Source organism: Symphalangus syndactylus, chromosome 24, assembly GCF_028878055.3.
Source record: "Symphalangus syndactylus isolate Jambi chromosome 24, NHGRI_mSymSyn1-v2.1_pri, whole genome shotgun sequence".
Lineage (NCBI taxonomy): Eukaryota > Metazoa > Chordata > Mammalia > Primates > Hylobatidae > Symphalangus > Symphalangus syndactylus.
In genome coordinates this window covers 54,649,408-54,771,303 of record NC_072446.2, presented here as the reverse complement: position 1 = coordinate 54,771,303, position 121,896 = coordinate 54,649,408, and the positions used below count along the sequence as shown (strand labels likewise).

General features: G+C 38.3%; 2 protein-coding genes and 1 long non-coding RNA gene across 4 annotated transcripts; 2 read left to right on the top strand and 1 right to left on the bottom strand.

The window, feature by feature from the left end:
- The first annotated feature begins 446 nt into the window (after positions 1 to 446).
- On the top strand, positions 447 to 92,418 carry XRN2 (5'-3' exoribonuclease 2). 2 transcript variants are annotated; one of them, XM_055265071.2, is made up of 30 exons: positions 447 to 3,351; positions 27,419 to 27,546; positions 27,630 to 27,741; positions 29,706 to 29,817; positions 31,627 to 31,685; positions 31,762 to 31,851; positions 32,770 to 32,842; positions 32,977 to 33,027; positions 33,492 to 33,649; positions 34,797 to 34,871; positions 34,957 to 35,090; positions 35,190 to 35,247; positions 35,331 to 35,438; positions 40,573 to 40,617; positions 42,246 to 42,377; positions 47,069 to 47,187; positions 49,361 to 49,496; positions 51,072 to 51,179; positions 51,268 to 51,357; positions 52,331 to 52,403; positions 57,603 to 57,686; positions 58,893 to 58,990; positions 59,584 to 59,663; positions 60,726 to 60,782; positions 68,489 to 68,557; positions 68,641 to 68,772; positions 71,069 to 71,196; positions 84,610 to 84,673; positions 89,481 to 89,619; positions 91,866 to 92,418. In XM_055265071.2, exons 1-30 carry the CDS (start codon positions 3,277 to 3,279, stop codon positions 91,929 to 91,931), a joined length of 2,853 nt encoding a protein of 950 aa, XP_055121046.2. In that variant the 5' UTR covers positions 447 to 3,276; the 3' UTR covers positions 91,932 to 92,418. The 2 variants fall into 2 exon arrangements, with proteins under 2 accessions (XP_055121046.2, XP_063490119.1); XM_063634049.1 differs by lacking the exon at positions 447 to 3,351 and adding an exon at positions 3,669 to 3,725.
- A 5,521-nt stretch (positions 92,419 to 97,939) lies between these two features.
- On the bottom strand, positions 97,940 to 100,050 carry NKX2-4 (NK2 homeobox 4). The gene is made up of 2 exons (XM_055265686.2): positions 99,476 to 100,050; positions 97,940 to 99,071 (listed from the first exon to the last, which is right to left on the bottom strand). The coding sequence occupies exons 1-2, from the start codon at positions 99,921 to 99,923 to the stop codon at positions 98,449 to 98,451; spliced, it is 1,071 nt and encodes a 356-aa protein (XP_055121661.1). The 5' UTR covers positions 99,924 to 100,050; the 3' UTR covers positions 97,940 to 98,448.
- A 442-nt stretch (positions 100,051 to 100,492) lies between these two features.
- LOC134735906 (uncharacterized) lies at positions 100,493 to 102,383 on the top strand. Its single transcript, XR_010119492.1, has 2 exons — positions 100,493 to 100,746; positions 101,155 to 102,383. It is a non-coding gene; the product is annotated as an uncharacterized lncRNA (long non-coding RNA).
- Positions 102,384 to 121,896: the final 19,513 nt, after the last annotated feature.

The following is a 121,896-nucleotide window of genomic DNA, read 5'->3' as shown; positions in this document are numbered from 1 at the left end:
TATTCAGGCCTTCAACTGATGAAATGAGGTCCACTCACATTATGGAGGGCAATCTGCTTTACTCTACTGATTAAAAATGTTTATCTCAACCCAAAACGGCCACAATTACTGTTTTAAATACATCAGGTTATTCACAATGAATTTTGTAAGGATAAAGAAGGAAAGGAAGCACTTGGTAGAGGGACCAATAGTAGGCAAAAAAAAAACTGAGATTTTTTTCTATGATAATTACAATGTTAATGGGGCTTAAAAATGAATTGATGAATATTTAAAAACATCCTAGTTTCTATATATATTTTTCATATTGTTTTTCACATTAATGTAATCCAGATACTAGCTGTGGCCTTTCTCTCCTTTGAGATCTAGGCAAAAATGTTTCAAAACCTCTGGGTTCTCTGCCTGCATAAGTCCAAAGTCTGGTTCAGTATTTCTGCTAATCTCTTTTCTTTTCTCTTCTTTTTTTTTTTTTTTTTTTAGATAGTGTCTCACTCTGTCACCCAGGCTGTAGCGCAGTGGTGCAATCATAGCTCACTGCAGCCTTAAACTCTTGGGCTCAAGTGATCCTCCTGTCTTAGTCTCCCAATTTGCTAGGATTACAAATGTGAACCACCACACCTGGCCTCCCTGCTAATTTCTAACACTAATAAATTCTCACCTCTTCTGCTTCTAGAGCTCTGCTATGTTGCCCACCCGGTGGTGGTTCCAGGCCACAGTGACCCCAACTGGAGACTTTTTATTCGATTTCTACAAGAAAAACCCATATCAAGCCTGAGTCTGACAGGCTTTACTGGACACATTGGGCCAGGGAAAGTGTCACAATACTTAGTCCATATCCTCCTACCACCTTTCAAGTTTCTTCTCTCTTTTACCCGCCCCTTCTCTGAGTGCCGAAACTCCAATTTTTGTACTTCTATGCAAACCAATTTCACCACCCAGGTGAATTTGCTCGCACTCCCCAAATTTTGTTACTGGACTCTTTCCTTTGCAAGGGATAAGAATTTAGCCCAAGCCAGCTTAGGGCAAAAGGAAACTTTTGGCTGTGAGTGGTGGCTCACGCCTGGAATACCAGTACTTTGGGAGGCCAAGGCGGGCGGATCACGAGGTCAAGAGATTGAGACCATCCTGGCCAACATGGTAAAACCCCATCTCTACTAAAAATACAAAAATTAGCCAGGCGTGGTGGCGCACATTGGTAGTCCCGGCTACTCCGGAGGCTGAGGCAGGAGAATCGCTTGAACCCGGGAAGTGGAGGTTGCAGTGAACTGAGATGGCGCCACTGCACTCCAGCCTGGTAACAGAGTGAGACTTTGTCTTAAAAAAAACAAAAAAAACTTTTTTAGCTCACAGAATCAAAGGACAGACTTAATCAAACTGCAGGAAGAGAGGGATTTAAATGGAACCAGGGAATTAACCCTGCTTTTCTCATTGCCTGCTGGCAACAAGTCCCAATTCTTATCTTTTAGTGTTCACGCACCGGAAAGATGCAGTCTTAAATTTCTTATGGTTCAAAGCTCAAAAATGCTGGTAAGGCTGGGCGCAGTGGCTCACACCTGTAATCCCAGCACTCTGGACGGCCGAGGTGGGCGGATCACCTGAGGTTAGGAGTTCGAGACCAGCCTGGCCAACATGGTGAAACCCCGTCTCAACTAAAAACACAAAAATCAGCGGGGCGTCATGGCAGGTGCCTGTAATCCCAGCTACTCGGGAGGCTGAGGCAGGGGAATCGCTTGAACCCGGGAGGTGGAGGTTGCAGTGAGCCTAGATCTTGCCACTGCACTCCAGCCTGGGTGACTGAGTGAGACTCCGTCTGAAAAAACAAAAACAAAACAATAAACCCTCCCAACCCGCCAAAATGCTGGTTAAGGATTCTAAATGGCTCAACTTGGCCAGCTGTCTATCCCTGAACTGCCTATGCTGTACATGTTCCTATAACAGCACCTCCCAGGGAAACCAGAGGGGCTGTTTCCAGGTAAAAGGAGGAATTTCACCATAGACATAATACTTTGGAATAGTTTTGGCTATCCTTAAGTAAAACACGGGATGACTATTTCTCTAATTTCCACACTAGTAGTTTAAACAAAGTAGTCATCAGACCACAGAGGAGGGGGCAATAAATACTGCCTGCCAGGTAACTCGGAGGAATACTTTCACAGAGGCCTCATAAGGTTAGCATTTAGCATTGTGTGTGATGTGTGTCAAACCAAGAGGGGATTCAGGGAGACTTCCAGGCTTGAGCAAATGGACAAATATACCTCCTCTTCCAGACCTCTCCTTTCATATGAAAAAAATTCGTTTGGGACCACCAGAAAACAAAGGATAAAAGTACCATGTTAGAACAAGGACGGATTAAAAATGACCTTTGCTTGAACTGAAACAGAAGCTATCTGCATAAGTGACTTAACCCCTCTGTAACTTGGCTTTCTTATCATTTACACGAGGGTGCTAACAGTACCCTCACAAGGCTCAAGTGATGATTACATAGGACAATCCCTTAGTCAATGTCTTGGTACACTGTAAAGGTTCAGTAAATGCTGGAAAATCATATTAGCAACTATTTTATACCCATAATTGTAGCTGGAAGGTTGTATTGGATGCTAAATACCGGCTAGATTCCATTCGGTATTATAATTATTTATTTGCATAACAAGCAAATTATTGGTGCAAAGCAGCCATTATTACTGTAAAATACTTTAAAATGCTCCTTTTTATAGTCCAGGTACGTACTGCGGCACAAAACTAGGAGAAACCAGGAAATGGAAGTAACGAGTGAGTTTGGATGCTTCGATTCTACCCTAGATGGAGATGGGTGAGAACAGAGACAAAAGACATCTTCTTCCAAACAAGAGGTGACCAAACGGGCAACGGAGACCTCCTCCCGGGCATGCAGAGCGCAGCGATTCTGTGCCCAGGGAGCCGGAGGGCTGGGGCTGGGAAATCCCGGCGGAGCCGCGGCAGAGCAGTCGCCCGTGAGCCCCCGCGACTCAGACGCGCTCGGCCTCGCGCTCCGGGGCTGGGACCGCCGAGGGCGAGCTGCAGCCTTCGCCACCCGGTCTGCAGCCGGACTCCACCTCACACAAGCAGCCCGGCAAGGCCCTTTTCCGCCGCTCCCTCACCCAGCGGAGCCTCCTTCCCAGCTTCCTCGGCGGCGGCGCCGTGACGTCACCTCCGGTCTTCAGCGCGCACGTGGGAGGAAGTGCTGGTGCCCTCAGCCGCTGCTCCCGTCTCTTTGGTTACGCTCGTCAGCCCGTCGGCCGCCGCCTACAGCCGTGTGCCGCTATGGGAGTCCCGGCGTTCTTCCGCTGGCTCAGCCGCAAGTACCCGTCCATCATAGTCAACTGCGTGGAAGAGAAGGTGAGGAGGCGCCAGGCGGCCGCCACACTTGAGCCGGGGCTCCTGGCACGTCTAGGCCGCGGCCCTCGGGCTCCGCCGCCTGCCCCTGGGGAGCCTTGCTGGAGCTCGCGCCCTGTTGCCAGCCTCGCTAACAGTCGTAGCCCCACACGCGGTGGGACGTGGGCTGTGGGGTTCAGCCCCCCGGGGGCGAGGGATTCGGGACCCTCGGCGGGGCAAGGGCCTATGGGGTTCCGAACTCGCAGGAGGGTCGCTCCTCCCCTACCCGCTTTTTCCCGGCACCGGAAGGCCCCGCCCCCTGCTTTGTTTCCTCTCGAGACCGCGCATTTTGGGTCTCGGAAGAGGTTCGGAGGCTGTTGTTGAGCAACGCATGCCAGGTCGGCTGAACTAGCGGGTTATGGTTGCACGGATTTGGAGGCCAGCTTTTTGACAACCTTGTAAAGGAATCCCTGGCGGCGAGCTTTTCGTTGTTTACCAATCGTGCCTGAAAGGTTTTTCTCCTAGTGTTCAGGACCATTTGTTGTTTTGGTTAGATTGGACGCTGAAAGCAGTATGTCGGGTCCAGGATGAGCGCTATAGAATTCTGAGAAGTTACCCTTCTCTATGTGCCCTGACTACTGGACAGGGTGGGTGCTTGTTGAAATTTTCAAGATTACTGGATGTACTTGAGCAGTACAATTTTTGTTGTTAGTTAATACGTAAGTAGATTTTTGGCCCTTATTGAGTTTTGTTTTTATTGTTTTCGTCATTCCGTGCGGATTCGATTTTGTACTCTTAATTAGAATTTCTGGATTGGAAAGGTTCGGAGGCACATCACGCGTACCTCACTCCTTAGTTTTTGAAGGCAGTGCTTGCCTGTCACTGTGAACTTGTTTCTGCTTTTTTTTTTTTTAACTTTCTTGGCTTCTATCCAAGGAGGAACCAAAAGCCTTGTTTTAGTGACATTCCCACTATTTCTTGTTTTTTTCAAAAAGCAACTGCTAAATTGAATACTTGTTTCCTTTGTAAAATTTTAATCGAACTTTATTGAACTTTACTTGCATGTGGGTTAAACAAAAAGCAACAGCTCTTGCTCTACTCCTTCTCATCCGATTTCTCCACCTTTAACTGTTTTGGTTCTGTCTCTAAGTATCATACTTATACTTTATCACTTTTAGATCTGTTGAATTCTAGCTGGAATAGGAGAGAATTTAGTCACTTATTCAGCCCTCCCTCTATACTCTTAATGGAGTAAATCACTAGATATATATTTTTATTGGTAAGCGTTATAACTAAGTAATTTGCCTTTTTCATTCCATCGCCTGTGTAAAGTATCCCTTGACTTAATGCTTTCTAAGGTCGATCTTAGCTTTTCTTCCCTTTCACCTCAAGTTTGTCAGCTGTACTTTTGCGTTGTGGGCATCCAAAATTAAATGATCAGGGCTTTGACTATACAGATTTAAAAAGCTGAAAAATCAAATAGAATAGTTGACTGTTGACACTGTGTAGATTCAGGTTATGTACTGTGATTCTGTTTTTTTGTGCTGCTTTTGTCTTTTTCCCTGGGGGTGCCTTTCTTTTTCCACTTTCCATCTTGCCGCGCCCAGACTCTATTTTACCAGGTAGTCTATCAAGAGTCATCTTTCTTCTTGAAGAGTCCTCCTTGGGGTCTATTTTTGTTGCTGTTACACCTGGCTATTCTGTAGGCTTGCTGGAAAGCTGCATCTGGGATTTTATTATTATTATTGCTATCATATCTTTCTTCAGTGGGAGGTACTGTTTTCTGGATCATCATCTTTATTCATTTATTTATTTATTTAGAGACGGAGTCTCGCTATGTCTCTTAGGCTGGAGTACAGTGGCATGATCTCGGCTCACTGCAACCTCCGGCCTCCGGGGTTCAAGCCATTCTTCTGCCTCAGCCTCCGGAGCATCTAGGACTACAGGTGTGCACCGCCACGCCCATCTGATTTTTTTTTTAGTAGAGACAGGGTTTTGCCATGTTGGTCAGGCTGGTCTCAAACTCCTGACCTCAGGTGATCCGCCTGCCTCAGCCTCCCACAGTGCTGAGACTAAAGGCATGAGCCACCACACCTGGCCGTTTTTTTTTTTTTTGTATTTTTAGTAGAGACGGGGTTTTGCCATGTTGGCTATGCTGGTCTCTGTCGTGACCTCACGTGATCCGCCTCCCTGGGCCTCCCTTGTGCTGGGATTACAGGCGTGAGCCACGGCGCCTGGCCCACCTTTCCTCCTTTAAATCCTTTTCTTAGTTTTTATTCTTCTTCTTTTTTTTTTTTTTTTCTTGAGACGGAGTCTCGCTCTGTCGCCCAGGCTGGAGTGCAGTGGTGCAATCTCGGCGCTCTGCAAGCTCCGCCTCCTGGGTTCATGCCATTCTCCTGCCCCAGCCTCCCAAGTAGGTGGGACTACAGGCGCCCGCCACCACACCCAGCTATTTTTTTTGTATTTTTAGCAGAGACGGGGTTTCACCATGTTAGCCAGGATGGTCTCGATCTCCTGACCTTGTGATCCGCCCACCTTGGCCTCCTTATTCTTAATTCTTAAGAAATGCTGTGTGGGATGTGAGATTTCGGAGTCATTGTAGGACCCAAAATAGCTGCATTGTACCCTTATACACGTGAATGATCATTAGTTAGGCATGGAATTCGAGGTTTTTTTTTTTTTTCTTTGAGACGGAGTCTAGCTCTGTCACCCAGGCTGGAGTGCAGTGGTGTGATCTCGGCTCACTGCAACCTCCACCTCCCGGGTTCAAGCCATTCTCCTGCCTCAGCCTCCCGAATAGCTGGGACTACAGGCGCGCCACCACGCCCGGCTAATTTTTGTAGTTTTAGTAGAGATGGGGTTTCACCATGTTGGCCAAGCTGATCTTGAACTCCTGACCTCAGGTGGTCCACCAGCCTCTGCCTCCCAAAGTGCTGGGATTACAGGTATGAGCCACCGCACCTGGCCAGGAATTCGAGTTTTAATATTAGGTTCCCTTAAAACTTTGAAAGAGATTGTTCTTTTGTACTCTCTCATCTAGTAGTGTTGATGACAAGTTCGGTGTTAATGTGATGTATTTATTTAATCAGCAGTTATATAGCATTTACCATTGTTTTAAGAACTTTATTATAACTTGTTTGATCCTCACAACCACATGACTCCTACTGTTGTAATTATTTTTATTACATACAAATAATAGAAGCATGATATTTAGAGGCAACCAATATTGTTATTACGTTATAATAATTACTGTGTTTATTGGCCGGGTGCGGTGGCTCACACCTGTAATCCCAGCACTTTGGGAGGCTGAGGTGGGTGGATCACGAGGTCAAGAGATCCAGACCATCCTGGCTAACATGGTGAAACCCCATCTCTACTAAAAATACAAAAATTAGCTGCGCGTGGTGGCGCGCCTGTAGTCCCAGCTACTTGGGAGGCTAAGGTAGGAGAATCACTTGAACCTGGGAGGCGGAGATTGCAGTGAGCCAAGATCCCGCCACTGCACTCCAGCCTGGTGACAGAGCGAGACTCCATCTCAGAAAAATAATGATTATTGTTATGTTTATTTTACAGATGAGAAAATGGAAGCACAGCAGGGTTGAGTATCATACCCAAGGTCACTCAGCTGATAAATGTCAGAGCTAGTGTGGGAACCAGAAGGACTTAATTTTTATGCTTGTATGCTTTCATTCTTTTGTGATCAGTTTTCCTTCCTAGATTTTAAAAAGATCTTTTTCTTGATAGTGTAAACTTTCATTATTAGGTACGTAGGTATAGATGTTATTTTAAATTCAGATTCATTTTGATCAGTACATGGCTCACTCTTTGAGTCTGGAGTCTTATGTTCTTCGGTTTTAGGGAATGCTATTTGATGATTTCTTCACCTTTTTCTCTTCCCTTTCCAGACTCAGGATACTGGTCCTCCTAGACTCATGTATTTTTATTTTTATTTTCTCTCTCATTCTCTGGCTTTCCTTGAAACCTCCCCCAACCTTTGGCGTTTTTGCAGATTTGTTGAGGTATACTTGACATAGAATAAACTGCAGGTAATTAAAGTGTACAATTTTCTTTTAACTTTTTTTAGAGATGAGGTCTTGCTCTGTCACCAGGCTGGAATGTAGTGTGCAATCACAGCTCACTGCAGCCTCAAACTCCTGGGCTTAAAGTATATGATTTAATACAGTGCATACATCTGTGAAACCAGCACAACCAAGACAGTGAACGTGACCTCTAAAACATTCCTTCTGCCCTTTTGTAGTTCCTTTCTACCATCCCTCCCTGCCACCTGTCTTTTGTCAACCACTGATTGGTTTGCTTTCTGACCCTATGATAAGTTTTCATTTTCTGTAATTTTTTATAAATGAGATTATATAGTATATACTCATTTTTTGCCCCTGTTACTTTCATTCAGCATATTTATTTTGAAATTCTTCCGTTGTTGTATGTGTCAGTAGTTTCTTTTTTCTTTTTTTTTTTTGAGATGGAGTCTCACTCTGTTGCCCAGGCTGGAGTGCAGTGGTGCGATCTTGGCTCACTGCAACCTCCACCTTCCGGGTTCAAGCAATTCTTCTGCCTCAGCCTCCCGAGCAGCTGGGATTACAGGCGCATGCCACCACACCCGGCTAATTTTTGTATTTTTAGTAGAGACGGAGTTTCACCATGTTGGCCAGGCTGGTCTTGAACTCCTGACCTCAAGTATCTGCCTGCCTCGTCTTTTAATTTTTGGATAGTATTCTGTGTGTAGATACACCACATTTTATTTATTTATTCACATGATTGATGAACATTGGGATTGTTTCCAGTTTTCCGCTTTCAGAAAAAGAAAACCTATGAACATCTGTGTATGAGTCATTGTAGGGACATATGCTTGCATTTGTTTGGGGGAAAAACATTAGGAGTGAAATGGTTGGATTGTATAATAGGTGTGTAATTACTTAAAAAGAAAAACCTGCCAGACTTTTTTTTTTCCCCAAACTGGTTGTGCCATTTTACATTGGCAACAGCAGCATATCAGGGTTCCAGTTGCTCACCTTCCTCACCACCACTTGATATAGTTAGCCTTTTTAGTTTTAGGTAGTCCAGTGTACTGTTACCTTATTGTGGTTTTAACTTGCATTTCCTTCAGATGCTTATTTGCTTTCTGTATATCATCACGGGCGGGGTGAGGCATCTGTTCAGATCTTTTGCCCATTTTTACCTTCGGTTGTCTTACTTAAATGTAGAGTTTGTTACATATTCTAGATAGAAATCCTTAGTTTGATATATCTTTTGCAAATATTTTCTTTTGATCTGTGGCTTGTCTTTTTACTTCTTAACAGTGTCTTGGGAGCAAACATTTAAAAATTTTAATGAAGTCTGATTAATTTTTTCCCTTTATATTTCTGCTTTTTGTATTTAAGGAATCCTTTGTCAAAGCCAAGGTCTCCTTGTTTTCTTAGAGAAGTTTTATAGTTTTAGTTCATTCTGTGGTTTGCATTTTTTGGTCTAGTCATATGGTGAATTACTGGTCTTTAAATGCTAAAGCCACCTTGCATTCCTTGGATAAACCCCCACTTAATCATGTTGTATTATTTTTATATACTGTTGAATTCAGTTTGCTAAAGTTTTCTTGAGAATTTTTACGTCTCTGTTCACAAAAGATATTTGTAGCATTCTTGTAATGTCTAGTTTAGATGTCAGAATAATGTTGACCTCAAATTGAATTCCTTCAGTTTTTTGGAAGAGTTTGTATAGAGTTAGTATTGTTTCTTCCTAAAATGTTTGATAGAATTTACCAGTGAGGCCATCTGGACTTGGAGTTTTGTGGGAAGGCTTTAAGCTGCAAATTAAGTTTCGTTAGTAGATCTAGAACTATTAAGGTTACCTATTTATTTATTTATTTTTTGGATGAGCTTTTTTAGTTTGTATCTTTCACAGATTTTGCCCATTTCATCTAAGTCAAGCTTGTCCAACCTGTGGCTTGCAAGCCGCATGCGACCCAGGATGCTTTGACTGCAGCCCAGCACAAATTCGTAAACTTTCTTAAAACATCATGAGATTTATGCACAGACCTTTTCTTTTTTTTTTTTCAGTTCATCAGCTGTCGTTAGTATTAGTGGCCCAAGACAATTCTTCTTCCAAAGTGGCCCAGGGAAGCCAAAAGATTGGACACCCCTGATCTAAGTAGTTGAATTGGCTGACATAAAGTTGTTCATAGTATTTTCTTACTATCCTTTTTTTTGTTATTAAAATGTTTTCACTCCTGTTTTTACTTCTCTTTTGTTTTCTTTTTTCTTCCTATTAACTTATTATTGTCCTTTTAATATTGTTAGAATCTGTAGTGATGTTACCTCTTTCATTCCTGATGCTTGTAATTCTACTTTCTTTGTTTTGTCCCATTATCAGTCTGGCTATACTGTTTTCAGATTTATGGTTTCACTGCTTTTCTTTATTGTTTTTCTGTTTTCTATTTCTTTGATTCTGCTCTTATATTTATTTCTTTGTTATGCTTACTTTGGGTTCAACTTGTTTTTTCTCTTGTTTATTAAGGTAGAAGCTGAGGTCATTGTTTTGAGACATTTCTTCCTCTCTGATATAGATCTTGAGTGCCATAAATTGCCTTCTAGATATTGTTTAAACAGTGTGCCACAAATATTGACGTGTTGTATTTTCATTTTCATCCACTTAAAAATATATTCTAAAACTCCCTTTGGCCCATTGGTTATTTAAGAGTGTTGCTTAATTTTCACACACATGGGAGATTTTCCTGGTGTTTTTTCCTGTTCGTGGTTTTTAATTTAATTCCCTTATCAGAGATCATATTTAATTTGAGATCTGTTGAAGTTTATCAGACTGGTTCAGAATATGGTCTCTATAAATGTTTTATGTATATTTGAAAAGGATACATTTTCTGCTGCTGTGAAATTTTGACTATAACTTTTGGATTTTTCTGTTTCTCCTTTCAGTTCTATTGGTTTTTGGTCCGTGTATTTTGAAGCTCTTTTATTAGGTACATAAATGCTTAACATTGTTCTAGTTTTTTTGATGGATAAACACTTATTATGAAATGACCTTCATTATTCTTGGTTTATATTTGCTCAGAAATCTATTTTATTTGTCATTAATACAGCCAGTTATTCTGACTAGTGTCAGCATGGTGTATTTTTTTCTATCCTTTTATTTTAGCCTGTTTACATATTTATGTTTAAAATGGACATTTTTGTAGGTAACATAAAAGTTTGGTCTGGCTTTTTTTTATTTTTATTTTTTATTTTTTATTTTTTTTTGAGATGGAGTCTCGCTCTGTTGCCCAGGCTGGAGTGCAGTAGTGCGATCTTGGCTCACTGCAAGCCCCACCACCCGGTTTCATGCCATTCTCCTGTCTCAGCCTCCCGAGTAGCTGGGACTACAGGCGCGCCACCATGCCTGGTTAATTTTTTTGTTTTTTTTTTTTTAGTAGAGATGGGGTTTCACTGTGTTAGCCAGGATAGTCTTGATCTCCTGACCTCGTGATCCGCCCGCCTCCGCCTCCCAAAGTGCTGGGATTGCAGGTGTGAGCCACCGCGCCTGGCCGGGTCTGGCTTTTTTATACAGTTTGAGAATCTCTGCCCCCTCTTTTTATTGGGATAAAACATACATAACATAAAATTACCATTTTGACTGTTTTTAAGTGTACAATTCAATGGAACCAAGTATGTTCAAATTGTTGTGCGTCACCAATGTCTATTTCCAGAACAATTTTATCATCCCAAAGAGAAACTCTACCCATTAAACAGTAACTCCTTGTCCCCCTCCCCACTTCCTATCTTTATAAATTTGCCTATTCTAGTTACCTTATGTAAATGAAATCATATTATTTTTCCTTTTGTGTCTGGCTTATTTTTCTTAGCATAGTGTTTTCAAGTTTGTCCATGTTGTTACAAGTCTCAGAATTTCATTCCTTTTTAAAGCTGAATGATACTCCCATTGTATATGGGAGTATATGTCACGCTCTGGACACTTTGGCTGGTTCTGTCTTTAGTCTATTATGAATAACACTGCTATGCACATTGGTGTACAAGTATCTTTTTTAGTCCCTGCTTTCAATTCTTTTGAGTATGTACCTATGAGTGGAATCATTGGATCATGTAATTCTGTGTTTAGCATTTTGAGGAACCACCAAACTGTTTTTCTAGTCTGCTTTGTAATTGGGCCATTTAGAACATTTATATTTAAAGTGATTATTCATGGCCAGGCACGTTGGCTCACGCCTGCAATCCCAGCACTTTGGGAGGCCAAGGAAGATGGATCATTTGAGGCCAGGAGTTCGAGAGCAGCCTGGACAACATGGTGAAACCTCGTCTCTACTAAAAAAGTAACAAAAAAAAAATTAGCTGGGCATAGTGGTACAACACCTATAAACCTAGCTACTCGGGAGGCTGAGGCACAAAATCACCTGATCCCGGGATACTGAGGTTGTAGTGAGCTGAGATTGTGCCACTGCACTCCAGCCTGGGCGACAGAGCAAGACTGTGTCTCAAAAGACAAAAAAAGATTATTGATATGGTTAGATTTAAATCTGTCATCTTACTATTTGTTTTCTGTCTCATCTGTTCATTGTTTCAGTTTCTTAAGTCTTATGCCTTCTTTTAGGTTGTGTTTTTTTTTTGTTTTTTTTTTGAGAGGAGTTTCGCTGTGTTGCCCAGGCTGGAGTGCAGTGGCGCGATCTCAGCTCACTGCAAGCTCCGCCTCCCGGGCTCACGCCATTCTCCTGCCTCAGCCTCCCGAGTAGCTGGGACTACAGGCACTTGCCACCAAGCCCAGCTAATTTTTTGTATTTTTTTTTTTTTTTAGTAGAGACAGGGTTTCACCGTGTTAGCCAGGATGGTCTCTATCTCCTGCCTTCCTGGGATTACAGGTGTGAGCCACCGTGCCCGGCCTTAGGTTGTGTTTTTATGATTTCATTTTATTCCCTTTGCTCACTTATTAAGAACTCTACTGATTCAATCATCAGCTTCTTCACTTCATATACTTTAACTGCTTGGCTCATGCAGTCCTCCATTTATCAGCTTTCTGACCATCAGAAAATGACTTAAATGCCTAAACTCTAGAGAGCCAGAGCTTCTTGTTAAAACCAAACCCCAAGATAATTTTTTTTTTTTTTTTTTTTTTTTTTTGAAGGCAGAGTCTTGCTTTGCCGCCCGGGCTGGAGTGCAGTGGTGCAATCTCTGCTCACTGCAAACTCTGCCTCCTCGGTTCAAGCCATTCTCCTTCCTCAGCCTCCCAAGTAGCTGGGACAACCAATGTGCGCCATGACGCCTGGCTAATTTTTGTATTTTTAGTAGAGGTTTCACCACATTGGCTAAGCTGGTCTTGAACTCCTGACCTCAGGCGATCCGCCTGCTTCAGCCTCCCAAAGTGCTGGGATTAGAGGCGTGAGCCACCATGCCCGGGCCCTAGATAAATTAAATAACACAGTTTAACTGAGCAATGAACAATTTGCCAATTGAGTGGGCCTCAGAACCAGAAGAGGTTTGGGGAGCTCTCGAAAACAGAAGTGAGGTACAGAAACAGCTTGATCTTTTGGGTTATTTGAACATGGCCAGATAAGTTGGCAACCTGTGATTGACTGAAGCTTGACTGCTGTGATTGGCCAAGACTGCTTTTTGTTACAAAAGTACGCTCCTAAGTTAGGCTTTTCCTTAATGGACTCTATGTAAGTAATATTGCAGTTCTCAAGTGAAGAATCAGTAAGGAGCCGTCCTCAGGCCAAATTTTCTGTAAGTTACACTATGCTACACTGTGCTGCTCCCTACAGTTTCCCCCTCTGGTCATCTCTGTGCAAGGGCTGAAAGCAGAAGGCTGCGTGTCCTCATTTGTTACCAGCTGGGAGTGTGTGTGTTGGGTGACTCAATTTTTCGCTGCTCTGTGCATGTCCACAAATGACTGCGAAAGTACCATGATTATTAATTTTGGGATTAAAAATAAATTTCAATGAGTAGACATATTTGCAAATATGGGATTCATGAATAATGAAGATTGGCTATGTATATATCACAGAGGGTGATTGTGTGGATTAGATGTATTAATACCAGTTACAATCCTGTTACAGAAGCATTTGCTAAATGGCAACTATTTGGAAAATCTGATTTCAGAATTTTATTTGGTAAATTAATTTTTAGTAGTTTATGTGTCCAAGTAAAGGCAGAGATGTTTTTGAGTCTAACTCTTGGTAATCTGTGTTGTAGTGTACAGTGTGGTCTTACTGTTTTCATGTAATGAAATCCAGGTTTCCTCCACTGCCTCTTTTCTCTCTTCCATTTCATTGAGTACTACTTTTGTGATAGGCATCACTCTGAGGGAAGGGAGAAAAATAATAAGGTGGACATTTATCCTTGACCCTACATTCTATTTTCTCCAATATGATTTTTTTTGGAGCTGGTTACCACATTCTTTAAACAGCTTTGTTGAGATATGATTTGTATACAATAAAATTCACCATTTAAAGTGTACAACTCAATGATTTTTAGTATTTTCACAAATGTGTGCATCCATCACCCCAGTCAATTTTAGAACATTTTAATCACCTTGAAAAGAAACTTGTACCCTTTAGCTGTTGTCCCTCTGACTGCTGTCGTCTTTTCTCCCAGCCTTAAGCAACCACTAATCTACTTTATGTCTATATAGATTTTTCCTAGTCTGGACTGTCACATGAGAGGAATCTATAGAATATGATCATTTCTGGCTGGCTGCTTTCACTTAACATGTTTTCAAAGTTCACCCATGTTGTAGCACGTTTCAGTACTTTATTATTTGCTTATGGCCAAATACTGTGCCATTGTATGGATATACCACATTTTGTTCATCCGTTTGTCTGTAGATAAACATTTGAACAGTTTCTATCTTTTGGCTATTATGAATAATGCTGTTTTAAACATTCATGTCACGTTTCTATGTGGATATGTTTTCGTTTTTCTTGGGTATATACCTAGGGGTAGAGTTGCTGGATTATATGGTTTAATCATTTGAGGAACTGCCAGCCACTTTCCCAGGTTCTCGCTCTGTTGCCCAGGCTGGAGTGCAATGGCATGATCATAGCTCACTGCAGCCTTGAACTTCTGGGTTCAAGCGATTCTCCTGCCTCAGTCTCCTGAATAGCTAGGACTATAGACATGTGCCACTATGCTTGGCTAACTTTTTTTTTTTTTTTTTTTTAAGAGATGGGGTTTCTCTGTGTTGCCTACTGGTCTTGAACTCCTAGCCTCAAGTGATTGCACTATTTTATATTCCCACCAGTAGTGTATGAGGGTTCCAATTTTTCCACATTTTTGCTGTGAAGCAGGTTTACTGTGTGTTGCTTACCAACTTGTCTGAGTCTGAGGAGACAAGGACATCCATGTTCAATGTTACATGAAGAGGGTTTATTATTTACAAATAGTAAAGGACAACAGAAGCCTAGGATTCATTCTGAATGGGTCCCCCATGGCTCAGGAATCATGCCCAGGGCAGATAGAGTCTTGACTGCAGGGGCCACACTTGCATGGCGGGAGAGGAACCCCGAAAGGCATCCTACTCTGGGTTATACACCTCAGGGTTCATGTGACACACTGAGCTAATGCTTTGATAAAATGTCCTGCTTCCAGGGGTGAAAGGAACAAAGCCCACCTTGTCCTGGGCAGTTGCACCCTCACTCAAGATGCTAAATTCCTGGGAGGGACAGGAGCAAGGCTGGACATTTTCAGGCAGTTCTTCCCTATTTCAGGATATTGCATTCCCATCACATTCTACAGTCACTTTTGAGAACTATGAGCAAGAAAAGGAACTGAGTTGGTCCAAGGCCAGCCAAAGAACTATGCCACACTTGCCAACACTTGTTATCTGACTTGGCTTTAGCCATTCTAGTGGGTGTGTGACGTGGTATCTCCTGTGGTTTTGATTTGCATTTTCTGATGACTAGTCGTGTTGAGCATCTTTTCATGCACTTACTGGCCATCTGTGTATCTTTTGGAGAAATGTCTATTTAGGTTCTTTGTCTCCTCTTCCCCCCTTTTTTTTGAGACAGGGTCTCACTCTTGTTACCCAGGCTGGAGGGCAGTGGCACAATCTCAGCTCACTGCAACCTCTGTCTCCCAGGGTCAAGTTATCCTTCTACCTCAGCCTCCTGAGTAGCTGGGACTACAGGCAGGCACCACCACGCCCGGCTAACTTTTTGTATTTTGGATTGAGACAGGGTTTTGCCATATTGCCCAGGCTGGTCTCGAACTCCTGAGCTCAGATGATTTACCTGCCTCAGCCTCCCAAAGTGTTGGGCTTACAGGCGTGAGCCACCATACCCTGCCTCTTTGCCCTTTTAAAATCGAGTTGTCCTATTATTGAATTGTAAGAGTTTTAAAGAATATATTCTGAATATAAGTCCCTTATGAGATAAATGATTTGCAAATGTTTTCCCACATTCTGTGGATTGTCTTTCCACTTTCTTGATGGTGTCCTTTGAAGAATAAAAGTTTAAAATTTTGTCCGGATGTGGTGACTCACGCTTGTAATCGCGGCACTTTGGGAGGCTGAGGTGGGCAGATCACTTGAGGACAGAAGTTCGAGACCAGCCTGACCAACATGGTGAAACCCAGTCTCTACTGAAAATACAGAAAATTAGCCGGGCGTGATGGTGGGTGCCTGTAATCCCAGCTACTCGGGAGGCTGAGTCAGGAGAACGGCTTGAACCCAGGAGGCGGAGGTTGCAGTGAGCCAAGATTGCGCCATTGCACTCCAGCCTGGGCAACAAGAGCAAAACTCAGGCTCAAAAAACAAACAAACAAAAAAGTTTAAAATTTTGATGATGAAGTGCAGTTCATCTGCTTTTTTCTTTTATCGTTTGTGCTTTCGATGGCATATCTAAGAATTCCATTGCCAAATTCAAGGTCACAAATATTTACACCTGTTTTTTGGAAGAGTTTTATAGCTTTAGCTCTTAAATGTAGGTTCATGATCCATTTTGAGTTGTTTGAGTTGAGTTGAGTTAAGGTGTGAAGTAATGGCCCAGCTTCACTTTCTTGCATTGGCTGTCTAGTTGTCCTATGCCATTGTTGAAGACTGTTCTTTTCCTCATTAAATGATCTTGACATCTTGTCAAAAATCAGCTAATAATAGCTATGTGCATTTATTTCTGGACTCAGTTCCATTCCATTGATCTAAATGTTTATCCTTGTCCCAGTACCACACTGTCTTAATTACTGTTGCTTTGTAGTAAGTTTTGAAATCAGGAAATAGAGTATAATTCTTACCTTATTCTTTTCCAGGATTATTTTGGCTATTATGGCACCTTGCAATTTTATATGAAATTTTAGAAGCAGCTTGTCAGGTTCTACAAATAAATCAGCTGGGATTCTGGTACAGATCACAGTGAATTTGTCAATCAGTTTGGGGAGTATCGTCATCTTAATGTTGAGTCTTCTGTTCCATAAATATGGGATGTTATTTATTTAGAACTATTTTGATTTCTGTCAACAGTGTTTTGTAGTTTTCAGAATATAAATTTTGCATTTCTTTGTTAGATTTAGCCCTAGTTTTTTGATACTATTTTGAGAATGTTTTAATTTTATTTTTGGAATACTCATTCCAAGTGTATAGAAATGTAATTGATTTTTATATATTGATTTTGTATCCTATAACCTTGCTGAAGTCATATATCCTAAGAATTTTCTAGTGGATTCCTTAGGATTTTCTATATACAAAATCATGTCATGTGCAAATGTAGTTTAATTTATTTTTTTCTAATGCCAATACCTTTTCCTTTTCCTGCCTAATCTCCCTGGCTGGAACCTCCAGAATAGAAGTGGCAAGAGCAGGCATCTTTGTCTTGTTCCTGATTTTAGAGGGAAAGCATTTAGGCTTTGACCACCAAGTATGATGTTAACTGTTGGGTTATTTTTTTATGTGTTTGTTTTTGTTTTTGCAAATGCCCTTTATGTTGAGAATTTCCCTTTTATTTCTAGTTGAGTATTTTTTTTTAGTCATGAAAGTGTTGGATTTTTCTAATGCTTTTTCTGTATGAAGATGATCGCGTCATTTTGCTTTGCAATCTTTTAATATGATGTGTTTAATTGATTGGTTTTTGGATGTCCAACCAACTTTGCATTTCTAGGATAAATCCTACTTGGTCATGGTGTATAATATTTTAATGTATTGCTGGTTTCTGTTTGTTAGTCCAGTCGTCTTGCAGTATCTGTGAGGGATTGGTTCCAGGACGTCCTGTGGATGCCAAAATCAACAGAGGCTCCAATCTCTGATATATAATGGTGTAGTATTTGCATATAATCTATGCACATCTTCTCGTATATTTTAAATAATCTCTAGGTTACTTAAATACCTGGTACAATGTAAATGCTGTGTGAATAGTTGTTATACTGTATCGTTTAGGGAATAATGACAAGAAAAGGTCTGCACATGTTGAGTACCAATGCAACTGTCCATTTTTTTCCTGAATATTTTTGATCCATGATTGATCTATTCCATAGATGTAGAATTGACAGATATGGAGGGCTGACTGTATTTTGTTGAGGATTTTTGCATCCTTGCTCATAAGAGATGCTGGTCTGCAGTTTTTTCTTTTATGTTTTTATGTAGTCTTGGTATTGGTCATATTGGCCCAGTAAAATGTGTTCGGAATTGTTGGCAAGAGTTCATGAAGAATTCGTACAAATTCTTCTTTTGAATGTCTGATGTAATTCAGCAGTGAAGCCATTTAGGCTTGACTTTCTTTGTGGGTAGTTTGCGGATTACTGATTTAATCTCTTTAACTTGTTACGGGTTTATGCAGTTTATATCTTTCTTGAATCATTTTTGGTAGTTTGTGTCTTTCTAGTAATTTGTCCATTTCATCTATCTGATTTGTTGGTGTATGACTATTCATGGTATTTCTTTATAATCCTTTTTGTTTTTATAAGGTTAGCAGTAATGTCCTGTCTCTCGTGTCTTATTCTAGTAATTTGAGTCTTCCGTTTTTTTTCTTTCATCAAACTAGCTGAAGGTTTGTCATTTTTTGTTGATCTTTTTAAACAACTAGCTTTGTTGGTTTCATTGATTTTTCTCTATTTTAAAATTTTCGTTTCATTAATTTCTACTCTAATCTTTTATTCTTTCTGCTTGCTTTAGGTTTAGTTTATTCTCCTTTGGTATCTTAAGGTGGAAAGTTAGGCAATTGATTTGAGATTTTTTTTTTAATTAACTTTTTCAGAGCCAAATACTTCTGAAGAGATATTTCTTAATCTAAGCATTTGCAACTATAAATTTCCATCTGAATACTGCTTTATATGTATTCCATAACATTTTGTATATTGTGTCTTCATTTGTATTGATCCCAAAGTATTTTCTGGTTTCCCGTTTGATTTCTTCCTAGATCCCTTGGTTATTTTGAACTGTGTTGTTTAATTCCCACATATTTGTGAATTTGCCAATTTTTTTTCTCTTAATGGTTTCTAATTTTATTTCATTGTGGTTAGAGTATATACTTTGTATTATTTTTATGCTTTTACTTTTTTTGAGAGCATATTTCGTCTACGCCTGAGAATGTATATTCTGTTGTTAGGTGTAATGTGCTAGAAACATCTGTTAGGTGTCTGTTGATAGTGTTGTTCAAGTTATCTGTTTTTATGTTGATCTTCTATTTTCTTCTATTATTGAAGGTGGAGTATTGAAGTCTCCAACTATCATTGCTGAATTGCCATATGTCTTGTTTTGTGTATTTTGGTGCTGTTATTAGGTGCACCTGTATTTTTAATTGTTATATCTTTTTCTTGATGGATTTACTTTTTATCATTATAAAATGATCCTTTTTACCTCCAGTAACATTTTTTTATTTGTTTTAGTCTGTTTTATCTGATATCAGTATAGCCACTCCAGTTTTCTTGTGGTTGCTGTCTGCATGATTATCTTTTCTCATCCATTTACTTTCACTCTTTTGGGTCTTTGAATCTCAAATGTATCTCCTGTAGATAATGCATAGTTAGATCATGTTTTTAAAATCCACTTTGACAAGCTACCTTTTTGTTGGGTTGTTTGATCCATTCACATTTTAATGTAGTTATTGATAGAGTTACATTTTACTTTTTGTTTCTTGTATGTCTCATGTCATTTTTCTCTATTTCTCCTTTGTGCTTTCTTTTGCAATGAGAGGATATTTTCTAATATAGCATTCAAATTTTTTTCTTTTCTTATTCAGTGGCCAGTTACTAGAAGGATTCTAAATTCATTAGTAATTTTTTTCCACTATATATTTTTTCAAAGTCATTGTTCTAGAGCTTACCCTATGTATCTTATCAGAATCAGATTCAGATTTATACTTGCTTAGTTTCAGTAATACATGCTAAAATTTATTGAACTTTACTGCTATATAGTTCAATTCCCATCCCCCCTTTGTATATTATTGTTATATATATTACATATATTGACATAACCCAATGATACATTTTTTTAAGAGTTACTTTACCATCTGAAGCCATTACCTTAGCCCACTGCAACTTTGTTTCCATCCACCCCTTTTGTGCTATTAGGGCAAATATATTACACATATATTACATTCTACCTTATAAGCTCAACATTATACTATGTAATATCTATACAATTGCTTTTTAATTCATTTAAGAGAAGAAAGGAAGGAAAATATACTTGTGCTTATTGTTTGCGTGGACTTGAATTACCATCTAGAGTCACTTGCTTTAGTAACTTTAGTAAACTTTTTGTAACTTTATAGCTTGAAGAACTTCCTTTAGTAGTTTTTGACAGTGTGGTCTGTTAGCAATAATTCTCTCAGCTTTTTATTCATCTGAGTCTTTATGTCACCCCAATTTTGAACCCTAGCTTTCCTGGACTGAGAATTCTTGGTTGACAGGGTTCTTTTGTTATTGTTTGTTTGTTTTTACTTCTTTACTGCTTTTTATGTTATCCCACTACCTATTGGCCTCATTTATTTATTTATTTATTTTTTATTTTGAGATGGAGTCTCGCTGTGTCGCCCAGGCTGGAGTGCAGTGACATGATCTCGGCTCACTGCAAGCTCCACCTCCCGGGTTCACGCCATTCTCCTGCCTCAACCTCCCGAGTAGCTGGGACTACAGGCGCCCCCCCACCACGCCTGGCTAATTTTTTGTATTTTTAGTAGAGACAGGGTTTCAGCGTATTAGCCAGGATTGTCTTGATCTCCTGACCTCGTGATCGGCCCGACTTGGCCTCCCAAAGTGCTGGGATTACAGGCTTGAGCCACCACGCCCAGCCTTATTTATTTATTTTTGAGACAGAGTCTTGCTGTCACCCAGTTTGGAGTGCAGTGGCATGATCTTGGCTCACTGCAACCTCCATCTCCCGGATTCAAGTGATTCTCCTGCCTCAGCCTCCCAAGTAGCTGGGGCTACAGGCATGCACCACCACACCCGGCTAATTTTTTGTATTGTTAGTAGAGACGGGGTTTCACCATGTTGGCCAGGCTGATCTCGAACTCCTAAATTGTAGATCTTTCCAGGGATTAGTTTCTGACGTCAGTGTTTGGTATTTGTGCCAACCCCAGGAGTGCTCCTCCCAGCCATCTTAATCCCTAGTTTTCTTCTGCAAACTAGCCTGTAGTCCAGGCCTGTATCTTCATTAGATCCATTAGTCTCCTCCCAATTGCTTTTCACCATAACTTGCACTGTTTTGGTTTGTTTCTTTATATTTGAGACAGGGTCTCACTGTGTTGCTCAGTCTGGAGTGCAGTAGTGTGATCTTCGCCCACTGCATCCTTGACTTCCTGGGCTCAGGTGATTCTCCCATCTCAGCCTCCTGAGTGAGCTGGGATTACAGGTGTGCCATCACACCTGGCTAATTTTTTGTAGAGGTGAGGTTTCACCATATTGCCTAGGCTGGTCTTGAACTCCTGGGCTCAAGTGCTCTGTCTCGGTGTCCCAAAGTGCTCGGATTATAGTTATGAGCCACTGTGCCTGCTGTGTGTGTGTGTGTGTGTGTGTGTGTGTGTGTGTGTGTGTGTGTGTGCAGGGTCTCATTTTGTCACCTAGGCTATAGTGCAGTAGTGGCACAATCAGCTCACTGTAGTTTCCAACTCCTGGGCTCATGCAGCCCTCTGCCTTAATCTCCTAGGTAGCTGGGACTGCAGGTACATGCCACTGCACCTGCCTGATTCTTGATGGGGCTCCGGGACTCTATGTTTCCCAGGCTGGCCTTGAACTCCTGGGTGCAAGGGATTCTCCCGCTTCAGCCTCCCAAAATGCTGATTACAGGCATGAGCCACTGGGCCTCACTCTACTTTCACTGTTCTTGAGAACAGCTTTTTTTTTTTTTTTTTTTTAAACTTTACTGTGCACTTTTGCAAATGAATTTTGTTCTAAAATTTTTACAGGTTTTCTTGATTTGCTTGCTGTTTGCCCTCAGGATCATTTCCAAAGGCTTTAAATGTTTTTGTTTTAAAAGTAGTATTTACCAATTTCACTGAGGAGCAGGTCATTGAAGCTCTTCATGCTGTCATGTTAGAATAAAATCTTCTGATAAGACTTTATGTAGCAAATGATGATCAATGTCACACACTTTGACTCTTTTGTATCCTCTGTAGTACTTGATACAGACCTTGGCACACATCACTTTGAATCTAGTGAAATTACAATTAATTAGTCTAACATACTGGTTAAGGTACCATCTCTGAGTCATGGTTTTAAATCCTAGTTCCTGAACCTGTAGTAGTGTGACTGTGGAAAAGCCACTTAACCTCTCTAAGCATTTGTGTTCTTAATTGTAAGTGGGATACTCCAGACCTCACAAGGTTGTTGTGAGGATAGAATGGAATAATCCATGAGTAAAAGCCCTTGTAACAGTGCTTATCACATGTTAAGTGCTCCGTAAATACTGGTGGTAATTATTAGTCCTCATTTACTAACATTGTATAAAAATGAAGATCTAACACACGTACAAATTGAAAAAATACTAATCACCCACAAGTGTTAAAATGTTTTATTATAGGTTGAATTTTTAAGCCAAAATACTGTAATTTAAATTTTTCATTAGCCCTTTGGCCATTTCTCTCTAAAATATCACCCATGTTTTGAATTTCTTTTCGTAGTTCCAAGCTTCTTTAAGGGAAATCTAAAACTGAGTTGTATGGTTTGGCATATGACTTCCATCAGTGGGATACTCCTATTGCCCTGGAACCTCAGACAGGATTCATGGTTTTTCTAATGTTGCTGTTAAATCCTTTGTAGGTTTCAACAAAAACAATGCATCTACTGAGCTATTGGTGGTGGTTTCTCCTCATAAGGTTGACTGGAACAGTAGGTTGGCATGAAATTCATTTTAGGGATTTACTTCAAAACCTGTGTAATGTATATTTAGACAAACATTATTTGTATATTTGCATTATCTTTACTTCTTTAAATACCTTCTTTATCTTGATTTCTTGGCATTTTCACGCACAAATATAATGATATCCCAACTGCCTATTTGGAATAAATATGTCTCCTGCTTTATCCATGAAGTCATGAAGGAGCAGGCTTCCTACTAGGCAGAGCTACCTTGACTGCCAGCCTTCTGGTAGGGGTGTTCTCTGTTCCTTCCTGGGAATTGTTACTCAGCCAGGGCACTGCACTGCCTTTCTAACCTAAGCCTTCACATTCTCTGGGAGCTCCTTTCTCAAGTTGCCTGGTTCACATGGGACCTGGGTGGGTGAAGGGAGAGGAGAGGGTAGGAGTTGACCCACCTGGCTGTTGCTGTGACTGGCGCTGATGAATCATCCAGAATCTGTCCCTTGAGCCTCCTCTCTGGGCCTAGAGCCCTCTTGTGTTAGCCCACCTTTGGCAGCATGTCTCTTCTCACATGTTGGAGGTACTGCACTCCATCTTCAGTTAGGGCTATTGGTTCCCCATATTTTAGATATCCCTCATCATTTCTCAGCCACAGAAATTCTGGTTTTCCGCCATAGTTATACAGTAGATTTGTTTGTTTGGTCTTTCATGTGGTCTCGGGGTAGAAAGGGAGGACGGCAGTTTGTGTTCAGTCTGTCATCTGGGGAATCCAAAAAATAATTAAAAGTCGTTACTTGAAATACATTGGTTTTAGGGTTCAGAATGGCTCTCCTTTTAGCTGCTCTTTGATTAAGGATCTCTCTTTAACTGAACAGGAAACGTGTTGGTATAGCATTGGACAAGGTTCTTGAGGAGTCAGTTCTTTGTTGAGCATCAGTCTTCTCTTGATGAAAGGAATTCTAAAGTTACATAATAAGTGTGTTGGACATGTCTACAGTACTCTTGAGGGGAAAATAATATTCAGTTTTCTTACTGGGAATACCTGGAGCTCTTTTCTCAAAATTAGAACCCACCTACTCCATACTTTATTTTTTTCCTAGGTAGTAGAAGTAGAAATTCTCATGTAGCTCCACTCCATATGAAGAGCTGTGCCTTTTCTTGTGCTAGGCAGTAGGGCAGTGATTAGCCTGCTAGTGATGTCCTGTTTTTGTGAGTCAGGTTTTATTGGAATACAGCCATACCCATTCATGTTGTGTTGTTTATGGCTGCTTTCACTCTTTTTTTTTTTTTTCTTAATTATACTTTAGGTTTTAGGGTACATGTGCACAATGTGCAGGTTTGTTACATATGTATCCATGTGCCATGTTGATTTCCTGCACCCATTAACTCGTCAATTAGCATTAGGTATATCTCCTAATGCTGTCCCTCCCCCCTCCCCCCACCCCACAACAGTCCCCGGTGTGTGATGTTCCCCTTCCTGTGTCCATGAGTTCTCATTGTTCAATTCCCACCTATGAGTGAGAACATGCGGTGTTTGGTTTTTTGTCCTTGCAATAGTTTACTGAGGATGATGTTTTCCAATTTCATCCATGTCCCTACAAAGGACACGAACTCATCATTTTTTATGGCTGCATAGTATTCCATGGTGTATACGTGCCACATTTTCTTAATCCAGTCTATTGTTGTTGGACATTTGGGTTGGTTCCAACTCTTTGCTATTGTGAATAGTGCCGCAATAAACATACGTGTGCATGTGTCTTTATAGCAGCATGATTTATAGTCCTTTGGGTATATACCCAGTAATGGGATGGCTGGGTCAAATGGTATTTCTAGTTCTAGATCCCTGAGGAATCGCCACACTGACTTCCACAATGGTTGAACTAGTTTACAGTCCCACCAACAGTGTAAAAGTGTTCCTATTTCTCCACATCCTCTCCAGCACCTGTTGTTTCCTGATTTTTTTAATGATGGCCATTCTAACTGGTGTGAGATGGTATCTCACTGTGGTTTTGATTTGCATTTCTCTGATGGCCAGTGATGATGAGCATTTCTTCATGTGTTTTTTGGCTGCGTAAATGTCTTTTGAGAAGTGTCTGTTCATGTCCTTTGCCCACTTTTTGATGGGGTTGTTTGTTTTTTTCTTGTAAATTTGTTTGAGTTCATTGTAGATTCTGGATATTAGCCCTTTGTCAGATGAGTAGGTTGCAAAAATTTTCTCCCATTCTGTAGGTTGCCTGTTCACTTTGATGGTAGTTTCTTTTGCTGTGCAGAATGTCTTTAGTTTAATTAGATCCCATTTGTCAAGTTTGGCTTTTGTTGCCATTGCTTTTGGTGTTTTAGACATGAAGCCCTTGCCCACGCCTATGTCCTGAATGGTATTACCTAGGTTTTCTTGTAAGATTTTAATGGTTTTCACTCTTCAAAGGCAGATATTAGTTGTTGCAGCTGAGATCATATGGCCAGCAGGTCTGAAATATTTACTGATTGTTTTCCTAGGGAGCACAAAGAATGAGTTTTGATTTTCCTGAGTGTGGTGGGCTCTTGGACAGGATGAAGGTAGATGTGGACTTTGGGGTATAGAGGTTAGATGAAGAGGCAGAGAGCCTCTTGCCATCATAGAGTTTGTTTTAATTTTGGGGTCATCAAATTATCTTTTTCTATAGACTCCACCTCCCTCCCCAAGAATTGACCTGCTTTTTTCTTTACTGCTTATTGCACTCACTGTTCCTGATCAAGCCTTTTTTTCTTGATTCACAGCATGTATGTACAGAAGACTGTCTAATAGCTTCTTCTCTGTTCTGCCTTAAGTCCCTTTTGTTATTCTTTCCCTCCAATTCTAAATGCAACTTGAAACCCAGTTGCATTCCTGTGATTCCTTCTCAAAGATTGTCAGTATCCTGAAGTTGGTGTTTATCATTCCTTTGCTTTTCACCATGCTTTCATTGCATATGCATTCGTCCCTGAGTAATATTGAATGCTGTTTTATTTATTCATAACTTTCTTTAAGTGGTATACTGTATATGTTCTTTTTTTTTTTTTTTTTTTGGGCTTAGCAGTATGTTTGTGACCATCTAGCTCTAGCTCTTCCAATCTCACTTGCATCTCACAAGTATATGGATGTTATATGAGTTTATTATTTTCCTGATGGGCTTGTTTCCTTTCCTCTCAGTTGATCCGTTTACTTGTTTAAGAGATGAGATCTTACTCTGTCGCCCAGGCTGGCGTACAGTGGTGTGATCATAGCTCACCGCAGCCTTGAACTCCTGGCCTCAAGCAGTCCTCCCACCTCAGCCTCCGAAGTAGCTGAGACTACAGGCACATACCACTATACCTGATTTTAAATTTCTATTTCTAACAGCTTTATTGAGATATAATTTGTATATCATGAAATTGACCTGCTAAAAGTGTATGATTCAGTGGTTTTTAGTATATTTACGGAGCTGTGCAATCATCACTATTATCTGATTTTAGAGGTTCTTCATTCTCAAAAGTAATTAGCTGTTGCTACCCATCTCCCTCCCCTGTCTCCACCCTCACCTGAAGCAACCATTAATCTACTTTTTATATTTGCAAACATGTCTATTTTAGACTTTTCATATAAGTGGGATTGTATAGTACTTGGTACTTTATGACTGGCTTCTTTCACTTAACGTAATGTTTTTGAGCTTCATCCATGATGTGTGTACATGATGGACTTTTAAATTGCTTACAGTTTTTGCTGTTACAAGTAATGTTTTATATGTGTTTGAGGAACTGTTTTTTTTTTAAGTGACTTTTATTGTTAATAGATTAGATCTCATAGTCTTAATCTCTTGCTGAGGCTCTGGAAGAGAAAAACAAAGGTAGTAACATTTACAAAAACATAATTGAGTATCTCTGGCAGTGAGTAAGCCCTTACCTTTTGAAGAACTCAATGTAGCTGGGGTAGATTGACTAATTATAAAACAGTGGAAGTGCTACAAGTGAATAAGCAAAATTATGAGGACATTCAGAAGGAACAATTAATTTCTTGGGAGATATGTACAAGATGTTATAAAGTGAGTGACATTTGATTTGAGTGTAGACCCTGGAAATTAGTAATTTTTCAGGAAGTGGGTGTTGGCAAGGGAGGAAGAAGGCGTTCTGAAAGAAGCGTCATGTGACGGCATTGAGAGATCAAAAGGCATTTTCCAGAAACTTACAAGAGAGTGAGTGGGCCTCAACAACAGTATGGCAGGATAGGAGACTAGGAAGGCTCCAGGCTCATTGGTAAGCACCTGCCGTGAGAATCATTAGAAAAATTAGGTAAGATTAAGATGTACACTTTTATGTTTTAGAAAGAGACAATGCAGAAAGTGAGCTGACAATGCAGAAAGTGAGATGTCAGAAAACTGACAATGCAGAAAGTGAGCTGGAGACCAGAGAGTCTAGAGGTGGGGCAGACTAGATGAAGGTTGTTGTGCTCTTTTAGGTTAAAGATGGTAACTTCTTGTTGTTCATGGTGGTGGGAATGAAAGGAGATGAAGTAGATAAGCATTTTTTATGTTACTTTGACAGGACTTACTGATGTGAGTGGTGAGGGAAATGAATTTTAAGATGACTCCCATGATTTCTCACTTGAACGACCTGAATGATTTGGGAGTTTTCTAAACATCTCCTACATTGTCAAAAATAACTTGTGTTAGAAGCCATCCACTTCCTACAGATAAAATATCTGTTTCAGTTTGCTTTAAGGAATAAAATAACTTATTATAATTTAAAGGTTACTTGAAGTGTTTTATTTCCAGTTTAGAAATGAAACACAAGTTCATACTGAGCCTAGGATCTGTCATTTTTAGACTTGAACAATCAAACTACTATTAATTATCACTTCCTCATAGCCAAAAGAATGCAATGGTGTAAAGATTCCAGTTGATGCCAGTAAACCTAATCCAAATGATGTGGAGTTTGATAATCTGTATTTGGATATGAATGGAATCATCCATCCCTGTACTCATCCTGAAGACAAGTACGTAACCCATTTTTGTCACTGATATAGCAAATCACAGAGGAAACACTATATTATATTACATTGTTTGGTTGTCATTATAGACCAGCACCAAAAAATGAAGATGAAATGATGGTTGCAATTTTTGAGTACATTGACAGACTTTTCAGTATTGTAAGACCAAGACGACTTCTCTACATGGCAATAGATGGAGTGGTAAGTGCTAAAGTAATTAACTTAGAAGCCTCCATTTTTGCTGTGTTACCAGTGTCTAGAATGAAAGTCAGCTAAATAATGAAAAATGTTGACAGTGATGAACTTGAGAAAGAAAGCCTCATCCTTCAGTCATTCATTCAGATTTTTTTGTGTGTGTGTGTGTTTTGTGCTTATTTTGTGCTCAGTACTGTGAAATACTGAGGATGTTGGCGACTGCCCTTGCTTTTGAACTTTTGGCTTACCGTCAGAGGGAAGGAGGCATAGATAAATGGGTGAGCTTAGTTATTTATAGGCGTTATAAGCACTAGATAATACATGCAGGGTGTTGAGGGAAGAGGAAGTCAGTGCTACTAAGGAAGTTAGGATATAGAGAAGAGGTGACTTTTGTTCCATTTCTTTAACAATGAAAAATAATTGGGAGATTGGTGGGTGGTAGTGGGAGATGGATGGGACAGGGTTTGGGGAGGGAGGACCTTCCAGATTTCTCAAATGTGGCAGGTAAACACACTTTCCATGCCTTTGACCACACTGACATGTTTTGGCAACTACAGGTGGTTTGAATTGAGAAGGGAAGTATAGCAAAAGCTTGAGAAAGCCTTACCATCTGGAGTTTGGATTGTATCCTATAGGCAATGAGTAGTCATGAAAATGATTTGAGAGGAGTAAGTTACTGACCTGTGATAATAATACCAAGTAGCTCCTTTTATAAATGACCAGCAAACTGTATCAGGGGGGTAAGGTAAGATATAACTCTAAATTTATTTAGCTGTGTGCAAGTAGATGCTTTTAATTTTAGTGCATCCTAGCGGCTAATGGAATGATTTTGGAAATCCAGAGAACTTTGAAACCAAGAAGATTAACTTTTCTGTGAGATTCGTCTTACTCAGTGAAAAACCTTAGCTACCAGGTGATAACTTGCTAAGTTGCAGTTAGAATGGAGTAAAGAGTAAAAAGAAAAGGAATATGTCTTGTTTAGAGCACATTTCAGTTTATATTCAGCTAATTTTTTTTGAAGAAATCTTTAGCTTTACTCCAGTGTGTTCTTTCTGCTACATCAAGTATAAAATATGTACACATTTATATGCATATGTGTATGTACATATTTATACACACATTTTTTTGTTTATATATAAATGTAGATACAGAACTTTGTACTTGAGAGGACTACATTAGATGGTCTCATTCTACAGAAAAGGGAATTGTTTAAAGAGAATATTAAATAACTTACATTTAGATGTAAACAGGATATTTCACAGTTTCTTCCCACCCCAAAACTCAGTTCAGTAACTTCCAAAATCTTACAATCTAGTTCACTTTATTTGGGCTTTTCCAGTGAAATTGCATTTGGTTAGAGTGATTTAAAAGTACTTCTGGTTAAAACATTATTTATTTTCTAACTGCTATGCCTTATTGAAAAGACAGAGTAATAATTATAAACCTTATTGTGGGAAATAGAAGCGCACCAAGATTCTTCACATAAAGAAATAGTGTTCTGTTGCTTTTATGAGACATTGTGGATCCCATTTGGAGACCATTATTCCTTTTAGGTGTGGACATAGAGAAGGTCTTCCTGATCTTAGTTCAGTAGTAACTACTCATCAAATGCTGGCTGGGTCTTTTGAGTAAAGTGAGCTTTCTTTCTTGGGTGCCCTGAATCAAGTACCCTAACCGAGGGGAACTGGTGTTAGACTGGGAGGACTTGCAGTATAAGTGCTAGGGCTTCATAGGATGTTTGTCCATTTGACATGGCGCTCATTCACCTGATTGAGCTCAGCTTTTAGGTTCTCGGTCCAAATTTAAGTTCTCAGGATCTGGTATCTGTCATGAAAGGATTATTAGACACATTACTTACGTTTCTTCCATTTTAGTATACTACTTTTATAAGAACAACTGATTCAAAATAATGTACAGATTTATTTGTGAATATTTTGATTAGTATTATGGAATATGAAATACATTTTCAGGCACCACGTGCTAAAATGAACCAGCAGCGTTCAAGGAGGTTCAGGGCATCAAAAGAAGGAATGGAAGCAGCAGTCGAGAAGCAGCGAGTCAGGGAAGAAATATTGGCAAAAGGTAAAGAATATGCATCTTGAAGTTGGATTTTTTTATAAGATGTATGCAGAATGAGGGGGTAGTGGCAACTTTTTCTTACAAATAGGCAAGTTTTTAATTTAATAAGGATCCCAGACTATCCAGTGTTCACTGTTGAGGAAAAGTAGTTCATGAAATCTACCAATAGGCTTAATAGGCTTGTTTATTTTCAAACTCTCCAGTAAAAGGGAGCCTTGAGAATAGGGAATTCTGGTGGAGAGTGCAAATTGTCAACTCCTCTCAGAGCCAGTGCAGCTCCTTAACAAACTTTTATATCTCTGTAGAATAGAAATATAGTAAGTACTTTTTACTACTTTTCTCTGTGGTGGCTGTCAGAAGGCTATAGTGCTGTTAACATTTTCCTCAAATCAGCTTTGGTTTGCTTGCTTTTTGAAACTCAGAGGTCTATCTGAGGAAGCCAGAGGTGATTCGATCCACATTTACAGGCTGTTGCCAAGTCATTTTCATACTTTCAATGTAGGTTGATGGAGCAGGCACAGTACTTAGGGTTCCTTCAAGTTTGGAGGGGTTGGGGTGGGATTTCTTCATTTTTGCAGTTCCCCAAAGCCTTAAAATTCCTGGTGGCTACATGGGTAGGAACTGACTAAGCCTCAGAGAAAAGGAAGATCAGGGAGTGTTGATGCCAGTTGGGACTGGTTCTCTCCTGCCACACCTGTGTGTGAGGTAGGGTATGGTTGTAGCAGGTTTGTTTGGTGTTCTGCTCCTTAAGGGGGTATAATAGACCAGAAAAGCCACAGTGTCTTGGCTCCAGATAATTGCACTCTGCAGTTGAAAAAGGATGCCATAGTATAGTCAGCTCAGGCCTGCAATTACAATAAATTTTATATTAGTTTAATTTTGCTGGAAGTGTACAAGTATATAGTTCCTTTAGCTGCAACTTGTAATTAAGACTCTAAAACCTGTTTGTATTTATAACAATGTTTCTGATTTTAAGAATGTCTTTTTTTTTTGAAGATGTGATGAAATATATGTTTCTTGAGAAGCAGCTAATAGTGATACAGAGGAAAAAATAGGATTTTTATATTCCTCTACCTGATAATTGTATTTCTTATCCTGTAAAGCTGTGATGAACTCGGCATTTTAAATTTCACTTTTCTTAGGCACCTTTATTTTAGGAACTGTTATCAAAAATGTGGCCTCTATCTGGTGTATATGTGTGTGTGTGTGTGTGTGTGTGTGTGTATTCTCTTACAGAGAGAAGAACTTCATAATTTTTATGTAACAATATAATACCTTTTGTGTACCATATATTGTTTTACAGTCTTATTAAAACATAATTTAAAAGGCTGAGCGCGATGACTCACCCCTGTAATCCCAGCATTTTGGGAGGCCGAAGAGGGCAGATGACTGGAGGTCAGGAGTTCGAGACCAGCCTGGCCAACACAATGAAACCCCGTCTCTACTAAAAATACAAAAATTAGCCAGGCATGGTGGCAGGCGCCTGTAATCCCAGCTTCTCAGGAGGCTGAGACAGGAGAATCGCTTGAACCCCAGAAGGCAGAGGTTGCAGTGAGCCGAGATTGCACCACTGCACTTCAGCCTGGGTGACAGAATGAGACTCTGTCTCAAATAATAATAATAATAATAATAATAATTTAAATTTGAGAGATGGAGTCTTATTTTCTTCCCAATGAGGGAACATTGTTCCTCGGATGACAAGGCTTCACTTTCTTTTGTATTTGAACTTTTTGTTTTTGTTGTTCTGGCTTAATATTGAGTAATTTATCTCACTTTTTATGGGGAGAACAAAACGTTGCCTCTTTTCTCTAGGTGGCTTTCTTCCTCCAGAAGAAATAAAAGAAAGATTTGACAGCAACTGTATTACACCAGTAAGTAGTCTCATATTTTGCTAGCTATTGCTAACTCTTAAATGATAGGTTAATTTATTTCTTTCTATCATTTTAGGGAACTGAATTCATGGACAATCTTGCTAAATGCCTTCGCTATTACGTAGCTGATCGTTTAAATAATGACCCTGGGTGGAAAAATTTGACAGTAAGTTTCACATTTTGATACTTCAGAAAGATTAGGGTGATCATTCACGGCTGTACTTTGATATGACTGACATTATCCTTCTGCCCTGCCCCATAAAATGCTAGTTGACTGTTGGAGGAAAGAAAAGCTTCCAGGGTTATTAGAGATGGGGTATCCTTGCATGGTTAGGTTTTAGATAGCTGAATTTTCTCTTAAAGCCAATTTTGTCCACTTACCATCACTACGAAGCCATAAAATGGGATTCATAATTTAAAAAATATATATAGGAAAGTAATTTTTAAATGGAAATTTCCATTATTACATATCAAAATACAGCAAGATTAGTGTTGTGGGGCTGCCTTAAATGGCTATGTTCCCAAATATTTAAATAATATTTAAATGAACTTGTTTGTAATTTTAGGTTCATAAGCTGGCTTCCCTATTAATGAGAAATGTTCAATTATATTTAATAGGTATCTGTTATTGATTATTCTTGGGGCATATATGGTTCAGCACTGTATCCTTGCATAGTAGTGAAAATAGGAACTTGTGAATGATCAGTTTTTCTGATGGCTAGGTCTGACCCAGACATTTCATTCCTTTCCATTCTGTGTAGTAAGTTAATCAATGAAGTAGTTTTGGTGCCTCACATACACACACACACACCCCTACTTTATTCAGAAAATTTTCAGTGAAGTAGTTTTGGTGTTACACACACACACACACACACCTACTTTATTCAGAAAATTTTCAGTGAAGTAGTTTTGGTGTTTCTCTCTCTCTCTCTCTCTCTCACACACACACACACACACATACCCCTTATTCAGAAAATTTTCCCGTAACACTTATCTCAGTTTTTCTTGAGACACATAATTCTTTTGATTTTTGTGCCTATAGAAAATTGGGGATAAGCTGAAAGTGTTAAAAATTTTTTTATAGGTTATTTTATCTGATGCTAGTGCTCCTGGTGAAGGAGAACATAAAATCATGGATTACATTAGAAGGCAAAGAGGTAAAGCTTACTTACCAATATTTGATTATATGTTCTATTTTTAAAAAGCCATTGAATAGAAAATATTTGGTATGAAGTGATATTCTTGTGGAATATAATATATTAATGTAAATACATGTTTCTTTCTTGTTTAGCCCAGCCTAACCATGACCCAAATACTCATCATTGTTTATGTGGAGCAGATGGTAAGTTTCTTCTTTGGGATTTGCTTCTCTTGGATTAAACCATATCAAGTTGATGGGTTGGTGTGCAGTAATGGATTATTCATGGTTACCCGGAAGTTCCAAAATGCCTTGGTTATTTTATGTTCGACCGGGAGCTAGTATTGAGTTGCTGTTTAATCTGTGATCAATGATCTTTAATTTCTTTTCTTCTTTCTTACATTTTTCAACCTTTTAACTCCCCATACCTTTAAAATGGAGAACTTACGAAGTGTTTAATCCTTAGTGGCAGTCTGTGTTGTAGGCTCATGTATCTAGGGGACTTCCTGTTAACTGGGAACTGCCAGGAAGTGTCAGGCTTTGGGGCTTTGCTGCTCATTTGGGTGCTCATTTGGGCTTTTCTTTGTGTTGGCATCTCATAGTAGTTTATGGTAAGACTTCTCTCAGAATACTCACTGTTCAGTGTTTTTCTCATTGTTGATTGATAGCTGATCTCATTATGCTTGGCCTTGCCACACATGAACCCAACTTTACCATTATTAGAGAAGAATTCAAACCAAACAAGCCCAAACCATGTGGTCTTTGTAATCAGTTTGGACATGAGGTCAAAGATTGTGAAGGTTTGCCAAGAGAAAAGAAGGGAAAGGTAAGAACTTTGAGATGGTAGTTGCCTCATTAAAAAAAAAAAAATCTGTTGTAAAATGTATATGACATAAAATATCATTTCAGCCATTTTAAAGTATACAATTAAATGGCATTAAATATCTGACTTACATTGTTTTCAAAATGGATGAAGAGAAGATTGTGGTTGATTAGTTTTTTATGTGCTTGTTCTGTTACCGTTACCCTTCACAGAGATGTATCTTTTCTTTTTTTTTCTTTTGAGACAGTCTAGACAGAGACGTATCTTTTAAAGTACTTTAAAATAAACCTGCATTCAAAAACATGCACACACTCATCCTTTCTACTTAGCTCTTTTTCTGATATTGCCTATATCTACACGAGGCTTAGTTCCCATAGATAATAATGCCCATAGCTTGTAATTTGTTTGTGAAAGTTATTTGTTTGAAATACTCTTCTTAAAAGGAACTACAACTTCTTGAGACTTTTAAGTTATTCCCACTTTTTATGTATTTTAGGTTCACTTGGTTATGTCCAGTCCCCTTTAAAGGGGCTTCTGTTTCAATAATACAGTGCCTCTTGAGTCATATACTTTATGAGGGGGGAAAAAGAATATGGTGCCTCTTTCAAAGACATCGTTAAGTGAAAAAAGAGATATAGTGTATTATTTCAGATATGTAATACAATAAAGACAGTATACGTGTATCTATGTACATATTTCAGATATGTAATACAATAAAGACAGTATACATGTATCTATGCACATCTGTTCACAACTGGAAGGGGTAATCGTTGGTTGGGTATAGGTCATCAGTTGGCAAACTTCAGTCCTTCAGGTTTGGCCTGTGAGCTGTGTTTTTTACATTTTTAAAGTGTTGTTAAAAACAAAATAAAAAATGAAAGACTATTAAACAGAGATCATATATGTCCCCCAATAGCCAAAATAATGTACTGTCTGGCCCTTTGCAGAAAATGTTTGCTGACCCCTGGTCTAGACGTGGTTGATTTTATGGGTAATTTTTATTTTAAAATGGGTTGGTGAGCTTTTAAAAATTAAATACTTATGATATTAAAGTGGATCGTGCGTTAGAAAAAGCCTTAAAATTTGCTTGGTTGGAAAAAATTACTGGACGTAGAGTAGACTTCTTTCATCTTCATTCCTGTTCTTACAGCATGATGAACTTGCCGATAGTCTTCCTTGTGCAGAAGGAGAGTTTATCTTCCTTCGGCTTAATGTTCTTCGTGAGGTATGTAGCAATAATCATTGAAGTCAGCACTCTAAAGCAGGGTGCCTTTGATAGCTGTAATGGCAACATTCCTTTTTGGTTGTAGTATTTGGAAAGAGAACTCACAATGGCCAGCCTACCGTTCACATTTGATGTTGAGAGGAGCATTGATGACTGGGTTTTCATGTGCTTCTTTGTGGGAAATGACTTCCTCCCTCATTTGCCGTCATTAGAGATTAGGTACGTGCATTTGGGTAGCTTTTCAAACTACTGTTTTAGGCTTCTTGACTTTACTGTGCCTACTGGTCCTAATGCATAATGTTTGTCTCTTGCTAACAGGGAAAATGCAATTGACCGTTTGGTTAACATATACAAAAATGTGGTACACAAAACTGGGGTAAGTTCATTCTTCAATGATTTCAAAACAGAAGTATTTGCTTTAATAAGAAGATCATTTTACATGTATTTTATCACTTACAGGGTTACCTTACAGAAAGTGGTTATGTCAATCTGCAAAGAGTACAGATGATCATGTTAGCAGTTGGTGAAGTTGAGGATAGCATTTTTAAAAAGAGAAAGGATGATGAGGTAAAGTGTTCCTATTGCAGTAGCTAAAATTACTCCTGTCTCTAATAGGCTATGATGATCCTGTGATTATTTTTAATCTCTTTGAATGTGTTTTTATATCATTATGGTGTGTCAACACTAATGTAATCATGAGTGGTCAGTTCTTTGATTATTTTATAAAGGTTGTGCTGCTTGCTCTGTGGAACTATGTATTGTACCCTGTTTGAGTTGCACTGTAATGTTTTTTCTGTCTTCATAATCTGAATATAAATCCAAACACATTTCTAATCAATAGGATTTGAAATGCGGGTACCAAGGCTGGAAGACTATTGGGATTGAACTAGTGGCTGTTATGTTTTGAAGGCAGGAAGACAGGTTAAGAAGAATTGATAGTGTAGGGAGTGTGGGTTGGATTATATCAGCCAGGGCAGAGGGTTGGGAGAATGTAGGATCTGTGGAGAGCTGCATCTCTTAAGAAATTGAAACACAAGAAGGAAATAAAATAACAAAGCATTTGAAAATTGATTGCATATTATGGATGAGTGCTTACATGAAAAGTCTAGGTTCTGGCTTGGGCAGTTAGGAATTTGCTGGTGCCACTTACTAAGATGCAAGCACTAGGGGTGGAATGGGTTGGGGTGGGGACAAAGTAAAAACTGAGTTTCATTTTGGAGATGTTTAATGTGAAGGGGCTATAGGACACCTGAGAGGAGAAAAGTCCATTAAGCAGTTGAATGTGTATAAAGCTCAGGGCAGAAGTCTTTTGAAAAGAGATTTGAGAACCATTAACTAATGGAAGGTACTTGAAACTATGATTGTACTATGAGTGTGACCCTGGGAGCTTGTGTGGAGTAAAAGTGCCTTTAACAGAAGCCTGGGGAACCATGGACATTTAAGGAGAAAGAGGAGCCAGTTCTGGAGAGGTAGAAGGAAATTCCTGAAGAGATGAGAAGCCATGCTCAAGGGGTCACAGTGAGATGGACAGGCACTTCGTCTGTGGACAGGGTTTGGGATCCCCTGGTGAGCTGATAGGAGTGGAGGGGCAGCAGCCTGGAGGCAGAGTGATTGGAGGGTGATTGCAGGGTGTAGCAAGGGAGGCCAGCAGTGGGCAAAATAAGCAGATAATAGCTTCTTAGAAACAGTAAGGAAATCCTTTCAGAAACTGATTTTATAAAAGTCATGTGGCTATTTTAAGCAGATAACAACATATGTTACTGCTACATTGCTTCATGATCTCCCAACACATTAAAATGTGTCATTGAATCTTATTTTCTGTTTTCATCAACTTTGTATACTGTAGCTAGTGATCTCTTATTTTTAGAACTTTGGGTGTCATTTTATGTAACATAGTGAGTTGACCGTAAGCATTCTTTCCAAAAGCCTTCAGTACTTGGTAATGTTTTTATGTGATGTCAAGAGTTTTTTGCATATAGAATTCAAATTACAGAACTAGCTTTGTCTGGAGGATCAGATGTCAACTGGAACATTTTTAACTACTTTTTCAACAATTATGGTGGCATCCCTTGATCTGCTGCTACATACTTTGTACCACTTGGTTTAAAAACCTCGAGTTACAGTAGCCTTCTACTGTCTCTTTAGCAGACTCTGCACCTTGAGTTGGCATTAGAGGAGGAAGTGTGGGATTTGGTAGATACCATAGTGTTACAGATTTAATTAATACGATTTTTCAGCTGACCTGGCAGGAGAGGGCATTTTAAAGCTTTGGATCTTTGTTGGTGTCCCTGAAGTCATGCCATGTCCTTCAGCATGATTGGACACCAGGGGACACCCTCAAAAATGCAATAGGAAAGTTTCTGGATATATGTATTTTTCTGGGAAGTGTGTCCCTGGCATTTGACAGATTTCCAAAGGAGTTCATAGCACAAAAAAGGGAGAGATCCGTAAGGTCCACCCAGGTGGTCTTCTGTTTGCGTGTGACTACCACCCTTAGAGATAGGCATTTAACAGACGAGCAGAACAAATGGTAGAAAAGGAATACATTACTATTTGTTATTGGCTAAGCGTGGTGGCTCATGCCTGTAATCCCAGCACTTTGGGAGGCCAAGGTGGGCAGATCACCTGAGGTTAGGAGCTTGAGACCAGCCTGGCCAACTGGGTGAAACCCCATCTCTACTAAAAATACAAAAATTTAAGCTGGACGTGGTGGTGGGCGCCTATAATCCCAGCTGCTTGGGAGGCTGAGGCAGGAGAATTGCTTGAACCCAAGAGGTGGAGGCTGCAGTGAGCCAGGATCATGCCACTGCACTCCAGCCAGGGCAACAGAGCGAGACTCTTGTCTCCAAAGAAAAAAAAATTGTTATTAAAGTTGAGCATTTAGGCAAGAAATGTGTTGCTTTTTATTGTATGAGCTTTCATGTTTACCTTTTATCTTGGGAATGTTGTTCATTTATTAAGCAAATATTTAAGTATTTACCATGTGCCAGACAGTGTTCTGAGTGCTAGTGATACAGCAAAAAACAAAAAAGGAGACAGAAATCCCTGCCCTCATGGAGTTTACATTCTCTTGGGAGAGCTGGAAGATAAACACAGTAACTAAGTAAACCTCATTAAGTGTTAGAGAATAAGTGCCACAAAGAAAACTGGCCGGGCGCGGTGGCTCACGCTTGTAATCCCAGCACTTTGGGAGGCCGAGGTGGGCGGATCACGAGGTCAGGAGATCGAGACCACGGTGAAACCCCGTCTCTACTAAAAAATAAAAAAAATTAGCCGGGCGTGGTGGCGGGCGCCTGTAGTCCCAGCTACTCGGAGAGGCTGAGGCAGGTGAATGGCCTGAACCCGGGAGGCGGAGCTTGCAGTGAGCCGAGATCGCGCCACTGCACTCCAGCCTGGGCGACAGAGCGAGACTCCGTCTCAAAAAAAAAAAAAAAAAAAAAAAAAAAAAAGAAAACTAAAGCAGGTGAGGAGGCATCTGGGAGGGAGAGGTTGGGCATTACAGTTCTAGAAAAGGTGACAAGAGAAGGCCTCACTGACAGCTGACCTTGATTAAAGATGTAAAGGATGTGAGGGAGCACACCATGCAGATGTTTGCAGGAAGCACATTACAGACAGAGTGCCAAGGCCCTGGGGCAGGAGCATACTCAGGATATTCACAGAACACAAAGGAGCCAGTGTGGAAGGAGCAGAGGAGGCAAAGGAAGAGCAGTAGGAGATGAAGTCAGAAAGAAGACGGAGGGCCCAGTCTGGTAGGACCCAACAGGTCATCATAGGACTTTTAACTTTCATTGTGCATCAGTGTAAGGTTTTGAGTAGAAAAGTGACAAGATTGGACACATACTGTAAAAGGATCACTCTAGCTGCCATGTTGGAAGTACTGTGTGGAGGGAAAGGTCAAAGCAGTGAGCCCCAGCCCAGTGAGGAGCCTTTTTTACAGTAATCCAAGGGAGCCTGGATGGTAGCAGTGGAGATCATCAGAGGCAGTTGGATTCTGAACACGTTTTGAAGGTAGAACCAGTGGGATTGGCAAATGGTTCAAATATAGAGTGTAAGAGAAGGAGAGGTGACAAAAGACTGAAAGATGTTTTGAGCAACCCTCATGGAAAGACTGGGAGGTGCAAAGGTGGGGTGGGGATTCTATTTTGGACATGGGAAGTTTGAGATAGCCAAATGGAGATGCTAAGTATGGAGAGGCTCTGGTTGGGGAGTCATCAGCATGTGGATGGTGTTTAAAGCCATGAGACCAGGTGATGACTCCCATGGGAGGAGAGAAGTGGAGAGATCCAAGTACTGGGCCCAGGGGAGCACCAACATCAACCCATTTGTGCCCAGTGTTCCATTATTGGAACGATAAGCTTGTGGGAGTTATTTATATCCTACTGCTAAAGGTCATCACCAAGGTCTGATTTTTCACACAAAAACTTGCAACCTCCGGCATAAATGGGTTAAGAGGCTGGGGAGTTGAGGAGCAAAGACACATAGCAAGAGGGAAGGAGATCAGGTGAGTGTAGCCTCCTGGAAGCCAAGTGAAGACTGATCCAAGGAGGAAAGAATCCTGGTCAGATAAGGACTGAAATCTGACTAATGGATTTCATAGTCTGCAGGTCATTGGTGACCTACACAAGAGAAGTTTCATTGAAGTTGGGACAGAAGCTTGATTAAATAAATCAGTGGTTTCTGCATCAGAGGAGGTTTTAGGGTAGTTGATCACCTGGGCTCCACTTTAGAGCAGGAGACTTATGTATCCGGCATTCAGCTTTTTGCCTGGCAGAAGCACCAATTTCCAATTTCCTTAAGGCCTTATATTGCAGTTGGTAGGACTGACTTGGAAGCGTACCTACTAGGATGACCATCAGTATAGGATCCACTGGCCCCTGTTTTAGGCTACAACAGTAGCTATGGCCACCCTGTCATTTCAGTTCCTTGATACTCAGGGAAACTTGGGCATGGGTATGGGAGGCCTGCAAATGGCCCAGAGTTAGTAGGGAACAAGATGAACACAAAATTCTGTTTAGTTGAAACCATGGCTACAATTTGGAAATGAGTAGGGGGAAAGAATCAACGTGGGCTGGACCCTCTCCTGTGAATTAGATTGGCCCAGAGTAGTAAGCCGTGCATACATCTGAATTTCCTTCCTTTTTTTTCACTGGATTGATATTTTTGGAATCTGGCCAGGGTGGGGGATAATGTTTGCACAGAGTCCCACTTCTCTCTTTTCTCCATTGTGCCATGCATGCTACAGAGTAAGAGCCCTTTTTAGGTAACAGAGTCTAAATTGTCTTGCTAATTTTTTAAAAAATGGATACCTTAGTTATTAACTACCTTCAACTAAACCTTAAGAATTGTTTTTTTTTTTTTTTTTTTTTTTAAACTTACTTGTATCTTCTCCATATTGACAGCCTGTTTGCTCCAAGATAAAACCAAGGGTCTTTGTAATGGTTTTGCATTTTCCTGAAGTGATTGAAAAGCTTTCTGAACAGAATTACCAAGAACAATTAAATTGTATCTAAATTCAGTCTTCCATTGTTAAGTTCTGATAAGCAGCATTTTGAACATATAGTCTTACTGCCTGGTTTAATCATGTACCTAGATTTCTGGGGTCATCCTTTAAAACTTAAGTTGTCTCCCAAATCATTCCTGGTAATGCTTAACTCTGACATTTTTGTGTAATTGACAGAATGTGTGGATTTTATACTTTTAGGACAGTTTTAGAAGACGACAGAAAGAAAAAAGAAAGAGAATGAAGGTGAGTTTTAATTGATTTCATGAGGTTGGCAATAGCGTAATTTTACAATTTATGAGGAAGATGTTCATTACAGTAGCTTTATTCCTTGTCCAGTAGGACTTGGTCAGGGACGTAAGTGTCCACCCAGCTGCCTTTTTACCTGTAGGAAGAACACTGGTGTCGATTTTAAAGAAGGTCCTCTAGGCTCTGATGTCTGAAGGGACACACTTGGGAGGTGAGAGGTGGGTGGCGTTTAGCTATTTGAATGGTTTACAGCAATCAAGTATTGTTTTTTAAGTAAAAATGGTCAATCTTTTGTATCCCCTGAAAGTTACTGTACTCTTATTTCTACATCTTTGTCAGATTAATCTTTCTAGAACACAACACTCTAAACTTGTTCTCTGCTCTAAAAGCACCACTGACTCCTTAATCCCCTCAGAATCCAATTCTTAGTTTGGTGTTCAGAGCACACTGTCATCCGGTTGAATTCCAGCCGTCCAGCATATCCCCTGTTGTCTTCTAAATACACCATGTCCCTGCTGACTAAGAGTGTTGCCTTCATTTGTAACCTCTGAATGGATTTTTGACTTTGCATCTCACTGACATCTTACCTTTTCTACAAGGCCTCCCTTCTTGGTTATGCTCATAGTACAGGTTGAGCAATCCTTTCTTTTAACTCTGGTGCTTCCTACCTCTGATACATGTTTTCTTACTTAATTGCATAATGCTTTATAGTCATTTAATTTCTTTAGTTCTTGTTTTCTTATCTTCCCTACTAGATTTTCAAGCTTGTGGAGTTTAGGGACTGCCTTTTACTACGTTTTGTTAGAATTAAGCAATTTCAGGAAACAAGAAGGGAGAAAAGTAGAGTTGTTTATTGTTGCAGTGGGTTCAAAATCATTTAGATTGGGAGGGGCATATTTGGTTTCTACTTATAGATTATTATTTTTGTCAATATCTTTTATCAGTCAGCCAATACTATCACCTATGCTAGCTATAATCATATTAATTGGAAATAAAGAGTTAAATTCTAGCAAGGCGAAGGGTAAATAAAAGCTGTATTTCCACAAAAATTAGCCTGGTGTGGTGACGTGCGCCTGTAATCCCAGCTATTCGGGAGGCTGAGGTGAGAGGATCCCTCGAATTCGGGAGGCAGAGGTTGCAGTGAGCTGAGATCGCACCACTGCACCCCAGCCTGCGCAACAGAGTGAGACTCTGTCTCAAAAATAAATAAATAAATTTAAAAAGTTGTATTTCCCAAGTATAACTCAAACTCAACTTTTTTTAAACCTAAATTATGTTGTTTTTATTTGCCTGAAATTGTGTCTTGAATGTTTTCTGTAATTGTAAAAAGCAGTGGATTAGCATAATGAGACTTGAAAGATTTTCTCTATGTTTCAGGACAATGTATTATATGTACTTTAGGGCTGAGTTATTAAGTATTATAGGCTATTGTTTAGAAGGTAAAAGTTACCATCAAATCGAAGTGTAGACAACCTTGTAATATTAACGAAGATCATTTGGTCTTTTAGTGAGTTTTGTAAAGTGCTTACGGTTTGGACTTTATTCCATTGCCCTTCTTTTCTTTCTGTCATCTAACTGTGTTGTGATTTAATTTTAATTTCTACATTCATTTCCATTTATGTTAGAGAGATCAACCAGCTTTCACTCCTAGTGGAATATTAACTCCTCATGCCTTGGGTTCAAGAAATTCACCAGGTTCTCAAGTAGCCAGTAATCTGAGACAAGCAGCCTATGAAATGAGGATGCAGAATAACTCTGTAAGTGGCTTACTTTTATGTGACATTTAAGAGTGGTGAATATCAGATACCTCTTGCAGGGGTGGTGTGTGTGTGAAATTTATCACAGCCTGGAGTTTTGTTTTATAGTTTTTCTTAATTGCTTTGCCTTGAGATATTTTTAGTTCTGTTAAGTCCATCGTTATCAATATGAAAATATCCAAATTATGTGAAAGAAGAGCACGTAGGATTGTTGATACATGCGAATATAAAGAGATAGCTGACTTCAGTTTGGGTGACAGAGTGAGACCCTGTCTCAAAAATAAGCTAAGTGGCTGCAGTGTTTTTGTAATGCAGATGAACCACACACTGCTTCTCCCTTCTCCAAAGAATAGGGTAGTGAATGGTGCTAGAAGCTTGTCAAGGGACATCCATGTCTCAAAGCTGGGGCAGGAGGAGGAGGATGGGTTTTATTCCCTTATTTCCCCTTTCCTTCAGTGGGCAATTGTGAGCATTTTACCTTAGGTGTAAACTCTGGCTCTCCAATTCAGCATGGAATAGATCTGAATAAATATCTTAAGGTAGCCCTTACTATTCAAACTCTGGTTACTCCCTGTTTGTGAACTCAGCAACTGCATGCATTTATTTGCCTTGTGGTATTCTTCCATATTTGAACTTGGTAATCCAAACTCCAGAAGCAAATCAACCTATCCTGCAAGGCTGTACTTTGTCCAACACCTTCCTATTGTAGTGGAAATAGACCATGAGCTCTCAGAATACCCAGTGGGGCAGCAGCAGGGCTGAGGGAGCAGACCCTGATCTAACAGTAGAGGAAGGAACATACACTTTTGCTATGATATATCCAAGGAAATTGAATAAGCTTGGATATTTAATTTTTGTTATTCTGTTAGTTATCCTATTGATGCTCATATGGAACAGACATAGCTGATGCCCATCATTCAAGATTTTAGTGACTACCATCCCCGCAGAGCAGAACTGAAAGTGACTGGTGTTGTCATATGCCCTGTTGATGGTAGAGTACTTTTTTTTTTTAAATCTTGGGAGGCAGGCAGGTTTAAACTTTGCCAGCTGTGGTTGCTTCAAGAAGGATTCTGGTATTATCTTCAGGCCCGGTAGTATTAGGCCACAGGACCAGACTGTAGATCGATAACATCTGCCATAGGAGTAGTAATGGGGAGATTGGTGATGATGTCGCTTCTTTGATTCTGTCTTAATTAACTTCCCTTGCCACAGTTATTTCTATATAGAGGAGGTATGGAATTTGAATCTTTGCAGAGTGGGATTTTCACCTAGAATGTTCTAAATTTAAGGAAATTTTGAAGTCAAATTACCAGTTTATTTAAAGGGAGCCATTAAAGTTACAGATTTCTTGTGTTTTATTTTTCTGAGCTGTTGGGTTGTAGTCTCTAGTACTTGTCTACTGATGATTAACATTCTTAGTGTTTTATTAAATAGCTTCCATTTCCTTATATATGTGGTTTTATATTTAGCATTCTTCAGTATGGTTTCATTATATCTAATTTGATGAAAAAAACAGCTTAAGAAGAAATTTGAATTTAATATGAATCTGGTATGTTCACAAAGGAATATTTTTGTTGGTAGAGACAGAGCAGCGGAGATTTAGCATTAAATGGTGAACAGCATTTTTTTTCTGGAAAGTATGTTATTATTTTTGTTTTCTAAAGATAGAGTTTATATCTTGTTAGTCAATAATTAATTTTGTTAAAGTTTGCTTTTTACACAACTTCTCTGTAGACAGTTAATGGGAATGTCGCTCTCATAATTTATTCCAAATGGATTAGTGTAGGGTTGAAAAAACGATAGTGATTACTTACTGAATGGTTAACTACCATGTACCAGGTAGGCAGCATGCCAGTAATCTTTCACATGTATTGATGCATTTAATCCTTGCAATAACTTGTAAGGAAACAGAACATTATCATCCCCATTTTAAGATGAGGCTCACAGAGGTTAAGTAATAAATTGTTCAAGGCCACACAGTCAGTAAAGGTTGAATTTGGTATTTCAGACTCAGATCTGTATAACTAAAATACAACAATACCTGCCTTGTTTTCCAAGTACAACAGTGCCTTCTTGTATTTATTTTATTGGGTTTTTTTTGACAATATTGTCTATATCATTTCATTAATAACATTGACATTATGTTTTTAAAAGAGACGTGCTCTAAGTTCTATGTGAAATATGATTTCATGTTATTTTAGCTTTTCTTGACCTGTGGTATGAACTGTGTTTATGCTGTGGATACTCTAATTGTTATATCATTGAAATGGACTTCTGTGCTCTCAGTTTTTTTTTTTTTTTTTTAATTATACTTTAGGGTTTTAGGGTACATGTGCACAATGTGCAGGTTTGTTACATATGTATCCATGTGCCATGTTGATTTCCTGCACCCATTAACTCATCATTTAGCATTAGGTGTATCTCCTAATGCTGTCCCTCCCCCCTCCCCCCACCCCACAACAGTCCCCGGAGTGTGATGTTCCCCTTCCTGTGTCCATGAGTTCTCATTGTTCAATTCCCACCTATGAGTGAGAACATGCGGTGTTTGGTTTTTTGTCCTTGCGATAGTTTACTGAGAATGATGTTTTCCAGTTTCATCCATGTCCCTACAAAGGACACAAACTCATCACTTTTTATGGCTGCATAGTATTCCATGGTGTATATGTGCCACATTTTCTTAATCCAGTCTATCGTTGTTGGACATTTGGGTTGGTTCCAACTCTTTGCTATTGTGAATAGTGCCGCAATAAACATACGTGTGCATGTGTCTTTATAGCAGCATGATTTATAGTCCTTTGGGTATATACCCAGTAATGGGATGGCTGGATCAAATGGTATTTCTAGTTCTAGATCCCTGAGGAATCGCCACACTGACTTCCACAATGGTTGAACTAGTTTACAGTCCCACCAACAGTGTAAAAGTGTTCCTATTTCTCCACATCCTCTCCAGCACCTGTTGTTTCCTGATTTTTTAATGATGGCCATTCTAACTGGTGTGAGATGGTATCTCACTGTGGTTTTGATTTGCATTTCTCTGATGGCCAGTGATGAGGAGCATTTCTTCATGTGTTTTTTGGCTGCATAAATGTCTTCTTTTGAGAAGTGTCTGTTCATGTCCTCTGCCCACTTTTTGATGGGGTTGTTTGTTTTTTTCTTGTAAATTTGTTTGAGTTCATTGTAGATTCTGGATATTAGCCCTTTGTCAGATGAGTAGGTTGCAAAAATTTTCTCCCATCGTGTAGGTTGCCTGTTCACTCTGATGGTAGTTTCTTTTGCTGTGCAGAAGCTCTTTAGTTTAATGAGATCCCATTTGTCGATTTTGGCTTTTGTTGCCATTGCTTTTGGTGTTTTAGACATGAAGTCCTTGCCCACGCCTATGTCCTGAATGGTATTGCCTAGGTTTTCTTGTAGGATTTTAATGGTTTTAGGTCTAACATATAAGTCTTTAATCCATCTTGAATTAATTTTTGTATAAGGTGTAAGGAAGGGATCCAATTGCAGCTTTCTACATATGGCTAGCCAGTTTTCCCAGCACCATTTATTAAATAGGGAATCCTTTCCCCATTTCTTGTTTTTGTCAGGTTTGTCAAAGATCAGATAGTTGTAGCTATGCGGCATCATTTCTGAGGGCTCTGTTCTGTTCCATTGATCTATGTCTCTGTTGTGGTACCAGTACCATGCTGTTTTGGTTACTGTAGCCTTGTAGTATAGTTTAAAGTCAGGTATGTGCTCTCAGTTTTAAAAAAATTCAATTTACTTGAAATAGCTAATATACTGTGAATAACAGAAGAAAAACTTGACTGTGGAAATGTTTCTGCCCCTTATGTTTTTGGTGATGTGGTCCTTTAGCCTGAGTAACTAAAGTTGCAGAAGATTTTTTTTAATTTTTAAATATTAAAATATGTTAATTAAAATTAATCTATTATGTTAATTGAGTTAGGTATAAAGGGAAGATAATACTGAATTTAAAGTGACAGCTAAGTCTTTGAAATACTAATAAAATCTGCATTTTTCTAAGATGACTGATAGATTTTTATTTGTAGATTGATTTTTAAAATGGAACATATAATTTTTCTAACACAGTCTCATTAAACTTGCTTTTCAGAGTGGTTGTACTAGGTTGAAGACTTAACCATTTCACTGCATTCTCACCAGCATTGACTATTTTATATATTATTACATCTATATTATTGTATATTATATGCTATATATGTAATATATTTTATATATAACATAGAAATATACATATATATAAAATATATGTATGTTTTTTCCCCTCATAGCTTTGCCATTTGGTAGGTGGCAAATGATTGTGAATTCCTAACAGGAATTGTTACAATTGATTGTCACAAATGATTGTGAACCACCAAAGGAAAATAAAATTCAAGTACTATAATTTTTAAAAATCTATAAAATTAAAACTTTTTTTCTTCAGAAACTTTTTTTTTGCCCTAATAATGTTAATTCTTTTCAGTTTAAGCATAGAAAGTTTGGGTATTACGTTACTTCTTTTGAGGGGAAGTGAAATGGAGCAAGATCAGTCTCTGTACCTTCTAAATATGTTTACCATCTCTATGTAGTAGCTTTAAAAATGTTACTGTGAAACACAGTAAGTAGTGGTGGTTGGATGTACCTTCTTATGTAAAATGAATAATGAAATCCTTCTTCTGTAATGTCATCATTGTCTGCAGAGTCCTTCGATATCTCCTAATACGAGTTTCACATCTGATGGCTCCCCGTCTCCAATAGGAGGAATTAAGCGAAAAGCAGAAGACAGTGACAGTGAACCTGAGCCAGAGGATAACGTCAGGTGAAGCCATTTTTTGGTAGCACTTTGTTAGCAAATTGCTGAAATAGATGCAGTCTAATTAATGCTATTTAGCTTAGAGCAGCAGTGCCTTCAGATGCTTGCCTGTGATCTTTTTATCCATCAGTAATTAATGTGGAGGGTTAGAATAGTCAGTAAATTCCAGTGAGATGTGTAAGCTGTAGCTGTTAAACCTAAGTGTCTAGATTAGTATGCGTGCAGGCTTTCGTCCTCCAATCCACTTTTCCCTCTGAGACCAGGCACAAGATCAGCTAGATATGAGGTGTTTAGCTCTGACTATGTGATCTGAATGTTGCTGTTTGGAGACTGATTAAATTTTCAAGCTGCTTAACCTAGAAAGTTCAGTTATACTTAGATACTTAATATAGTTTGCCTTAATCTTCTCTATTGAGAGAGTTCTTCCTCAAAATGGAATATGCAGAAATCATTCTGTTAAGAGATCAATATGTATGTTTTTTAAAAACCACAGACTTGCATATGTGCAATTATATTTCATGACAGAGGAGTTTCCCTTTAACTGTATACTTCAAATTTAAAATAGGAAGCTGATTCTTTAATTCATCCTGAAGTTTGAGATCATTATATAATAAGATTAACAACCTCTCATGTAATTAAATCCAGATTTGAACCGTGGGCTCCAAGTGCAAAAGGCCAACAATCTCAATAATTGTAGCTCATTAAGAATTTAGGAAAACGATCTATTTCAAAGGTAAACAAGACAGTAGTCACCTACAGCTCATGCTTCTTTTACAGGACATGGAAAGTGTGTGATTTGTGTTTATGATTAGAAACTTTGCAAGGGTCACGTGTGGTTCTGCACATTTTTCTAACATCCTTTGATTTCAGATTCATGTCTACTTGTGATTGAACATTTACTCTATATATCTTTAGTTTCTATCCTCTACTTTCTGTACTTTGGATTTTCCTCTTACAGCATGTCTTTGGTTTTGTTTACTATGTAGCCATCATGATCAATACTAGTTTAATAGGTAACTTGAGTTGTTTAGTATTTTATTGTTTAATCCTAGAGGATAATTAAGGGTGGAAATGCCTCTACCAAGAAATGCTTGGGGCTTTTTAGCATTTTTTCATTAATATTTTCTGTAAAATAGTGATAATCCACCTTATGAATAGGGGATATTTCTAACTGTTATTCTATGAATCCTTTGTGTTGTGGGAGGGATAGATTAAAATTGATACAGTATATTCTGAAACATGACTGCAATTAATATGTGAAATCTGGCACATGGAAAAGAGGCCTAAATGGAGAATCATCTTGATGTTCTTGATCTGTTCTGATGTTTTTAAAAGTGTTCTTTGGCTTCTTCATGTTCCTTAAATGTTAAATCTTAGAGAATAAGAAATGGATTCTTAAAAAAACATAATACATTGGGTGAAAATGTGGTTGGTCACATTGTATTTTCAGTGATGAATGATAATTTAGTGGATTCATTGACCTGCTTCTAGATTTTACCATAACATACATATGTTTGTGTGTGTGTATGTATACATAGATACATAGAGATATAGAATGTGTATGTCTCTCTATATATATCTCTATCTCCTTTCCTTAAGCCATCAACAGCTCTTAGCTGAAAGAGGGATAAGGCCCAAGCAAGGATAGAGAGAGTAGGTATACACATAATTTCTGCCTAATGTCTAGATTATTCTTTTATAAACTATTTTTTACATTTAAAAAAGTTACTTGTGTGAGTCTTAAGTAATTTAGTTGACTTTCTTTGTATGGTTTAAATATATTTTAACAAACTAAGGAACTTGAACTATATAAAATATCTTCAATATTTGAATCTTAAAATGTAGCTTTAGAATTGTACAAAGAAACATATAAAGTAGTAGTAAAATTTGAGCAAACGTGTTCTATATCTTTTTCAATAATATTTTTAAAAATGTGGTTTTATAATGGTCTTACCAGAATCAGTGATTGGGGTGTGTTTAACTGTCTTTAAGTTGATAATAAATCCTATGAAATTAGACTTTGTAGAAATAATTAAATGAATCTGTGTTAGCATGACTGTTTAACTCTTTCACATTTCCCCTGGGTATTAAATATAAATTGATTTGGGGTATCAATTGGTAGACAGCCTGTTACTGATGGTGTGTTAATTCAGCATAAATGAGCTGTGCCTGGTTTTAGGTTATGGGAAGCTGGCTGGAAGCAGCGGTACTACAAGAACAAATTTGATGTGGATGCAGCTGATGAGAAATTCCGTCGGAAAGTTGTGCAGTCATACGTTGAAGGACTTTGCTGGGTTCTTAGATATTATTACCAGGTACAAAAAGAATATTTTCCTCTGAATTTGTAGTTAATCATTTAAGAAAAATAGTAATTTCTTTTTTTTTTTTGAGGCGGAGTCTTGCTCTGTCACCTGGGCTGGAGGGCAATGGCGTGATCTCGGCTCACTGCAACCTCTGCCTCCCAGGTTCAAGCGATTCTCCTGCCTCAGCCTCCTGAGTAGCTGGGATTACAGAGCGCACCACCACACCCAGCTAATTTTTGTATTTTTAGTACAGACGGGGTTTCACCATGTTGGTCAGGCTGGTCTCAAACTCCTGACCTCGTGATCCGCCTGCCTCGGCCTCCTAAAGTAGTGGGATTACAGGCATGAGCCACTGCGTCCAGCCCAGTAATTTCTGTAATAATGGTATTATTGAGCTGGATCTTGAAAACAAACCCAGGCTCATTTTTTAAAGCTCCCTATTCAGAAGTCCGTATTTGTAAATACTTGTTTCTGAAGATGTGGAAGCTTCTTAGGTATTAATATAGAAACAAAGCTAATTTTGTTAAAAGTATTTTCAGCATCAAGTAATGTGGTTGACTGCACTTTGTCTTTAAGATGATGAAAGGTTAGTGCTTTTTAAATTGGAGTTTAAAAATAACTGAGTAATGAATTGACAGTCACTAAATGACTGAACAGAGGACAAAGCCTGGAATATACCAATAAGAATTCTAAAGGAATTTGAATGCTGCTCTCTTTATAATACAGTGATGATACATGAAGCACATTCTAATTGGAATAACCTGTATCCTACCTTTTGATAATTGAGGTGTCAGATTGGTGAGAAATTATGTAGACATATTGAGGATTGTAACACTGATAGTTAATATCTGGTTTCATGCTTAGAGAGCAAACCAAGTTAAATTTGATGTGACCTGGGAATAGATGAAGTTTGTTGACAAGTAGAAAGTAACACAGTGCACTGAGTCTTGACTGTTAAGTACTCTGCATGTTTTACTCCTACTGTCAAGATTTAAATTCGCTAGACACTGTCTTAACACATCTTAGATATCTCTTTCCTATGAGTATAACTTGCTTTTGTTTTCTTTTTTCTGTGTTTACTCACATGTTTTTATAGTCAAAAGAAACTTGTCAGGTGAAAATATAATGGTGAATTTTAAAATGAAACTCATGGCTGTTTTACTCTCAAGTGCTGTTCCAATAATGTCTCTAACCACCTTACATGCTCAGTAAATGTCTGCTGTGACTGCTTTTGGTTTTACTTGATGATGACAGCTCAAGAGATGGAAAGAAATGTCACCAAATGTATTTTAAGGATAAAAATCTTACCAAATTGTGTTTGTGAATATGAAGTTTGGCAGTAACTACTGATTTTTCAAAGATGCTTTTTAGCATTTTTAAAGTCAAGGAGCCATTGATATGAATTAGAAACTTCAAACTTAACAATTTTTAGGAGTCATGGAAAAGATCAGTATTTGGAATATATGCCAGAAGTCATGTGTTTTATAAATAGAATATTCTAGGTTAACAGTCTAATTTTTGTTTTTGTAATTGTGTTCATCATTAACATAGGTTTTTGATATTGTTGTTACTTTTTAATGATTCTAGGGCTGTGCTTCCTGGAAGTGGTATTATCCATTTCATTATGCACCATTTGCTTCAGACTTTGAAGGCATTGCAGACATGCCATCTGATTTTGAGAAGGGTACAAAACCGGTAAGCTTAATTACTTAAAGTCATAAAGTTTATGGAATTCTGGATTAGATAATAATCTTGGGTCTTTAACGTTTTTCTTTTTTTGCAGTTTAAACCACTAGAACAACTTATGGGAGTTTTTCCAGCTGCAAGTGGTAATTTTCTACCTCCATCATGGCGGAAGCTCATGAGTGACCCTGTGAGTCTCAGTATTTTGAGTGTGCGGGTGACAGGATTTTTGTCACATTTTATTAATATCAGTTACAATTGCTTTTGCAGCTGATAGTTAAAACAGTGAAGTACAGAAACAAAGTATGTTTTTTACTCCAAACACACATATATTTCCTGCTTTCTTTGGCCCTGCACAGTAAATCAGTTTGTTTTGGGGAGAAATTTTTTTGTTTAGTTTTTGATTTTTTGTTTTTGTTTTTGTTTTTTGTTTTTAAGATGGAGTCTTGTACTGTTGCCCAGGCTGGAGTGCAGTGGCGCGATCTCAGCTCACTACAAGCTCCGCCTCCCGGGTTCACGCCGTTCTCCTGCCTCAGCCTCCTGAGTAGCTGGGACTACAGGTGCTTGCCACCACACCCAGCTAATTTTTTGTATTTTTAGTAGAGACGGGGTTTCACCGTGTTAGCCAGGATGGTCTCGATCTCCTGACCTCGTGATCTGCCCACCTTGGCCTCCTAAAGTGCTGGGATTACAGGCGTGAGCCACCGTGCCTGACTGGGGAAAATTTTTGTTCTCTGGCTACCTGTAAGTCTTAATTTTATTTGTTCCAGCCATATTTGGTAGCCACCAGAGATGAGGAGACTGCCTTACCCAAAATCACCTGTGAACTTGTTTTGTATGCTAGCTAGAAAGAGTGAGACCCAGCCGGGAAGTAGGAAGTGTTAGAGTACGTAAACCCTTTACTTTCTGCCTGCCTGAAGCATAGTTGTCAATTCTAAAATTCTTCTACAGTAATGCTTTTTCTTTTCATCTTTTAAAACAACATTGTTCATTTTGTTTTACTATACTTGGGATTAATGACCTAATGTCTCTTAACATTTTTTAAAAGGAATGCACTTTATTTTCTCATCAGACCTTATAACTTGAATGAAAGTCGTATCAAATTCTTTATAACAGAGATGTGTGACTTCTGCTTTGATTCTTTACTTTTCTCCCTAATATAGGATTCTAGTATAATTGACTTCTATCCTGAAGATTTTGCTATTGATTTGAATGGGAAGAAATATGCTTGGCAAGGTAAAATTTAGACGTTCTTTTCTGGTAAAACTGTGAATAAACATAATTTTTGAAATGAAATAATTCTGTAAAAGATAAATATTTTAGCCTGAGCAACATGGTGAAATCTCATCTCTACAAAAAATACAAAAATTAGCCTGGCGTGGTGGCTTGCATCTGTAATCTTATCTACTTGGGAGGCTGAGGTGGGAGGATTGCTTGAATCTGGGAGGTCTGGGTTACAGGGAGCCATGATTGCACCACTGCATTCCAGCCTGGGGGACAGAATGAGGCCCTGTCTCATAAATAAATAAATAAATAAATAAATAAATAAATGTTTTAAAAGGTAAATACTTTGAGAATTATATGTGAAATGTTGATATTTCTCCATCCAACCTGGGCTTAGCAATGATTAATAGTAAATTTAATTATAACATTCTTAGAAGCAGTAAATTGGGTTGAAATAGGTTGATAATTACATCTTTTGTTTCCTTTGTGATTAATTAATGGGGCTCGTTACAATTCAGTCAGTAGCTCATTAACACCTTTTGAGGTTGCTGAGAAATACAGAAACACAGTAGTGTCCATGTGGAGATTTACGTATACTCCATGGAAACTTTTGAAATATATGCTCGAAACTTTTATTTAGTTTGAATACTTGATATTGATCATTACTTTTCCTACTAGTTTTTCATTCCATTAACAGATTTTGTAGGAATGGCTATATAAAATTTGTACTAACTTTAAGGTATGTTTACCACTCAACCAATGTGTGATGATGATTGAATGTAAAATACAATAAAGAAATACCTCGGCTGGGTGCAGTGGCTCACGCCTGTAATCCCAGCACTTTGGGAGGCCGAGGCGGGCGGATCATGAGGTCAGGAGATGGAGACCATCGTGGCTAACACAGTGAAACCCCGTCTCTACTAGAAATACAAAAAATTATCCTGGTGTGGTGGCAGGCCCTGTAGTCCCAGCTACTCGGGAGGCAGAGGTAGGAGAATGGCGTGAACCCGGGAGGCAGAGCTTGCAGTGAGCTGAGATAGCACCACTGCACTCCAGCCTGGGCGACAGAGCAAGACTCCGTCTCAAAAAAAAAAAAAAAAAAAGAAATATCTCTTACACTGTAAACCAGCTGTTGTTTCACACTAAAGTCATCCTGCAGCAAATTATTTAACCTTTTCTTCCACCATACATTTTCCTAGGGTAATAAACACATTTGGTAAAATCATATTTTCATTTTTTACTTATTGTTCCCTGTGGTTGGAATGGCCAATAAAATGACACAGAGAATCTTGAGACAAAGGGGAATAAATAATACAGTTTACAAATTGAAAAATCGGGAGGCTTTGGAGTTGACTTGATTTATTTAGTAGCAGAAATATCATATCACTTCAGTGGAATGATCATGGAAATGCACACATTGGGATTATATAAGTGTTGTGTGCTTCATGATCATGTATTATTACATGTTAAATGGATTGGAGATTCGGGTTTTTCAAGGTGCTTTGTGGAGGATGTCTTGATTAAAGCAGAGAGAGAAGATGCATAGGACAGTGAGGGATGTAAAAATACTAAGTAAATTAATTAAGAAGCAAATATATTTTTGTGTTTGTTAAATAAGTAAATTATTAAATCGTCTGGGTTTATTAAGTAGATATGTAAACATGCAGGTGACTTGTCAACTCTGTCATTGTGGTATATATTATTTCTTTCACTGACAGGATATGAGATAATGTACAAGAGTTCAGATTTCTTCACATCCTCTCCAACATTTGTTATTTTGTTTTTATTAGTAATAACCATGCTAATGGGTGTGAATGGTATTTCATTGTGGTGGCGATTTGCATTTTCCTAATGATTAGTGATACTGAACATCGTTTCATGTCCTTTTTGGCCATTTCTAAATCTTCTTTGGCCAATTTTGAATTGGGTTCAAGTCCTTTGCTCAATTTTCAATTGGGTTGATTTTGTTGTTGCATTATAGAAGTTTTTTATATATTCTAGACATTAATCTTTTATTGGATATATGATTTGCATATATTTTCTCTTATTCATTCTGTGGATTATCTTTTCACCCTGTGGTGATGTCCTTTGATGCACACAAGTTTTTAATTTTGATGGAATCAAGTTTATCTTTTTTGTTGTTTCCTGTGCTTTTGGTGTCATATCCAAGAAATCTTTACCAAATCTGACATCATGAATCTTTCTTCCTATGTTTACTTCTAAAAGTTACACAGTTTTAGTTCTTACATTTAAATCTGATCCATTTTGAATTAATTTTTGTATATGGTGTAAAGTAATGGTCCAACTTCATTCTTTTGCATGTGCATATCAAATTTTCCCGGCACCACTTGTTGAAAAGACCATTCATCCCCCCATTGAATAAGTTAGCACTCTTGTTGAAAATCTTCTGGGCTCTCTATTCTGGTTCATTGAGCTATGTGTTTGTCCTTATGCCAATGCTATACTGTTATAATTACTGTAGCTTTGTAGTGAGTTTTGAAGTCAGAAATTGTGTCTTCCAACTTTATTCTTATTCAGGGTCCCTTGAGATTTCACATGAATTTTAGGATGGGTTTAAATTTTGACCTCAAATATTTTTGTATTTTATACAATGTTTTATATAAATATTTTTACTTAGCTTAGTAGCGAGAACACACTTTTCTTGAGGTAAAATTTAGTACTGTTGGGAAATACAGTTTCTTCCTCATACATGTTTTTAAAACTTACTTAGTGAAAGTGATGATAATAGTTAAGGTCTTACCTGGGTTGAGTACATCTTAATAGAAGATGAAATATATCTGGATACGTCAACATTTTTAAACGTGTGCTTATCAACATTATATGTAATTTTTTTTTTTTTTTTTTTTAAAGACAGAGTCTCACTCTGTCACCCAGGCTGGAGTGCAGTGATGTGATCTCGGCTAACTGTAGCCTCCGTCTCACGGGTCCAAGCAATTCTCCTGCCTCAGCCTCCTGAGTAGCTGGGATTACAGGTGTGTGCCATCACACCCGCCTAATTTTTTTGTATCTTTTGTAGAGGTGGGATTTCACCATGTTGGCCAGGCTGGTCTCGAACTCCTGACCTCAGGTGATCCGCCCACCTCAGCCTCCCAAAGTGCTGGGATTATAGGCGTGAGCCACTGCACCTGGCCCAACATGCATAATTTAAAAGCAATATCGTTTTGGTAATTTGCTTAGTACTATATAGATATATAGCATAGTAGTTTTGATTGCTGTATATTTTATATATGAATAGAGAATTTAAGTAATTCCATCAAGTCACACAGTGGCAGAGTTAAGACCTGAACTCAGAAAGTCTGATACTAGAGCTCACATTTGAAGTGACTGTGTAATACCTAAGTTATTACCACTACTTGGGCTCCATCTGGGTATTGAAAGAATTCAGTGAGATAATGCATGTAACATAAGAAGTGTTCAGAAAACAGTAGCTGCTATTCTCATGTTTACTATCGGCTCACTCTAGCTCTGTCATATCTGGATGTAAGGCATTCCTTTCTATGCTGGCCAGTAGGGCTGATTTATTGCTTAGTAATTTTCTTGCTGTTGAGTAGCACTTTACATTGTTAACTGATTGGATTTAGCTTCTGGAATTGATACTGTAGAAAAGTCTCATATACATATATATAAATGTAGTGGGTAGGATATATATATATATACCTTAAATGTAGTGCGTAGAAAACAAGCTAGATGATGCTGTAGTTTCCCCTTATTTCTCTTAAGTGTATGACTAAATAATATTTTAGCAATTTCCTGGGTTTTTTTCATGTGTTTACCAGTAATTGAAATAGCCTGACTCACATGTTAGGTATTAAGAGCCTTGAAATCACTCTTTTAGGCCATTCAAAATTCATACTAGAACTTAGTTTGTTTTTAACTTAAAAAAAAAAAAAAGATCAGGTGCAGTGGCTCATGCCTGTAATCTCAGGACTTTGGGAGGCCAAGTTGGAAGGATTGCTTGAAACAAGGAATTTGAGACCAGCCTGCGTAACACAAGGAGACCTTATCTCTACAAAAAATTTAAAAAATTAGCTGGGTGTGGTGGTGGCATGTGCCTGTAGTCCCAGCTACTCAGGAGGCTGAAGTGGGAGGACTGCTTGAGCCTGTGAGTTTGAGGCTGCAGTGAGCAATGATCGTGCCACTGCAATCCAGCCTGGGTGACAGAGTGAGACCCTATCTTAAAAAAAAAAAAAAAAAAAAATCTCTTACTAGGTAGTGAAATTGAACATGTTTCCTAACTTTGAAAATGCAATAGCTAAATAATTAAGACTTGGAAACCTTTTCATTTCTCATAATTTTAAAGGGAATAATCACAAATAACAGTGGTTTTGAGTAGCAGTAGTTTCAGAATTATTTAACACTATTTAGCATTTGTCTTTGCTGTGTATCGTAAAATTTTTATTTAGCCAAAATACTACTTATACTGTATAGAGCAGAAAATATATACGTTTCAATAACTTTGTATATTTTTCTTATAGCATTGTATTAGTGATGTGCTTCTTTGAAAATTATGCTTCTGGGTCCAAATAAGTGTCCTTAATTTCAGCATACTCCAGACGATCATTTTAAGCCCCAAATGAATAGCCTCTGTTCTGTCCCCTGCCCCCTAAGTTATTTAAGCAAGTCTTTAAAATTTTTTTTATATAATTAGTAGACTTTAAAATGTAAAAAGAATACTATGGAATTTTAGAGCAGGAGGAGATCTATGCATTCTGGTTGAACAGAATTGAGTATTTTATTTGAAATGCTCTCATTTTACAAAAGATGAAACCAAGTACTAGAAAGATGAAAGGACACACTCAAGCCCTAGGGAGAGTAACTGGCTTGCTTGGGGGCATCTTAGTAACTAAAGTGAGAACATATACTGGTGTCCAGGTAGCCATTTGTTCATTTATTTAAAATTTTTATCACCATGGAGTTAAGATTCAGAAAACATGATTTTCCATATAAGCCATTTTAAGAATGGAAAATACGTAGAATTTTTTCTTCTGCGACTACAGGGGAAATATTAGCATCTGAGTTTTGGCTTAATGAGACAATAAGAGTTCAGTTCCAAAATGTTTTTGTACCAGCAAGGAAACTCTACTAGAAACGTCCATTTTGAGCAAAAACTCTACTAGAAACGTCCATTTTTGAGTTGGAATTTGGATGATCCTGGTAGCAGGGGTGGTTCATTTGCACTTGTTTTCCCAGGTGTTGCTCTCTTGCCATTCGTGGATGAGCGAAGGCTACGAGCTGCCCTAGAAGAGGTATACCCAGACCTCACTCCAGAAGAGAGTAAGAATTATACTTCTTAGTTAACATTGATCTATGTAATATACACTTTATATATCTGTATAAAATTAGACCTTCCTTCCCCCATTTGTCAGATTTCCCATAAAGGGGTATAAATCATTGATTTTATTTTCTTATTACAGACGTTGACTTTGCTTCTTAATTCATTATCTGTAAGTTGAGTAGTAGTTAAATAAAATGTTTTAACTTACAAGTATTTGTTAAAGTTTTTAAAAAGCAATACTTCAACAATATCCTTTGACATTTTGATTCTTATATGACATGCACACACGAAAGTATCTTTTGCCTGTTGGGAAGATATTATTCATTTTCTCCATCTGCCTTCTTCCCCACTCCTCCTTCCCCCCAGTAATAACTACTTTGTTTAAAAGGTTAGGGTGAAACAAAAGCATATGCTCTTAGAGTGCTAACTTGAAATATGACAAAAGGAGGCAATTTGTAATTAATACTGACAGTAAAAAGTATTCATATTCGGAAATTGCAAAGCTGGGCTCTATTGAAAAATATTAATATCATTATAATAAACCTCTAGAAACAATTTCTGTATCAAAAAAGATTGTCTTTTAGAACAATCATTTCATCAAATGACACTGTTTATGTTTCCTCAGGGAATGATTATGTATTTCTTATACTAAGAAAATGAGTTTATTATAAATATGAAAACATTGCCCTTTATCTTGCAGTATATTCATACATATTTCAGTGGGTTTTTTTTTCCTGATAATTATTGATCTTTTTGAAACTTTTTTGTTAAAATATTTTTTTCCCCATAGAAGCACATCACACATTTAGATCTATCACTATAATTAAAAAAATTTTTTTTAATTGATATGGACCCAAAAAATATGTGTAACTATTACATGTGATATTTTGATACCTATATACAATATGTGATGATCAAAATAGGGTAATTGGGATATCCATCACCTCACATTTATCTTTTCTTTGTGTTGGGAACATTGAAGTTTTTTTCTTCTATTTTGAAATATGTAATAAATTACTAACTTCCCCACAGTACTATCAAATACTAGAACTTACTCTTGTCTAACCTATCACTTTAAAATTATTTTTCATAAATTTTATAATTAAGTTCTTAACAGATGCTTTCCCTTGTTTTATGCTCATGAAAGTTGGTCTTGTAGGTACAATTTTTTTATGTGTGGGTCTTATTCTTTTCTTTCCCCCTAGCCAGAAGAAACAGCCTTGGAGGTGATGTCTTATTTGTGGGGAAACATCACCCACTTCATGACTTCATTTTAGAGCTGTACCAGACAGGTTCCACAGAGGTATGTTACGCAATTTAGTTAATTAGAAATGCACTTTTTAAAATTCTGGTAAAATATGCATAACATAAAATTTACCATAGTAACCATTTTTAAGTGGTTATAATTCTGTGGCATTAAGTATATTTACAGTGTTGTATAACCATCAGCACTTTTTCAGAACTTTTTCATCTTCCCAAATAGAATTTCTGTACCTTTTAAATAATGTTAAATAATATCTCCTCATTCTGCCCTTCTCATCCTTTAGTGACTTCTCTTCTACTTTCTACCTCTATGAATTTGATACCTGTGTTCTTGATACTTCATATAAGTAAAATGATACAGTATTTTGTATTGGCTTTGTGTCTGGTTTATTTCATTTAGCATAATGTTTTCAAGGTTCATTGATGTTGTAGCATGTATCAGAACTTCATACCTTTTTATGGCTGAATAATACTCTGTGTGTACTTTTTTATCCACTTATCTATTGGTAAATATTTGGGTTTGTTTCTGCCTTTTGGCTGTTATGAATGATGCTGCTATGAACACTCAAGAATCTGCTTGAGTCCCAGTTTTCCATTCTTTGCATATGAGATCAGGAATGCGTTTTTCCACAGCCAGTGGATGTACCCCCTGAACTATGTCATGGGATTCAAGGAAGGTTTTCTTTGGATGAAGAAGCCATTCTTCCAGATCAGTAAGTTTCATTTTGTATATAATTGAGGTGACTGGAAGGAAGTTTAGTTAGGATTTTTTTCCTTGTTGTCTAAATGTTTATTTTCTAATAATAGTGAGAAAATTGTATTTAAAATAATACAAAACCTTGCTGACTGAAAAAGGCTTGAGTTCAAAGCCCAGCTCTTCATAGTAGCTGTGTCACCTTGTGCAGGGAGCTCTGGGAGTCCCTTTCAGGATATCCTAAAGGTCAAAACTCTTTTCATAATGATACTAAGATGTTACGGTGTTACTTGATTTTCTTACACTTTCTCTATTGAGTGCACAGTGGAGTTTTCCAGAGGCCTCTCAAGAGATAGAAGCAGAGGAGAGTAGCTATTAAATAGATACTAAACAGATATTAATGAGATTTTTGAAAGTATACAAAAATGACATTGTTTTGCTTTGTAAAAAAAATAGCTTTTCATAAGAATGTTATGTTAACATGTAGGGCTATCTTGTAGTATTTTAAAAATTTCTTAGTCATAATTTTTAATGAGTAAATGTTCATAAATATAACCACTATAAGCCCTTTGAGATTTAAGAATGTAAAAGGGTTCTGAGACCAGAGTTTGTGAACCACATCTCGAGGGTACATTTCCAGGAATGAAACTGCTGGCCATAGAGTATGTATATCTTCATTTTTTTTCTAGGTAATATTTCTAGGTGGTTTGTCAAGGTGGTTACACTGTGTTGTAATCCCAGTGGCAGTTTGTGAGAGATCTTGTTGCTCTACGTTTTGGCAAACCCTTGTCACAGCTTTAATTTCTGTCAATCTGGTGGATGCTCATTGACATCTTGTGGTTTATAGTTGCAGTTCTCTGAGTACTAATGAGATTGAATGCCTTATGGTTAATAGTTAACCATTTCATTTATGTGGTACTTACTCTTTTTTTTTAAAGATATCAATGGTTTTTATTGTTTTTGTTAGTGCATTCTAATGATTTATCTTTTCTAAAGACTAACAAGCATAGCAACATCTTATTTCCACTTACCTAAAGGTTACAGTTTACAGATAGATGTTTCTTTTCTTGTTTCCTTCTAGAATAGTGTGTTCTCCTGTTCCTATGTTAAGGGATCTGACACAGAACACTGTAGTCAGGTAAGTTTTCCAAAATTCATGGCATTCACCCAGAACACAGCTCTGAACTTGCAAATCCATTTTAAAAGACCTTTGATTCACAAGGAAATGGCAGCTGTTAATCCACCAATGCTTCAAGATTGGAGAGTCCCTGTGTAGCAGACCTTAGAGCAGAGCCTCTTGACTCTAAATTATGTATATTGTTAAGGTTACTGATTTAACATGCTTGCTTATCTGTTTTCTGGTTTCCCATGACAACCTGTAATTCTTCCTGGATTAGGCAAGTGGGAGGTAAAGAGTAGGAGTATCTAGCAGTTTGTTATATAGGAACAACAGAACTCTACACCCCAGAGGTTCACACAGCTTCCCTGTATTACGACAGACTGTTTTACTTATGTTTATAATCATGGCCCTGCAGAGTTTGAAAACAAAAATATTCTGTAGTATGTTTTAGTTAAGATGACGTAGAACAGAATATATTTGTGAACATTTTTAGTAGCAATTATAAACTTAAAGGGCTAATTTCTTCTCTCTGGAAAACTAATTTGTATCTCAGTTCTTTGGTGCTGACAGCATTTTCTATTGAGTAAAAATAATATAAAATGTAATATGACCGTTTGGACTAAAATCCAACAAATTGACTACTCATTTGTGTTTTATAATGACAAATTTTGATGACAGAATTTAGTTGTCATTTTCTCCAATCTTTAGGTAAGACTAAAGCAAACACATCTCAGGTATTCAAGAATTTGATAAAAGCCTGCTAATCCTGAATCCTCCTTTTCCATCCATTTTTGTTTCTCTCCCCCTCAGGAAATATTTTAGATTTCCCTTTGTGAAGTATAAACATGTTTATTTCCTATCTTTAATGGATTCAGGTAGTAAATGATTGCCATTCTAGAAAGGCTATTTAAAGAAAACTACTGTGAATTCGGAAAATCTTTCTGGATGAGTTGCTTACGTTTATCTTTACGTATAATTTTTTGTTTATCTTTACACCTAATTTGTCCTGGCTCTTTGTCTTTGTGCTCTTTTGTTAAGGGTGGAATACAGAATTGAAAGCCATGCTCCTAAACCCATCACAAACAATCTGGCTCTGACAGATTCAGTGTGAATACTGTGTATTAACCCTTGGGGTCTCTGGCTTTCATTAAAGCATTGGCGCTTCAGGCCAATTAATTCCACGGTTCTCTCTTTGGATTGTCACATGTTTGCTTGTGCTTCTCAATTTTTCTGCATATATTCAAGGGCCTTCCTGCCTAACCCTCTAGAAGTCGTTAATTCTACTTAACTTTCTAATTAGGATAGAGAGGCTTGCCCAGAGGAGAGTTACAGAATTAATGGAAACATTTTGGAATTTTTGTTTGGATGATGATGTTGTTGGTTGGTTGTTTCTGAGCCTAAAGGGGCCTTTGGTATTTAGTACACAATATGTTCACAAGATTATTAAACTTATAAAACAGGCCGGGCGCGGTGGCTTACACCTGTAATCCCAGCACTTTGGTAGGCCAGGGTGGTGGGTGGATCATCTGAGATGAGGAGTTCAAGAGTGGGTGGTGGGTGGATCATCTGAGATCAGGAGTTCAAGACTAGCCTGGCCAACATGGTGAAACCCTATCTCTACTAAAACTACAAAAAATTAGCTGGGCATGGTGGTGCATGCCTGTTGTCCCAGCTACTCAGGAGGCTGAGGTGAGAGAACCGCTTGAACCCGGGAGGCCAAGGCCTCAGTGAGCCAAGATCACGCCACTTGGGCAACAGAGCAAGACTCCATCTCAAAAAAAAAAAAAAAAAAAAATGTATAAAACAAATCCTAGATCTAAATGCATATTCAGGTGTATATTGAAAATAACTTTATAATAAAATCAATTAAATTAGGTTAATTTGCTGAAGATTTGTGGGAGACCAAAGTTAACTTTTCCCTTAGGTAAAAGTAATTTTCAGTGTTTTCTCTGAAGGGCGGCAACATTGAGGCTGAGATCCAGTTTTTACAGCAGATTTTTGCATGTTTGTTTTAGGGCTTGTTGTACATTCCAGTGTTAAATTTGCTTTATAACTTTAACTTACAATTTGCAGATTTAAAAAATCTCAGAATATACTCACCAGTCATTTGCCAGTTATTTCTCTTTTGACTCCTGGCATTTTTTTCCTCTTCCTTATTTAAATACATCTAGTATCCCATTTGATATTTGAGAAATCGTTTCCTCAAGTTGAGTTTAGGTAAGTTCTTCCCATTGTATTTATTCTTATCTGTAGTGCTCAGAAAGTATGTTATACAGGCTGTTGAAGTCCCTTAAATTTGTAGACAGACCCTTAGAGAATATAGTCAACTCTAACCTAGGAGATCATATTTTTTTCCCATTTCTAATTCCATAAACTACTCAACATATTAGCTTCTGCATGTGAGTTTTCCTCCCAGTCTGTCATCTGGAGGGTAAGTGCATATGTGTGCTTTTACTTTGTCAAGGCCTGACACACCTTGGCAGGGCCCTGGCTCTGTGCTTGAACCCCCAGGTCCTCAGGATGCTTCCTTCCTGCCCAGGCTGATCCTTTCAATACCCTTTGACCTACGCCTCTTCCTCCTGTTGTTTGGAGTGCTCTTCCTTTCTTTTCTCCACCTGCCCCATAGCCTGCCGTTTATTGCTTTGCTTTTCTTCTAAAGCATAATTTATATAGTTTTTGTATGTGTTGTTTCCAGCAGTAGTGTTGTTAGGTTGTTTTTTTTTTTTTTTCCTCATGGCACCTAGCAGAGTTCTAAACCCATATTTAAAAAGCTCAGTTGTTCATAGTGTTGCAACCAGTGTTTGCCAAAGTCTTTGAAGAGCCTAAACTTTTTTCTTCAGAGGAGTGTTTCTTAGACGTTTTGTATTCACTTTTGGATGAATCAGACAAGATAGAGAATGTTTTATCCCTTCAAAGAGATTTTTTGTTTTAATGTGAATGTGTATGGAGATGGATTTTTAAAGTAGCTATTTCTGCAGCATTTATTTGCAAGGCTTATGCTTGGCAAGCAGGTAACTCGAAATCCAAAGCCTGAAGGAAGTGGAATACATGCAGTCAGCAGTGGATTTGATGGTGGAAAACATTTGGGAGGGTTTCACTTTCACTGCCTGCAATATTTTATAGGATGCTGAATTGGTTAACCTCTTCTGACAGAATGTCACAATCCTATAAACTCTTTAAGTGTTTTAAAATGTCAAGTATATGAATCATGAGATTTTCCTGCAAGAACAGTTTGCCTTTGTATGCCAATTTAGCATTAATTATGGAATGTATCAGGGAAAGGTTGTGTAAAAATGAAACTTGATATTTGGAGTTTTCTGCTTTCTTTCTGAAGTGTGTTAACACTCTCTAACAGTAATACTTAAAATAGCATTTCTAAGGATAATTCTTAAAGCGAATCAGAAAAAGGTGTTCTATATTCCATTCCTTTTCTACTGAGACTTTGCTACAATATTTTCTTCTTACCAGCAGTGCTGAAAGTGCTACTTGTGATATAAATAAAAGCACTGTTCAATTTCCTTATTTTCAACCATGCTTAGGTTTTAAATTTTTATTTACTTTGTCCTTGATGTGTTTATGAAGACAATCAAGCATTCAAAATAGTGAGGTTACCTATCAAGGAAAGGATCTGTTACGCTAGTTGGGGGAAAGCTGGTCTGGTACATAAAAGCTTGATGAGTCAACAGTGTTTCACCTGCATTTGGAAAAAGTAGATAAAAATACTATTGTTTAAAAATACCTCAGTGTATTCATCTAATACAGAATTAGATGAAGCAATACAAATCTAAACACAAGTCTCTTACCTCAGCTGGGCAGACTGTTGAGTCCATAGGCTGTGTTAACTCGTTTCCTTCCTCTGCTTCTCAGAGCTTGCGTGAGGGTGCTTCTCTCTTTACCTCAGTGTTACTTACTACTTCCCTAGATAAGCCTTCCACAAGTAAACCCTTTTGCTTCTGATGATGGAATTTAAATGATATAGACATGAAAAAAATAAAAGACCTTCAAAAGTTTGGATCCATATAAAAAGTTACCTTTTTGAGTCTTTGCCTAATGGATTCCTGCCTAGTCTCTGTGTTTGACTTTTAGGAAGTTTGTTTGAATCTGAGTCATGGCTGTTATCACATTGGAAAAATATATTTCTAAAAACATAATAGATCTTAGTATACATTTTTGGGAACAAATTAAAATACTAAGAATCTTTCAACTCTTGGAAGCTTAATCCATTTTAGGAGAAAGTGTGTCTTCAAATTATTCTCAAAGATCGAAGGAAAAATGATATTAATACTTTGGTATTATAAATAGTGTCCTTGTCTTTGAATGGAAACTTCCAAACTTATTTTTAGATACTCCTTTTCTATCTCCTAATGGTTTGTATTAAGTGTGTAGATCCTTTTGTTGAATGTGGTTCTGAGGGGAAGTAGGGATGATCTTGGAGATTGTCCTATTGACTTGGAAAGTTTTTCCCTTTCAGAGCATGAGCGTGAATAATGGAATTTTAAAAACAATTTTATTAAGGAATAATTGGAAAACAAATGGATTTGTTTTCTCAAACTTTAGTTTCAGCTGTCTTATTAAATCTCTTGTTATAACCATTCTCCTGCAGAAGTGATTATCTCTGTGACCCTGGGATTTTCTCTTCTCCCTGGGAGCTTATTACCTTGGCTATTTCCTTCATTTTCTTAGTTTCAGGTCTTTCTGTGCACAACTTGGAGATCTTCATCTGAGCTCGATCTCCATTCTAGTTCCAGCCTTACCATTTTATTTACTTTCCCAACATTCCCATCCAAGATGTATGTCGAAGACTGTTGCTTAGGCTCTGTTGGTGACCTCTTTATGGGTGTCCCTCTGCTGTCTCGCACACTGCTGCTGGGTTGTTCTTTCTGAAATTACCTTTGATCACTTTCACGTCCTCATTGACTACTTGCAAAGGCATCACATTATACTCACACAAACCCTCCATGACCATAACCCACTTTAGTCACCTTTCTTCCTGCCCCACTTCTGCTCAAATGTGTTTTTACTCTAATCTAGCCCTTCTCAACTGGAGTTCCATGGGAGAATTCTGCCTTGAGATCTTAAAGCATCTGTTGTACGTATCAGATTGTAGGTAGCAGTTTGTGTTCTGTATCTCTAGAATGATACTAGCTAGGTTTTTTCTTTGGAGAATTGAGAATGTACTCACTTATCATTTTTTGTAGGGCTTAATTCCTTCCCACGTCCCCATTGAGAAGGGCTGCTCCAGTAAAACTGTACTGTTCCTTGGTCCTGGGGCCCTTTCCATATCTTTGTTCCATTTGTTTCCTCTGCCACCCTGTAACCAATCCTGTCTCATCTTAAACCTCAGCCTCTTGGATGATGTTTTCCTTGGTCCTCAGGTGAAATAATTTCCACCCCACAGTACACACATACCTTTAGCCCACACTGACAAAGATGTTTATATGGAAGGTATATACACACACATGCTTTGACTCAGCATCTTTTCTGTGCCTGTTGTTGCATTTTCCACTTTCTTCCTTATTTCCCTTATTAGACGGGGAGGCAGGCTTGATGCCTGGCTGTGTGCATAACCCCCCTCCCACCATGAACTGTGCATGCAATAGGTATTCTAATAGTTTGGCAGAGTGCTAAAAAAGCCCTGCTGAAACATAGATACCTGCTTCAAAACACTTTATTTGCAAGTCTTGCTTTGTTACTTGACTTTTTATCTGCAAAGCCCTAACGAGCACAAATACTTATCATTTTCTCTGTCATCCTCTTAAACCTTTGTCACTGCCTGTCCTACCTTGCCCTGCCCCATGCCATCTTACCAATAGAGAAAATCTGAGCTAAAGACAGTTACCAGTGAAGAGTGAGTTGTAAGAAGAACTAGTTGAGTAATAAGTATTGTTCAGCTGTTATTGAGCTCATGGTATATTTATTATAAGTGAATCCATTTTTGTGTACTTAAAATTAAAATGAAAATTTCTGTAAAGCAGATGGACTCTAGTTAAAGCGGCAGTATTCAGAAAGAAAACTGCTATCTAAAAATGTCCACCAGGTCAATAAAACTTTTTTAAAAAACCTTTTTAACTGACTGTAAGTGTAATCATTGGAGGAATTTTGAAAAATATTTAAAAAAAGGAAACAAGTTACTAACTTATAGAGAAAAATCACTGATAATCGATTGATGAATATGTCTAGTCTGTTGTATATATGTTTCCCATGTCATTAAGGTCATTAAGTATTCTGTTACTAAATTTTTTTTTTTTTTGAGATGGAGTCTCACTCTGTCGCCCAGGCTGGAGTGCAGTGGCGTGGTCTTGGCTCACTGCAACCTCCGTCTCCCAGGTTCACACCATTCTCCTGCCTCAGCCTCCTGAATAGCTGGGACTACAGGCGCCCACCACCACGCCCAGATAATTTTTTGTATTTTTAGTAGAGACGGGGTTTCACTGTGTTAGCCAGGATGGTCTCGATCTCCTGACCTTATGAGCCACTGTGCCCGGCCTTCTATTACTAAATTTTTAAAAATATTATCTGAGTTCTTCCTAAAAAGGAAGAACTTTAGTTTTTTTTAACCAGTCCACTGTTATTCATACACTTGGGTTTTACAGTCTTTGAAACATTATGAATAATAGTGTTATAAGTATCCTTAAGTATAAATCTGGTGTATAACCAGAGTCCTGGAAGAAGCATTGCTGTGTCAGAAGACAGACTTAGGTACTTACCAACCTTTGGGATAGGTACACACACATGCATACCACTACCACCGCCATCACTACCAGAAAAGAAGTTCAACCCAGCTTATACTCAAAGCCTGAGTGTATAGCTTTTAAAAATAGTCGTATTGGCTGGGCGCGGTGGCTCATGTCTGTAATCCCATCACTTTGGGAAGCTGAGGTGTGTGGGTCTTATGAGTCCAGGAGTTCAAGACCATCCTGGGCCATGTGGGGAAACCCCATCTCTACAAAAAATACAAAAATTAGCTGGGCATGGTGTTGCGTACCTGTAGTCTCAGCTATGCGAGAGGCTGAGGTGAGAGGATCTCTGAGCCTGGGAGGTTGAGACTGCAATGAGCTGTGGGTGTGTCACTGCACTCCAGCCTGGGCAACAGAGTGAGACCTATCTCAAAAAAAAAAAAAGCGTATTTGTGTAGTTTTCAAATGGTGAAAATTATTTTATTACTTAAAAATCACACATTAGGAGAGAAGGGTACAAAGCTCCAACTGTGAAGTTTAATTTTTTTGTAAGTCCGTCCCCGCCCCCACCATAGATTTCTTAGCTATTTGTGTGCATTTTTTGATTTTGCAAATATTTCTATTGGTATATCTATCTTTTCTTTATTAAAATAAGAGCTAGTCTGCCTCAAGATGCTTTGGGGTATTTGCAATGGACTGAACAAAATGAAAGTTTATTTTATTTTTATATTTTGTTGTTGTAAAGGTCTTCGACCTGTCTACAATATCATACTGAAATTTGAGTTGGGGCAGTGTCTGTTACTTCTCTGTCATCACCAATAGTCAGCTAGAACATGACTTTTCCCACAGATAAAGTTACATGAAGGTTATATGTACCAGGAATTAGAGACAGTTTGGTGAGGAAGACATTTAGCCATTTGTCAAACCCATTTATTAACTAAAATAATTTTTGGAGAGGACTTAAACATGAAAAATACTTCAGTCTGCATGATAATTAAGACAGGCTGATATAATCAGATCATTGAATTGTTTCTTGTTCTTTTCCAGTATTAATTTTAAAGACCCACAGTTTGCTGAAGATTACATTTTTAAAGCTGTAATGCTTCCAGGAGCAAGGTAACAACAGTAAATTACCTAGATTTATTTTGTACAAATGGTTTTCATCCCTATTACTAAGTGTTGTCTTTTTAAATGGTCAGAAAGCCAGCAGCAGTACTGAAACCTAGTGACTGGGAAAAATCCAGCAATGGACGGCAGTGGAAGCCTCAGCTTGGCTTTAACCGTGACCGGAGGCCTGTGCACCTGGATCAGGCAGCCTTCAGGACTTTGGGGTGAGTTGTCAGTTTCTAGCCCTTGTATATTTTGCTTTTTCTGAATCATCCCATAAAACAAGTCAGTATTTATGCCATATATGTATATTTTTTAACTTTATGAAAATACTGGGTTTGGGCCGGGCACAGTGGCTCACTCCTGTAATCCCAGCACTTTGGGAGGCTGAGGCAGGCAGATCATGAGATCAAGACCATCCTGGCTAATACGGTGAAACCCTGTCTCTACTAAACAAAATACAAAAAGTTAGCCGGGCATGGTGGCAGGCACCTGGCGCCTGTAGTCCCAGCTACTCGGGAGGCTGAGGCAGGGGAATGGCATGAACCTGGGAGGCGGAGCTTGCAGTAAGCTGAGATTGCGTCACTGCACTCCAGCCTGGGCGACAGAGCGAGACTCCGTTTCAACCGAAAAAAAAAAAAGAAAGAGAAAATACTGAGTTTGTTTCACACATATTTTTTTGTCTCACCACCATGGCTGACCACCACTACTACTATGTCCTCTCATAACATTGCTTACATACTTAAAACCAAGCAAAGAGTGGAGCTCCATCTTTAAAACCTAAACAGGCATTTTGGACAACACATTATTGTATGCCATAAATATCTAACAGACCATAAAATACAACTGTTTTGTAGATATTTTAATAACTTCGATACTGTTCTGCTTTTCTTCATTTTTAAAAATTCACTTCTCCATTTATGTATTGCTATATGTGTTGCATGAGAATTCTATTACTTTCTCTAAGACGTTTTATTATTTTTCTGACTGTTATTTCAAGGGAATAAAACCTCCTCTTTACCCGCAAGAAAGTTTTAGCTGAATTAATGTATGATGGAGACTCTTTTTCAAGTATTAACCAATACATTGGTATAGAAGCCTCCAGTCTCTTAAATTTTTGTTTGCCCAGTGCTTGAACAGTGGTATCTCATAGTTGCTTGAATTAGCATTTCCCTGCCTACTGAAATTATCTTTTAATATGTTTATTAGTAATTTGTATTTCCTCTCCTATAAATTTCTGATTTTTATCCTTTGCCCTTATTAGTTAACTGAATTGTCTTTTTCCTAGCTGTAGAAGATACTATAGAGAGAGGGGACTTGTAAACAATAACAGGTAAAGCTGGTATAGAAAGAGCAACAGGCTTGCCATAATATTAATGAGTTAGGATTCATGCATTAATAATGATAACTTATAAATAGATGTTTCCAATTAGTGGGGAAACCTTAAGATTCAAAAAATTATTTAGGCAGAAGATCACCATCAACATGTAATTTATACAGCAAATACTAAGAGGGATAGTGTGGCAGAATGATTAAGAGCATGGGCTTTAGATCTTAAATGTCTGGATTCAGATAACTGTTTTTTTTTTTTTACCACTTAATATGTTTGTGAACTTTACCAAACCGCTCTATGCCTCTATTTCCTTATGTCTAAAGTGGAGACAGTAATTATACCTACATATTCTTAAAATTATGAAGTTATAAGAATTAAGTCAGCCTAATGTCTGTCAAGTGCTTAGTGTAGTTCCTAAACACTATGTAAACATTAGCTGTTATTGTCATTGTTTTTGAAAATCTTCATTCTTAGTGGCAGTAAAAGAAATGCAGATTTAAAATAGTCTTAACTTTTTGCATTATTTCAACTATTTTGGAAAGCAACATAGTATTTCCTCTAAATAGAGCAGTGAGTTCAGAAGATACTCTTAACCTTTGGTCCAAATTCCTACCTCTTGGATTTGTGAGGAGAAAATAATTTTAGATGAGCATAATTATATGCCCGAATATTTACATTGTATTGTAATCTATACTACTAGTACGAAATGAGAGAAATGGTTTAGTAAGGTGTAAGACACAACATAGTAAAGTATTCTATAGGTTTACATGTTGGAATTACAAAGATGAAGAAAAGATACAGGCAGGTATTTGATATAGTAAATTAAAAATAGCAAGATGTAGAGTAGTCATGTATACAGTGATAGCAAGAACATGAATCCTTAAGGACAAAACTGAAACATAATGCAAAAAAAGAAAAATATTCAAATTATTTTTTGTATGATGTAAGTTGTAAATATTTAAATGGTTATCAATTAAGAGTCTTGGTGTGGCAGATGAACATTTGCTATCACTATTACCATTATGTAGTTTTGAGCTTTAATTATAAACCACCTTTTTGTTTGTATTATCTTAATCAGATCTGTTAGTGAAGACATGGCTATGAGCATTTGTTTTATTTGTGTCAGCTGTGTTATGATGGGTATATCACTATACAATTTTTTTTTCTTCTGTTGGGTCCTTTTATAGCCATGTTATGCCAAGAGGCTCAGGAACTGGCATTTACAGCAATGCTGCACCACCACCTGCGACTTACCAGGGAAACTTATATAGGCCGCTTTTGAGAGGACAAGCCCAGATTCCAAAACTTATGTCAAGTAAGCTTTTACAAACCGGTTATTTTACATTATAAATTAAATATCACAGCAAATGTTGGTTTCTAATCTTCGTTGCTGAAAAAGATTTGTTGTATCAGTGCAGACAGTGAACTTTAAAAACATGTAAGTTAGAAGAGTTGTAAGAGAATACCTTATGCAAAATCTTTCATATATTTTTTATCTTTATTTTTGTGGGTACTTTGTAGCTGTATATATTTATGGGGAACATGAGATATTTTGACACAGGTATACAGTGAGTAATAATCACATCAGGGTAGATGGGGTATCCATCACCTCTAGCATTTATCCTTTGTGTTAGAAATAATCCAATTATATTCTTAGTTATTTTGAAATGTACAATTAAATTATTATTGACTATAGTCATCCTGCTGTGCTATCAAATACTAGATCTTATTCATTGTTTCTAACTATTTTTTCATAGCCATTAACCATCCTCCCCTCCCCAACCCTTCCCCTACTACCCTTCCCAGCCTCTGGTAACCATCCTTCTACTCTCTGTCTCCACGAGTTCAGTTGTTTTAATTTGTAGCTCCCACAAATAGTGAGAACATGCAAAGTTTGTCTTTCTGTGCCTGACTTGTTTCATGTAACATAACGACCTCCGTTTCCATCCATGTTGTTACAGGTGACAATATCGCATTCTTTTTTGTGGCTGAACAGTACTCCATTGTGTATATGTACCACATTTTATTTATCCATTCATGTTGATGCACACTTAGGTTGCTTCCAAATCTTGGCTACTGTGAATAGTGCTGCAGTAAATGTGGGAGTGCAGATGTCTCCTTGATGTACTGATTTCCCTTTTTTGGGGTATATACCTAGCATTAGGGATTGCTGGATCATATGGTAGCTCTATACTAATTTACATTCCCACCAGTGGTCCACGAGGGTTCCGTTTTCTCCACATCCTCACTGGCATTTGTTATTGCCTGTCTTTTGGATAAAAGCCATTTTAACTGGGGCAAGATGATACCTCATTGTAGTTTTGATTTTCATTTCTCTGATGATCAGTGATGTTCAGCAACTTTTTATATACCTGTTTGCCATTTGTATGTCTTCTTTTGAGAAATGTCTATTCAGATCTTTTGCCCACTTTAAAATCAGATTATTAGGTTTTTTTCCTATAGAGTTGTTTGAGCTCCTTACCTATTCTGGTTATTAAACTCTTGTCAAATGGATAGTTTGCAGATATTTTCTCTTATTCCATGGGTTGTCTCTTCACTTTGCTGATTGTTTCCTTTGCTGTGCAGAAGCTTTTTAACTTGATGTGATTACATTTGTTCATTTTTGCTTTGGTTGCCTGTGCTTGTGGGGTATTGCTCAAGAAATGTTTGCCCAAACCAATATCCTAGAGATTTTCCCCAAAGTTTTGTTGTAGCAGTTTCCTAGATTTAAATCTTTAAACTATTTTTATTTGATTTTAAACTATTTTTATTTGATTTTTGTATATGATGAGAGATAAATTTATGGTTTTGTTCTTCTGCATATGGATATCCAGTTTTCCCAGCACCATTTATTGAAGAGACTGTCCTTTCCTCAGTGTATGTTCTTGGTTCCTTTGTCGAAAATGAGTTCACTGTAGATGTATGGATTTATTTCTGGGTTCTCTGTTGTGTTCCATTGGTCTATGCTATCTGTTTTGATGCCGGTACCATACTGTTGTGGTTACTATTGCTCTGTAGTATAATTTGAAGTCAGGTAATATGATTATTCCAGCTTTGTTCTTTTTGCTCAGGATAACTTTGATTATTCTGGGTCTGTTTTTCGTCTTGACTATATATAGTTAAATGAATAAGATAATTTGGATTTCTTCCTTAATCTTCACTTACAAATCTGTTTCTTGGTTAACACAGGCAAAAAAATGTATGTGGAAATGATTACAATTTATTTCATTAATACAGGTATAATTAAATCAGATGTGATAGATATGGATCGTCATCACTTAGTTGCCTGAAAGACAAAGGTGTCCCTTTCTTGATTGAAATTGTATCTCAGCACTACCTACAATATAGCCAGGCACTGCTTTAGGTAGACTATACCTTTAACCCTATAGTTCTGGAAGACCTTAGTCTTTCCTTAACCCCTCATAATCTGTTTTGTGGACAGGTCAGAAATGTTGACCACAAAAATAATTAACATAGCATTTGGATTGCAGTGGGAAAGGGAAAAGATAGTTGAATGTTAGACTTCATAGATTTTACATGAATTTTAAATTGTGTCCCCATTTAATGTTATTTTTGAGCTCCATTGCTACGCCCATTTATCAAAGAAGTGTAAGTCATGTGCCAGTGTTTCTCAAAACGAATGTCTTCATGAAGGCTTTGTTTCTCCATTCCTGGTTGTCTGGTTGCTACAAGGGCAGCATGGGGAAGAAGAAACTGTGGCAAGATGCTCACGTTTGTTAAATCTGAGTGTCATATCATGAAAACATTTTTTTCTGAATGTTTGAAATATTTCATAAAAATTTGATTTCCAAAAAACAGAGTGATACTTTGTTATAGATACCCCTCAGAGCTGTTTTTAAACTGAAGCTGTACTTATTAAAGAACGTGCCAGGTTAAAATGGATAACTGATGGGAAATATTTGCACTATGCACCTAGTACTGTTGTAATGCTAGTTAAGTTACACACCAGAAGTCCAGATTTTCTGGATGTAGTACCCAAGAAGAAATTGGTTCTATAGGTCTTACTCTTTCAGGGCCCTCTGTTTTTAGTGTATTCACTCTCTGTCTCTGTTCCTCTCTCTGGCGGTGTAGCTTTGCTGTATGGCTTAATGACATTGAGTGGAGCTTTGTGAGGCTCTATCATGGAAACTATGGACTTCTGTTCAGTGAAGCACAGAAGGGGCACAGAGGTACAGAGTCGGTGGTCCTGTGGGAATCTGCTTGGTGCAGTGGTTAACAGCTGCTTCCCGTAAGATTTAGCAAATAACATTTCTAGGTATTTCCATATATTCAGTATCAAGTCATACCATGTACAACAGGAGAGTCTAATCATTTTGAATGAACTATCTTTGCCCTAAGATTTTATGAATAAATGGTGAAAGCATATCCAACATATTTTTAAAGCCAGCTGTTATTGACACATTCCTTATCAGTTCCTTTTTTCTTGTGACTTTTTACCATTTACATGGATACCATGGCCTTCTGCTTCTAGCAGAAGGATCATGGTCCAATAATAAGGGAAAGAAGCCAGAAGGTTCTTTTATTTATTAGCTTTACACCAAAGGAGAGAATTTCATGCCCTTAGGGGCCTACAGTTCTATAGTTCTTGGTCTGCCTTCTTTGGAAATAGACAACTCTTGTTTGCATCTGTGTATTTTATTTCAAATAGTGGAGTCCCCCTCTCTACTTTTATTAGTATTACTTTGGTTAAATAACTCCTTATTTGCCATTGTTGTGGCTGTTATTAGATTGAATGTGTACTTACAAAGTACAAAATACTTAGACTTTAATTAGAATCTATTCCAGTTAGAATATCTTTATTTCAGTTACATCATGAAAAAATTGGGAGATATGTTTTGTAAAGTAGGGATTGATTTAGAGCAAGAAACAAGTACCCTCTGCCTTGTGACTTGTAAACATTGACTCAACTGAGGATTAGTGCTGGGACTCTAATGACATTTAACATCTTTTCAAAGGGCACAGGAATGGGAGGAGTGAAAAAGTTTATGGACCAAAAATTGGCAATCATGTGATATTTAAATTGAGCCAACAAGTGGGGAATTGGGGCTACTCTAGGCTGAGAGAAAATAATGAGCTTTGAAGTACATGGCAAGTAGTTGGGTGGTATTAAGCATAGCATAACTGGTACAAAATTAGACTGGGAGCATACTTGGAACAGATTATGAGGGGAGGAGAGCTAATTTTTAAAATATTTTTAGTGATTTTTAAATATACTTTTAAAATGCATTTTTAACTACAGTACATGTTAATTGAATAAAATGTGGCATGTAGCAATAAAACATAAAAAACACCCATAATTCCACAGTCCTGAAATAAGCAGTGTTTCTTTTTATTATTTCATGTGTGCAAGTTTTGAAAATTAGATTATTGTACATGTATTTTTACATATACTTTTTTATTGAAATGTGACATACGTAAAGTGCCAAATCGAACTGTACAGTGTAGTTTTTATGAAATGGATATATTCATGTAGCCACCATTCAGATTGAGTAGAAACGCGTCAGTCCTCAGAAGCCCCCTATTGTGTCCTTTCCAGGCACTACCCCCTGCCCGTTAAAGGGAACCTCTATCCTGACTGCAGTATCATAGTATCATACATTACCTTTTTGTTTTTTTAACATTACCTAATAGTTTAAAAAGCTATTACATGACTTACCCTTTTAAAAGCTTGCCTTTTTTTCAGTCTTTGTTTCTGACATTTATATTGCTTGTAGTAGTAGTTCATCCATTTTCTTTTTCTTTTTTTTGGTCTCCCTGAGATGGAGTCTTGCTGTGTCGCCCAGGCTGGAGTGCAGTGGCACAATCTTGGCTCACTACAACCTCCACCTTCTAGGTTCAAGCAGTTCTGCCTCAGCCTCCTGAGTAGCTGGGATTACAGGCATGTGCCACCACACCCGGCTAATTTTTGTATTTTTAGTAGAGATGGGGTTTCACCATGTTGGCCAGGCTGGTCTCCAACTCCTGACCTCGTGATCCGCCCGCCTTGTCCTCACAAAGTGCTGCGATTACAGGCATGAGCCACTGCGCCCAGCAGTTCATCTGTTTTCATTGCTTATAGTGTTGAATCATAGGACTATATCACCATTTATTTACCTATCCAGTAGGAATAGCATTTGGGTTGGTTTCTGGTTTGAGGTTGCTGAACTGGACTGCTGTGAAACCTGTGCGTCCTTCGACGCACATATGTAAACACTCATGATGGGTATGTACTCCATAGGAGTGGAATTGCAAGATTGTAGGTATGTTCAGCTTTAGTGAATGAAAGTGCCAGACACATTTCCCAAATTACATTCAGTTTGTATGAATTTACATTCCTCCAGCAGTGTAGGACAGTTCTGGTTGTTTCATGTTGTTGCCAACCCTTGGTGTTGTCGCCAAGCCCTGGTGTTGTCAGTCTTTGCACTTTTAGCTATTTGACTAAGCAGGGAGTGAGTATCTCACCGAGCTTTTAGTTAGCATCTTCCTGGTGACTAAGTAGAGTATTTTTTTTAAATGTTTATTGACTATTTGGATATTTTTGTTTGTGTGATGCAGTGTTCAAGGTTTGTGTGGTTTTTTTAAATTGGGTTGTCTGTCTTTTTGTTTTGTAGGCGTTCTTATATTCTGGTTATGAGAGTAGTTTTATATTGGAAATATCTTTTTCCACTTGGCAATTTGCCTTTTCGCTTTTTTATTGGTGTCATATGATGAATAGAGGTTTATGCCAGCATTTGGGGAATGTGGGTGAAGGGGATGTGGGAATTCTTTGTACTCATCTTGTAACTTTTAAGTTTGAAATCATCACAATAAAAAATTCAGGACAAAAAGAATTAATACTATATAATTGATGTGTTTTGATGTTTTAAGTAACAGTATCTTAAATATCATTTTCTCATTGCTTGTTTGTATGTAGAAATAAAGTTTTTTTTTGATATTTGTACCTGACATCCTTACTAGATTCATTTCTTCTAATAGTTTGTATGTTCTTTGAAATTTTTTTGTGTACACAATTATGTCATCTCCAAGTGGTGACCATTTTATTATTTTCTAATCTTAATGCCTTTTTTGTTTGTTTTTTGTTTTGCTTTATTGCACGAGCTAGGACCTCTCATAATTAATAGAAGTGATGATGGTAGATATACTCATTTCATTCCCCATCCGTTTTAAGGGGGAGACTTTTACTATTTCATCATTAAATATGATGTTTGCTGCAGTTTTTTTCTGTGTAGATAACCTTTATCAGATTGAGGAAGTTCTTCTATTCTTTGTTTGTAGTGGGTATTGAATTTTATCAGATGCTTTTTTTCTCTAAAACCTGGGGGTTTTGTTTGTTGTTTTTTCTTTGTTGTGTTAATATGGTAAATTACACTGATTGATTTTGAAATATTAAACCAACATGGCATTTCTGGAGTAAACCTAATTTCTGGAATATATCATCTTTTTATATGTCACTACATTCTAAGTGTCAGTGTATGGTGGGATTTTTAAAATCTGTGTATTATGAGAGAGATTAGTTTTATTTCCCTTTTTTGGACCTTCTGGGGTAGGGTTTTTCTGGCCTTATAAAACAAGTTAGAAAATATTTTCTACATTTTTGTTCTCTGTATGGGTTATCTTAAGATTGTTGTCATTTCTTAATTTTTAGAAGAATTCAATGGTCAAGCCAGTTGGGCTTAGAGATTCCTTTATGAAAAGGTTTTCAATTATAGATTCAAATTTTTTAGTTCTGGCTTTTCAGATTTTTCAGTAATTCTTACGTTGGTTTTGGTAAGTTCTTTTTTTTTGGTGGGAATGTGCCCATTCTAAAATTTCAAATTTATTGCCAGAAATTGTTCATAAGATTTTTAGATATATTTTTAATGACTGTAAGACTTAAAAATTAAGTGCTGATACTGGTAGTATATAGTCACTCTTCTTGATTAGTGTTGCTAGAATCTATTTAATTTTTTTTTTAGAACCTATTTAATTTTATTTTTTTTTCCCCCATTGAACTAACCTTTGGCTTTGTTGATATATAGATATTTTTTCTTTTCCCTCCATGTACATTTGTTTTCTATTGATTTCTGCTTTTGTCTTCATTATTCTCTTCTACTTTTTGGGGGGATTAAATTGGCATTCTTTTTCCAAGTTTTTGAGATGGAGACTTAGGTAATTTATTTTTGGTCTTTTCCAATATATGCACTTCAGTGTTACAGATTTCTCTCTAATCACTTTAGCCTTATCCCACAAAGTTTTGTCTCACATATTTATTATCATTTAGTTCATGGTATTTTCTGATTTTTATTTTTTATTATGTACCCATGGGTTATTTAGAAGTATATTGCTTAATTTTTTTTTTAATTTATAGGGCTTTTCCAATAATCTTTTAAAAATATATATATTTCTTAACTGCAGGCTAAATTTCTAGAAATGGTATTGCTGGATCAGAAGGTATGGTGAATTTCTAGACTTTTGGTCAATATCACCACATTAACCTCTAAATAAGAGTATACCAATTTATACTTCCCACAATAGCATATGAGAATGTCTAATATCCCACTCCCACCAATACCAGGTGTTATTTTTTATTTATTATTTATTTATTTATTTGTTTTTTTTTTTTGAGACAGAGTCTCGCTGTGTCACCCAGGCTGGAGTGTGGTGGCGCAATCTCGGCTCACTGCAAGCTCCGCCTCCCGGGTTCATGCCATTCTCCTGCCTCAGCCTCCTGAGTAGCTGGGACTACAGGCGCCCGCCACTACACCCGGCTAATTTTTTGCGTTTTTAGTAGAGACGGGGTTTTACCGCGTTAGCCAGGATGGTCTCGATCTCCTGACCTCGTGATCTGTCCGCCTCGGCCTCCCAAAGTGCTGGGTTTACAGGCGTGAGCCACTCCGCCCAGCCACCAGGTGTTATTTTTAAAAAGTTCTTGGCCGGGTGCAGTGGCTCACACCTGTAATCCAAGCACAAATTTAACCAGGCGTGGTGGTATGTGCCTGTAGTCTCAGCTACTCAGGAGGCTGTGGTGGGAGGATTGGTTGAGCCCGGGAGTTTGAGGCTGCAGTGAGCTATGAGAGCGCCACTGCCCTCCAGCCTGGGTAACAGCAAGACCCTGTCTCTTTAACATGAAATAAATAAAGTTCTTGCTAATTTGATAAGGAATAATGTGTCTTTAAGATACGATTTTTCAGTTGCTACTTTGGTCATATTTTTACTGACCAGTTTTTCTTTTGTAAGTTGGCTGTTCTTGTCCCATGCTGATTTAATTTGGGCACTAGTCTGTTTGTTTATGAGGTTTTAAAAACTCTAGAAGAATGAACCAGATACATCTGCATTCTAGAACCACAACTCTGTGGGTTAAGGAGAGATGATGAAGGTCTGAACTACACTGGCAGAGTGGATCCAAAGTCCGGAAGGTGGGAGGAAGGGAAGGCTGAAAGTCTGGATAATTGAATATGAAGAGTGAGGAGGAGAGGGAGAAGGGAATGAAGAGTCCTATGTGTCCACTGTGATGCCTGGGTGCTTAGTGAGGCCTTTCACAGAGTTGGAAACCCAAGAGGGTGAAGGAATATGAAAGAATGTGATGAGTGAGTTTGTGGGGGTCAAAGTGCCTGAAAGACATTAGAGGCATCTGTGCTAGGTAGTCACAGGAGTCAGGTTCTTGCTCAAGAGAGAGAGGACGTACTTGGAGAGAAATTTGGAGATTGTCTGCATATAAACTAGAAAAGCAAAAGCTCAAAAAAGATTTGAATAGATTGATGGATTTTGATTGCTCTTGGTTATAAAAAAAACCTTGGAAAGCTTGGGTTAAGAGTTTGGACTTCCTAGAAGGCAACCATGTCATTTCACAAATCATTCCCTGATACTTTTGTAAGAAATGTATTGGATAAATAATTAGCTTCATCTGGAATGGTCATTAAAGTATGATAAGTTCAGGCAAATGCTGCAGACAATGAAGAAACAAAATCTGATATTTTCTTAATAGTCTTTAAACATAGTCCAACATATGATTTGTCAGGGTTTTTTTTTTTTTTTTTTTGGTCAGAGTCTTGCTTTGTCACCCAGGCTGGGGAGTGCAGTGGCACAATCTCAGCTCGCTGCACCTCTGCCTTCCAGGTTCAAGCGATTCTCCTGCCTTAGCCTCCCAAGTAGCTGGGATTACAAGTATGCACCATCATGCCCAGCTACTTTTTGTATTTTTAGTAGAGTCAGAGTTTTGCCATATTGGCCAGGCTGGTCTCAAACTCCTGGCCTCAAGTGCTCCGCCTGCTTCAGCCTCCCAAAGTGTTGGGATTACAGGCGTGAGTCACCACGTCCGGCCTGTGTTGTTTTTTTTTTTCTTTTAGTTTACTGTCATTAAGACTTCTGACATTTATTTTGTAATCTCGTTACTTCTAGATTCAATATTTGTGTAGAACCAGTCTTCACCTATGTATCAATCTTTCATCCATTCATCCACATCTAGCTATAAGAGGAAGAAAAACATAAAAGGGAGAGAGATAGAGGGCAAGGAAAAGCATCCTTAAGATTATTTGGACTTGGACGGGATTGTAGAGTGAATCTAAGCGCCACATCTTTCCGTCGCCTCCTCTGGCTATGAGGGCAGAGAGGTACCTTTTTGTCCCTAGGGAGGTAGGCTTGACCAGGAAGGGGACCTGGTTCGTTTCACCCAGGCTGTCACGGCTTCGAGAGCACCTCTCCGCTCTTTCCGTCCCTCGACAGACCGGCTGAGCTCTTTGCAGTGATGTTGCATTTTGGTTTGCGCTTCAGGAACCGCTGATACTGATTTTTATCTGATCCCTTCTCTTTATATTTTAAGCGCCAGATTTTGAGGGGTAGTATTATCCTTTTAAAAAGAGCAGAGATTCCAGTGTTTTAGCCAAGACGTTTTCTTATTTTCTCCCTATAAATCCTGTATTTGCCTAGATGCTTACAACTAAAACGTGTTATTTTTCTTTCCTATCCTAATTGGATATGAGTAATAATGTCAGTTGTAAACCTTTAAGATGTTGAGAGTAGTTGTTAAACCCCCCATCCAGCCTTGTTGAAACCATAAGTTTCTGAGTCTCCTGATTAAGAAGCACAAAATCATGGGTGGTTCTCCTCTGCGTCTTCTGAAATAAACTAACATGAAGTGCCATCTCAATCGACAGCATAAATGTATGTGAAACTTTGAGATTGCACAGTGTAGTAGAGAGTGGTTATGAGAACATAGCCCCTGGCCTCACCCTGACCCTTAATAGCTGTGTGACCTCTGACAGGTTTCGTCATTGCCCCAGTTTCCTCATTTTGAAAGTAGTACAGAGGATAAGAATATTTATCTGACAAAATAACCAGACTAAATGAATTTAAGTAGCTAAGCACTTAAAATAGTACCTTGTACATAATAAGTACTCTGAAAGTATTAAGTGATAAAAGATCATCTTTACTTATATAGAATTTTGAACTTTAAAATTTAGTCAAATAGCTTGTTTTATAGTAAGATTGAGTTCTAAGCCATTTATTCAGTCTAAAATATTTTTAGTATCATAATCATTTTCTTCGTGTAATAAGAAATTGCACTCAAGAAGGGCCATTTGGTCAAACTGACAACTGTCAAGTGTCTGCTGTAGGTATTTCTTATTGTTGGTGTTTGTCTTTGATGTGTCAGTTTTGGCTGATGAGTAATTGTCTGAGTACTGATAACTTGTTGGAATCTAGTGTAGCCCTGAGTACTCACTCAGTCTGAATAAAGCATTTGGTTTCTGTAGCCCAGAGAACCTTAAATGTGACATCTCTTCATTTTAGTCTGTAAACTTGTCAATTAGCCACGTTGAAAAGTGATTTTTGACTAGTGCAATCAGTAAACATGGAATCTTTTCTGTGATTGCCATGTTGATTAGGTAAATTGTCACTTGAGAAGCTATTGGCGAAGCTTGGTTTACGTGGTCTTAGAGCTCTAGAAAAGGAGTAAGTTTTTAAAGACCAAAGGAAAAAATTAACTGTCATTTTTCCACTCTCGCCTGTACCTTCTGAAGTACAATTCACTGTCTCAGAATTTTTTTTCTTCCTCTCAAATGGATCTTCTGTTAGAGCCATACAAATGAATGATAATAAGTTTGTTTTACCATCTACTTCATTACAGATCAGCCAGGAAATATTTCTGCTTTGTGAATACTTCCAGGTTATACATGTTACTAAGAGCCATATAAAGAAATTTGGTTAAAAATAGCCTTGAAATATTTCTTTGAGCCTTTTTTTCTTTTTGGATTGAAAACAGGGAGTGTTTTAACAGTTGCATCAGAGTTTATTGAAAGTTTTGGAAAATTTGCTTAGGTTTTAACAAAAAACTGTAATTTTTGTATGTGCTTAGTTTATATGGAAAAAAAATTGTCCTGGAGGTGAGAGATAGAAAATGGAAAATAGAGAGGCACCTGGCACACTAGAAGTGATATATTAGGAATGTTGGCTGTTTTTTAAGACACTTCTAGGTGTATAGGTTAGACAATTATTTCCTCCTCTAAAAAAAGCATTTACACTTAGTAAACTTTACATTCCAGTTCTACTTAGAAATACTGCTGTGCTTAATCTAAGAATAGCCTGTTTGAGTCTAATGAATATATATTATGGGTGGTGATGGCTTCATCTCCATTAGCACAGTTTCTAGGATAAAATATACAAGATTTTTTCCCGTCTTTATTTTTCTTAAAACATTAGATTGTTTCTGAAGGTTTCTCTTAATGTAGCTGTATCGTTGTATTGTCTTCATTCGATTTTAAATTTATTAGGGAGCCACTGTAGAAGCTTTCGTAAGTACCATGGAGAATGTGTATCCTGCGATTATACCATACGTAAAAAGACACCAGGCAAGCACAATATGGAATTAAGTCCTAATGGTAAAAAAGGGCGTGTTTCCAGGGTAACTGCAGTGATTCCAGGGGATGTGAAGTAGAGGGGTCCGGATGAATATTTGCTGTATTTCTTTTGACTTCTGTTACATTTGCAAATTTTGTATATATAAGGGCACTAAAATGAAATACTTCTGGGAACATTTTAACTGATTCTCACTAAACTAATTTTGTACATGAGCTGAAAAAGTGGCTCAAACATTGATTTTACTTTCAGTAGATTACTTTCTCACAAATGGTAACTCATGTCATATATGTAAATGTATCAAGTTTTCCCATAGAAATAAACCATACAAATGAAATGATTGCTATTATTGTAAGAATTTTTTACTTTTATCTCTTCAGAAAATTGATTTTCTGATAGTGTATAGTCTGTAGTAATGACTCAGAACTTACTGGGCCTAGGGTGAGGAACTGTCTTCCTCTGTTTTCTGTGGAGTGTGTGGTAGTCAGCATCCTCCACGTTGTTACTCGGTTTGACTGCTAGTAGTTTGGTTTTTAAGAGATAAAAAAGGAACTTAATTCCAATTGACTAAAGATACCACCTTTTAATTCACAATGGGAATCTGCCTGGAAGTGACAGCTGGTGAAGGGCGTCCTGCACCTTTCTGAGAGGTGGGTTTGGCACCCATGGGTATGGCTGCAGAAACTTTCCAGCTGGCCATGGACTGAGGTGGGAGTGGGCTGTGGCAGCTGCAGATGGCTGCCCTCCTTCAGGTAGTTTGTCCACATAAAGAAAACTTTCTTCAGTCTGGCCTTCTCAGCATGTCAAGATGGGAAGGAAGCCCAGGGCTGAGGCTGCCAGTTATGAGCTAGAATCATTGTGAGCAGCTAGATATTTTATTGATTCCGTGTTCTTTGTCATGGGACTTTTAAAGCATGATTCTACTTTTTTCTTTCTCTTTCTTAAGTAAAAACCATATATATTTTTGGTTTCTAACCAGAGATAAGCTTTCAACTCTTCTTTTCTTTAAGTAATTTTGAAAAGCAGTTTTCTAGTTTGTGTTTCTATTAAAATGTGAGCCTGAATACATTATGGTAAGCGTTGTTGTCCTTGGTCATGGGAGTCTAGAGGAGGTTACTGTCCTCACATGGTGAACTCATTAGACAACTTCTGGAACCAGCAGTTTTAATTAGGTCACAGCAGACCCCGCTGAAGGTGAAGTGACTGGAAGCTGTGGTTCATTGATACAGACAGGGACAGGCCCAGATGTTTCTTTCATCCCATATCTGTCAGTTTATGTAGAAGAGCAGGAGCCATTTAATTGTTTCTTCTAGTTAGATGATGTTGCTAGTTCAGCTTTGTGTTACAAGAAAACTATCAGAAAAGATGGAGAAGTGGGTGGTCCCTTCATTAACGTGTTTTCTTGGTTTGTGTTGGAGAGATTGTGTGTGCTCTGCTTAATGTTAATGATAGCAATTTATGCCTTCAGAAGGAAAATTTCAGGATTTCTGTTGTAGATACTATTCATTCAGTTTGTATTAATTCTATTTATGGAAAAGAACTAAACCTTTCCTTTTGCACAGCATTTAAAATATAAATGTAAAAACTGTGTGTAATATATGTATCTTTACTTATACACACACACACACACACACACACACACACACGATTATGTGAGTTTAGTGGCCAGGGGTTACTAAACCTATTTTGTTATCAAAGGAAAAATAATAAAACAAAAAATTTGCGACCTTGTTAGTTACTTACCTTTTTACATTTGTGGTGTGTGTTATTATGATACTAGTTTATTTGGTTTACAGTCTTTCTCAGATTTTTTTCAAGAACTTTTAATTATAAAATATTGGGTAGTTGAATATTGGTTACTTTTAAAAATCTTAATTCTTTCCTGTTTTTTTTTCAGATATGAGGCCCCAGGATTCCTGGCGAGGTCCTCCTCCCCTTTTCCAGCAGCAAAGGTTTGACAGGTAATATTAAAGTAGACATTACTTTTAAAGACATGACACCAACATTTGGGGTTTATGGGTTTTTGGAAACTAAAACCTCCATGGTTTGAAATGTACTTTTTCCCACCAAAAACAATTTCCCTTGTGCCTATCCTTTAGGAAAATATATAGCTAATACTTTGAATTAAAAGACTCATGTTTAATATACTTTCTTACTTTTCTTGGTTCTTGGCCTTTATTTTATTGATGCTTTTGAGATGCCCTGAAAAACGCAACACAGCTTAAAACTGTATTAGGTTTTGGTCAGGCTAAACAAATTTCTTTTTAGAAGGGTTGTGCAGCTTAATGAGGCATAACTAATGGTGTTCCACTTTTATCATTTCTGTGCGGGCATTGCAGCGTTAGTACAGACCAACCATTGATTCTTGCTACAAACCTCTTGAAGTCCTAATCAGCTTCTTTGGTACAACTTTTTCAGGGCTGACAAGCCTATTGTAGGGCAGTGTCACTGTAGGTCAGTAGTTATTAGTTGCCACTGAAAACAGTTTCTTTAACTACTTAAGACTGAACTGAATTAAACGCAGAAGGGACTCAGAAGAGGATTATGGGATCTGCAGTCTAATAAGTACCATGGACTAGGAAGAATGTGACATGGTTTAATAACAAGGGATGTTTAACATGTATTCCTTCATTGATGAGTTGTGTGCTCCTAAGTCAGATGGACTCTGTACGACAAGACAACTAGGCTAACATCTGTAGAATAATTTTTAAAGGCCAGCTTTAAGATGCATCATTTCACGATGGTTTTGCCAACATCAGTAAATGCAAAAACAAATGAAGCCCCATCATAATAAGGCTTTCTTTTTTGCCTTCCCAGTTTTAATCTGTTTTATTCTCTTCTCCTTTGCCATGTTAACAGTCTCTAATCTGTTCACATCTGAAATGAATAGTGTTTTTATAAATGGGGTTCTAAATGGAGCTTCCCTTTTAAGAAAACTTTATAACTCTTTAGAGACTCCAGAACTTCATTTCATTGTTATCTTCAAGAGGATAAAAGGAATCATGTTATTCGATGTTTACTAATAGTATCAACTTAGTGCAAGTCTCATTAAATGTAATACGACTAGCAATGTGTGTATTAATGTTTTGATTTTAGTATATGTTCTGAAAGCACACAGTATGTGCTGTTTCAATTTCCTCAGTACCACCAATTTTAAGCAGAAATTAAGTAAGGGGTAAATTTTTCCTGAATTATATACTTGGTTTCCCTATCTTACTGCTCACTTTCCATACTAATAATAATGGTGAATGTCTGCTTACAAAGTGTTAACACTGTGTTAACATCCTTTAATAAGAATGATTTCATTTATTCCTCCTAGCAATGCATTGAAATAGATGCTGTTATTTTTACATTTTTGCAAATGAAGAAAGTGAGGCACAGAGAAGTTCAGCAGCTTACCTAAGGTCACTCTTTTGTGCCATTCTTTACCAAGAAACTTTTCACTGGAACAAAACTTACCAGAATATTTACTCTGAGCGTAATATAAAGATGTAGGGACTTCAAAGGAAGTAAAGGATCTGTTTCCACTTCTAAGGCCCCAACAGCTTTCCTCCCCTCTGTTCATATTAAAAGTTTTCCTAAGATCATCATCATTGTCCCTTCCCTTGCCCTGCTGTCCATCAGGTTTTGTTCTTATTCTACCCTAGCCAAATACTAGTATTATTCTGACTTTGTGAACCCAGCAGGTTAGTGACAGTTTTGTGGGGATGTTTTTTGGTTTAGTTTTAGTCAGATACTTAAAATTATGCCTGAAAGCAAAAGGTAAATGTGAGCATAGTAGAGTTCTATCATAAAAGTCTTAACATCACAGACATTTAAGAAATATACCATTTTGTTCCAGAACCAGGTTTTACCAGTTCTTAGTTCAGTATGTTTCCATGACACTATTCTGAGTGTTTATTGAGAATCCTATTAAGAGAATTTTGAGTGTCTTTTTTTTTATTACATTGCATTTCTTGAATAATTTCCTACTTTAAGATGGTATGTATAATCCATATATCCAGTAGATTTAAAAATACAACAGGAACATCCTCCCAACACAGACACAGCCTGGAGTTAATAGATACCCAGCGTTGGAGTTCCCGTTGTCACTTGAGTTCTGCCACATTGTTTGGGTTCTTCTTGTCAATGGAGGCCTCTTTTTCAGTCATTTGCAAGGCAGCCATTTAGTTTTTCTATGGGTGTTAAGCTCAATCATGAAAAACCTTTTAAAACTCCAATTTTACCATATGTATACATTTAAAATATCCAAATTGGTAGTAGTTCACATCTCCAGTAACTTTCCAAAACAATTTGGAAACTTAAGATTGTTGCCATCTACGATGCCAAATGGCTCAAATAAGTTGCCTTATTTATTAACTTCTTTTATTGATTGATTGAGACAAGGTCTCACTCTTGTCACCCAGGCTGGAGTGTAATGTCATGATCTTGGCTCACTGCAGCTTCTGCCGTCCAGGTTCAAGTGATTCTGATGCCTCAGCCTTCCAAGTAGCTGGGACTACAGGCTCCCACACCACCATGCCTGGCCGATTTTTGTATTTTTAGTAGAGACAGGGTTTTCCCATGTTGCCTAGGCTGGCCTCAAACTCCTGGGCTGAAGTGATCTGCCTGCCTCGGCCTCCTGGAGTGCTGGGATTACAGGCTGAGCTACTGTGCCTGGCCTAATGGCTAATTTTTATAATTTAGGATATGTCAATTTCTGTGCTTCCATCCCAGATTTTAAAACATAATTTCCTAGGCAAATTTTTAGTTTTGTAAGTATTTGCAAAGTATGTAATTAGTCTAGACATATGATAAACTTGTTGAAAATAAAGGCCTGTCATAAAAGTCAGAAGAGGGTAGTACATGACATCCTTGCTTTATTCTTCTGTTTAATTTTAATTATTGATGTTTTTTTCATAAAAATTATCTTTGTCAAAAACATTATAAGTGATCAATTCAAACAAAAAGAACTTTGCGTTTTTAAACTGTGGCTTTGTTCTTAACCTGTTTTTGGAATATAAAATAGTTTTGAATTGCATTTATAATGTATATTATTTATGCAAGCAGATCTGGCATAAATAATTCCTAAATTGAATTCCTAAAATTGAATTCCTAAAATTCAATTGAATTTTATTATTGTAAGACTCAAAAGAAAAACTGATCACAGTTAAGATGTAAATTGTATTTTTAGCCCGTGGGTTTTGCATTAATTGGCCCATTTTTGGTGAGACTTTGGTTACAGCACAAACCTTAGTTTAGCCCTTCACTTCTGCAGAGACTGGAAGAGACCATTCCTGTCTCTGCACACAGAGCTGTTCTTGCTAAAACAGATGGAGGCATTCTTGCTAAAATATATTTGTGCTAGTAATTATCCTGAAAAATAATTAAAACCCTAGCCATATGCATTTTTTTTCTGAGATAAAAACTTATTTTAATTGTATTCTGAATTACTTATAACAGATTGTTATTAGAACTCTGGTTTCAGCTACCAACTGTAAAGAAAAACTTTAGCCTTTCTAGAGTTCCTTAGAGAGCAGTTCATCTCTTCAAGCCATCACACAAAAATAATTATCTCTGGTGTTGTTTTAATAAAAAGAAGGCAAGCTCCAAGTGAAGGGAGGAGAGTGGGGGTAGAGAGGATGGATTCAGGCTTGAATAGCTGTGAGAAGAATGCTTTACCCAATGAGCCCAGCGCCGGGCTTTTTTCCCCTAAGACCTCGGAAGTGAAATTCTTATGCTGATATGGTTATAACTGATTACCAGCTAGTCAGCACTTCAGTGAATTTAAAGTTTTATTGAATTCCTCCTAACATGGTCAGTGGCCCCAAAGCTTCTGATGTTCAAATATACTGGAGAATTTGCCTCTGTGTATTCTTTGTAGTGCCTTCCATAAAATGGAAGTTATGGAAAGTGCCTTAAGGAGAAAGTAGTCTTAAATGGTGATTGCCTTTAGAAGGTATATCCTTGCTACATTGTTTATGTGACAGTTTTTAATTAAGTTATGATTTAGTACATTATACCTGTTGCTTTGCATCTGCAAAGTTAAAATAGGCACTTGAAGACAATTAAAACATTTCTTTTGACTAGTAATCTGGGACAGCAAACTGGGTTATAATAGCCGTTGAATCTGTGTTCCCATGTAAACTGTACACCAAATGCCAGTCAGCCCATGCCAATTAGTGCTCATGTTGCTAGGTCACCGTGGTCAATTGAAAGCTGCATCAATAGAACTTGAAAAGGTTTCCTCCCAATCAGACCTTCTGACATATTGAACAGAATAATGGATGGGAAAAAGCAGCCAAGTCTCCTACCCTGGATTCAAAATACTCAGCAGTAAGAATTCATTTGCAACCTGCAATTAAGTAGAAAGAATGGATCCAAGAACGAGTCTGGACATTTTTGAAAATAAAGCCTCATTCTCCTGTCTTGTACATGTTTACTCTTTGGATAGCATCTTAAATGTAGCCAACTTGGTGATCTTGGGTCTACATCTTTAAGTGACTAAAAAGGAAATTTCCCAGTTGAAAATGAACAATATAATTTTTAAAAGTCAGAACTTCTCAGCTGAGTTTAAACATCCATTGTAATAAATGCTGATGCTTCGTGAAACATGTTAGATTATACTGAATATAAGGGACACAAAGGCCATTCTGATACTCTGTATCCCATATGATAAATCCAGGTAAATTGGATTGTACTAAAATTTGGAGATGACACCTGCCGATTTTAGGCTTTGTGCTGTATAATAGGCGTGGCTTCTGATGTAAACCTGATACTTTCCTACAGAGGCGTTGGGGCTGAACCTCTGCTCCCATGGAACCGGATGCTGCAAACCCAGAATGCAGCCTTCCAGCCAAACCAGTACCAGATGCTAGCTGGGCCTTGTGGGTATCCACCCAGACGAGATGATCGTGGAGGGAGACAGGTAAATGGGTTGTGGGATGAAAAGCATACTGCTCACTTTATATTTCAACAAGCCTCACAGGACTCCATATTTTCTTACCAATATTTCTGGAGAAGACACTGATACAGTAGCGTGGCTGAACTTGGGTCTGTCTTTAAAAATGTATATGGGTTGAGTACCTGCTTCACTAAATAGGTTATATACCTTGAAGATGCCAAAGAATTTCTAACCCAAAAGCCCTTTAAATCATAGCAGTCAGTGATAATTAGTCCAAATATAGTCAGTCACCAAAACACATTGTTTTTCCTTTAAGGATATTGTTCTTTAATAGAACCTAGATCCCTCTTAATGGGTGATGATTTTCTGGAAGCTGGAAAGTAAGTCTGCCTTTTCAGCTGTTGTCTTTTAGAACTCATTTTAAAATGTTGTCATTTTAGAAATCTCCTGTCTTGATTCATCTGTTATCCCTCCTCATAAAAGAAATCTCTGCCTGATAATCTTCCACATATTTTTCTTCTCAATGTAAGCAGCTGTATCACTGAATGAATATCATAATTCCTAGACAAATTTAGTGTATGTAAGCTTCATGTCCTTCTCTTTACAGCATCCAGTTTTAGCAGCATTTAAGACTGAGGTCTGTTTGACATAATTTCCTCCAGCAATTTGACACCCTGACCAGTATTTACATGCTTTTAATGGAATCCTTACTAGAGAACAAGATTGGAATGCTATGATTCAGAGTAATGTGTATGGAGTTTGGCACCTGCAGTGATGTGAAGTGGTTTTTAAATTGCTTACCTGGTGTTGCCTCCAGGCCTTTTGCAGTGCTTCACATATTAATTAGTAAGACCTCTCTTCTCACAGCCAAGGAACATATTTTGTATATTTTTTGATGTATTCTTACAAGTATCTCCACCTTACAAGAAGATAATCACCTTAATTGCAAATAGTTAATGTCTTCTGAGAGGATTTTGTTACGGTTTATTTAAATCAGTTTATAGAATTTTGCTTTGATTTCTTTCAACCCAGGACCTCTAAAAATCATATCAGTGAACTAAGGCTCTTTGTGTTACTATGGTCAGATGGCAGTAGGCAGTTTCAGTGAAGAGCATTTTTGAAGTGAGGACATATTTGTAACTGGAAGACACCTGGGAGAATGTGTGGTCTAGTCACCTCATTTTCCAAGTCAGGAACTGAAACCCTGAAAATCCCACACAGTTGGGCAGGAGAGCTGGGAGCTGGCTGCCTAGACTGCTGACCCCAGTTCATTCATTTTCCTCTCTCCTTTGGAGATCTTCCTTTTAAAGGAACTCTCTGCTGTTATAGGAGGTAAAATTCTTATTTACTTAGAAGATATAAACCAATTGGTAAACTTATTATTCTTTTAGGACTTTTTGAAAATAACATTTCTTCTTTCTCAGTCTCTTTTCCAGGGAGATACTTTTTATTAAATCACAATTGTTGAAGCACTATTAAATTGCAGAAGTTTGTTGTTAAAAACATAGAATCATTACTTCATTGTATGAAGTTTTGTATGACCAAACAAGGCCTTAGCCTGCATTCTGGCCTTGATTCTGCACATGTTCATATTTAAAGTACTGAAGTGCTCTCTGGCTGGCAAAATGAGGGGGGAGGGGGTTCCATTTCAAAACCCTAGAGGCCTAGAAAAGGACTTACAATGAGGAGGTGTCAGGTTTATCTTTTGTTATACAGGAATGTTATTTGCAAACATACTAGGATATGGTTGTAAAGGTCACGGCTAATGGATTGTGTAATAACCTTAATAAATCATTTAATGCCCTAAAATCCCTAAAATCAGTTGCTCATTTGGCCTTAACTGACTTAGCAAGCTCTTGCCTTCGTTAAAGCAAAGTTACTTTCCTTGTGTAATAAGTCTAAATTGATGTGGGTATCTTACCACAAAGTGACTTGAATTACTACTGCTAGGACAGTGGGAAAATTGAGAACACTGTCTGTACATGTTGTTTACACAAAACACTGAACTCTAGTTCATTTGTGTGCATTTGTGATTGTTAAGGTTTTTTTGGTTTATTTTTCAGTAATAGCATTTGTGCTAGCCTCCAACTTTGCAACAAGTTTATATTAAAGCTCTGGATCAAAGTACCTTTTATGGGGCCTTTCCATGTGCTGTACCTTTAACACATACTCAGTTTCCTTATGATGTGTTTTTCCATAGAGGTTTAAAATTAACTGACTTGCAGGAGTATCGGTCCAGAAAATAAACTCTTTCTTTTGTTTATTTTCAGGGATATCCCAGAGAAGGAAGGAAATACCCTTTGCCACCACCCTCAGGAAGATACAATTGGAATTAAGCTTTTGTAAAGCTTTCCCAAATCCTTTCATCATTCTACAGTTTTATGCTATTTGTGGAAAGATTTCTTTCTCAAGTAGTAGTTTTTAATAAAACTACAGTACTTTGTGTATTTCTTTTAACTGTATATTTCTACTGATCTGATCTCACTGTTTATGTTGCTTTCCAAAGATGTATGTTGCATAATACAGTGGATCTGAATTTATTATTGCTTATAAAACACATTTGATGGAATAGGAATACTGGTTTTTCATAATGGTTAAAAATGAAACCAGCTGTGGATTTCAAAACACAGTGTATTCTAGATCATGTAAGATCCATGCTGATTTTTATTGCACAAGAATTAGGTTTGAACTCTTGAGCTGGAACCCTCAGCAAACTAGAGTATATATTGTTCAGTATTTCTTTGGAAACATTTCATTAATGTACTTGTCTTACAGAAATTTCTGGACTTTAGTAAAAAAAATAAAGTTAAACTTTTAAAACTCTGTTTTGTGTTCTTGTTATTTTGCAGTATTTCAACTTTGAAAATCTTGACCAAGCATGGTTTTTTAAAACTAACTTTTGCAGAAAACTATTTCTATAATCAGATGTCCAAACCAAAGGACAAAGAAGTCAATGAAGAAGTAGATTTTAAAAGATAGGGTCAGCAAGACATAACAAAAGCTTTAACTTTGTTGTATTATGTCAGTGACTGATCTGGCTAACTCAAAAATCTTTGTGAGATAAATTACATTTTTACAAATTTAATGTAGACTTCTCCAGTTTTAAGGACTTGTTTTAAATCTTCAAGTTGACAATTTTAATTAATGGCCAAATAGTCTATGCTCCTTAGCATATTTTTTGTATGTCATTAGATTCCAATTTGTACTCATGTTTTTCCTTGCTACTAAGGACACTATAAATTGCTTAAATGTGTGTTTGGAGTTCACATACAGCATGTACATATGCATTTTCATTTGATTGCCAAAACATTTAGACACACATACAAAGACTTGCTTTGTTTCAGTTTTTCCCTCCTAGCCCAAGATTGTGAGGTAAAGTTTCTCTTTGACCTCCTGACTTAGGATATTTTTGCTTTAATATTCAACTGAAGCACACTTGTTAAACTTAGTCTGTGGGAAAAAAAAATCTCACCTCAACCTTGAATAGGAAGGTATTTTGTAGCTATTGAGTTCATTGCTAATGATGGGTGACCAGAGCAGGATCCTTTATTGTTGAGACAAAGAGTCTCTCCATCAGGAATTACCAACCTAACCCTTACATAATTGCCTTCCCTCAACATTCAAGTGATAATGCCTTCTATTAAATTTCTCTGTAAGTTTATCTCGCAAATATTAAAAATGTAGATAGCCATCTCAGTAAAGCATTGCATATTCCAAAGGAGCTTATAAATGTTTTACTGTTCATAGTCAAAACCCACAATTCCACTCTTTATATTCTCAGACATTTAGTTTTGGCTTAGTTTTATTTTAAGCTGTCCTGAGACTCAGTTTTTGACTGAATGTTTAAAGCACTGTTGGGAAGACATCTGAGCAAAAGGCCTGATGGAGAAACTGATGACGGCAGATTTCCTCTGCAGAACTGGCAGGTGTTCTCTCGCTGACCCGGCTTCAGGCCCTGCTCCCTGACCTCACCCTTGCTTCCTCCATCCTTAGTATTCATCTTTTTCCAACTTGGCTCCGCGTTTGAATCCTCCAGGAAAATGCCCTGCCCATTTCAATAAGCAAAATGCTTTTTAGAGCTTTAATGTTTAAAGCTGTAAATATCTCCTTCAAATTCTGATGTAAAAATCAATTCGTTGGGCCAATTTTAAGTAGTTACTTGTACGCAATTAATATTCTCTTTAAACGGCACGTTTTTTCAGGGTCTGCTATTAAACAAAAATCTTAGAACCTGGAAGCAGCCTGACTACTTAGTCCCGTAATGAGCAGTTGTCTTCCCTTTAAAGATCAAATGGGGTAATGTATGTTAATGTACAAAACCGTCTACAAACTGGTGTTAGATTGCCATTTAGCGTTACAAAGGCAAATTGGGTGTAATGAGCGATAGGTTAATTTTCTTACGATGACGTGGGATGCCAGGAACAGGCCGGGTGAGGCCGGGGTTCCAGCACTCCTTTGCTGGGCGCGCCTGGACCGAATTGAAGGGCCCGGGCGCGGCGGCCTCGCAGCCAGGGGCGGGATGGTGGCGGCGCCCGGGACCTGCATGCTACTCAGAGCTCAGGTCCTAGGTGCTTGGCTCAACTTTCTCCCAGCGGGGTCGGGAAGCGCCGGGCCCTCGGTGCACGTGGGGCACGCGCCCGGCGCCTGGGTCTCCCCCGAGGCTCGCTAGCGGCCCGGCCCAGCCCGCAGACCCCGCGGCTGGCCCTCCCGGGAGCCCCGCGAGCCGGCCGCACGCACAGGATGGGCGCGGAAAGCTTCTTCCTCCACCTTCGGGCGCACCCTCCTTCCTCGTCCGCGTCCCAGCACGCGGCGCCGCAGCTTCTCAACCTGCCGCTGCATCTCAACTCCCTGCAAGCAGCAGAGCTGTAGAATACCAGAAATGGTCTTCCTTCCGAGGCTGCCGTTTTAAGTTCCAAGTGTGAAAGTAACCGAATTTCGCTATGCTTAGAAATCTAAAATCTGGACATTCTCTGAAGAGTCAACTTAGAGTCCCCAATTTCTCGATCTGGCTCCGTCCCACTGACTGACGCCTCCTGCCCACCCCGAAAGGGTCCTGGAGCTGCGATCTCGCCAGACTCTATTCCTGGTGATCCACTGCTCTGCTATTTCCCATCAGGAAAAAGTCACCAAACGAATGAACTAGCAAACGGTCCATTCTCGATGGATTTCTCCTCCACTCAGTAAAGCAGAATCCTCCTGTGGCTTGTTTCTCCATGTCTTATTTATGGAATGAGGGCCAAAAGCGAACAGGCTTTAATCGATGTGTATGAAATAGGAATATAGCTGTTCATACTGCAAAATAGTTTGCACAACTTAAATTTAGGCAATGTTCCTAGTTAAACTTTTTTAGAAGTCACCTGAACAATTACTGAAGGTTACATGGAATTTCAAAAAACGAAAGGCATTTCATTCAATTGCAGGTAAACATTCTAAAGCAAAAACAAAACCAAACCCACCTCTCCCAGAAACTTCCATTACCTCTGAAGTTAAAAATAATAAAAACAAAAGTGATCTTGAAATCACAAAGTTATCTCAGTACTTACTGGAGAGCACAAATTCCTGATGGGATGTGAATGCAGTTCCCCAGTCTAGGCATCTTCTTTGAAACTTCCCCAGATGTTCAGCAAATCTCACTAGTAGTGAAAGGGTATTTATATTTTTAAAAATGTATCATCGTTCTCTGTCTCACTGGGTTGCAGGATAACAAGTACTAGTGTTTCAAAAAACTGTACTCAAATAATTAACATACAGGGTTTCATCCACACATTAGTGTTATGGTAAGTAGTGAGGGAGTATTATCCATGCTTTGAACTGTGTCTGAAATTTGTGTTGCCACCACATAATGCATTATTTTCTCCGGCACAAATTCACATCTAAAAATCCAATTGATAGGTCTTTATATAATTATGGCTCACAAATTTATTCTAAAAAGTTTTTTAAAATCATCAGGATTCAATGCAGTTAACAAAGCAAGTCTATGGAAGATGCTTGCATTTAGTGAACAGGATTGAGTCTCTGATTTGCTTTAAATTCAAAGTAAACAGTCGCTAGCCGAATGGAGATTGAACACAACATCTGTGTTGATAGAAGTCTGACTACTTGTTCTGACCATTAGGTTTTAGTTCTAGGCAAAGACTTAAATAGAAGACAACTGGGTTACACCCCCATCCTTCCATATACAAAACACCCTTCTTGTGTCCTTCAAAACTGCACACACTTTCACACACACAGCACTTCAATATACATCCCAACACAGATTACAGAAAAGTACCTGCAATCCCTCCGTTCCTCTCTGCAACTTTGATTCTGGCTTTTGGTTTCCGTGCCTCAATTGGAAAAGACAAGTTAGATTGTTGTAAAACCCAAAAAAAACATTTAGGAAAAGGTCACATCTGCTGAGTAAGCATTTTTGAAACAGGTTTGCTGTGGTCTCTGCCAAACTTTGAGGGGCCTTTGTTCCACTCAGACCCTGCGCCAGTCCTCCCTCTCAGTTGTGGAGACACTTATCCTCCTCTTCAGTTAATGAGTTTCACCTAGTCTGGCCATTTGTATTTTTATAAAAGATCTGCAAAGCACTAACTGCAAAAAGAAGAAAACAGCTCGTTTTGCATTCATCAGAAGGTGGGATTCTATGGTAAAAACATTTCTATTTTAAGCTTCAAGAATCAAACCTTTCCCTAATTTCAGGATATGCACACATACACTCAGTCTCTGGGTATAGAATGTTAAGCCCTTTGCAGCAATTATTTCTGGTTTGGGGTTTTTTACTGCTCAAAGGAATGCTGAAAGGAATAAGATATGCTCACACAAAATACACTTTCAGAAAATATTGTATATAAAAGTTGTTTCTTCTTAATGTGACACATTTCTTAAAGAAAGTGCACTTCTTCAGTCTAAAGGATTTGTTGTTCCAGAAATAAACTGTCCAGGAAGACTCATTTTCTTTAAATATGTTACCCAGAGCCCTTGGACTATAAGCTATTATTGTTTTTGTAGGCATTAGACTGTAACAAAAAACATCGCCAACCATGTGGACTTTTAGAACGTTTTCTACAAGTAAAATTTCAGAATTATGGTACTATTGTGAGGAAATCAAACTAATATAAACAAACATTTTGAAATTTGGCACATCAATAATAGATTTGCTATATTAGTTAACATTTCTAAAGTCATTTCCATTAATATGCCAAAAAAACCCCAAGTTGAGAGAATTTTCTGTGGGTGTACAGTACCATTTTCATACAAATTTGTCTGCTCAGATTATTTGTTCTTACATAAAATGTTTTAAAAATTAGATCTCATTTTCTAAAAATTCTTTTACAGCCCCTTGATAAAGGGTGATTCCCTTGCTTCTTTAGTGTTTTTTCTCCCTCTGTGAAAGAAACTGGAGTTTTAAAAAATTACTATACAAAAGAGTCTAGAAAAAGTGCAAGTTTAACTTCTAAAACACCTTCTTATGAATTCATGTTGCACATTCAGAAAAATGTTCTAACAATGAAGTGAAACACAATGTTTCAGCTCCAAGCTGTAATTCTAAAATCTCAAATGTGGAAGAGGTTTGGGGTCTCCGGTAACTACTTGTTTTGATAATTTGCAAATCATGCTTTATCCATGTTATTTCTTTAATTTTCATTAATTATTTATAAGCACAAATTCTTCAGCTTTTAGTATTTGTACTCCAATACCAGTCATTTATGAGTAAACTGAGCTGTGTTGTCACATCATGACAACTAGTATTTTTAAAACACACCAAGCCCTGTATAAACTTAATGAAAACGAAATGACCACTTGACTTTTAGAAAAAAGAACTTGTTTCTTTTAAGTTATATTTAAATATCCATTTGAAACATACGAAATATAAATCGGCATATTAAAGAGTAAATACATTATTTGTACAATAAAACACCAACAAAACCAGTGCAACTCCTAAGTTCTAAATATGGTGGAAAAATTATATTTTAGTTACTTATTCCTTACATCTTGATTACAATTCAATAAATCACCTTTCTTCTTGTCATGCTTTTGAATATAGATTAATTGATGTCAATTTTAGAAATTTTACTTGTTTGTTCTAGTACTTTATCAAGATATTCAAATTCAGACAAGAAAATACCTCAAAGAGAGTAAATACCATGTTTACAGAAGGATAGGGTTATTTTCTCAGTTGATTTTGGGAGACCAGATTTCATATACAAATAGTATACAACCTTTCTTTCTTATGGTGAGCTGCATCTTAGGAGGGAAAATCCTCTTTTAAGGTAACATACAAACACTCATTTGCCAAATAATCATCAAAACATTTTGAAATCAGCATTAAATTTAAAAAGCTCCATCAATCCACATAATTAGTATTTTATTTTGATTCCATTGCTCTATTACCTAAATGGCAATAATTCCTCTGCAATAATGTTGCTATGTGTATGATCCACCTTGAGCTACAATTCAATTTACTTTCAATCAAACATTAATGAAATTGCACTTAGGGGGCCCTTCGAAAATTAATCTCCCAATATAAATTCCACTTCAAAAAGGACTCATTGTTAAAGCTGGGTTGGTTTTTATAGTTACAAACGCCAACAAAGTTTCCAACTTTGAGAGCTGTAGTCAAGACTTCACTTTTTCGCGTCATTTAAGAACTTCTAGGAGGAGAAAACCACCACTTCAAAGCCGCGTGGCATAATGTTACACTACTCGGTTTCCGGGCTGTCGCTGTCCCCCGCCCCCAGCAAGTGGTTCACAGCCTGCTCCTGAGACCGACGCGAGTCGGTTTTCGCATGCCTCCCCCAACCGTTCTAGCAGTTTCTTGCAGACCCTTCGGCTGCACCAGAACCTAGCCCCGGGGCACCCTCGCTGTCACCACGTCCTGCCATAGAGCAGGTTGGCGCCCAGGACGCCGCCGCTATACTCCCCGGCGGCCGCGTCCAGGGCGGCCAGACCGCCCCCCGGGCCGTGCAGCGCGGGTGGGCTGGGCGACAGCTCCTCCAGCTCAGGTGCGGGCGTCGGGGCCGGCGGCTGCGGACCGGCCTGGCCGGGGGTGGGCGTGCTGGCGCCGTTCTGGCACGGCTTGCCGTCCTTGACCAGCACAGGCACCGCCACGCGGCGCGGGGACGGCGGCGGAGGTGGCGGCGGGCCCAGGCCGCCCTCCTGCTGCAGCTGCTGCGCCGCCTTGTCCTTGGCCTGCCGTTTCATCTTGTAGCGGTGGTTCTGGAACCAGATCTTGACCTGCGTGGGCGTCAGGTGGATCATGCTGGCCAGGTGCTCGCGCTCGGGCGCCGACAGGTACTTCTGCTGCTTGAAGCGCCGCTCCAGCTCGTAGACCTGCGCCTGCGAGAAGAGCACGCGGCGCTTCCTTCGCGGAGCGGCTGCCGCCGCTGCCGCGTGCAGCGGTGCCAGCGACTTGGCTGCGTCCGCGATGCCCGTCAGCGACCCCATGCCGGCCACATTCACGCCCGCCGACGGCCCCATGAACCTGGAGACTGGGGAAGAGGCCCAAGGGGGAAAGCGAGTGAGCTCCAGGCCCGCCGGGAGCCGGTCCAGCCGCCGCTCTCTTCACGCCGCGGCGGCCGCGACGCCGCCCGGCCCTCGCTGAATCCCAAGACCCCCTGAGCGTCGTGGCCTCCCGCCCCAGCACGCCCTGCGCGCCCTCGGCGGGTCCCAGGGCATGGCGCGCCCTCAACGGGTCCCAGGACGCCGCGCGCGTTCCCGCCCAGGGTCCCCGGAAACCCCGCGCGTCCCGGGCCGCGTCTCAGGACGCCCCGCGCGCCCGCTCGGCCCCAGGACCGCCTAAGCCGCGCGCACACCGTCCCGCGCCCCCGCGCCCCTCGGCTGTGGCGGGAAACGCCTGAGCCGCCCGCAGCCCCGCGCTCCTGGCCCCTCTCACTTGACGAGTAGCGTGGGTCCGGGTTGGCGCCGTACCAGCCGGTGGCCGCGCCGCCCCGCATGCCGTCGGTGTAGGCGGGCAGCTCGCCCATGTTGCCCAGGCCGCCGTTGCAGTAGCCGCCCATGGCGCCGTGAGGGAACTGCGAGACGCCGGGCGGCATGTGGTAGGTGGCGGCCGCCGCCGCCGCCGCTGCTGCTGCCGCCGCCGCGGCCGCCGCGTTGTGACCCGCCATGGCGTGAGAAGGCTGCATGCCCGCCACGGTCGCCGCCTGCGAGGAGGGCCCAGGTGGCGGCGCGCGGTAGGCGGCGGCGGCCGCGGCCCCCAGGGGCGCCCCCAGGCCGGGTGGCGCGCCGTCCATGGCGCCGCCGAACTTCTTGTAGGTCTCCTCGATGGGGCTCAGGATGTCGGAGACGGAGAAGGGCGTCGTGTGCTTTGGGCTCAACGACATGGCTCGGCGGGCGGCCAGGTAGGGGGGCCCGGGGCGCGCGCCGGCAGGACGCGGCGGCCGCTCGTCGCCGCCACCTCGGCCGCGGCAGCTGAGCCTGTGACGAGTAGTCGGCGGCTCGGCGAGCCCCCCGGTCTGAGGGATCTGGGGTTTATTTTAGTCCGGCGCCAGGTTTACGACAGACTCGGGGGGCGGAGCAACATCCCAAACGAGCAAACAATGGTCATTGACATCTTTTTCTCTCAACCCCCCCAACCCCCGCCCCATAATGGAGGCAAAAAAGGTAAAAGGGGCAGTTGGATGTTTCTTGGAAAGATCACTCCCCGTTGCTTTTCCCATCCTTCGCTCCTGCATCCGCGGCCGTTACCCCAGCCCTCGAGAACCAGAAATAGAAACTCGGAGGCTGGCGTCGAGGCTAGACATGGACACCGCGCCTGGCCCCGTCCAGATCCCAGTTTTCTAAAGTGACTTCGCACCAAAGTCCGGTATAATTGCGGAGTGGGGAACGTGCTGCTAAGTTTTGGGGGAGGGTGTTGCGGGGGCTCGCTTCGTCCTCTCCAGTTATCAGCCCCTCATTCGCTCCATCACCTAAAGTGTTAAAAAAAAAAAAAAAAAAAGCTCTTGGGTCCCACCGTAAGAGCGCATAAAGAGAGGAGGTACAATGACCGTCCTTTGCCATTGTAGGGCTCCCTAATTTATGCGTTTTTAGACCCTTAAGCATCATTTTGTGGGCAACCAAACGGGCACTTCCAAATTAGCTCAAAGTATCCAAGCCCAAGGAAGAGAGAAAACACACATACACTGATAAATACGCAGATGCTAACTTGTAAGTATTCTGTTTTTCCTCTGTGGGGATGGAGATTGAACAAGGGAAAGAGGGGAAACATTTTTATTTCCTAAAATGTTTCCTACTGAGTTTGCACTTGTAAAGTTGTTTTTTCTGCTTTCTTTCCCTTTGTGTGTGTTCTTTCTCTTTCTCTCAGTAAATATCTCTGACTTAAGTTTATTCTCCCATCACTACCATGATCAAAAACAAGAGAAAGACAAAGTACCAAAACTTCTAAATATTTCTAGTTGTTCGCAATGGGTCTTTTTGTTGTTGTTGGAAAAATATAACCTGTTCAAGCGATATGAAAATGGATGCAGAAGTCAGGTGAAAATTGTAGTTTCTTTGGAAAAATACAAAACCATAGATAAACAGATTTTTAAAACTTTGTCATCCTTTGACTTGCAGTTTTACCCGAATACTTAGACATTATGAACTCTCTACTAAATACTGAACAAGACAAAGCATAAGACAAAAGAAGTGTGCAAAGCATGTTGATTAAATTTTGAAAACAATCTTGCAGCAATAATAATGATAACGAGAAAACGAAGATAACACTTTTAAGTTTTCCTGGAAACTGGAGCAGGAGAAAGAAAAACAAGGAGAGTGCTTTCTTAAGCAACATTTTATTTTATTTTTTTTCCAGAAAAGGGTGTGTGGAAACGATTTAAGTTTAACCTGACAGTACATGTCTTGAAGGCAGGAACAGTATTACATATTCCTTTTTCTGTTTGGTTTTAGCCCTTTAGTGGAAATGTTCTCCATGGTTTTGTTCTTATGATTTTAAGAATTGTTTTGTTCATCTCAGTATAGTTTTGCAAAGAATCTGCCCTTTCTAGGGGGGAAAAAGCCATAGGTCACCTATGGGAAGGAAGTGACAGACGAATGTTAAGAGCAATGTTTTAATATACTGTAAAAATAAAATGCAAGGTTTCAGGAATTGTTTACAGACATCAGGATTGACTTAGCAAGATTAATATTGCTACAGTTTTAACACGATGCTACTTTTACAGGTCTTCTGTGAACTTGAAACATATCGGCTAGGTCTTCATCCTCACCTGCACTGGAATTACCTACTTAAAAAAAACAAACTAATGATACACAAAGAAGCATTTATTTATGTATTTAAACCCTTGCTGGGATCCTTCTGAAAACTACAGTTTGGATTTTACATTTCCGGTTTAGTTTAAATTGTATTGTTTACTTGTATGTATTAGCCTAAATAAAATAATAGTCGTTTCAAACGTTTCTCCGACACAAGAGGGTAAGTAAAAAATAATTGTGTTATGACATCTGTGAATATAAAAGTTATTTGTGGCCCATTATATTTTATTTTTCAAGTTCAAACGTATTTCAGAAATGAAACCCATTATCATAATCTCCATATTGATTAGTTGTCCAAATTGAAAGGTGTTTACAATTTTAATTTTTTCCAGATGATTATTACTCTGTTTTCAGGCTATATATTTCATCTCATGTAATTTTCTTTGTAGAACTTTGACATAGCAGTTAGCATCAAGTGGTTGTACTACAATTTTTGCTTATTTTGTTTTTCAACTGCATTGGGTCCTGTTATAAGTGCATATACATCTGGAATGCTTCCATCTTTAAATTAAAAGCACTTTATCACATCTGAAGGTTCTCTGCAGAGAGTCACTTTCTGACTGCTTAGGAACTTGATAAGCCAAATAGTATTCCATCACTATAGGTAAACAGTTCTGGGAAAGAAAAATCTACAATCTTTGACATTTCTCCCTGTCAATTGTTTGTACCTCATTCTAGAAATTACATATCTTCATGCCGGAAACACTATTTGGATGTGTGTGGATGATTCTGAAAATTGATATAGTGTGAAGGCTGTATGTGTACATTTACATATCGACACAATATAACCCAACTGATACTCCATTGAAGCTTCGTATTCATTTCATCAGATTATCGTGTACCTAAATTATGTGTGGAAATTTATACTTAGTAGATTCTCAAATATTATTGACTAAACTACATTTCACAGGAAATGTATTTCTCAGGAGTGTTTTCTCATTGTTTTCCTTAAAAAACAATGCTGGCACCCAGCAAAATAATAAAATTAAAAAATAAAATGCAAATACTACCTAAGGGAATACAGTGAAAAGAATTGGTTCTCTCTCCTATCCTTCAAGTCTCCTAGTTCTTCGCCTCAGAGGAGTTTCATGTTACCTGTTTCTTTTGGAATAGCCTGTCCATCTAGAAGCATCCTACCATTTTACACACAAAAGATAGCATGCTCTATGTTATTTGGTACCTTGCTTTTTTCATAGTTTAGGTTTTTATGGTTTCACACATTACAACATTGAAAGCAGGCTAAGATAGGCTGTGGCAGATACAGAAATTTTTTCTAGACAAAAAGACAAGATTTTTCTAGACAAAACACTCCTGGCTTTCTGGCCAAAATGTGGTATTTGTTGAAAATCTCTGATGTGTGAGATAGCCTTAGTGCCAAAAATATTTAGCAAAAAATTTTAAAGAAAGAGCCTTCTGCAGTTTGGATTTGCTGTTGGCAGACAGAAGCTCAGCGAAAGGGACCTGGGAGGAGTTGAGAAACTTCTGACATATCCACTTTGAAGTGGGGGTCCAGCCAGTACTTAGAGGGAAATATTGTTTCTCTAGGTGGTGAATAGGTTTCCAGTGGGTCTTGTATTTCCTCATCAAGACTAACTGTTTGAAAATACAACTTTCTGCTTGATACTCAAAAACGTAAGTGCCTTTTAGAACTGAGACACTTGCTACATTTGCAATTAGTTTAAACTAGTTGTGAAATAATTTGATTAATGAAAGTTTTATGTTGTGGAAGTAGCCTTAAAATATTGTCTTTGCAGTTGGGAAGGAATAAAGAAACATCTTAAGGATACCAGTATTTTGCAGCAAAATTTGAGGTTATAAAGTGGAAAATAAAACTGCCATAGAGATGAAACACAAAGTTTATTTGAATTATTTTACTTTTTTTTTTTGCTAAATTCATCAGTTTCTGAGATCTGGTTCTCATTTCTTTTTAGTCCCTTTATAAGCCTTTTTCCAATAGTGTTCATTTCAGTTCTTTTAAATGTCTTACAGTAATTTTACACTTGCATTTATAAGGCTTTGTTATTTCTATGTGAACACAGTAATCCTTTCATATTTTCTTCACAAAATGCAAACTCCTGGCAGTTTACTCAAAAAAATCTGTGATCCTTTTCCTGAGATTCAGATATTTTAGACTGAAAATTGTTTTCTGACCAATGATAATTGGTATCAATAAACATTTTAAGCTAACACAATTATTAGTACAGTGTGAGAATGAATAGTAGGTGAAGACATTTTGTTGTCAAAATTATTATAATATAGTCCAATGAAATGATTCCTCCTCCCATCCCCTAAGGAAAAAAACAAACAAACAAGAAACCTCCCCTTCTACGGTCAAGCTGTAACACTAGTTTTTACAGTCAGAGTAGAGAATAACATTGGGCTATAACAGGGGAGTAAAAATAGGGAAATTATCCAGTATGTCCCAATTCTCTCACCCTAGGATTAGGAGCTTGAGCCACAAATTCAAATTTTTCTATGTTAAAAATTATTTTTTAGAGTAATAATACATGTATGGGAAAAACAATGGCAATATTGAAATATAATTTTTTATTTCTGAATTACAAGTTTGTTGTATATTTTGTGTATATAGAAAGTTTAAAATATTTTAGAACATAGTGATATTTCCATTGAACAACATTTTTTAGATGTTTTGGAATGTCATTAAATGGCTGTTTTATAGGAAAAAGAATCCTTTGAATTTTAAGCAAAACTCTATTTCTGTTGGTTATTTTGTGTGAGGAGTTAGTTTTTCTAAGTGTTCCACCATGTTTGCAACACAACCTAATTAGAGTAAATACACAAAGCTTTTAAAAATACATTATTTTATAACTTCTCACATACTGTCACATTTTTCAAATCTGAGATTTAATGGCTTTAATGTAAACTCTTTTTCTCCTACAAGTCTCATTAAAGATGTGTCATCTTACATTTACAAATTACTTTGTAATTATCAAGGAAGGTATCAGTTTTTAACATCTGGGCTGAGTAATTGGGTTGTTGCCACCATCAGGTACTTGAAGGAGAGCTCCAATTTTTGATGTTTTGGTAAATTTGTTATTAGGTTGTTGGATTTGTTAATAAAAAGTTTTACTGTGTACATTTTAGAAGGAACACCTATGACAATATAGTAATTAGAGAATAATTTGCTCAATTTTGTCCCCTTTTGTTCTTCTGTGTACTACTAATGTTGAGGGAATAGTTGACAGATACTTGTATTCACATGTATCTGTTTGAATTGTAGGTTGAGAATTGTTCTTAAAAGGAAGCAATAGGCTAATGTTTACCTCATAAATCAATGCAAATTTTGGTAGATTTTAAGCAATGTATTGCTTAATAATTTGCATTAAAAAGTTTAATATGAAACAATTTCATTAATCTACTTTATTCAGACAGTAAGTGCCACAAGGAAAACCTGACTAATAAAGTTGCCTTATAAGATTTTCTCAAGTAAGAAAACCAAAACCCAAAAAACCTAATAAAATGAGAGTCTTAAACCACAACAGACGTGTCAGATGGACTTGAAAATTACTGATTATTGCCCCAGAATATCCAGTTTGTGAAATAAATTGTGGGATCTGACTCTAGTAAATCTAGGGTTTATTATAAAGTTTTTAAAAGTGCAGTACTAAATGTAAAAGGCAATTTGATCTTGTCACTATGTAGGGAATTATGTAGGGTAATACTGAAAAGTTATTCAAACTGGTGTTTTTACTTTTAGAAATCATGGAAATTACACAAAAATGTCACAAACCACAGCCATTGGAATTTGGCCCAAAATACCAAGCCAGAGAAATGAGAAATGAGAATTGCTTGAGAAAATCAGAACCAGCTTAAATGAAAGCAGCTTATCATTGGCATGTATATGTCTTTTAAAATGTATAATTATCTGACAGAAGGAAAATGGAATATTTGGAGTAGATTACCTCTTCAAAAACAAAAAGCATATACTATGTATCCAAGATAAATTTTTAAAAAACTAACTCAATCATAAAAAATGGCAAACTTCAATGAGTGAAAGATTTTTTTTAAATAACATATTCAAAAAAATTTAAATCAAATTTATATTTTTTAAAGTTCACTTTTTAATGAAGAACTAAATCTCGAATGGTAAAGGATATATTAAGGTTAAATGTTTTGCATAAGTTATTCTAGGATTTGGATAATAGAATAATTTACAAGGCCATTGTTTCAATACAATCTTTATATGTTTACCATTACAAACATATAAACAAAATACTCTGAAAGATCTGAATGGAAAGTATTATGTGAAATTTTATTTTCTATAAATATTGAGGTATATATATATTTTTGGTTTTTATTTCTTAGCTACGTCTGCTGGAATGAGATGTATGATGATTTAGAGTTGATTCTCTTAAGTGCAGTATTTCTTTAGGATAATCAGTGATAGTGCATATATGATTGAGCTACTGTTGTGAACATAATTGATGGCAGAATGCCTTGATGCAGCTCTTACCAACAATTTATGGAGATTAAAAGGGTGGTAGAACTGGTGGGTTAGAAATTGCTTTCTAAAGAACTGGAGGATCGAAGAGAAACCTGGGGTTTCCAGTGCCCTCTGAAATAATCTTTACATAAAACCCAGGTTTAGCAGGTACAATTGTTGTTTAAGTGGGCTGCTCATGAAAAAAATTTATGTGGCAGAAAGAGATTATTTCGTCATGGATATTGTATGAACAGATCAGGGCTTCTGTACCCATGTTAAAGGAAAAATGGAGAATGTTCTGTATATTTAATATACACATATGATTGTATTTAACTTTATAGGTAATAAATGATACAGATAAACACACTTATGAAGATCAAACACGTTTCATGCACAAGAAAGTCTAATCACGAATTGTCCTTAGCTTCCTGTATATGGATTGTCCCGTTTCCATATGTTCAAGCAAGATGTATCTCTCTCACATAGATATTTTTACTTAGAGACTCACGAGGACATATGTAAGGCAAAAAAGAAAAACGTAAACATTTGTTCTTCCTCTGCCTTGATTCATAAAAAATCCGAGACAGTTTATAAATAAATATATTTGTGCACTTTAAACATTTAGTAAGACTCGACCTCATAAATAAGGATCTTATAAAAGAGTAGGAAGTTAAGATATAAGTTGAAAAAACATCAACTAAACAGGCTATAAAGCCTACTGAGTTCCTATAGTTGAGCCTCACATTTGGCTCTAAGCTTCCTCGTGGTCAATTGAAAAAGTCAGTTATATTTTCCTTGCATATAGGAAGAACACCCTCCCAATACACACACATACACTCAACGTTTCTCCAGGAAAGAGGCATTTCCTAATACTCAGCTCTAAAAAAAAAAATTTTGTCAGGGGGCTTCATGGAGGGAGCACTGAATATAAACATCTTAATGGTTCTATAGCAGATGGAATTATTTTTAAATATTGGCTTGTTGTAGTGGCCATTCCTAAAAAGTCTGAGACCTCAACATCGAATCATCTCAATTAAGGACTCTAAGGTTTAGGAACAAAATATAGTTCAGGTTTGTAGCCTTCTGATTCAGGAATGCTTCATACTTCAAAAAAATGACTTCATAGATCATGCCTATAATCCCAGCACTTTGGGAGGCCAAGGCAGGTGGATTACGAGGTCAGGAGATCGAGACCATCCTGGCTAACCCGGTGAAACCCCGTCTCTACTAAACATACAAAAAATTAGCCAGGTGTGGTGGTGGGCGCCTGTAGTCCCAGCTACTTGGGAGGCTGAGGCAGGAGAATGGCGTGAACCCAGGAGGCGGAGCTTGCAGTGAGCCGAGATCGTGCCACTGCACTCCAGCCTGGGTGACTGACTGAGACTCCGTCTCAAAAAAAAAAAAAAAAATCATAGAAACCACAACATCGTTTGATACCCTATTTATTAGAAAGTTCTGATACTGAGGCTAAACAGGTCACCATAATTTGCAGGTAACAGTCCTAGATCAGTTCTTTGATGCCGAACTGTAACTCTAGTTCTTTCCCACAAAGCACTCTAAATATAAGAGAATATTATATTATATTCTACCAATGTTTTCTCCTTTTCATACTAAAAAAATCCTCCAGAGCAAAAAGATCTAGAATGAACACATACAATTATATTAACTAAGAATTTATTTAGCGATTACTATATGCTTAAGATTGTTTTAGTGCTTTAGAAAATTGGGGAAGGAGCCCCTCTGATATTAGAGGGAATAAACTTATTCCTGGCATTCGTATCCTGACGTAAGCAGTATTTTAAAATTATATATTGGTGTAGTTTGGATGCTTGACCCCTCCAAATCTCATGCAGAAATTTGATCCCCAGTGTTGGAGTGGGGCCTGGTGGGAGATATTTGGATCATGGGGAGGCATCCCTCATGAAGGGCGTGGTGCCTTCCTTCTGGTAGTGAGTGACTGCTTCCTTTAGTTCTTGCAAGATCTGATTGTTTAAAAGAATCTGGCACCACCCTCTTCTCTCTCTTGCTTCCTCTTGCCATGTGATGCCTGCCGTCCTTCACCTTCCGTCATAAATTGAAGCACTCTGAAGCCCTCACCAGAAGCAGATGCTTCTTGTACAGTCTACAGAACTGTGACCTAAATAAACATCTTTTCTTTATAAGTTGCCCAGCCTCAGGTATTCCTTTATAGCAACAGACTAAGGTATTCCTATATAGCAAATGGACTAAGACATGTATACATAATATGTATTAGTTTATGTACTTTTATGTACTATTTGAAATTATATGTTTATATCCACGTGAATATATCCTGTATGTATATATGTGTGTGTGTGTGTATATATATATATATATGTCTAAAAGAAAATGCATGTCAAATTCTAAATAGTTGACTTACTAATGAACTTTTCAGAACACATCCCATTTGTAAGGTGGAGGTAAGGCAAAAATTATAAACATTACTAATATTTATTAATCTTACTAGTTACTTTCATGAGCTTTGTGTGTTTATCTCATTTAATAGGTACAATAGAAGAGAACTTAAGTGTTATCAACATTGACAGTTCAAACGTAAAAATCTTCTAAATAGGGGTGAAAAAGAAATCTTAAGGTTATTTATGGCTGCTCTCCTGCATCTCTACAAGGTTAATAGATGATGATTTATGCAATTTTTTTTTAGATGGAGTCTTGCTGTGTTGTTCAGGCTGGAGTGCAGTGGTGTGATCTTGGCTCACTTGCAACCCTCACCTCCTGGGTTCAAACGATTCTCCTGCCTCAGCCTCCCAGGTAGCTGGGATTACAGGCACCTGCCAGCACATCCTGCTAATCTTTTTATTTTTAATAGAGATGGGGTTTCACCAGGTTGGCCAGGCCAGTCTAAACTCCTGACTGCAAGTGATCCGCCCACCTCAGCCTCCCAGAGTGCTGGGATTACAAGCATGAGCCACAGTGCCCGGCCTGATCTGTGGTATTTTTGAGTAGCTGTTGTTAATGAGTCTATTCTTACATTGCCAGATGATTTTGATGACTATTTTAATTGGATATTTGTTTTGTATACATTTTCTTTATAAGGGCAGCAGAAGGTTTGGAAGTTTCAAGTGGTTAGAGCAGAGTTAATGGAGCAGTAATAGAAGGTGTTTCTTTCCTCTAGGTACTACAGTAATGAAGTAATTTTCATTTTTGCTTTTTTCTTTTCTTTGAGACAGGGTCTCGCTGTGTTGTCCAGGCTGGAATGTAGCAGCATGATCATGGCTTACTGCAACCTGTGCCTCCCAGGCTCAAGCAATCCTCCCACCTCAGCCTCTGAGTAGCTGAGACCACAGGCAGGCACCACCACGCCCTGCTAATTTTTGTATATTTTGTACAGACGGGGTTTTGCCATGTTGCCCAGGCTGGTCATACTCCTGAGCTCAAGCAATTCATCACCTTGGCCTCCCAAAGTGTTGGGATTATAGGCATAAGCCACCAAGCCTGGCTTGAAATAATTTTCTTAGATAATTGAATAATATAGTTTCTCAGGTATAGTGACAAATATTTGTAGAACACTGGCATTGATTATTATTAACTCAATATTATTAAAATTACTGAGGTGATAAATAAAAGCTTGTTGTAAAACAAATCAAATAATGTGGAAATATATAGAGCAATGCTATCCAGTAGAAATACAATGTGAGCCACAAGTATAGTTTAAAAGTTTCTGGTAGCTACGTTACACATAATGAAAAGAAATAGGTGGTATTAAATAGAAATATATTTAGGCTGGGCGTAGTGGCTCATGCCTGTAATCCCAGCTCTTTGGGAGGCTGATATGGGAGGATTGTTTGAGGCCAGGAGTTTGAGAACAGCCTGGTCAACATAGTGAGACCCCCCATCTCTAATTTAAAAATAAAAATTGTATTTAACCCAGTATTTCCAAAATATTGTTATTTTCATATACTATATACTCAACGTAAAATCACTAAGGAGGTTTTTCTTGTACTACGCCTTTGTAATTTTACACCTTCTGCACATCTCAATTTGGACTAGTCACAATTCAAGTGCTCAGTAGCAGTGTGCTGCTCATGGCTATTGTATTGAGCAGCATTGTTCTAGAGTAGGGATCAGGAAACTATGACCCAGTAGGCCAAATCTGGTCCAGCACCTGTTTTTGTACAGCCCAGGAGTTGAGTGGTCTTTACATTTTTTAATGGTTGAAAAAAATTAGATGATTAATAATATTTCATGATGTGTGAAAATCCTATGAAATTCAAATATCAGTGTTCATAAATAAAGTTTTGTTGAACACACTTGCACTCCTTTGTCTATGACTGCTTTCTTGCTACGGCAGCATAGTTGAGTAATTGCAAGAGACTGTATAGCCCACAAGCCTAAAATATTTAATTAATTACTGGCCCTTTACAGAAAATGTGGGTCAACCTCTGCAAGAGTAAAAGAGAAAGTTACTTATGCATATACCCAATCCCACACCTGTTTCTAGAAGCAATCACTATTAGGGTATTTTTTTGTTTTTCTTGATCTTTGTATATATGTCTGTATATCTGTGTGTATACACACCCACATATATCCTATGGCTAGTTTTATTTATGTATCTATAACATATTTACACTTTTTAATATAATGTTATTACATATATATCCTGTGATTTCTTTTCTTTAACTATATTTTATATCAGTTTCCACATCAGTACATATACATATGTTTCTCATCAGTACAAATACATGTTTTCACAGCAGTGCACATCTTCATAATTCTTTGTTTTTTTCTGAGATCGTGTCTCTTGTTCTGTTGCCCAGATCTACTCACTCTGAGTGCATTGATGTGATCTCAACTCACTGCAGCCTCCACCTCCTGGGCTCAAGTGATCCTCCCACCTTAGCTTCCCAAGTAGCTGGGACTAGGGGTGTGCACCACCATACCTGGCTAATACAGAAATTTTTTTGTTGTTGTTGTAGAGACAGTGTCTCCCTATGTTGCCCAGGCTAGTCTCAAACTCCTGGACTCAAGTGATCCTCCCACCTCAGCCTCCCAAAATGCTGGGATTACAAGTGTGAGCCACTGTGCCCAGCTGATCTTCAACATTCTTTCTAATGATTATTTATATTCCATAATATGGTTTTACTGTAAGTTATTTCACCAGTTCCCCATAAAGGAGTTGAGGTTTGTTCTTTCTTTTTCTTTCTCTTTTCATTCTTTTGTTCTTTATTTCTTTTCTTCCTTTCTATTATAAACAGTGTTGCAGTGAACATACAGATCTTTGTGTACTGGTACAGAAATTTCTTCAGGATAGATTTCTAGGATTAAAATTGGATCAGAAGGTAAGTTTTTTTGTTTGTTTATTTAGAGACAGGGTCTTGCTCTGTTGCGCAGGTTGGAGGGCAGTGGCTCAATCATAGCTCACTGTAACCTTGGACCCTGGGGATCCAGGAATCTTCCCCACTCAGCCTCCAGCGTAGCCAATACTACAGGTGCATGCCACCATGCTCTGCTAATATTTTTAGTTTTTGTAGAGATGGGGGTCTTGCTTTGTTGACCAGGCTGGTGTTGAGCTCCTGATCTTAAGCCATCCTCCCACCTCAGCTTCCCAAAGTGCTGGGATTACAGGTGTCAGCCACTTCATCCAGCCAGTCAGAGGATAAATTTATTACACATTAGTGTAGAGGTTGCCAAAGTGCCCTCCAAAAAGACTATTAGTTTACACATTAGTTTACATGTTAGCAGTGTTATGACTTTTCTCCCTACGTCTCTAACCAACACTAGATAATAATTTAAAAGGTTTTTAACCAGTCTAAATTCAGTTTTACTAAGTACTTTAATATTTCTTTAATACTCTTCACTTACAAAAAAAAACTATTGCTCATTTAAACAACCAAAAAGAAAAGAAAATTAACCAAGAAATATATAAACTGTAAGGGGAAAGTCCCCTGAAAATAATACCCAGAAATACCACTATTATAGAAGTATTCAAGCTGAAAATTTTAGCCTACACTCTAACATATTTTTACTTTCAACCTTGTTACTTTTCCTTGAGAGGCTCATGGTTTAGTAAAAAGCAATTATGCTTTAGAATTAGATGGACTTCAGGCCAGGCGTGGTGGCTCACGCCTTTGATTCCAGCACTTGGGGAGGCCGAGGTGGGCAGATCACCTAAGGTCAGGAGTTCGAGACCAGCCTGGCCAACATGGTGAAACCCCATCTCTACTAAAAATACAAAAATTAGCTGGGGTGTGGTGGCACTTGCCTGTAGTCCCAGCTACTTGGGAGGCTGAGGCAGGAGAATCGCTTGAACCTGGGAGGCGGAGGTCACTTGAACCTGGGAGGCGGAGGTCACTTGAACCTGGGAGGCGGAGGTTGAACTCCAGCCTGGGCGACAGAGTGAGACTATCTCCAAAAAAAAAAAAAAAAAAAAAAAGAATTAGATGGACTTCGGTTGAATCACATTCTACCAAACTGTAAAATTTGGTGGCAAATTTTACTTAACTTTTCTGAATCTAAGTTTTCTCATCTGTAAAAATGTGAGGTTAGATTAAATAGGTTTAAGTAATAGATGAAATCACCCATCATAGCAATTTTAGAAAATACTTGCTTTATTATTTCTTTTATTCCATTCTCCTTCAGTATGTCCCAAAAGTATGTATTTTTTTCTTTTCCGTTTTAGGTAACACCTCATAATTGGACCTATTTATGAGATAAGGTGATATTTCAATACATGTGCAATGATCAAATACAACGTACAATGACCAAATCAGGATAATTAACATATTTGTCACTTCAAAAATTATCATTTCTTTGTGTTGAGAACATTCAAAATCTTCTACCTTTTTCAATATACCATAAATTATTGTTGACCATATTCATCCTACATTGCTACAGAGCACAAGAGACTTACTCCTCCTATCTAGCTGTAATTTTGTATCTGTTAACCATTATCTTCCTACCCCTGCCTTTCTCAGCCTCTAATAACAACAATTCTACTCTCTACTTTTATGAGCACAACTTTTTAGCTCCTATGTGAGTGAGGACCTGTGGTATTTATCTATTTTTCCAGCTTTTCATTTGGATTATTAGTTTTTTTGCTTTTGAGTTCCTTATATATTCTGGATATTAGTCCTGTTTCATATGTATAGTTTGCAAATGTTTTCTCCCATTCTACAGATTGTCTCTTCACTTTGTTGTTTCCTTTGCTGTGCAGAAGCTTTTTAGTATGAGGTAGTACCATTTGCCTGTTTCTGTTTTTTGTTTCCTGTGTTTACCCATAAAATCTTTGCCTAGACCAGTATCCTGAGGATTTTCCCTATGTTTTCTTCTAGTAGTTTTATACTTTTGGGTCTTACATTTAAGTTTTTAATTCATTTTGGGATGATTTTTGTATATGGTAAGAGATAAAAGTCCAGTTTTATTCCTCTGCATATGGATATCCAGTTTTCCCAGCACCATTTAGTGAAGAGGGTGTCCTTTCCTCAATTTATATTCTTGATGCCTTTGTTGAAAATCAGTTAACTGTAAATATATGGATTTATTTCTGGTTTCTCTTTTATGTCCCATTGGTCTATATGTCTGTTTTTATACCAATACCATGCTGTTTTGGTTACTATAGCTTTGTAATATATTTTAAAGTTAGGTAGTGTAATGCCTCTAGCTTTGTACTTTTTGCTCAGAAGTGATTTGGCTACTTGTCTTTTGTGGTTTCACACATATTTTAGGATTAAAAAATTTCTGTGAAGAATATCACTGATATTTTGATAGAGATTGCATTGCATCTGTAGATTGCTTGGGGTAGTATGATCATTTTAACAATATGAAGTTTTCCAGTCTGTGGGCATGGGAGGTCTTTCCATGTTTTGTGTCCTCCTTAAATTCTTCCATTAGTATTTTGTAGTTTTCATCGTGGACATCTTTCACCTCTTTGATTAAATTTCTTCCCAAGTATTTTTTGGTAGCAATTGTAAATGGGATTGCTTTCTTGATTTTTTTTCAGATAATTCATTATTGGTGTGTAGAAAATCTACTGATTTTTATATGTTGATTTTGTATCTTGCAACTTTACTGAATTCATTTACTAGTTCTAAGAGGCTTTTTTTGTGGAGTCTTTAGGTTTTTCTATCAATAAGGTCATGTTCTCTGCAAAGGGCCAATTTGACTTCCTCTTTTCCAATTTGGATGCCCTTTATATCTTTCTCTTGCCTAATTGCTTTGGCTAGGACGTTCAGTACTGCGTTGAATAAGAGTGATGAAAGTGGGCATTCTTGTATTGTTCCAGTTCTTACAGGAAGAGTTTTCAGTTTTCCATGTTCTGTCTGATGTTAGCTGTGGGTTTGTCATATATGATTTTTATTGTGTAGGTATGTTCCTTCTACACATAATTTGTTGAGAGTTTTGTTTATCATGACGGGATGTTAAAATTTGTCAAATATTTTTTGTGCAACTATTAATCATAAGGTTTTGTCCTCCACTCTATTGGTGAGAGGTATCACATTTATTGATTTGCATATATTGAGCCATCCTTCCATCCCTGAGATAAATCCTACTCGACTGTGGTGTACTATCTTTTTGATGTGCTTTTGGATTTGGTTTGCTAGTATTTTGTTGAGGACTTTTACAACTATGTTCATTAGGGATATTGGCCTGTAGTTTTCTTTTTTGGTTGTATCCTTGTCTCACTTTGGTATCAGGGTAATGCTGGCATTATAGAATGAATTAGGAAGAATTCCCTGCTCTTCATTTTTTGGAATAGTTTCAGAAAATTGGTTTTAGTTCTTCTTTGCACATTTGGTAGAATTCAACAGTAAAGCCATCTGGCGGTAGGTTTGTCTTTATTAGTCTTTTTAGGCTTTCTATTTCTTGGTAGGTTATATGTATACATGAATTTATCTGTTTCCTCTAGGTTTTACAGTTTTTGGAGTATAGTTGTTTATTAATAGTCTTTAATGATCTTTCTGTTTCTGTGGTATCAGTTGTAATGTATCCTTTTTTGCTTCTGATTTTCTTTATTTGGGTTGTGTCTCTTTTTTTCATAGTCTAGCTAATGGTTTATAGATTTTATCTTTTGTTTCATTGATCTTTTTTGTCCTCCCTCCTTTTTTTTAGACAGGGTCTTGTTCTGTCACCTGGGCTGCAATGCAGTGGCACAATCATGGCTCAGTGTAGACTTGACTTCCTAGACTCAAGTGATCCTCCCACCTTAGCCTCCTGAGTAGCTTGGGATCATGGGACCACAGATATGTGCACTGTGCCTGGTTAATTTATTTTTATTTTGTTATTTTGTAGAGATGAGTTCTCACTATGTTACCCAGGCTGCTGCTTGATCTTTATTATGTTTTTATTTTTATTAATTTTGGCTTTGGTTTTCCCTTTTTTTTCTACCTTCTTAAGGTACATCATTGGGTTGTTTATTTGAAATATTTCTACTTTTTTGATGTAGATGTTTATTGTTATAAACTTTTCTCTTAGCACTGCTTTTGCTGTATCCCATAGGTTTTGGTATGTTGTGTTTCTATTTTCATTTGTTTCAAGAAATTATTTTATTTCCTTCTTAGTTTCTTCACAGACTCATTGGTCATTCAAGAGCATATTAATTTCTATGTAGTTGCAAAGTTTCTAAAGTTCCCCTTGCTATTGATTTCTAGTTTTATTCCATTGTGGTCTGAGAAGATATTTGATATGATTTCAGTTTTTGAAAATTTGTTGAGACTTGTTTTTTTGTGGCCTAATATGTGGTCTGTCCTGGAGAATGTTCCATGTGCTGATAAGAAGAATGTGTATTCTGCGGCTGGCAAGATGGCCAAATAGGAAAAGCTCCTGTCTGCAGCTCCCAGCAAGACCAATGCAGAAGGCAGGTGATTTCTGCATTTCCAATGGAGGTAGCTGCTCATCTCATTGGGACTGGTTAGACAGTGGGTGCAGCCCACAGAGGGTGAGCAGAAGCAGGGTGGGGTGTCACCTCACCTAGGAAGCACAAGGGGTAAGGGAACTCCCTCCCCTAGCCAAGGGAAGCAGTGAGGGACTGTGCTGTGAGGGACAGTGCCATCCGGCCCAGATACTACACTTTTCCACTGGTGTCTTCACAACCCGCAGACCAGGAGTTTCCCTCAGGTTCCTACACCACCAGGGCCCTGGGTTTCAAGCACAAAACTGGGCACCATTTGGGCAGACATGAAGCTAGCTGCAGGTTTTTTTTTTTTTTCGTATCCACAGTGGAACCTGGAATGCCAGTGAGACAGAACCATTTACTCCCCTGGAAAGGGGGCTGAAGCTAGGGAGCCAAGTGGTCTTGCTCAGTGGATCCCACCCCCACGGAGCCCAGCAAGCTAAGATCCACTGGCTTGAAATTCTCGCTGCCAGCACAGCAGTCTGAAGTCGACCTGGGACACTTGAGCTTGGTAGGGGGAAGGGCGTCTGCCGCTGCTGAGGCTTGAGTAGGTGGTTTTCCCCTCACAGTGTAAACAAAGCCACCAGGAAGTTTGAACTGGGTGGAACCCACCACAGCCCAGCAAAGCTGCTGTAGCCAGACTGCCTCTCTAGATTCCTCCTCTCTGGGCAGGGCATCTCTGAAAGAAAGGCAGCAGCCCCAGTCAGGGGCTTACAGATAAAGCCCCCCTCTCCCTGGGACAGAGCACCTGGGGGAAGGTGTGGTTATGGGTGCAGCTTCAGCAGACTTAAACGTTCCTGCCTGCTGGCTCTGAAGAGAGCAGCAGATCTCCCAGCACAGTGGTCAAGCTCTGCTAAGGGACAGACTGCCTCCTTAAGTGGGTCCCTGATGCCCATGCCTCCTGACTGGGAGACATCTCCCAGCAGGGGTCGACAGACACCTCATACAGGAGAGCTTCGGCTGGCATCTGGCGGGCACCCTTCTGGGGCGAAGCTTCCAGAGGAAGGAGCTGGCAGCAATCTTTGCTGTTCTGCAGCCTCCGCTGGTGATACACAGGCAAACAGGGTCTGGAGTGGACCTCCAGCAAACTCCAGCAGACCTGCAGAAGAGGGGCCTGACTGTTAGAAGGAAAACTAACAAACAGAAAGTAGTAACATCAACAACAACAAAAAGGATGCCCATGAAAAAACCTCATCGGAAGGTCACCAACATCAAAGATCAAAGGTAGATAAATCCATGAAGATGAGGAAAAACCAGTGCAAAAATGCTGAAGATTCCAAAAACCAGAATGCTGCTTCTCCAAAGGTTCACAACTCCTTGCCAGCAAAAGAACAAAACTGAACAGAGAATAAGTTTGACAAATTGACAGAAGTAGGCATCAGAAGATGGGTAATAAACTCCTCCGAGTTAAAGGAGCATGTTCTAACCCAATGCAAGGAAGCTAAGAACCTTGATAAAAGGTTACAGGAACTGCTAACTATAATAGCCAGTTTAGAGAAGAACATAAATGACCTGATGCAGCTGAAAAACACAGCACGAGAACTTCATGAACTATACACAAGTATCAATAGCCAAATTGATCAAGTGGAAGAAAGGATATCAGAGATTGAAGATCAACTTAATGAAATCAAGTGTGAAGACAAGCTTAGGGAAAAAAGAATGAAGAGGAATGACCAAAGCCTCCAAGAAATATGGGACTATGTAAAAGACCAAACCTACGTTGGATTGGTGTACCTGAAAGTGACAGGGAGAATGGAACCAAGTTGGAAAACACACTTCAGGATATTACCCAGGAGAACTTCCCTAACCTAGCAAGACAGGCCAACATTCAAATTCAGGAAATACAGAGAACACCACAAAGATACTCCTCAAGAAGAGCAACCCCAAGATACATAATCATCAGATTCACCAAGGTTGAAATGAAGGAAAAGATGGTAAGGGCTGCCGGAGAGAAAGGTCAGGTTACACACAAAGGGAAGCCCATCAGGCTAACAGAAACCCTACAAGCCGGAAGAGAGTGGGGACCAGTGTTCAACATTCTTAAAGAAAAGAATTTTCTACCTGAAATTTCATATCCAGCCAAACTAAGCTTTGTAAGCAAAGGAGGAATAAAATCCTTTACAGACAAGCAAATGCTGAGGGATTTTTGTCACCACCTGCCTTACAAGAACTCCTGAAGGAAGCACTAAATGTGGAAAGGAAAAACTGGTACCAGCCACTGCAGGCATACCAAAATGTAAAGACCATCAACACTTTGAAGAAACCGCATCAACAAATGTGCAAAATAACCAGCTAGCATCATAATGACAGGATCAAATTCACACACAACAATATTAACCTTTAATGTAAATGGACTAAATGCCCCAGTTAAAAGACACAGACTGGCAAATTGGATAGAGTCAAGACCCATTGGTGTGCTGTATTCAGGAGATCCACCTCACATGCAAAGACACACATAGGCTCAAAATAAAGGGATGGAGGAATATTTACCAAACAAAGGGGAAGCAAAAAAAAAAAAAAAAAAAAAAGCAGGGTTGCAATCCTAGTCTCTGACAAAACAGGCTTTAAACCAACAAAGATCAAAAAAGACAAAGAAGGGCATTACATAATGGTAAAGGGACCAATGCAACAAGAAGAGCTAACTATCCTAAAAATATATACACCCAATACAGGAGCACCCAGATTCATAAAGCAAGTTCTTAGAGACCCACAAAGAGACTTAAACTCCCACACAATAATAGTGGGAGACTTTACACCCAACTGTCAATATTAGACAGATCAATGAGACAGAAAATTAACAAGGTTATTCAGGACTTGAACTCAGCTCTGCACCAAGTGGACCTAATAGACATCTACAGAACTCGCCACACCTAATCAACAGAATATACATTCTTCTCAGCACCACATAGCACTTATTCTAAAATTGACCACATAATTGGAAGTAAAACACTCCACAGCATATGCAAAAGAACAGAAATCATAACAGTCTCTCAGACCACACTGCAATCAAATTAGAACTCAGGATTAAGAAACTCACTCAATACCACACAGCTACATGGAAACTGAACAACCTGCTCCTGAGTAACTACTGGGTAAATAACGAAATTAAGGCAGAAATAAATAAGTTCTTTGAAACCAATGAGAACAAAGACACAATGTACAAGAATCTCTGGGACACAGCTAAAGCAGTGTTTAGGGGAAATTTATAGCACTAAATGCTGACAGGAGAAAGTGGGGAAGATCTAAAATTGACACCCTATCACAATTAAAAGAACTAGAGAAGCAAGAGCAAACAAATTCAAAAGCTAGCAGAAGACAAGAAATAACTAAGTTCAGAGCAGAACTGAAGGGGATAAAGACACAAAAAACCCTTAGAAAAATCAATCTAGGAGCTGGTTTTTTGAAAAGATTCACAAAATAGACTGCTAGCCAGAATAATAAAGAAGAAAAGAAAGAAGAATCGAATAGACACGATAAGAAATGATAAAGGGATGTCACCACTGATCCCACAGAAATACAAACTACCATTGGAGAATACTATAAACACCGCTACACAAATAAATTAGAAAATCTAGAAGAAATAAGTTCCTGGAATATAAACCCTCCCAAGCCTAAACCAGGAAAAAGTCAAATCCCTGAATAGACCAATAACAAGTTCTGAAATTGAGGCAGTAATTAATAGCCTACCAACCCAAAAAAGCCCAGGACTAGACAGATTCACAGCCGAATTCTACCAGAGATACAAGGAGAAGCTGGTACCATTCCTTCTGGAAATATTCCAAACAATAGAAAAACAAAAGGACTCCTCCCTCACTCATTTTATAAGGCCAGCGTTATCCTGATACCAAAACCTGGCAGAGACACAACAAAAAAAGAAAATCTCAGGCCAATATCCCATGATGAACACTGATGCAAAAATCCTCAATAAAATACTGGCAAACCAAATCCAGCAGCACATCAAAAAGCTTATCCACCACGATCAAGTCAGCTGCATCCCTGGAATGCAAGGCTGGTTCAACATATGCAAATCAATAAACGTAATCCATCACATAAAAAGAACCAATGACAAAAACCAAATGATTATCTCAATAGATGCAGAAAAGCCCCTTGATAAAATTCAACAGCCCTTCATGCTAAAAATACTCAATAAACTAGGTATTGATGGAACGTATCTCAAAATAATAAGAGCTATTTATGACAAACCCACAGCCAATATCATACTGAATAGGAAAAACCTGGATACATTCCCTTTGAAAACCCACAGAAGACAAGGATGCCCTTTCTCACCACTCCTATTCAGCATAGTATTGGAAGTTCCGGCCAAGGCAGTCAGGCAAGAGAAAGAAATAAAGGGTATTCAGATAGGAAAAGAGGAAGTCAAATTGTCTCTGTTTGCAGATGACGTGACTGTATATATAGAAAACCCCATCGTCTCAGCCCCAAAGCTCCTAAAGCTGATAAGCAACTTCAGCAAAGTCACAGGATACAAAATCAAAGTGCAAAAATCACAAGCATTCTTATACAGCAGTAATAGAGAGCCAAATCATGAGTGAACTCCCATTCACAATTGCTACAAAGAGAATAAAATACCTAGGAATGCAACTTACAAGGGATGTGAAGGACCTCTTCAAGGAGAACTACAAACCACTGCTCAAGGAAATAAGAGAGGACACAAACAAATGGAAAAACATTCCATGCTCATGGATAGGAAGAATCAATATCATGAAAATGACCATACTACCCAAAGTAATTTTTAGATTTAATGCTATTCCCATTAAGCTACAATTGGCTTTCTTTGCAGAATTAGAAAAAACTACTTTAAATTTCATATGGAACCAGAAAAGAACCCATATAGCCAAGGCAATCCTAAGCAAAAAGAACAAAGCTGGACGCATCATGATACCTGACTTCAAACAGCATGGTACTGGCACCAAAACAGATACATAGACCAATGGAACAGAACAGAGGCCTCAGAAATAACACCACACATCTACAACCATCTGATCTTTGACAAACCTGACAAAAACAAGCAATAGGGAAAGGATTCCCTATTTAGTAAATGCTGATGTGAAAACTGGCTAGCCATATGCAGAAAACTGAAATTGGACCCCTTCCTTACACCTTATGCAAAGATTAACTCAAGGTGGATTAAAGACTTAAACGTAAGACTTAAATCCATAAAAAACCTAGAAAAAAACCTAGGCAATACCATTCAGGACATAAGCACAGGCAAAGACTTCATGACTAAAACACCAAAAGCAAAGGCAACAAAAGCCAAAATTGACAAATGGGATCTAATTAAAGAGCTTCTGCACAGCAAAAGAGACTATCATCAGTGAACAGGCAACCTACAGAATGGGAGAAAATTTTTGCAATCCATCTGACAAAGGGCTAATATCCAGAATCTACAAAGAACTTAAACAAATTCACAAGAAAAAAACAATCCCACCAAAAAGTGGGTGAAGGATATGAACAGACACTTCTCAAAAGAAGACATTTATGAAACCAACAAACATGAAAAAAAGCTCATCGTCACTAATCGTTAGAGAAATGCAAATCAAAACCACAATGAGATACCATCTCACGCCAGTAAGAATGACGATCATTAAAAAGTCAGGAAACAACAGATGCTGGAGAGGATGTGGAAAAATAGGAATGCTTTTACACTGTTGGTGGGAGTGTAAATTAATTCAATCATTGTGGAAGATAGTGTGGCGATTCCTCGAGGATCCAGAAC

Coding starts and splice junctions, on each gene's coding strand:
- XRN2 (XM_055265071.2), top strand. CDS start 3,277: ATGGGAGTCCCGGCGTTCTTCCGCTGGCTCAGCCGCAAGTACCCGTCC. Junction 31,852..32,769: donor CTGGGTGGAAAAATTTGACA/GTAAGTTTCACA, acceptor ATTTTTTTATAG/GTTATTTTATCTGATGCTAG. Junction 34,872..34,956: donor GGCTTAATGTTCTTCGTGAG/GTATGTAGCAAT, acceptor TTTTGGTTGTAG/TATTTGGAAAGAGAACTCAC.
- NKX2-4 (XM_055265686.2), bottom strand. CDS start 99,923: ATGTCGTTGAGCCCAAAGCACACGACGCCCTTCTCCGTCTCCGACATC. Junction 99,072..99,475: donor GGACCCACGCTACTCGTCAA/GTGAGAGGGGCC, acceptor CCTCTTCCCCAG/TCTCCAGGTTCATGGGGCCG.